Consider the following 144,179-nt stretch of genomic DNA (forward strand, 5'->3'; position numbering starts at 1 on the left):
TTGGAGTTCCAGGCACAGATAGCGTCCTCTTGGCTATTAACACTTTCACCAAGAGGATAACCTTAAACCTATAATATATCTTGCAAGTTATGGAGCTGCAGCTGTGTGCTTGTATTGCCATCAGTAGAACTAAGTGGCAAAAACTATCTAAGGTGTTTAGACAGCTCAAAACCAGGAATAGGGTAAGGTGGTGCGACTTCAGCCAACGTGAATGATTATGGAACAAATTGGGTGTTCGCTGCATAAACCCTGCGGCTTCCCTCTGGCTGAGAGTTGCTCGTGTGGGACATCTACACAGTGTGAGCAGTGCGCAATCAACCAAGTGCTGGTGGAAACGCGTCTTGTTGGCTGCAGTGCCTTATATTGCTTTTAGGCACACAATTCTTAAGAGCAGTGCTCCGCTTTCAAATAGTTTGGAAAACATTGTAGACTGGCAGAAGCTGTGGCTGTGGATGGAGGAGATTTTATGGACAGAATTAGCAGCCAGTCTGAGTAGCGTTTTGCCACACAAAGCTGTATGAGGTGCAACAGTTCTACAGATTTCAATCACACACAGACACCCACACCCCAACACTATGTAGAACTATATCCATCATATACATAGATATGATGGATATATATAATCTCCACACACATACATACACACCCATGCGTGCGCACACAATTTTCATATCTGAACAAACTACAGTAACCATATTATAGTTAATAGTATCATTCCTTAGGAATCTTCTTTGTCCACCCTTTAGTGGCATGCTTGAGAGGCACACGAAACACAAGATAATTTGGCACAGTGTGCATGTGAAGACACACACCCACACAAAACACACCACAGACAAAAGTGCAACCACTGAACATCCAGCATACAGCTGGAGGATGGTATTAAACCATGGAGGGAGAAGACAGGGAGTGCTTGCAGGACAAACCTTGCATTTCTTTGATTCCTCCTTCCTTTAGTCAAAGGTGGACAACCCGTAGCCAACGTCTGCATGCAATCCCCATCGTTCCTGACCATGCCAGTTGGGGTGGATGCAAGTCAGAGTTGAACAGCTTGAAGGCCACAAGTTCTCCATCCTTGATTCAGGTGCAGGATGCTACCAGTACAGCCTGCTAAAGTGATCAATACCTCATTTGCAGGATGATAGTTTTTACAGGAACAGACAGCAGGTCCCCCGCAATAATAGCAAGACAGATCTTCCCAATGCTATTCCACAGGCCAGAATCTATTGCCTGGGGATGGCAATAAGAGCTCCTAGATCCATACCCAGGTCTGATATGCAGTTAAGCCAACTCTATCCCCAGTAGCTAAGGACTCAACAAAATTCTTTAGAGCAATTTTCCACCTGACTCCATGATCCCAAGAGCACTGGGCCCAAGAAATTTGGCCTGGTACAAACACTTGGTTGTATCTCAGCTCTGTTCTGCAACATCAATTCACTGGGAAGCAGCAGCATGGTAGGGGGACCAATGATGTGTAATAGCAAAGTGCAGAGGAGGAGGACTTTCAGTTGAAAGATAACTGCATGAGACATCAGTAAAAGGTTTCAGAGAAGCTTGCAAGTAGAGCTCCTATTCAGGAATGGCATGCCAATCCTCCTCAGAAAGAGAGAAGTTCATATTATGGGTCAGATGAGAGAGATTTCAATCTGCATCTCTGACAGCTAGAAGCTTCTTACCAGATCCTCTCCAGATGTGATGCACCAGAATTCCTATCATCTCCAGCCAGCACTGGCCAGGAATAGTGGACGTCGCTGCACACTACTTCTGGAGAGCAACGGCTTGGCAACAGTAGCACAAAGCCCTCGCAATGTATTTGGAAGTTGCAAGGTGGAGGCATGGACCATTTGGGTAGCCCCCAGAAATGCCGCCCTCCTCCTAATGCAGCTTCGCTGCATGCATGATGGGCTCTTTAGAAACAAAGCCAACAATCCACAGAATGGCTTGATCTCTGGAACTGCCTTCCTACAGAAGGAACTCCCTTCTGCATGCAGAATTCAGTGCAAGTGGAATAGCAGCAGAGGAACTGTGCTACGAATTTCAACAGCTGATCACTGCAAGCAGAGAAAAATCTCCACTGTTTACTTGATACAGCCAGAGTATGCAAGGCGCCAGTGCCAACACGATACAAAAAATGTTCACACCAGCCATCCCAAACTGGCATCTTTCAGATGTGTCGCAATTACGATTCTCAATTCTGGAAGGGGCAGCTCCAACATCTGGACTGGGGCAACTTGGGGCCTCTTTAAGTATCCATTTTTGAGCATTCCTTACTGGACTAATCACAGTGGTTTGGTGGATCACCAAAAAGGGGAGAAATGTCAAAAGGTCTTGGGCCCGAATGCTGGAAGGCAGGAATCTGGCTGATAAACTTTTGTTTATCAGCCAGATTCCTGCCTTTAATTGTCTTGGCAAATTTCGGTCACCACAAAATTTGCCAGGACATTTGCGGTTCCTAGGCAAATATCCATGTCAATTATCTCAACTGTGAGGAGTGAGGAATGTTCTTTGAAGGTCATTTTACATTTGAAATTATATCAAATTCTGAGGGAACCTGTGTGAGGCATGGGAAGGAGCTATAGCCATCAGAACTTGGTGCAAGGAAGTTTGACTTCTATTTCTTCACTTGCTTTTCATTGCACTCTATTCCCTGGTTCTTGTCTGGACAGAGAAAACTGCTAAGACAGGGAATGGGATGTGTGTGTGTGTGTATTTGGGTATTTGTAAAGCTGCTCTTCCTATTCTGGAAGAGCCTTCACTCAAAGTTCACTCTGTGGACCACTATACTCCGGCCATGGTTTTAAAGTGCACTAATAGACAGATCCAAAATCAGCCAGCTGCACTTCTTTAAGAGACACATGGCACCTTATCTTAACCTTCCCCATCCCAAGTGCTTTTCAGACTCCAGAGCCCCAAACTCCCCCAGCTGGCAGGACCATTGCTGGGAATACCATTAAGCTCAAAATCCACACATCTTGTGGGCACTCAGGCCTAAGAAGGCTGCCTTTAGGGCTCATTGATTTATCATGGCCCATACTTTCAAACCCACAAAGCTTACGACACCATGGACCTGTCTGAGTGTCAATGTGCCTCAAGCACATTATTTGTGTTGATCAAGAGAGGGAGGAGTTACTTTCCTTTGTTGCTGACTGCTGTTGGCAAAGATGCCATGCCCCCAGGAAAGCCAATCAATTTTCATCTGGAATCTGGGCATCTTCCCTTGAGGAACAGTGGCATCTGCATTGGCTTTGTCCCTTGTGCCTTTACAGGCAGTTGAAGTTGTCTTCCACTTGTGCCTTTTCTGGGATGGTACTAATGCATGCAGGGGAACATCTATTCAATTAAGCTGCATTTCACTTTCTGGCCTTCAACTCAAGTATTCCCAACACTGCTCTTTCCTTAGGTGACTGTCCCCGAGGCACTGATGCAGCAGCTTCTGCGGGCCAAAGCCTCAACCAGGTGCAGAAACTCTTCTGTGCAAAGCTATCAACATCTCTAACACGCATCCTGCTCCTATCCGTTGGCTTCAAGCAGTCAGGACAGGCTGCAAACACTGAATAGGCAGGAAGGTCTAAACTACACTGCAGGAAATGAAAACTAACAGAGCAATCATTACTCGTCTTGCAGACGGTAGTTCTTTGATACAGAAGCAGGTGCTTTTTCTTGCTGCCGTGAAGGGGGAGAAGATTATTTCTGGAAAAATAAGGCAAGATGCTCGCTGGAAGATACAGACAGACAGCAGGAAGAAACCAAGTGTGGTGCTCCAGATGACAGACACCGGGTCATCAGTCAGTCTTTCCTAGCTTGGCAATCAGCTCATCGCAGATCTTTGTCAGCTCTTCAATTTCCTGATTCTGAAAAAAGAATGAACGAATAAATAAATAGATCGATCAATCAATCAATCAATCAATAAATAAATAAATAAAGTAAATAAAACTAGAAGTGAAGTGCTGATTACCCAGAACCTTCTCTGATGGTGCAAATTAGTATCATTCCCATAGTGCATGACATTCAGTCCAACCCATTCTCCTGACGTTAGTTCTCCTTGACATACCATACAACATACAAAATGCAACCAAATTCTTATGTCCCAACTCCAGCACTATTGTACATGATGGGAGTGTTCTCAAAGCTCAGAACTGGTTCTGCAACATGTTTCCCACCATCACTTTTGAATGAGACAGAAAGAAGTAACTTGCAAGAAAAAAAATCTGTGGAGGCCCAGTCCCCACCTTTGATAATTGGGGGGGGGAAGTCTGGTCTAATTTCCAAATTTTCTGGCACCCAGTTTTCAGTGTGAACTGACACAGCTAGGAAGATGAGAATAATCTTATATTTTTAAATTTAAATTTTATTTCTGCTTAATAAATATGTTATTTAAAGCCTTCATTTAAGCAGAAGAAGTTGACTTCTTCTGCAATTTAGTTCCATGAATACGACCTTTTGAATGCCTCACGTTTCTGCAATTATTAAACTATGCACGAGTGTATTTTGATTGTATTTTAAAGACTGCATGAGTTGCTCTGGATTTATTCATGTCTCAATAGAAAACAGGAAGCATAGATGAAAAATGTAGCAACCCAGCAGTGATTCACAGTTCCCATCTAAAGTTTCTGATGAATGCAACTGCATTCCCCAGTAAGTAAGTGAGCTGCAGGGCAAAAGTTTTTTAACCATTTAAGTAAGTAATTCTTGTACAATCCTTTTCTCTAAAGCTGACATAAAATAGGGTCTCAGCAGAAGCTGGCTGAAATACATTGAGAAACACTTCTTTTTCATCCAGGTATTTATGTTTAAAACCCAAGAAAAAAGAATGGAATGGGAACTGATAGAAAAAGAAAAGCGGGTGAAATTTTCTGCACAGCACTAACTACAACCAGCACTTTGAATTGTGTCTAGAAAATACTCCAGTAGCTGGTAGACCTGTTTCATCAAGGGAATCGTTCTGCCCCAAAGTCAGCCAGAAGGTCTGCTGCATTTTAAATCAACTGAGTTTCCAACATCATAGATAGATAGCCTTGGGTATGACATAATACCATCAGAATGGGTCATAAGGCATGTGTCATTGTGGCCATACAGGAAACATTACAAATGTGCTACTTTCCAAGTTGCCAGCTTTTTAAGGTGGATCAGGTCAAGAAACAGACAACACAAGGACTACTGGAACTCTATCGTCGTAGGGTATATCAGAACGTGAAAGCCTGACGTAGTTTCCCTCTGCTCCCTCTTATACCAAAGAGAATCAAGGTGGGCTTATCTTGAGTTTCTTTCTCACAGGTTCTTCATTCCCAGGGCTAAATTTAAGTTTATCTAACTGTTCTTGCACTCCTTTTTCAAGGTTAGCTCCATATATTGCTACAGGTGGTCCTCACTTAATGACCATTCGTTTAACAATGGTTTGGACTTTACAATGATGCTAAAAATGTACAACCAGTCCTCACATTTACAACTGTCACAGCGCCCCCACAGTCACACAATTGCGATTCAGGCGCTTGGCAATTGGTTCACATTTATAAGTGTCACAGCATCCCACAGTCATGTCACTGGCATTTTTGACCTTTCCAGCTGACTTCCGGCAAGCAAAATCAATGGGGAACCGTGTGATTTGCTTAATGACCATGTGGTTCACTAAATTACTCCAGTGACTTACTTAATGATCACCACAAAAAAGGTCATAAAATTGGGTCAGATTTGCTTAGTGGCTGCATTGCTTAGTGACCAAAATTCTGGTCCCAATTGTGGCAGTTAAGTGAGGACTATCTGTACATTTGTCTAGTGACAACTTCTAAAATCTAGAGTGTAGGTTTTGCACCTGCTCCTTATTGTTGAAATGATTTCTAACTCTAACCCAGGCTTTTAAGGTTCGGGGGAAAAGCTTTCTCTTGGGCTCATGGTCATCAGAAAGATGTTTGGTGGGAATGCATGGCTGGATCTCCTTGGTGGTAGACCCTTGGCTTTGAAACCTCCTCTTCTTAGATGGTCAGGCAGATTCCCTCTGTTTTCTTTCTGCCAGCAGGCAAAAATACTTTTATTCCCAAGGGCCTTTAACAAATATGTTGGAGACAACAAAATCTAGCAACATCAAGGGAAAGGTTGAGTGATTCAACCCCCTAGGTGTGCCTGAGGTGGTACAGTCCAGTCAAGGCTGAATATGCTGAACTATAAAAGCCATCATCTTGACCCAATTCCAGGACAAATGTAGAGTGAATTTTAGACAATTTTCTCCAGCAGAAAAAGCAAGTGAAGTAGAGAAAGAGATGACGGGGGTTGGGGGGGAATCACCTTCTGCTGGAGGGTCCTTTCAAGAGACTCGACCCTCATTTGTTCTTTTCGGAGTCCGGCATGGAGAGCTGCACTCTCAGCGTTCGCCTTAGTCCGCACCTGAGCAATTTCTTCATTGGCTCTAGAACAAAGGGGAGGGGGCACAGGAGTGAGAGAGGGTGTAAAGATAAAAACTCTGTGAATTGTTGAATATCCCAATTCCCAATTGACATGTAACATCAAACCACTGAATTCTGGCCCTTGTCTTCTCTGGGTCATCTGAGAGGAAGAGTCATGTGAAGGGGGACGCATGCAGACCTGAAACTTCCACAGCTCCTTTTTTGCACATGGCACTCAGTTATGGATTGGAATGTTGCAGGGAAGCCACCATGACTGATCTTACTTGTCCAGCTTCTCCTCTGCATGGATTTTCAAGGCCTGATAGCGCTGCTCCTCTTGTTTGACCCGATTGAGGTAATCCTGAGCACACTTCTTCAATGCCTCTTCATTCTAGAAGAAAAAAGGCAAAGGAAGGAAAAACCTCAGATGGATATCCCGTATCTTATTTTTTAAAAAAACGTATCTCTCGGGCTCAAAATCATCGGAAAGAAGCTGGAGATGCAGTTCAGCAGGACATTAAAAAAACATTAAGTAGTTCATTTAAAAACAGTTATAATTAAAAAAAAACAACACCCTAATCATTTTTAGAAAGAAAGAGAAAGGTCCCTGAGTCATTTTCTGACTCTTTGGGGGATGCCCCTTTCATGGCGTTTTCTTGGCAGACTATAGAGCGGGGTGGTTTGCCATTGCCTTCCCCAGTCGTCACCTTCCCCAGCAAGCTGGGTGCTCATTTTACCAACCTCAGAAGGATGGGAGGCTGAGCTGTCCTGAGCCGGCTATCTGAGAATCCAGCTTCCGCTGGGACTGAACTCAAGTCGTGGGGAGAGTTTCGGTTGCAATACTGCCGCCTACCACTCTGTGCCACATGAGGCTCTTAATCGTTTTTAAAAATGGAGAAAAACCAGATACTTCTTTGTCCTTCTGCATGGTTCTGAAACTAAAGAGCTTTGCATGTCTACATTTCCACAGTCGCTTGTTATTATTTCAGGATGTAAATACAAAATGGGTTGACACATTAGGTTAAGTTATGGTTTTATTATAAACAGTTTACTGAATAAACCACAACTGGCATAACATCTGAAGCAGAATTACAGGTAGTCCTTTTTAGTGACCTTTCACAGTTACAACAGTGATGAAAAAGTAACTTTACCACCTATCCTCACATTTATGACTTTCACAGGTCTGTAAAACAAAGGACAGCTGAAGTAAGATCATAAGCACAGTTAAAGTTTCACTTAGCAACCACTTCACTTAATGAATGAGTTGCCAATCCCAATTGTGGTCACTAAATGAGGACTATCTGTACAAGAAGTGAACAGCCATTTATCTGGGACTCTCTGAGGATTGCAGTCCTGGGCAGAGGGTTGGACTGGACAACCTTCAATGTCTCTTCCAACCTGATGATTCTTTGAAGAGTCACTGAGGCCACTTGCAGCCTGTCAGGAATCTTTTTGGAGTCCCTAGAACCGATCCACAGTGGATGAAGCCAATACTTTGAACTCTGAGGAGATTTAGAGGGTTGAAGAGGCAAAATGGATGCCTTAAGCCTTAAAGAAGCTTAAGGCAACTGTTTTACCCCTTAACATTATAAAATCTCTTTTAAAATCCCTTTTTTCTCCCTTTAAGGGAAAAAAAACACCTCTTCCTAAACTGGGCCCTGGCTCTGCCCAGTTTTCAAGTGCTGCCCTTAACATGTCACAGCCAGTATGGTCCTTAAGCTGGTAAGAGATGTTTATCCTAGACTCGACTATGAATCATGGTTTAGAAACCACAAAGCTTGGATCCACCCACTTCAAAAAGCCAATTAATCACATTTTGGGGTTAGTACAGAATTCTAGCCTGCCCCTTGCAAGTTCTACTTGAGAACTTTTAACTGATGATTCAGGCAACAGAACATGGGGTCTTATACACAGAGATAAGTTTCATTCCAGATCTATAGCCATTCTCCTTAAGGTTGGAGGAACATCAGAAGTCCTTGCACCATCAGTTAGAGGCAAGATGCACATATTCCAGTTAGCTACTGTGTGGTTTGTTTTGGCATAGCACCTTCTGTGGATGTTTATTCTACAGACCATATTTTGATAAATCATGGATTGGAGTGATGTGTGAACCCAGCCTATCTGTTCTATCTTATCTAATACTGATTCTTCTAACGGATATAAGTTCTTTGGCAGAGATCCTTCCTATTCCCCATCACCTGGTTGATACAGCAGAAGAAGCAAGCAAGCAAAGCTAACTTTTTAGCACTGAGCCATAATTCCAATCCATCAAGAGCATGGCTGCATCTTGATCCAGAAGGTAGACAGGGCCAGGATAAAGCAGAAAAGAGGACTGGTACAACACCTACATTTGATCCCATGCAATTAAAACTTAGTTCAAATTCAATTAAATTAGTTAAGAGCACCTAATGTGACTACTCTCTGCGTTTCTATGTTTCTGTCACATTAAAAACAACATCTTGTCAGAGGGTTTAGAGCTGTAGTGCTGCAACCAACACACCGGGGGCCCTTAAATTGTGCATCCCTGGCCTTCAGTGAAGGAAAACCCATGCTCTTGGGCTAACAAGGAAGGAGGAAAAAGGGACTTTTAAACAAAGAAAGGACCTTCTTGAAACCTTCCAGGACTCCTTTCAGATTCTCGTATCTCCTGAATAGATCGGACAGAGACCTCTCCACCGAATTCAGGTCAGACAAGGCTTGTTCTTTCTCCATTGTCAGCTGTTGGAGACTCTTCTGGGATGCCATGTTGGTTCTCTGCTCATCCTCTGTGAATTCAAAGGCAAAAGGGAGTGATACTTCTGCCTCAACAGGCCTCTGGCCAACAGATATCAAGTGAGCAGAAGACAGCAACCTTGTTCAGCTTCAGGATGCACTTTTTCATGCAGGGAACATGATGCCACTAGAGTGAGTGGAGCCAACATTTTTAGCTGTTTGTATTTTCCTATTCAGGGCTTTTGGGGTTTTTAAGAGGCAAAGTATCTATCTAAAGCCAGCCTTCCAAAATGTGGGTGCCCTCCAGATGTGTGGACTTTGTAAATCTACATGGCCGTTGCTGAGAATTCTGGAAGTGGAAATCCACCACATCTGGTGGCTGTCCTAGGAGAGAGACGGATTTTACCTATCAAACCTCCCTCAAAACAGAAAGAATCAGGTTGCTTGTTCAGGGATTTCAGGTTTCTAAGGAATGCAGTTGGTTCAAGCCTTTGCAAGAATTAAGGTGCCCATTTCACCCATTAACAACCCCCTCCCCAGGAGAAAAGGATCCAAAATAATCAGCCCCATCCATCTGGGAGGGGGCTGTAAATGAGATGTGGGGCTATAGGTTGCTCATCCACAAGCTAGCAATTTGAGTTCCTCAAAACGTTTTGTCCAAACTGCAAGGCCTACAGAATCGCTTTGGACTCAGCTTTTTGCCATTAGTTAAAGATAAAAGTAACTATCTCTAGAAACACTTCCATCAAAGAGAGTACCTGTACTACAAGCAACAGACTGGCAGAGCAGAGCATAGATTTTCTGCTGCAAATATGAGCAATCCAAGTACAGACTGTATGTACTAGATGCAATGGAAAAAATCAGTTACAATTCTATTCATTTATAGAATTCAGTTTGGAATATTTTGTATAATCAGAAATATTTCTGCCATTTATGAGAAAGAGCAGGGCTTCTTATAGGACTGGGGTCCTATCTCTGATCACGAAGAAATCTGCAGCAAATCAGCTCTGTTCTGAGATTTCAATAGGTGTCACTCATACACTTCTAATTGTGTCTTCACAATTAACAGCAGTCAAGTGTGGTTTCTCTAGAAGCTTAATGCTTCACACTATAACAACTGAGAGAGAGCCCTGGGAAACTTGCAACATATATTTACGAAGCTATCAATTTAGTCCTTCCTTCAAGTTCTAACAGTGCTGATAAAACAAGATCCAGGCTGCCATCTGCAAAGCTAGTAATACGCAGCCTGAGTCATGTGCTCAAGTCATAGGAATGGTTCTTAAAGTATACTTTTAAAAGACCCCCTACCTTTGATTGGAGCAGATGGTTCTCCCCCATCCCACCATCTGCCATTCTTAACTCTCTCCTATCTCTAGTCCACCTACATAATCTACAGCCAAAGCATCACAAGTATAAATAGTTGCAGGTGTCTCTCCACTTTCTGCACATTATGGTAAAAGGTAAAGGTAAAGGTTTCCCTTGACATTAAGTCCAGTCGTGTCCAACTCTAGGGGGCGGTGCTCATCTCCGTTTCAAAGCCGAAGAGCTGGCGTTTGTCCATAGACACTTCCTCCATGGTCATGTGGCCGGCATGACTAAACGGAATGCCGTTACCTGCCCGCCAAAGCGGTACCTATTAATCTACTCACATTTGCATGTTTTCGAACTGCAAGGTTGGCAGTTTTTGTTTATTTAGTTTATGGACTAGAGGGAAAAAAGAGGAGAAACTCTACGAGCATAAGAAAAAGCTCTAAAACAACGATTGGGCTGAATGTTTGCAGGCAGGTGTGAACCTGAACATGCTGACTTCCTTACTTGTTCCTACCACTAATTTTCAGGTGCGTGTCTGCCACCTGGTGCTTGCTTACCTATCATCTGCGCAATCGTCTTCTCATATTCAGCCACAATCTTCCTAAAGAGGAGGCAGAAGTAAAGATATGAGAAACAGAAGTGTTGTTAATTTTTCCCTTCTCTGGTAAACCCAGATACTTTTGACATCCTCTCTTTTCCAGCAATTTCTTTTTAATATATTCCTAGGTAGGCAAGCTACATCACCCTGTGCTAGATGACTGGACATGCCAGTTTCAGAAGACTTAGACGTTCTGACCCACCATACCTGGAGAGTCACCAGATTGGAAATGGAATGTCAAACACCACATCATGATGTCCTTCCTTACAGATAGCTTCCATAATCAAATGCATGTAAAGGTAATTGAAGAATTATTACCTGCTGCACTGTCAACTGGTTTGCCTTTCGAATCATGATGCCAAAGCATGCTGGTATATTGTGGTGGGTTTGATTCACCTACTTGTCTAATTTTGTACCTCTTGGTTTCATAAGAAAGGTGCATGCTTCCTCAGTTTCCTTCTTACAGGAATCTTGTGAGGGAGGCCACATTGACTGTGACTGCCCAACCTCTCCCCACAAGATTTTGGGGTTGATTTTGGGTTTTCCTATCTTCTTTCTTAGCAGCCAACACAGGATTTTCTCCCTCAAACCCTGCCAAATGTTATCCTTGCATTCCTAGATGGAGGTTAGACTAAGAGTGACCCAGCCAGTTTTGTGACAGAGCAACTTCAAAACCTACCCCAGGCTTCCTCAATTTGGCAAGCTGTCCAGATGTGGTGACTTTCAGTTCCCCTCATCCCTTAGGCTGCTCTATTTTCACGAATCCAGTCAATACTCTGTTGTCAGTCGCAGTCTCTTCCCCATTTTAGGTCAAAGAGATTCTCCCCAACATTTCCTTTTTTAATGTGGGATGGAAAGGAGCTGTGTGTTTCCTGGGAAATATTTCAAAGTCTGCTTCTATTTATTTATTATATTTCTATCTCACCCACACAAGAATGCTTGGTGGTTTACAACAGCTTCATTTAGAGTCAATAAAAAGAAACACATAAAGGAGTCAAGAAATTATCTGTCAGGGTTCCCACAGCGTCCACTATCCCAGCAACAGTCTTACACATTAAAGCTTCTGTGGAGTCCTTGGTGCTCTCTGAGCTTGGTTGTTTGTTTGCAGATGTTTCATTACCTGACTAGCACTGATGATGTTACCCAACTGGGTAATGAAACGTCTGCAAACAACCAACCAAGCTCAGAGAGCACCAAGGACTCCACAGTTCAACCCTGAGCTACAGATATTCTCTTATATTAAAACTTCTATGAAAGAGCTCAGTCTTCACTGCTCTTCTAATCACCATCATGGAATCTACCATATGGATCTTTGGGGAAAGCATTGACTGAAAAATCTTGTCTCCTGACCACCATCCCTGAATCTCAAGTTCTCAGCTGGGGACAAGCTAACTGGATGGACTGGTCCTAGCTGAAGGAAGAAGTCCTGAAGGTAACTTGATGCCAAGCCATAAAGGGCACTTTAAGTCAACCCCAGCACCAGTTCTGTACTTGGAAGCCTATTCAACACCAATGCGATGACTACCAACATTGATGTTAGGTGATTATGCACTTTATAGATGGGCTGCTGCATTTTGTAGCTTCTGGATAGTTTTCAAAGGTGGCACCATGTAGTCAATCCTAGAAATGATAGGGTAATCTGTAACTGTTGCCATGGGAAGGGGCTTGTACCAAGAACTCCAGCCAACTTTGTCAGGCAGAGCTTGGCCTAATCTTCAGAAACAGTTCAAATTCACAAATCCTTAATTAATTATAAACACTCTGATCTATATTAAGTGACTGCTTAACCATGGTTTGGAGCCCTGAAGTGTCCAAAGTCATAGAAATCAACCCTCAATAGTGTATCCAGTTATATTCTCTTCCTTCCATAGATATGCCCTATTGTTAAATCACCTTGGGTGTGGGGTGAATACTGGATGTTTTTGGTGTATGATTTTAGGGTTGACAAGTGAGCCATCACAGTCTCTAGATTTGCTCCATGCAAGGAATAGCCAAAAGCAGATGTTCAGAGAGTATTTTGCCTCTTAAAAATAACTTTGTGCATACTGCATTGGGCTCCCACAGCTATGCCAATAATAATGATCAACAGGAGATACCATCAAATCTTGCAGGTGCAAAGATTCTAGATAGTGCCAGTCCCAGGTTGAAGATCTTAATTCCTCGCTTCCCTGTCTCTATATTTATCTATGAAGAGAAGAGCCTCGAAGTCTTGAATTCATAATATGTTATCCTGAAGTGGTGGTGTTTTTGCTATCAGATTGTATGACCCAGATTACAAATGTCATGGCAGCCTTCAAATTACAGGTCAGTGTAACTGATGGCAATTGATTATATTGCAAATTCCTTAATTTGGTGAATAGTCTCTAGTAACTCAGTGACAATTAACTTGAGTCTTCCTCTCTGGAAACTTCATATAGTGATCTATGGCTGCACACTTGTAAACAATCTGAAACCATATGGAATTGGCGCTGCTGCTGCTTTACCTCATTTCCAGAACTTCCTGCTGACTTCCTTCATATTTTCTCTTCCATTCATTGGCTTCAATTTCCTTAGATATAATCTATAAAACATGAATACAAAATGCAACTGTTGGTTCCGCAGAAGGCAGCCCTGTCACCTCTGAAAGAAATGTGGTGAAGCTGTCAGGAGGGGAGGGGAGGTGGAGAGACCTCACTATGCTGCAGTGCTGCAGTGGTACTTCAGGTGTGTCATGTGCAAATGCATCAGTGGACTTTGACTGATGCTTAGTTGGACGTTCTCAAGAGCTGCATGCCTTGTACATATGTTGGGCTACAAATTTTTATCTTTCCAGGCTATCTAGAAATGATGTAGGTTATGGGCTGATACATCTGGAAGGCACAGGTCAGGGAAGGTCCTGTCAGATGATGAGAAGCCTCCTCCTCTGGTTACAAGAGGACTTTTCTTAATTAAAAGTATCACCAGCACATTATAAGTAATCCCTGGCTAAAACAGGGAGATAGCTGAAAGGGCCAGGCTTCATTAGTATCAAACTGCTAATAGTTTTCAAATGTATGGCCAGTGTTGACATCAGCCTTCAGTCCTCAAGGCTAGACCCGACCTATGGCCCAGGTCTGAGGAGCACATCTCCCTGAGGTCAGAGTGAAGCAGGACATTTGAAATAAGGAAACAGCAGGCAGAAAATCCTAATTCTACAGGTCAGGGTGGGGCAAGAGGTCAGGTTTCTAGCATATTTGTAAGATGTATTACTTCCCCCAATCCTAAAGGACTCTGGCAATGTCCCAGAAATATTTATGTCAGCCCAAAAGAATTCAAATGCTATGGATGTCCTACCAATCCAAGGAGCTTTTATTCTGGGCCAAACATACCCCAACTGCAGTACTAGGCTGCATGCAATTCTCTTCTCCAGCCTTTGATACCCTCCAAAAAGCTTAGTCATTAAAGTCACTGGGAATAATAATTACCAACATTTAATGAGCTGAATGAAATTGATTAGGTTAAACCCATTTCCATTTTTGTCCCAACCTGCAATTGAAGGCCGGTTGTGACCCTCTGACCAGTGAAGCAGAGCAAAGGTCATACATGCACCCAGAGACAGGGGAACAACCTTCAAAACAGCCATGTCCACCCCTGAAAGAACACAACCCTTTTCCTTTTTTAAAGAGGGGTCCGTTGCTCGTCCCAATGGCTGTTGACAAAGCACCTCTTGAAAATTTTGCCCAGTCCTAGAGAAGAGCCCCCAAATTACTAACATCCTGACCACATCAAATCATCAGGCGGTCACCTCCTCTCTGATCAGAGTCAAAACTGCTGCCTTATCAGATTCGCTGAGGCAAATGGCATCCAGGGGGCTCTCGGCCCCTCCTCTCATGCTGGCTGGTGCACTTCCAGGAGCCTTTTCCAGAGGACATAGTTCAGGACTGCCCTGTGGAAAGAAGAACGGAGTCACCCCAGAATACAACCAGCCCTTTCTAAGCTCCACCAGGCTTCTCCTGGCAGACCACCACTTAAACAGATCTACAAAACCCAAGAAACTTTGGTGAAAGAGTTTTACTGCAGGGAAGTTATGAAGTCACATGAAAGACCTCTAGTGACTGTATCAGGTAGGAGTCTTATTGATCATGCAATCAATGCTCAAATTCTCGTGCTTCTTTCTTAAGATGGCCTTTTCTTCTGGGTGGGAAGCCTTATTATATATATATATATATTTCAAATTTCATCACCACCCCCCTCTCTCAAGATTTCTACCTACCTTCTCTTTTGCTAAGTGTCAGAGCTGCTATCAGGTTGTTTTTTGACTGTGTGTGAACTAACTCGCACAGGTTCTACCTGAATTGGTGATGCCCAAACCAGGGATCCAAAACAAAAACTTCAGGCAGTTTTTAATACTGGAGTTGGGTTGATCCAAATTTGCTACCGGGACAAATCTAGTGCTCAGCATTGATCTATCAATTGTGTTTTTGCAGACGTGAAGCGCTGTAAAAGGGTATGAATTTATGTCTGGATAGGCTTATGTGTACTTAGTTAATTCCCGATTTAGAATTCCAGATCTGAAGAAATTCAATATCTGAATCTTTGTGCAGGATAAATGTCAGAAAGTGTAGCCATGACCGGGACCTGACAGGACTGTTACCGCATTGTGAAATGAATGGACCATATCTCTTTAAAGGACCACATCATTTGCAAAAGTGAGATTCTGGTTTTTCAAAAGATTCTCAAATAGCATACAAACATCACACTGTACACCCCACTGACCATTTATCTTAAGAATAAACATGCAACCTTTTGCTGGAAACTCTGGAGAAATGGGCTGGGGCAAACAAGGAAGCAACACTGGGGTCAGAGTAATAATGGAATTGTTAAGCTGCGGTCAGTTTTCTTCTAGGCCGCTTCCCATTCAGTTTCTCCGGTGCTAGGCAGCAGCTGATAAACCACTCTGGCCCGCAGTTTTGGAAATGGAGGGTAAGAACAATATCTGTGCTTACTGAGATATCACTGCAATTATTCTTCTCTTCGAGTTTGCCCAAAGAGTTTTTCTCGGAACCTATAGCAAAAGAACACAAGGAGATTACACGTGATGACATCAGGGCTCCTCATGGTCAAATAACTGGAATAAGAAAGAGGCATGCAATGTGCAATTCCATGACACTGCTTGAAAGAGAGAAATATGACATTCCAGGAGGATTCTCAGTGAATTAAGATCAGGGTGCTTCAAGTGAGAATCAGTACTGTTTGGTACAGAGTTAGGGAACCCGTTATTTTCCAGAAATGGTTGAATGATGATGGCTGGGCTGCTGCATGTTCTAATTCAACGGTACCTGGAGGGCTACATGTTCTGCATATGCTAGTCCAGCAGAATGACATTCTAATGCAGGATTGGGGGAAAATATGTGGGTCTCCAGATGCTGTTGAACACAACTAGCAGTGAAAAATGCTGTCAGATGTAGTTCAGCAATGTCTACAAAGCCAAGAAGCTAAGCCCTAGATTAGGAGGACCACGAGGGCCTTAGTAACATGCCAGACAGTGCCCTCCAATAGTAGCTGATGAGGCCAGAATAAAAACTAAATTTCATTTCATTTCACTTTATTTACATAAAATAAGTTAAGTTAAATTAGTAAGATTGCTCTCCAGTCATGTGTTTAATACTTCCTTCCCCAGTTCCTCATTAAAAAAATAAATTTGGCAACACTTCTAGAAATTTCTGGAGGCTTCACCAAAGCTTTTATGACTTTGTGTAGGCCCTAAGGCTTCAGGTTGTGAATTTCGCCTTTAGGTAACAGAAACCCTAGCTTGAATCCCTGCTCTATCATACAGCTACTAGATGTGTTGGGGCCACAACCATTACAGATTCTGATTTCTGAAGTACGCTGTTTGGAGATCTCTGAAGATAGGGCAGAATGTAAGGTGATGAATAAATCAGATGCAATTAATAATTATCAGTCAGTTCTTATATTTCAATCCTTCTGTAGCAGTGTTTGCCCTTTGGAATGATCTGCTTACCAATGTTCAGTTCTCCTAAAGACCTTAAAAATGTGGCTCTTCCCCTGAGCATTCGCAAAGTTCCCATTGGGAGAGAGTATGAATGCAAGCTAGCTTCATTATTTATTATTATTATGGCTGGTCGCACAGTCAGCCAGATGCTTAGACTGGATTTGGCATTTTTATCCACCTATCAAGTCCTTCCCAAGGACCCAGGATAGGCAGATGTTGTTGTTTGATGGTGTTGTTGTTTGATGGTATTATTGTTGTTGTTGCTTTTATCTTGGCTGTTTCCTGTAAGCTGCCCAGAGTCACACTGTTTGAGTTGGGCAGCCGTATTAATTCAATCAATCAATCAATCAATCAATCAATCAATCAATTATTGTATTTATATGCCATCTGACTCCTAGCAACTCTTTCTAATTGTTAAAAACATTTAAAAACAAAGAACAGTACAAAAACTCAAAAACAGCATGAAATACAAAGATGGCAAAGAAAACAGGAGAACAAGGGAAAAGAAGAAAGGGGCATCAGTCATCCTCGCCCAAGGCCTGGATGAAGAGCCACGTCTTCAAAATACCAGTAGGGTGAGGCCATTCGAATCTTGGGAGGAACTCATTCCAGAGAAATACAATAAATAAATAAATCTTTTTAAACCAAGGGGTAGAGGTGGGAGACAGCAGAAAAGGATCTAAATTCTGAGACCTAGGGACAGTATCCTATGCAAGCGCCTCTGAGATATGGCCAGGAAATCTTCTAGATAGATCAGTATCATGACCGATGGGACAGAAAACAGCAGGGCACCACTATTTGATTTTTGTGCCTCAGGCAACAAAAAATATTTCCATGATGGACCTGAAACAGATTTTCTGTAAATTTTACCGCATGTAGAAAAAGGGAGAAAAAACTGAAAATGAGCCTCATCCTTTTCCCCGGCACACAAGAGTGAAGCCCTGCCAGACTATTCCTACAGGAAAAATCACTGTCATGTCGCCCATTCTCCCAGCTGCTCCATGGATTGAGATGCCACATCCTGCTGATCTTTGTCCACAGCAGCTGTTTGCTCCCCTCGACTGACAAGAACGCCAGCCTCACCCTAGACAAGGCTGACGGAACAGAGCTGCTCCGCATACCTCCTTTTATTCTTATCAGCTGGACAAACACAAGGAATGCACCCTTTGACATGCATGACAGTCTGCCTAGATGCAGCCCAAGCATTTTCCTCTGTTATCTTTGATTTACCTCCTAAAGCAGTTTCAGAACTGTTTTACTTCCAAGGAAGCTTTGCCCACCAGGTTGACCAGTCTGTAGAGATGTGAAAGAATGGTGGTGCAGGGAGGTGGGGATGGAATTGTCCCAAGCTTAGAACAAGAACTGTTCCATTTGAAACGTTCTGTTGAAGGTTTTGAGCAGGTTGTATGCCAATGCAATGCAAACATTTTGAGTGTTCCACCATAGAGGAACTAAGGACATAAAGGCCATTAAGCAGGACATAGGAATTTTGGCAGGGTGTAGGAATTTTGCCTACTTAAGGTAAGGAAAGGAGCACTAAGTACCAATATCATGTGTTTTATCATTAGCTGATTTGCAAACTGTTTCAGACAAGTTTTACTGGGAGGGAAATGGGAAATAAATAAGGGTAGAAACCAATATATAGTGCCTGCTTAGCCAAGACAGGTCCCCCTTCTCTAATCGAGGGCCATCGAAGTTGAAGTACAATTCCCATCATGAGCTTCAATATGACTGGAGGCATTTAATTCGGAGAAGCCAAATTAAAGCATCCCGATGGATTTTTATTTATTATTTATTTATTATTAAATTTGTATGCCGCCCAACTCCCAATGACTTGGGGTGGCTCACAAGTAAAACATTAAAAAAAAATCGGAAACAAAAATAAGGAATAAAAGACAGCAAGATAACAGAAATTGGGCTGGAACAGAAAAAAGAATCCAAGGGGCCTTCATTCACCCTTGCTAAAGGTCTTCAAGCCCCTTTGAAACACCAGTAGGGTGAGGGACATCTGGATCGGGGGGGGGACCTCATTCCAGAGGGCTAGCGCTGTCCAGCCTTTGCTTCTTCTTATCCAGTTAAGAGGAGCCCACCCCTTCTCTAGACAACTAATTCCACTGTCAAATTGCTTTTACCATTTTCCTAACATTCAATTAGAATCTGTGTTCTAGTTACTTAAATTCTTTTCTCCACATCTTGCCCTCTGGAATGAGACAGAGAGCAGATCTTCCATGTGACATTCTCTCGAGTTTTTAAAGAGGGCTGGCACAACCTACGCGCCCACCCGCCACCCTCTCCAGTCTTCTCCAGCCTAAATATAAAAACCAAGTCCCTTCATCTCTCTTAATAGGTCTAGTTTCCAGCTCTGATCAACTGACTTTCTCTGAAACTTTTTCACTGAGTCTGAATCTTTCTTAAAGTTTGGTGCATCTGACAGAGGTAGAAGAAAACAAAGAAATTCATTCCCATGATTGGAAGCTATAATTCTGTGGACGCAGCCTAAAACTGTGTTTTCTTCCTCTGCAACATCATGCTGCTAATGACTACTTCATCTGCAATTGTCCAGTCTTCCAAACTACAAATTCCTTGAATTAAATGCAGGTGTAAAATGGAGAGCCGGCCTTGGGCAAAGCAAAGTGCTTACTCTTAAGGAGGCCTTGAAGCCCCACATGGACCCCCAGGGGCAATCGTAGGAAGCCAAAATGAGTCAGCTAAAGTGCCGTACTTTGCTTGGAAATGTGCCCACCTGCCAAAAAGAAGGCAGAAGAATGCAGAACAGGAGATCAGAGATGGTGGCATTAAGCTCCTTTCCAGTTTGTCTCAGCACAATAGGGGTTTTGTGAATGGACAGCCATTTTGCATACAGGCAGGTCCTTCTGGCAGTTGTTTTGTGAGGGTGCCCACAACAGCCTCTCAAAATTCCTCATGTATCCACCAGCCACCAAATGGCCTGCCCTGCATGGAGAAGAAAATGGGACTATATCCTGCCACAAGCATGGCTGCGTTTGGAACAATAACAGAAAGAGGAATCAACTTGCTTGCAACTCTATATGCAGAGGCTTCGTGCTTCTGCTGAATATGCAAACTTCTTCTTTTTAGTTTCCTCCTTTTCAATATTCAAACAGGCATTTAAAAATAATGCATGCCTTCTAGGCCTTCACTTGATTTGAGTGGGAATGCATGTTGCATCAACATGCTAAGAGTTCTGAAATCAACCAAACTCTCCCCAGCAAATCCCTATTGCACCAGTTGCCAGCAATCTTCCCTCATTTCCAACTTATGATGGAAGAGACAATGGTTAGGAGGGTTAAAAGGAATAACACAACAGAGATGCCATAGACACTGTTCGGGCAAATGAACATTCATGAAAACATCCAGGATGGTAGAGCACCTAGCTATCAAGGGAGAATCCAATTTTTGTAGTTCCCAATGTCCCTGGATGCTATTATTACAAGTTATTTCCCATAGCTTTCAACCTTTTTTGATGTGGTAGAAAGTATCAAAAGCAGAGTCCCAAACCAGGAGATCTCCAGCATTCCCTGAGGTCCTCATTTTCAACAATGCTTGGGACAAAAGTGGCAGAGTTGGGATCTTCCCTGAACATTGAGCCAAAACATTAAGCACTCAGCATCTTGATACACAATGACGACTTAATGATTAGGGCCCGAGGGCCCAATACAATGGGAATTCCCAACTTTGGCAGACCCTAAATAAAATATTACGGCCTGCTAGATACCCGTTTAATCAGATCAGTAGTTCCATCCTGCAAAGCTTTGATTCATTAATCTGACAATCTGAAAGGTCATTTTGCTTAGAAGAATTAAATATTAAACTCTCCTTTACTCATTTTTTGAAGTCTCTTTTACAAGGCTTTACAGCTATATCGATATAGGTCTTCCAGATCTCAAAAGGGAGTGTGTGCATGCTCACATGTCAATGTCTAACAATTAGTGAACTTACACCCACTCAGAGGCTTCGGGAATAGACACATTCAGTGAATCCAACCTGTACAATTGTGTTATTACAAAGGCATATGATGACTCAGAAAAGATTCCACTCAACCCGATAGCCCTCCCAGAATGCAAGCATTACTGAAATACAGTAGTCTCCTGCATCATCTCCAGATGTGTTGGACTAGAATTCCCTTGTTGGGCAGCCAATAACCTGTAAGGGTGATGGGAGTTATGGTTCAGCAAATCTGGAAGGCAGGTAGAGGAAAACTACATTACTAAGGAAAAAGAGAGATAAAATAATGAAAGGAGCTTCCATACCTTCTACTGGGGATGAAAACGTATGATTTATGGCAGACACGGGCACATTGGAACACTCAAAATACTCCAGGTCCTCCTCGGGCTCACCTTTTACCTCCAACTCAGCTGGCTTCTGACCAGAGGACGTGGAAGCCAGCTTCTCTTCATCGGTAGCGTGCCCGTCCCGACTGGGAAGATCTGGGATTTTGGAAATAAGTGCTGCCTCCTCTTCACCCTATATAAGCAAGAGGGCGGTTGAACTAAGAATAATCAAATCTTGACTATATTCCCATCATAATATTTAATGGCAACCTGATTAGGTAGACAGACTACATCCAGGAAGCCCAGCCACCCCCAACCTCAGCACCCTTCAGTTATGGGACTCCCAGAATTCTCAGCAACGGCCATGCTGGCTGGAGGATCCATGGAGCTGAAGTCCACACATCCGGAGGCACCCATGTTGGATGGAGCAAGGATTGGGAGGAGGACTTAATGTAGTTTCCACCCCACCCTTTTTTCTGCTGCAAATGGCATGACACATTAAACCAAGACTGGTGAACAGGAATACACATATGCCTGGCCATCTTTTCAAACCTGGGAGGCTTTTTAATGCTTTAAGCCAGTGGTTCTTAAACTGTTTGACATAATTACCCTTTTTCCTGGTCTCCAATAATGTCATTACCCCCACCCCCACCCCCCAAAAAACCCCAAACCAAAACAGACTGTTATTTCACACAAGCATCTCAGCAGCGGCAGTGGATCCTTGACTCACAAACAAGCAATTACAAATTGCTCCATGACCCCCAGGATATGCCCAAATTACCCCCTTGATAATTACCCCCAGTTTAAGAGCCACTGTTTTAAGTTCTTTCAACATTTCTAAATGTTGAGTTTTAATGCTCTTGAAACATTTTACGATTTACTTTAATGGTTTGCGAACATTTAAAATCTAACCCTGCCAAGGCATGTGGATAAAGCTGACTACAACAAATGATAGAGAGAGAGAGAGAGAGAGAGATACAGATACAGCAGGACTATATCTGAAACAGTGTGTTCACACAACCTGTTAACACCCACCCAGAGATAACCTTTTCAGCAACTAAGAACCCTTGTAGCCCCTCCTGATCAATGCTAAACCAAAATGTAAAATCAACAATTATTTTGGATTAAAATTTCACTTAATGAGAACTGTTTGAAGGACACAGTTGGAAAGCCATAATCTGCAGTTAAAGAGACACAGGGTAAAGGGGGAAAGGTGGTGGTGGATCATCCTGCTAACTGAGTGCAGTGTTTCTCCACCTTGGCCACTTTAAGCTGTGTGGACTTCAGCGCCCAAGATTCCCCAGTCAGCATGCTGGGAGTTGAAGTCCACACAGCTTAAAGTGGCCAAGGTTGAGAAATGGTGTATTGTGTGGACATGCTGTCTCCTGCACTATGATATATTAACTATGGATTTTACTTGCATGTCTTGACAATGTCTTTAAAAGCTTCCAGACTTGGGGGTTGGGGGAGGAAATTACCTATTTTCATGTGTCAAACATCAAAACAAGTACTAACTCCCCTTCCTGGTGCTACCTTCTAATTCTTACATTGAATTCTGGACCTCTGGATTGTTGTTAGCACCATGGCTAGTGCTTCTTGGCAAGGAAGACCCCCTCAAAATAACTTCCCTTCTCCAGGGAGTGAATGGAGAAGCGATCATGGCTAGGATTTCATATCTGGTTAGACCCACTGAAAGGCTGAGCAGAGACATATTCTTGCAAAACAAATCACAGGTGTGAGGTATATACAAATATATATCTAAAATACGAATATAGACAGGCAGACACATAGACAAGAGGCAGACACATACATACATACATATATCCATCCTACAATGCAGCCTCGAGTAGAGTAGGCATCATGGTATCCCTTGGTTCAGCATCAGTCCAAGTTGCCTACTCCTGTCCTACATGTTTAAGATTTTCAACCCAGCCATTACGATTCATCACACCAACCACTGGTGGATGCTGACAATCTCGGCTTCAGAAAGGCCTACGATGCTAACCTCTGAAGCTGGCAAGTCTGTACCTGGCTCCTCCTGCACACATCCACCCACTACACATTGGTTCTTCACCTCTGAGGCAAGGACAGCCATGCTCTAAGGGGGAGTCGGGCAGCAACTTTACCTGAGAGCAAGCATCCAGGGCCAAGGAATGCGTTTCATACTTTCTCACCTTGCAGCCACTCCTGTAAAAAGAAAGGAAGCTCTGGTTAGGGCCAGATTTTCTGGTTTCCCCACAGAAAGGGGAGAGCAGGCAAGGGAGAAGGGACACATACAGCCAGGGAGGGAGGGACGGACGGAAGCAAAACAAATGGCAGATCCTGAAATTTGCTGATGTTCAGCAGGGAAGGAAAGCCACCAGCCATTTTTCCCGTCTTTCTTGGAAGACCTTTCTAGTCTGATTTAGCCAGCCCTAAAAGGCTTTTAAGCAAGCTCTGCAAGGCAAAAGACACATTGCCAATATGGGATATCCAGACCAGTTTACCAGCACGATACAGGTGGGTGCAAATGTTGAATAGTTGCATGCACGTTTCTTATTTTCAAAGGCAGACTGAACAGATAATCAGGGTAAATGTTGAGCAAAGGCCCCTAAAGGCTTGCAGGACCTGACAGAGGCCTGGCTCGGATGCAACCCTAAGCCAGATTCTGAGAATGCTCCTTCCTTCATCCCATCTTGAAAAGAAGACCCAAAACAACTGCTTCCTGATTCAAACTACATGCTGGCTGGGGAGTTCTGGGAATTGGTCTACAGTCTTAAAGTTGCTAAGGTTGAGAAACACTGCCTTAAACTATAAACTTTCTGACCAAATGCAAGATGGGGTGGTGCATCCTGCAGGAGGCTGATCTAGAGTGGGTGGGAGGTAGCCATCTAGTAGGCTGATGCTTTGCAACTGGCTATATTCCCTACAACAGCCTGTTGTCAATGGACTACCCCAGCAGCCATTTTGAGAGTGTGCCACACCCTCCAAATTCCAAACCTGCCCCCTAGCCCAAACTGGCCTAGTCAAACTATTCAAGCCATTTCACCTAAACAAAGAAACTTTCTAAGATGCAAGAATTTGCCTGCAGCAAACCTGACATTCTCCCTTCCCCCTGCTGTTGCAGATCAAGGACCAGCAAGCTCCCAACAAACAGAACAATTATTCCAGCTGCCATCCTTCACCTCCATCAGGTTAATCAGCAGGGTGGAAGGTAGTCAAAAGCAAAATTAAGCATTTAGCTGCTGGCTAGCTTTTATCCTGATAACCCTTGCTGGCTAATGTCAGGGTCATCTAAGGAACACAGCCCGTGTGGCCACAGAGTGCAAGCACAGAATGACCTGGCTTGGAATCACAACTCCATTTGCAAACTGGCCCCAAAGGATTACGCTTGCGTGGTGTCTTGCAACTCAAACACTGCACAAGGCGAGTCTCATCCAGACTGATGAAGGCATCACACCCCCTTGAGCTGAATGGGAATTCTTTTACAAGCAAGTGTGCTTAGGACTCCATGGGAGAAGCAGCAAATTAAAACAAATGAGCAAATAAACCACCCCAGCATGATTTGATCCTTTGGCCACTCATTTCAAGGGCCTTTAAAGAGAAAGGAGAGCCTGGCTTCCCTGGTATTATGCTTGAGCAACAGAATGATGCTTAACTTAATTAATAAGCAGCGTGCACCTCCAGCCTGGAACTGGAATTCTGCTCACCCAGCAAATTCTGTATTTACCCCAAAGGAAATAACCTGGAGTTTAGGATGATTATACACATGCATGCATTCACACCTGCCCCACCAAAGGAAAATTAAGGCAAAGGCATCTGCTTCCATTGCCACATTCTCAGGTAATGACAGCCCACTTATTTTAAAGCAGAATGAGAGAGAGAGAGAGAGAGAGAACAGCCCTTGTCTTCTTTTAACTCAGCAATCCCTCCCCCACAACACACAGTCCTTGTTCAAGCCCACAGCATTGTTCTCATTTCACCCCACAATTTGCAGAAGCTGCATTCTCTCCCCAGCCCTTATTTTCAGTTTCAAAACAAGCGGCAACCCACCCCTGGCCGTGCCGTGATGCAGACAGCATGCTACAAGCCATAGCCAGAACTGCAACTTTTGCCCTGGCTCTAAAAAAGATCTCTCTGTTTCTCACCACACAAGCACGTTAAATGCCCCAAACCAACAAGCTTGAGAACCCCTTGCTGAATTTGTCCACCCTTTTGGTTTACTGTGAGCCCTTGGAGAGAGGCCAGAGCAAGAAACAGGCAGAGAAGAGATTCCAGGAATGTTTTTTACTGTCATGGGGTAGAACAACAGAACCTTGAAAGACTATCAGAGTTTCTCTCTACTTCGTCTTATACCAAACAAAATCAAGGCAGGGTTATTCTGAGTTTTTTTCTCATGCTTTCCTCTTTCCCAGGACTGAGTCATCTTTTCTGAAATTCTCCCCTTAATAGTTAGCTCATTCCTTCCTCAATCCCAAGGGCTGGTCTATATTCCTTCACATTTACTAAAATAGGCTTTATTCAGGTGAGTCTTACTCCAACTGCTACTGTCATTCTGCTAATGTTGTGGCTATCATTGGCATCCCTGTCCTGCTTTCAGGCAGAACCCCCACCTCTCCAGTTAACAGCAAACTATGGTTAATTCTAACCAGCACTTCAACCTAGCTAAACGCTGAAAGCTGAGGTAGCTTCATGCTTTATGAATTAAGAACAATCCTGAATGGACATTTGCAGCACTCTATAGATTTATTCAGAAGTCCCACTTGTTTAATGTTAAGTGTGCACGTGAGTGCTCCCGGACTAAACTTAACTGATGTGATGACATACAGGAATAGATTCCTTGAACAGGACAGTGTGATAATACCTTTTCTCACCAATATATTGGTGGCCAGAGGATGTCTATTATGTATGCATATGTGCATGTGTGTATATGTGCATGCATGCACATAGACACACCTACATACATGGATATCCATAGGATATGGTGAAAAAAAAAGTTAATATAGTGGAGCTTTGATCAGACCATTGTGGTCATCATCTTGACTTCTTTGGCCATACCCTGCAGACACCCTTGCATATACTTGGGCATGTATCTAACTAACTAACTAACTAACTAACTAACGAAATAAATAAAATTTATCCCCGTACCTTTACATTCTATATTTCATTCTTCTTATTATTTTATTTTATGTAAACTGCCCAGAGCCATTCTCTGAGTGAGATGGGCAGGGAATAAATTTGATATATAAATAAATAAACATATCTATACATGCTTGTTAATTGATTATTTATATTTATATTCCCTTACTTTTTAGGTTTTGTGTCTTTGCTTTCTGGCCTTATGGCTGTAATAAAGTTATTTCATTTGTTTATTTTGGGTGTGTGTATGTATCTATCTCCATACAGTATATACATGCATGTATCTATTTACACATATACACACAAAGATACATAAATTGTACCTTAACAGATCTTAAAGCAACAAGGTATTTTTGTACTCAGAAGGGCTCTTGGTTGCTTGTACCTTCTACTAGTGAAACAAGTGGACTAAGCCTTTTGAAATGATTTACTTTTCCAGTTTGTTCATTTTTGAAAAGGAGGAAACTGCTAACCCTATTGCTGAAGTTCTGCAGTGCCATCTTGGGAGCTGCAGGATTTTGGGAAAAAGAAAAGATATGCCTGGAAGGTGGTCCATGGGTGAAACATCCCATCTTGTTATTTGCCCCACCAGGTTTCTGATGAAGCCCTTTTCTATCTCACAGCTTTCTCCCTGGTGCCTGGCGGTAGAGAGGTCTTCGTCATTGTTCTTTTAAATCACTGCCTGGTCTCAGCCTTGAATTGAGCAAAGGGGTGCCAGCTGCAAACCTTCTTGCTCCTTTTCCAAACCCTGACACTCTTCTTTCTTTTTTTATCATTTTTATTAAAGATTTTTTTAAAAGGAAAATTATAAAATAATTTAAAAGGAAAATATAAACTAATAAAATAATACAAACGAATATAAGTTAGAAAAGGAAAGAAATCAAAGAGTGCAAGAAAGGGGGAGAAAAGTAAAAGAAAAAGAGAAAAGAGAGAAAAAAATACATAGAAGTAGCTTCTGATCTTCTTCACAGCAGTTATTAGTAGAATTATAAGTTTACTTCTTGCTCTCTGGTTACAGCACAGCTCTTTTTTTCCTGTATTCTATTCTGTCTAATCATCAAAACCATAAATCATAAGTTCATTTTATCTTATCTTTATTATCACGGTCACAGACCAGAATTACAAAGAAAAAAAGAAAAAAATCATTGAAATGCATTGAGATACATTGAAAATACATTAAATAAAATGAACAAAACATGATAGTATATTTACAGATCATCAATGGGCAGTCAATGGGCAGTCGAGGCCTGCCTAATTTGCAGACAGTATAGCAAAATTTAGCTATGTTCAGGATTCATGAACCCATTTAATAACTCATTTGATAAAATATCCAGGAAATTCTGATCTTTTTTATGTTCAGTTGTTGCTATCTGATCAGAATGATTTAGTTTCCCTGAATGTAGCTAAATTTTGCTATACTGTCTGCAAATAAGGCAGACCTCGACTGCCCATTGACGATTTTACCAATCTGTAAATATATTATCATGTTTTGTTCATTTTATTTAATGTATTTTCAATGTATCTCAACACATTTCAATGACTTTTTTTTTCTTTGTAATTCTGGTCTGTGACCATAATAATAAAGTTAGGACATACGTTCATTTTTTTCTGTTTCACGCAAAATAAGGGGTTTCCAGTCAGCAGTAAACGCAGATATTGTCTTTTCTCTGATCAAAGAGGTCAATTCAGCCATCTCAGCAAGTTCCATTATCTTCACCAGCCATTCCTCCATTTTGGGGAGTGCCAAATCTTTCCATCTTTGTGCACAGAATAATCTCGTTGCAGTTATCATGTACAAAAACAAATTTCCATGACTTTTTTCCATCTGTTTGTCCATCAGTACCAAAAGAAAATCCTCCAGTTTCAATTGTACATTAATCTTTAAAATCCTCTAAATTAGTGTATCAGGTGACTGATCTTATATTTATACTAATACCACAGACCCTATTGATTTTCAGTTCCATTTTTAAAGTAGCCAGTTTCTAAATGCTAAACACAGCTATATCCGTAGGTTAATAATAACCAGCCCTTAATGTGATACCTTGAACATCTGCTTTCTTGTTATGTTGGTCTATGACTGTAATAAATATTTGAATTGAATTGAAACAATATAGATAAATAGTCACTATAACTGGACTCTAACTTTTAGTTAGACCATAATCACTCCTTAGGTATTATTCTTCCTTATACATTGCATCACTACATTTTTTCTAGATACAATAATCTTAATTACAACTTTTCCATAGCTTTTAGTAATGTAATGGTTCTATATATTTCAAATTGGTAATTTTACTATTCTGTTACTTTAAACAATTATTTAGTTGCCTTAGATAAACTGTATCATACTTTACCATATTAAGTTTTATGCCCCAAATTCTTAAACTTTAATTTACAATTTTCCTTGTACTGTTATATGATTTTATAGCTTGTTGTACTCTAATCAATTGTGACCCTGTTTTGTTTTGTTTTGTTTTGCTGGTCAATGACCGAAATAAAATGACTGACTGACTGAATCATTCTGGCTTTTTTACACATCCACCAAACGTGATAAAATATCCCTTCTTGTTCACACCAAACCCTGACCCTTTTCAAACCGATTCCCTTTCCCTCATTCTCTGGGACACTCCTGACCTAGAAAAACAAATTGATGAAGGGCCTGGTTTTCTACTTTGCCTTTATTCAACATAAATCTCTTGATTAGCTTCTTTAAAAAGTCAGTTCTCATTCCATGGCAAAGGGTTATTAAATCATTCCTATTTTAAGTTGTTTCTTTCGTTACAGGAAAGGCTATAGCTGAGCAAAGCAGTCTGTAAGACGTCTTAGTCCACCCTTCCTCAAGCTGGTGCTCTCCAACGTGTTACCACTACAATTCCCCAAATTCTCAGCCAACAGGGCCAATAATTCCCAGTATCTGGGATTTGGTGCCGAACAGTCTCTGACCATGGAAGTCTCATGCAGAGAGATTATTCCCAGCTCATTCATCTCCTCCCCTTCCAAACCTGTCTAAGCTACACAAAGTCCATGCAATTAATGGCACATTGTGTGATGGTAGGAATTCCTCACAGATAGAGGGCAGGGCAGCGCATGATGGGCCATGTTCCACCTTTTTAACCAGTGTTACTGCCCGTGCATGTCCACAGATGAGAAGTCTGCTAAGTTTGTTTCAGAAACCCTCCCTCTGCAGATATGGACTAGTTGCAGGAAACTCCAGTCCTTCTCACAGCAAAGTTAACCAAATAAATAAATAATGCCTGAATTCAGCCGCAGGAAGAGAGTCCAAATATTTAGCTTTACCGTATACATTCTCTTCTTCTTGGGAAGACCACTGTGGTCACTTGCCTGTGCCCTTCCCGATAAAAGAATCAACTGAAGCTGCCTCCCTTCACCCAAATTTCAAGAGCCCCAATCCCCAAATATTGTTTTGTTACTTGAAGACAATCCAGAAGATGGGTTGGCAATCCTGGGAATTCTTGAGAATAAGCTAAAGTCTCCTTCAGACTGAGCTTGTGGTAGCTCCATTAACCCATCTATGCAGTTTTCTCAGCAACAGTACAGGAATTGCTTGCTACTGGATGTGGGTTCTTTTATTTTTTCCAATCTAGGCCACAAGCTGTGGACTTTCAGGGGTCTCCTATCCAAAATGAACCAAGCCTGATCCTGCTTAGCTTCTAAAGATCAGCCAAGATCAGTTGTCAGGTATCCCCACCCCTCCTGAAAAAGCTAAGGTCCTTTTCAGTTGAGCTTGACTACTGGACACCTTGCAGACCCTTCCATGTAATTTTCACAACAACAACCTGAAATTGGCTTGCCGGAGAGGAACCCTCCCAGTGGGAGACTGCAAGGGCACGTTACAGGCTGGGATATTTTTGCAGGCACAAAAATCCACGGCAAATAAGCATGCCATCAACAGCAGATCAAATCAGATCAAATCAAAATGTATTACTACGATCAAAGATCAGCAATGCCACCAACAGCAAGCACAGTTGTCTCCCCCTCCTTGTTCCACTGTGAAGCAAAGCTGCCAGATAAAAATCGTGCCTTTTAAATGGAGGCCAAGGACAACAAACTCAATTTTTTTTAAAGGCAGGAGGAAAAAAAAAGAAAGCAACATGCAGCAGAGAGAAAGAGAGAGAAGGAGAAACAGGGAGAACAGCCAAACCTTCCAGAAAAGTAATGAAAAAAAAAGAAAACAAAGGGGAAAAAAGAGTACTTACAACAGAAAACAGAGAAATTTCACTTGTTCTGTAGTCCTGAGGCACCAGAAATAAACAGACAAGACAGACAAGCAGAGGAAGAGAGATGGAAGGGAAGGAGAAAATATACATGAAAGATCCGGATAAATATTTCCTACTGAATAAATGCAAGCTATCCTCTGAAAGGGCACAATATGCTAGGAAGAGTTGTAGAACTTGACATACAGGTAGTCCTCACTTAACAACTATTTGTTTAGTGATGGTACAATGGTGTTGAAAAAAACAACTTATGAGTGGTTCTCACACTTATGACCGTCACAGAGTCCCTGCAGTCACGTGATCACAATTTGGGCGCTTAGCAACTGGTTCTCATTTATGACCATCGCAGAGTCCCATGGTCAAGTGATCACCATTTTCAACCTTCCCAGCCGGCTTCTGGCAAGCAAAATCAATGGGGAACCATGTGATTTGCTTAACGACCATATGGTTCGCTTAACACCATGGTGATTCGCTTAACGACCACCGCAAGAAGGTTGTAAAATCAGGTCAGATTTGCTTAATGACCGCTTCGGTTAGCAACCAAAATTCCAGTCCCAATTGTGGTCGTTAAGCAAGGACTACCTGTATTTAGGACTAGGACTGGAGAGGATACCTCAAAAGAAGTGTCACAGGTTATTATAAGAGCAGTGTCTGAATGTCCCACTTCTACATGAGCATCAGATGGAATTCAAGTCTCTCAGAACCTCAGGTTTCATTGCAAATAGCACAGACCCATGTGTTAATGGCTGCAAAACTCTGTCTCAAAGGCCAGTGAGGTCTCAGAAACTAGAAATGGGGCTGAGGAAGACTGCCAACATCTGGATGACTGGAGGCTTTCAGACTCTGGTGTGGTAGCTGGACCATCAATCTGACTAGCAACCCCCAAATTGCATGAGTACAAAAATGATGATGTTACCTAGTTGGGTAATAAAACATCTGCAAGCCAACAACCAAGCTCAGAGAACATCAAGAACTCTACAGCATCTGCCTTTCATGGCCAGGTGAACTATCTCCAGTTGGAGGTTTAGTAAAAATGGTTTTTAGTCTCAGATTAACTATTAGTCTATGGTTATGGTATCTTTAGTCTATGGTATCCTTACCCATGATGAACTTAACCAAGGTGACCCAATTAGCCCAATTCCCCGGATTTGCAAAACATTGAATCGCAAACTAACCACACAAGCTGGGTCTGCCCAATGCACTAGGCTGTCGTGTGGCTGATTAGGTGTGTCTGCCAACTTAGCCCACAGAAGGCATCTGCTTACATCTGCATCCTGTTTTCTGTGCCGGCACAGAACTGAGCTTCCTTAAAGTCTGTACTGCAAAGAGGCAGGTGTTGAATGCAGCTCCCATGACTGTGAATAGGGGTTCAAAAAATTAGGGTGCTGGTTGTATTTTGCACAGTGAGAACGCCGTGATTCCCAAGCATGCAGCAAACTGCAGAGAGACCCAAATGACAACCCATGCACACTGATATCATTCTGTAAATCAGTGTTTCTCAAGCTCACCAACTTTTAAGATGTGTGGGCCTCTTAAAGCTGCTCAGGTTGAGAAACACCGATGCAAATGATACCTAAGTCACAGCATTTGCATGAATGATGTCATCATGCACTTTTTGACATTTGCCCCCTTGACTGCCCATGGACATCCATGTTCACAACCTTTTGCTACAGAGGCACATGCCTTCTCAAATGAACCTATGACTTTTAAAAAAGCAACCCTTTTACATATGCGCAACATTTCCTTCACCCACATGAAAAGCTGAAGATCTTTGAATAAGCGAGTTCCTATTCTAAGTGTCCTATTCCTTCCTATAGCCAGCTAATCCTGCCATGTTTCAGGAGAGTCTCATTCATCCCTGCTACAGAAACTTGGAAGAATTCTCAGTCTTTTTGCTTACAGTAGATAAGTCGGAAAAAAGATAATCGTAACAGTTAATCAGGCACAGACACAGCAGAGAAACAGTTTGTATATACCTTTTGCCTTCAAAGGAAGTAATATAATCAAATCATTTTGGGGGTGGGGGGGGTGTAAATATGTCCCAATGGGGAGCTGGGGACTGTTAAAAGTAAGGGGTTGGGCTTCAGTGCTCCTCTACAAGTCCACGCCTCCCCCCACTTTAGCACAGAAGATTAATTGACTGCAGCATGGAATTTTCTGCGAAACTAGCATACCGTTAATACAGGATGCCAAGGGGGTTTTGCTTGATATGGAATACATTAATGAAGGCAACATCTGGTGACTGCATATCTGGCAGGGGGTGGATCACACTGGTACAAAGTGAGCAAGGTTGCTGTCACACATGTGAGTTGGGCCAATCATCTTGTGCTCAGAGCAAGCCCCATAGGTGCAACAGTTGAGTTCATGGCAGCCTGGAGAACATAAAATCCTACTTAGATCCTCGTTAGCCTCAGGGCTGCCCTAGTGTCCCTCGTTTCCCCCCCCCCCCACCTGCTGAGGCCCCGATCACTCACGTTATCAGCCGTGACCTGGAGCTCTTTGGGGAGGCCAAACTTGTCTTCAGATCATCTCCCACCACCTCTAGTGCCTGTGACTCCAAGATCTCATTGAGGCTGTTCTCTGCAGAAGGACAAGAATCAGCTCCTACAGTGGACAAAGCCTTGGTGGTCGGCTTGAAAGGATCTGCCGTGTCAAGATGATATGGACGTTTTGTGAGCGTAGGGGAACCCTGTAAAGGAGAGCTGCCCCCAAAGGGGTTAACGGCAGGATCATCCCACTGGCTGGTGTCCCCCCGGTGGGGAGCCTTGGTAAGAGGTGCCACTGATGCATCAGGAGGTGGTGTTTTCTCTCTATCCTCTGTACCCACAACGGGCCAGGTGGTGGGTCCTCTTTGTCTCTTAGGAGACAACTTACTGCCAGGCCTCTTGCCCATTTTTCTCGGCGGAGGTTTCTTGGGCTCAACATTTTCCACCCCTTCGGCAAAATCGAACTCTAGTTTCACGGCCCGGGTCTTGAAATCTACAGCTCCTGCTGGGCTGGAATGCTTGGAGTCACTATTTGGAAGAGCAGTCCCTGGCTGAGATGCAGGGGGCGAGTTTGGACATTTGGAGCCTCCCATTATAAATGGGTTCACAGTTTCATCATATTCCTCTGGATCAAAGCCGTAGGTAGCTTTGGGAATAGGGGGGCTTTCTGTGGTCATCTCAGTCACGGGATTCTCTCCTCCCATTTTCTTCTGAAGGGCAGCTGGTTTTGCCCTTGGGAGCTTGCTCTTGTTACCTGCAATGTTCTCACCACTTGACTTGACTTCTGGAAATTCTTGAATGGGGATCTCTTGGCTTTCCTTCAAAATCTCCCTTTGTTCCTCTTGGGACGGTGTGCCTGAAGTTTGGTCTGGATTGGGCCTTGATGAAGCAGCACTACCCTCTGTAGACGACGTAGCCTCTACTGCAGAAGGAGTCATGGATGAACCCTGGCCAATTCCAAGGTGGGCTTTTGATGTAAGTGGCTCGCCGGCTCGCAAGATTGCAGAGTCTGTCTGTAATTCATCCTCTGCTGAAGCTGATTTCTCCTCCAAAACTTTGGAGACAAATTGCACTTTATCTTCCAGAGATGCTGCAAGAAAGAGAGACAGAGAGGAGAAGGTGAATATAGAATATGTTTCCCATATCAGAAAAAGTCAGCAGATCAACAGTTTTCAAACAGGACACATCTTTAAACTCCGGCCTCTGCCACAGAATCCAACTTCACCCCGGAGGTGCGGGAATCTGTATTTGGGTTGTAACACTTTAAGCTGCGGGAGAGATTCATGGGATTCTCTGTGTAGAAGATTATAAAAATACATCTACTTAGAAAATCAGCAAGCCAGAGAGAATGATTCTAGCTCAGTCTGCTTCTTGACTGCAGATTTTCTGTGTCCAGCAAGAGATGATGATTATTATGAAGAATTATTAGTCTTTTATAAGAGGAGCATTCAATCGTGGGAGCCAAAGTAATACAGTGCGGACAGAAATGTGCCATATCAGAGAGTGCATTTTTCTAATCTACAATAATCTCCTTCTACCCACTCCCTTTCTATACTCTTTTTCTCAGACTGGAGATTGCACTTGGCTCCTGAATGGCATGCTGGGAACTTATTTCTTCCTCTCCCTGTTAATCCTTACCTGAGATCTCACAGAAGTAGAAGAATGAAGCCGCCCTTCCCTCCAATTGATTGAGAGGGTGAAAACAGAATTTAGAGCAAAATCTAGAATAAATCTGTGAGATAGAACAACAGTCCAGTAGTCATCTGCCTAGCCCTTGCAGGGGCTCACAACTAAGAAAGTGACATTCCCAAAGACTCAGAGTACAGTTAGTCCTCAACTTATGGCCGCAATTGGGACTGAAACTTCCAGTGCTAAGTGAGGCAGTCACTAAGCAAGTCATGACCAACTTTACACCCTTTTGGCTACGGTAGTTAAATGAATCACATGGTCGTTAAGCAAATCCGGCTTCCCCATTGACTTTGCTTGTTGGAAGCCAGCTGGGAAGGTCACAAATGGCAATCACGTGACCCTGGGACACTACAACCACTGTAAATACATGCCTGTTGCCAAGCACCTGAATTTTGATCATGTGACTGCAGGGACATCGCAATGTTCATAAGCGCGAAGACCGGTTGTAAGTCACTTTTGTCAATGCTGTTCTGACTTTGAACAGTTGCTAAATGAATGGTTGTAAGTTGAGGACTCCCTGTAAGGAAGTTTATTGCAATGACAAAGGGGTGAGATTACAGAGTCTTAGAAACATGCACACTGTATGGGTATTTGGCCCTCATTTATCAGTATGTAAGGTGGGGTTTCCCTACTGACTTTGATCTTCTAACTCACCCCTGGTTTATTGGGGAAGATGTGAATCACTTATTTGTTACCACAAAAATCTCTGTTTTTGTTCTACAATATTTTGGAAACAGCTATCTTCATTCCCAGAGTCAGAAAATTCCATACATTAACTATTAGGGCAGGCACATACTTCAGATTCAAAGGGGGAAAGGTAGTTCTAGGTAGGTGGACAAATTCATATGGCATATCTTGACAGCTCCTTAAACCAAGCAAATCTTCTGGGATTATGTGTCTGCCCTGTGTAGCTACAGTGTGATCTCAGGAAAAGCTGTCTGTGTTTTAAGGAGTTTCCCACACCTTTTTCCATTTGAATCTAGAAATGCTGCATAGTCCCATCAAATGCACAGGGTTCAGTCAAAGTTTCATGAACATTTTACATCCTCTCTTTACCAACTCTGTGCTTTCCCCCCCTTGTGTGAGGCAGTGACTTCCCCCCCATGACACACCCACAGAAAGACACACCAACTGAAAGTGAAAGTTCCTCAACTAACAGATCATCTGATTGAGTCTCATGAAAACCAGTGGTGTGGTGAAGAAACTGGACTACAGTTCTCAGACATAAACTTAATCCTTACATGCTTCTCTAATTGTCAATTAACTCTGAGCAACTTATAGTCTTAGAGTATGTAAACAAAATTAAAACAGCAAAAATAGTCAACAATAAATGATATTCATAACAACGTATTCCTATGCCAAGGAATCATAACCCCATATAATTGTACATTCCAGCCTTTCTCAACCTTTTGACCCTGGAGGAACCCCTGGAATATTTTTCAGGCCTTGGGGAACCCCTGCACATTCAGGCTCAAATAGAGGCCAGAAGTTACAAAATTATTATATTTGTTTCATGTGTGGACCTGTATAGATGCATTAACAGTGTTCTTAAACTAAAAATACAGAATGAAACTTACCTCTTTAATGTGAAGTTGTCCGAATTGGAAATAATTTTTAAAATAAATCGTGATCTCCCAGGGAACCCCTAGTGACCTCTTGTGGAACCCTGGGGTGCCACGGGACCCTGGCTGAGAAACCCTGTTATATTCTGATGCAAGAGAAATCCCTCTCAAGTCCTCTCCTTCTCAAAGGCCCGTTGAGACAACCAAGTTTTAATTGCTTTCCTTAATTCCGATAATGTTGTGGCAAGTCAAATCTTGATTTCTACTTATTTCAATTATCCCTGCATAGCAGGATGTTAAGAAATAGATGCTTAAGCCCACACATTCAACTTTCACATTGAACAGTATGAAATTCTCAGGATTGTGTCAAGGAAAACCAGTTAGATTTTCTACTTCAGAGTTGTTAAAAAAGGGGGGGGCATTTTAGAATCAACAGTGCTTTTCTCCTGAACGTCACCTGTATTTGCTACAGCATTTACTTAATCCCAATTCCAACTTAATTTTTTTACATTTAATTTTAATTTGCTATCAGGGAAAGGGAGACAGCTTGGTTTCTCAGATACAAATAGCAGAGTTTTAAAAATGTGTGTGTGAGCATGAGACAACCATTAATCCAGCTAATGGAGCTCTTCCAAAAATATCTATGGAAGCCATCTTCAACCTGAAGGATGGGAATTACAGTATGAGAGTCAAAATCCATCCTACCTAGAAGGGCTCTAGATGAAAGAAGTCTGCTCTAGAATTTCTAAAACAAAGACGGTAGTTCAATACATCTGATTAAATCAATTTTTGGCTTGAAGGCCCCATACCATGTTTAGGATGCCCCTGGGGGATTTCAGTTATTATGGCCATAAGGGAGCTGTTTCCTGCAACAAGGAAAGAGTTACAATTGCTTGACTTTAGAACCTGCCTGGACCTCTTCCAGTGCTCACTTCTTTTTCCCAAGCTCCTTTTATTTTTAGTTTAAGGCTATGGGTGGGGAAGTAAAGAAGATGATCTCCTGCATGATTATGAAGGGTGTGTCAAAGTTCTGGAATGTTGAGCCCCTCTCAGAGCTATTGCAAGACACCTGTCAACCCCACCGAGTTGCACACTTCTGCCTCTTCCACTTGCCTGTTAGGGAAGAATTGCAGGGTGTGGAACATCCAAGCAGGTGCACAAATAAATCTATCAAAGACAGGCTGACAGGCCCTTGGCAGAACACCCACAGGCTGAGCAACTTCAATCATCTCATTTCAACATTGAACAGCAGTTGCGTAACCCATCGATTTTTTGGAGTGGGGTAACTTGCAGCATGCATATTGCAAGAGCCCGCAACAGGAGACATCCTCACCCCCAGGCTCCATGCTGGACCTGACGCTTCGCCTGGGGCTTGCAAAGGCCTTCAAAAGTTGCTAGACAACTGTACAATTATTAGACAGCACACGAATGCGAGTGGGAGCCATTACGGTTGAAGTCTTCCATTTTAATACCATTTTAATATAATTGGAATCCAATCAAAAGTAATATCTATCCTACCCCACCTCTCCCTTTGGGGGTATATCCCCAACATGCTATTGAAATGGCAGCTGCAAGCCTCAGCCTGGGAAAAATAGCACACTCTTGCCATATTCTTTTCCTGTCTGACGGAGACAAGATAGCATCCTCTGGGTGAAATTGGAGAAATTAAAACTGCTAGCAGCAGAACTATAATTCTACTAGTACAGGAGAAGCTACACACTCTCTTTGTGCCCCAATCTCTTCATGGGTATCTCCTTGATGCCTTCCAGACTCCCTGGTCCATCTAGCTTTTATTTTTTAAGATGGTTCTTAATTTAAAAAATTAAAATTGAAGATCTCAGGCTGTAAACGATCAGTGTCTACAGGTAGTCCTCAACTTACGACCACAATTGGGACCAGAGTTTTCATTGTAAGTCATGGTTGTAAGTCGAGTCACCATGTGACCAGACCTGATTTTATGTCCATTTTTATTGTGATTGGTAAGCAAATCACTGGGGTCGTTAAGTGAATCCAGCTTCCTCAATGGTTTTTTTCCCCCAGAAAATGGCAAAAAACATCGCAAAACACAATCACATGACCATGGGATGCTGCAACTGGTTGTAAATGCAAGCCAGTTGCCAAGCACCTGAAATGCGATCATGTGACTGCAGGGGGAGTGAGACATTTTGCAACACTCGGAAGTGCTTTACAGGCTGTAAAGCACCCATTCCAAGGCGGTCATAACTCCAGATCATTGTTAAACAAATGGTCATAAGTTGAGGACTACCTGTAGTTTCATTCTCATTTCAAAGGATGCCTCTGGATAACATCCCGTAGTATCATCTTTATTCTTAAGGATTCCTCTGGGCACCACTTATGCCCCAAAGTTGTGCAGAAAATGAAAATGTTGAGAGGATGAAACCCAGTAGGTGGGAGGTAAAAGAAAAAAGAAATCACAGAAACAGAATTGTAAAGATGGAAGGAACCACAATCTACTTCCATAACCTAGTTCCACCTTCTCTGGTGTGTAAGAAAACCAATGAAACTATCCATGAGATGTTGCTGTCCAGCTCAAAAGCCTCCAGTGGTGGAGGGCCCACGACCTCTGTAGGTAGACTGTTCCACTGTTGCGTAGTTTTGCCTTATAATTATGAAAAGAAGAAGGAGGGGTAGAAAGTATCCTTGGGGGCTAGAAGAAATAGCAACAGAGAACACCACTGGTTTGCCATCCAGTGCATTTATGTGTTATGACAGCATTTTGGGAATAGGCATGCCCAGTAGAAATAGGTTACTTTCTGAAAGCATCTGCAACCTAAGCACAGAAGTCCAAAGGCATCCAAAAAAGTTGCCTTACTCTTGCTTGAGGATCTATAGAGCCTCCAGCAAAAAAAAAAAAAGAGAGGTTAATCTCAACTTCATGTCAAGCTTCGCCAACCTCAAAACACTTCAACTCCCTTCTTAGAAAAAAGCTTCTCGCACAGCAGACTCAGAAAGGCCTAGTGACAGGGTGGTGGCTGCATACTTTAAATTCCCTTGCAGTCTTATAACTCCCTCCTCCTCAGAGAAAGAGAGAGATGTTCTACAAGGAATTAGCAAGGAACAAGAGGACGGGTCATTCCTGAAATATTCTAGCGGTTAGAAAAGCTTTTGAAAGACAAGAAAAGCTTGTTATGTATGACACACCAATATGAAGGGCAGGACAGACCTATCTGGTGCAAGGTTTCCTTAATCCCACTCCGCCAGGCAACACAAGATTTTCAAATAAAGACCAATCGTGTTCTTCCTTCCCCAAACCCAACAGCTGATTCATGCATATGTATATACCATCACAATGGCTTCACCATTAACCCGTGCCCTACACACAAAGATGGATCTCCATATTTATTTGCTGTAGTTAGAACATGCATCTCATCTAATGTTGCATTAACACAATGCCATCCACCACACCTTCCTGCTGATATCTATCCATAAGTCAGTCTGGAGGAATTCAGTGGAGTTCCTTGGAGAATAGACAGACACAGGACTGTTCCTGCAGCAAGGTCACTTCTGCTAGTCAGCTGATACAGAATAATGGGTTTGCATTCATGCCTCCCAAAAAACAAGGAAGGCAGAAAGAGAGGTTTTCTCCATCTCGGAAAAATTGGCATGAAGTTGGCATCAGATAGCATTTCAGATCATCCGACCGGCAACAGAATCAGCTCTTCTGGAGGTTCCATATCACTCTTTATTTTGTTCAAGGTAGAGAGGCAAATTCAGACATAAAGAACTGGGCTGCAGGCATTCACCATTTTGGTTTTTAAGGACACCTATGGGTTATTAATAAAAATAATGCAGGAGGCTTTTTTTTTTGCCATTTAGCAGACTTTTTAAAAAGTAAAAATAATATTAAAAACATAAAGTGGGGTAGGAAGCCCAATAGCTACCAAGAGAGACACCAGCAGGGACGGTGGGCAATGACCTGGGCATTATGTGCAGACAGTAGATTGTGAATCCATACACAGAAGCTTATGAAAAGCATTACAAACCAGTTACTAAAAAGTAGAATTGGCCTTAGCTGCTCACTTCAGCTATTCCAGGATATATTAGCATCTCATGATGAGTTCCTACCTATATGGCTTTGCATGGATTTTTTTCAATCCAGAAAATAATTCCTGCCCATTTACAAACCTTCTGCCTTTTCCCATGTCAGTTAATTTTTTCTTTCCAATGAATGTTTGAGAATGGGGAACACTGAGAATGGATGAGCTTTCATAATTTGTTCCCCCCTTGATGCCTCTTGTGGAAGCCCCTGGTCATCTATGGTGAGGCTGAGCAACTGCATAGTAAACCACGCCTCTGGAAGAATTCTTAGTCCAATGTTAATGGGACAATATCCATAGTATTATTCCTGATGGCCAAGCATCCTGCTTGCATTTAGCACCAGAATCTGCCACATACAAATTGCATAGCAAACCCACAAAACAATAATAATTTTAAAAAATGGAAGGGTACACCACACTTCAAGTGGCATGCAGGAGGCATTGCAAAAAAGCTACAGAAGCAATTTATCAAATCACTAGGAAATAGCACTTCCTCTATTTTATTTATTTATTTGATTTATATAGCTGCCCATCTAACTTTTGAGAGCCAGTTTAGGGTAGTGGTTAAGGCCTCAGGCTAGAAACCGAGAGGCCCTGAGTTCTAGTCCCACCTTAGGCACAAAGCCAGCTGGGTGACCTTGGGCCAGTCATTCTCTCTCAGCCCTGGGAAGGAGGCAATGGCAAGCCACTTCTGAAAAACCTTGCCAAGGAAACTGCAGGGACTTGTCCAGGCAGCCTCCAAGAATCTGACATGATTGGATGGATTAAAAAAAATATCTCCCTTTTATCTGGCTCTGGGAGGCTTACAATAAAATAAACATCCATAAAACTTAACCAGTGAGAAGTAGTTGTCAAATGAAAGCATGACCTAGTTAGTGCTTTTTACAACATTTTAGCTCATTGGGAGCAGACAACTTGCACAAAACAGTAGCCCATGTGCTTTGCACAAAATGCACTCCCTCTTTGCTTTCTGGGAATTGAGCAATCTTGTTTAGATCCCGACAGCTTCAGTGGGTGCATCATTCTGGCTCCAGCTGTCTTTGACTCACCAATCTTCATAGCTGGGCTCAGTTGTTTACCGACTTACCATGTATCCGGATATGTGCAGAATCCAGGATAAAGGCAAGTGATGTCAGTATCCAGGGCCTGACAATGAGGAGCAATCCACCAGAAAGTTCTCTTATGGAAGCCCTTCTTGGAACAAGCAATCAGCATCCAAAAGATGAGTGGAATAACTGGGGATCTCATTTTGCCTCTTTTATATAAATTGCAACTTCTCTCACAGTTGCCAAGAAAGTCTAAATTCAAGCAGGTGGTTACAGCTGCTGAATGTTAAGGAAACCAAGCGAGTAATTGGCAGGACTTCTGCCTGTTTAGCATCCCGGCTTCCTCTGCAGATCTGTCATCAAATCTACGACTTTCCCGGTCTTGCTGCACTAGTGTGAATTAACCGAGCCGGAATTGCTTATACGGATGTAAGCCAATTGCCTTGGCATAATTTTTCTGAGTGCGGACAATTGGGGGAGGAGAGAAAGAGACAGTATTTGGAGAGGAGGCAGCATCATTAATGGCAGTCTGGCTTGAAATGCCACTGCTTGGAGAGTACATTCTTGGCACAGGTTGCCAGAGGGATCTAAAAATCAATCTTCTATCATATTCAACCCAACATGCTTAGTTCATCTCCTGGGGCAGCGTCCTGGGGACGAAGATGCTGCAGCAGCCTTCAGGACTATGAAGACCATTTCAGACTTCAGTTCCTGAGCTGATATTCTACAGCAGGGAGGTAGCCCTTGTGGATGTAAGTAATATGAGGTGCACCTTGGAAGCTGAAAAAGAGACTTCAAAGCCTAAGCCCAGTCAGATGCTCTGCCTGGAGAAGATCTCAGGTTTGATCATCACAACTAGAGATACACCAAATATTTCAAGGTAGTCATATCCCGGAAGTCAAAAAGAGGCTGTTCTGACTGCACAGGAAGTGCTGTACTGTCAAAACAATCTCGTCTGGTCTTCTCGTGAATATTCTGACTTGAAATGAGCCATTGTGACTGTGAGACAGAAGCTGGAACAGCACAGTTTGAGATCAGAACATTCTGGAGAGCTACCAGCAGTGGGTGCAAACTGTAGACAGAACTGACCTAGAGAGAGCCAAGTCTGACTCACCAGAAAGCCACTCCCTATATTCCAAAGCTAAACTGAACCTCCATATGCAGAAGTACACCTTTAAATATCAAGTGATAATGAAAAAGTAGAAGAGGCTACTTGTGAGCTTCTCCAAAGCTAAATTAGATGGCCTTTGTCTAAATCAATAGAAACTCCAGACCCACTTACACCCCAAAAGGGAAAAGACTGAGCAATACAGGTAGTCCTCCTTAAAGACTGCCCTGTTTAGCAACTGTTGGAAGTTACAACAGCACAGAAAAAGTAACTTTATGACCAGTCCTCGCACTTACGACCATCACGGCACCCTGCAGTCACGTGATGGCCATTTGTGTGCTTCACAGCTAGCTTCTGACAAGCAGAGTCTATGGAGAAGCCAGCAGTAAAATCACAAGTCACAGTCATGTGATGTCTTGCTTAATGACAATAGGTGATTCACTTAATGACCACAGAAGTGAGGTCGTAAGTCTGTTGCGGTCACGTGATGTCTCCCTTAACGACTGAGGCACTTAGCAACAGATTTGCGGGTCCCAATTGCGGTTGTCAAGCAGGGATTACCTGTATAGAATTCAGCACAAAATTAACTGCCCCAATATTATCTTTCTGTTTGGATTTTGACAGGATAAAGCAAGAAATATAGGCTTACAGGCCATGTTCCCAAAGCCCTCGGCATCACGTTACTCTTGAATAAGCTGCCTTGCAAAACACATTTCAGGTTCTGAAGCTCCTGTCCCATCTGACAGAGTCAGCAGTTCATTCCTGCTGACAACAAAACGAAGCAGAAAAGGAGCATTTCCTGGGTCTGCCTTTACTGATTAGCCTCTACCCCAGCCAAGGCCTTACAAAGCATTTCAAACAAGAGCCAGACCAAGCCACACACTCTGGGGCTCCAGCAAGCCACTGTCTCTCAGCATTAGCCACCTACAGTGTCTCCGAAGCAAGAATCCGCTTGAAGCACTTCAGGGAAAGCGCTGCACAGAAATAATCTTTCCAGGACTGTAAGGACAAGAAACTTAAATACTAAATGTTTTTAGGAAGCAGCTATTCCCAGGAACACCAACGCTGCAGCAAATCCCAGGCTGGCTATAGAATTCTGCAGGCATCCAAAACAGAAAATAAACAGCTTTTCTAAGAAGCTGGAACAGCTGCTAGAAATGTGCAACATTGCAAGCTACAGCATGAAGGATGCCAGTTATCAAAAAAAAAAATTCAATGAATACCTCTAAGGAGAAAAAAGAGAGTAATTCTCTTTCCCTGCATGTTACCTCTGAGGAAGGAATTGAACAGGCTATCCATCTGACCGGATGAAAAGACAGAGTATCTGAGCCTCTCATTTTTCTCCATCAGCGGAAGTTCAGATTCATTTGGTAGCTGGGCAGTCTCTCTACTTGCTTTATCTCTTAGCACCTCTGAGAAAGAAGACGAGAGCATCAAAGTATTCCAAACTTTACGAGGAGCTGCAAATTGTAGAATGTAGTCAATCAATCAGCTTTATTGTGGCCCTAAGGCCAGATGCAATCAAAAAATCTAATCACAGCAGTAATACTTCCTTCTATATATGTATAAAACCAAAAAATAGTAAGTATGATAAGATCGAATAATAGTTTTTTTTATTTTTTTTATCCCGCCTTTATTGTTTTTATAAATAACTCAAGGTGAGGAACATACCTAATACTCCTTCCTCCTCCTATTTTCCCCACAACAACAACCCTGTGAGGTGGGTTGGGCTGAAAGAGAGTGACTGCAATTAAAATAAAGTAGAATAATTAATTAATTAAAATAATTAAATTAAATTAAAATACGTTAATTTTATCTCAAATTATTTATTTCAAATTAAAGTAATTAAAATACAAGTGCTAAAATAAATCAAGGCAACATATTATTTTTAGACATGTTCAGCCCAAGTAATGGTGCGGTGTATCGTACAAATGGTAGCACAAAACTGGGCAACTCGGGAGGGTATTTTCGAGTCACTGTCCAAAAGAAGTAGCGTTAAATAGAAATCACACTCCCCACCTGGAAATTTCTTCAAAATCAGATATATAAGGGTCTGTCTAGAGTCCTTATATAGGGAACAGTGTAATAACTTATGGCTTAGGGTTTCTGTTGAGCCAGCACCACATGGACATAACTGAAAGTGCATGGGGGTACCCTTAAAACATCCAGAAAGGACTGCTGAGGGCAGAGTGTCCAGCCTGGCTAAGGTGGAAGCCTTACAAAATTTCAGTATTGTAATGGATAGGAGGCTGGAACGAACCTTTCTGGAAGAAAATGATAAATATTGGGGTGTAGCAACTTACTTAAATTTGTTTGGAGTTCTATATCCCAGATTCGTTGTTTAGTAGAATCAGATCCAGGAGAATAGCAAGGGCCATTTTCTCTTCATAATATTCAGTAAAATGAATACTTATCCCTTTACTTATCCTTTTATTGAATATTATCCTTTTATAATATTCAATAACATGATATTATTATCAATAACAACACGATAATAATATCATTATATATATGTAAGTATATACAGGTATATTCTAAGTATATAATAGTATACTTGTTCTGCAACAAGATAACTGCAATATAAAAAAGCTACTTTATAATCTTTGCTCCCTGCACTGCAAAGATTTTGTTCAGTCGCTTAGGCTACAATGGATTCACAAGGCAGGACCAGGCACTCATCACTGCATTGGTCTTTTCAGAAGGCTGATGGGAGACTTCCAGGCACACATTCATAAGGGGAAGCTCTCCCCTTCCCCCTTTACTAGATACAAATGTCTACCACATCTACTAGTGGCAAAAATAGGGAAATGGCTTGCCTGTTGTATTCTGCCAGAATTTTTTTTTTTTACTCCCCAGTCTAATTTATAGCCCTGCAAAGCCTCAAAATCAGCTGTGAGCTCCCTGCCGTGCCTCCCTTTGTAATACAAATTTCATGCTCCCAAAAGCAGGAGGAGAAAAAAGGATTTAGGGGAGAGAAAGGATAATTCCGTAAGATGCAAAATAGGAGGGAAATACTGGGAACATGCAAGAGCCCAAGTACATCTGTTGTAACCCTGCGGCAACCGAGCTAAAGATATCTCCAGAACCGCCTGGTTGTTTTGCTAAGCGCGAAAACCACAAAGATCTGCTTCCTGCGCAATGACAAAGAAGGCTGTCACGTTCAAGGCATGCATCCCTCTTCCCAATGCAGCTAGACTGCTTGAGGTGTGTTTATCCTGGTGAGAAGCATTCTGCAGCGTGTGCAGCGCATCAAAGCTAAATGCTACCTTATGGGCTGACTGCAAGGGAATGTTGGTCTTCCACAGGTCTGTCTTTCTGATCTTCACGCAGATGCACCCAGAGAAATGCCCCCTGTGCACCCCAAAGTCCTCCAGAAGACTCTGTAGGGGCAAGGCTGGGTGGAAATCCCTATGGGTCAACCCTTACAAATTCTACCTTCCAACAACAAAGGAAGCTTGTTCCATTTTACATTACGGGCTCATACAAAGCACATGGTTTTGCTTTCTACAGCTCAATGTGTGGGCTTTCTTCCTCCTTGCTCTAAGACCCAGCCTACCCAAATGCTGCTGTTTCAGACATGCCCAGAGGTCTTGGGAGAGTTCATCAGGCCTGCTTTGATTCCACACCTAAGTTCCGGAAATGCAGCCTACAGAGGGTATGTTAATACGCAGGTACCATTCTTCAGGTGGTGCCGCCTTATCAAAAGACAGAAGAAGGCAGCTCTGCCTTTCCCAAGCAGAAGAAGAGACATAAGCCACTAGAAAGAAATCCCACCTGAGGCTCAGCTACAGGGTGCTAGTAGTAGGTCCCATATGACTCAGGGCCTAACAGGGAGACGGCTGCCTACTCATAAAGGGGGTTAGTAGAGTTTTCCTGCTAAAGCTACCCACTTTCCACACAATACAACTAGAGCAGTCTGAGAAGTAACATTCTGTACCAGAGCTTTCCCCCATGAAGCCCTTCTCCCCGCAAAAGATCAGTATCCTTGTTATCGATATTCAGAAATTGGTGAATGCCTGGTTATTTAAGCAGGAATCTGGGGGTGGAGGGGCTCATGAACATCTGACAGGCATCCACAGGGTGTGCGTGTGTCATCAAAAAAAGTCAAGTTGTGTGATGGTCTGCGAGAATGTCCTTGAGAGACAGGAGGAGGAGGAGGAACAGCAGACTAGGTAACAGTCAGGTAAGAGGCAGCTGAGCCCTCAGAAGGAATGGGGGTGTGGCAAACACCTCAGAAGGGACCCTCCCTGGTTTCTTGGGCTGTAAAGGCGAGGGGAGGGCAGAGATGTACTCTCAGACTTGCAAGATGCCGTTAATGTACCCTTGCAATAAAGGTAGTGTTAGTACTCATGGTTAGAGTGTCTTGTCTGGACTACCTTGAAGGGCTGACAAGATGGTAGCTGCAGTCATGCAAACACAGCCATTTTTAATGGGTCTGAGGCTGCCATTTTGACTTTCCTGACCCTCTTCATGGACACCAAGTACCTGAGATGTATGTGGGCCCTGTGGCTAGTTGCTTGTTATTATCACCATTATGAAACTGAATTGCTTTGCTATATACTGTGCGAGTGTATTATTTTGCTAGAGCTGTTTATTGTTTATACCTCTTGAAAGCCAGTTAGATTTGTTTGAGTCAAGCTGCATAAAAGCACTTGTACTAGACAAACAATGAATGCGCTGACACTTTTCACTTTCTAGAGGACTAAGGAATAAGCTTGCAGTGGGGCAAAGGACAGAGATAAATTTTAAGAAGGGAGTGAGAGTAAGTACCTAATGGACATTTTCTAAATGCAGCTTGCTAAATCTGAGGACTAGAAGCACATTTCTCTCTGCTAAAAAGAAAAGTGGATGTTCCCATTGTTTTTGCAAGCCAACGCATCTAGCAAGTATATAAACAGAGGGGCTACAACCATTACTCATAGTTACTATTAACAATTTAAGGAGACAGAAACCACGCCACCGGGAAAATTAAATTTGCTATAAAATGTGCAAATGAGGATGTTTCATCCTTTCACTTGACTGTACAAGGAAGAAAAAGCCTACATATAAATAGAACTCAAACTGCTCCAAATCTAGGATACGAAGACCCAACATAACATTACACCATAATAAACACTGGAGGTTCCAAGCTTAATAAAAAGCTACAGTCTATTAATCAAAAATTTCTAGCCCTTAAGGGCTAGCAACTTGCTTTGGATGATGATGATGATTAATAGAAACTGCAGTTTTCAGCAAATTGAACTTATTACACTTAGGCCTTTTCACACATCTGGAAAGAAATCCCTGAAGCTAACCCCATACAGTTACCTTTCTGTCTTCTCTGATGGAAATCATCCACAGTCAAACGTGGTAGAAAAAACAGATCTATGCTCAGCTTGCATTACCCAAAGATAGTGCTAAAATACGATGAACATACAGCTTTGTCCCCATTAAAGACCATACACAGAGGGTCTAAAAAGAGCCAAGGGATGATGCAGACAAAAAAAAGTACTTGTAAGAGAAACTGGATCCACTGGCTTCTTCAGCAAAGGAGGGGACAGGAAGGCTCAGCAGCTGTTTACCTTGGGACCCGACCTCCGGATCCAGATCCAGGTCTTCCAACTCCTTCTCCAGTGAATGGATTGGCGTCTCTGCCTCGGGAGTCCCAAAATTGCCTTCTGAATCCGAACTGCCAAGGAAGGAGGGAGGGGAGAAAAAAATACATTACTACTTGCAGACCTACCCTGAGCCAATTCTCTCCAATGAACCTTTCAAGGCTTTTTATTAAGAAATCTTTTGCAAGATGGGTTCAGAAAAAATTCACACATGATGCGTATAAAAAAGAAGTGGGGCGTGGCTGCACAATTGTGGACACCGTGTTATGCCTCCCCACAATGCCCCTGCCTTTCAAATGCCATCTACCACCTTAATTTACCTCTCCCCCTTTTTTTCTGGGCACGCTTTCAAACCAAGCACTGAGCTAGAACAACCCAGCTTAAAAATGCCTCTGGGATCAACGTGAGGTCACTGGCACTGTAGGAAATTAGATAATACTGAAGGCGGGCACTTTGCTTCAAAGCCTACATACATCTTTCTGTTGTTTTTAATTTTAAAAAAATCTTTAAAAAAAACCACAGGCAGGATGGCAACAAGGAAAATATCAGGCCTGTGGCTTCTCACGGGCTCTACATCAGAGACCAAGGAGCTAAGTCTTCTAAAGTTCTGAGTAGATATGAGTTTGGTGCCTTTTGGTATTTTGCCTGTTTTAACTGCAGAACTGTAGCGTTCATGGATGTGCATTTTCTTCCCTGTGGCTGTCCCAAGGAAGTTGGTTTGTCTTCGAAAAGTGAATTTTCTCAGCAGCAAAAAGCAATTCAGTTCCCCTCTCCCATGCATGCTTCATCCAATTATTAACCATCTTCCCTGTGGATGCTACTTGCGGTCCTGAACTTCTTTTATAACAGGTCACCAGGAGCACATGGCACTGGCTTCCAGTCCATTTCAAAAGGCCACCATGAACCATGACAGCCTAATCTGGCTTGACACTGAGCCATCTCAAGGACCACATTCTCCAGCTTGAATCCACCCAGCCAAATTAATGGTCCCAGGAGAAACTGTTGGCAGTACCCCACTTCCATGAAGTAGGGAGGCCAGACCAAAGAGGTGCTTCTTTTCCGTGACAAAACCTGCTCTTTGAAGTAACCTCTCAACTGAGATCAAAACGCCCCCCTCAAGGTACTTATTTGGGAATTGAAGTCCACCCATCTCAAAGTTGCCAAGGTTGAGAAACACTGGAGTTCTTCACTGTAGTGGGCGCCTGCATCTGGGGTTCATTTTGATGCTGGTTTGGGGTTTTGAGTTTGCTTTGAGAGATAGTCATTGACTTATGAATATTTTACTTATATCAAGTATGGATATTCTATATTATATTTGTTAGCTATCAGGAGTCCTGGAAGATTCCACTGGGTTACAAATAAATACAAAACCCACATGTCTCATTTGACCCTGAATTCAGTTTTCCACCTCTGGCTCTCTCAGGAAGTTCACCAACAGGGCAGGAACACAGTTGGCCCCCCACTCTTTTCCACACTCCACACCAGTGTTTCTCAACCTCCGCAACTTTCAGATGTGTGGACTTCACCTCCCAGAATTCCACCTCCCAATGCTGGCTGGGGAATTCTGGGAGTTGAAGTCCACACATCTGAAAGTTGAGGAGGTTGAGAAACACTGCTCTGGATGCTAATTCCATCTTGCTCTAGTTTACAAGAGACAACAATGAATGTTCAAGGAATCAACTCCGGGCCAAAAATATGATGATATTGAAACAGCAAAGTTTGGGCCAGAGCTGGCAGATCCAATGAGTAGAGGGCAGTGGAGAAAAAAAGTCACCCTCCCTGGAATTTGCTTCTGGGCTCAGTTAAAGCTGTCTCAGAGGTTCCGTGGCAGCCCGGTGTGTCTCTGTGTGTGTCCCATCATCTAGATCTGCCAAGGCAGCTGTTCTGAGCAGGACAGGAAAGACTGAGGGAAAACACCCCCCCTCTGAAGTGAGTGAGCCCCACTGTTACTTCCCTCCAGCCTCTGGGTCAGCGGCTGACCCCTAAGATAAAGCAGACCAGGAAAATGCCACGGCTTTGGGATAAAGCTCCCAGCATGTCTGAGGATGCACAGTGCCCATTTTACATCCTGATGGGGTTCAATCACAGGAGAGCATCCCTTGACACATTTATGGGCGAGAGGACTCACCAAGGTTTGGAGGCTTATGCCCAGATGTGGCAAGAGTCAAGGCAGTCCTTGGGCAAAAGGCTAACCCATAAATCACGATTAAGGGCTAAACTAAAGCACAATGGACAGCAATCAGGCCACCCGATTACGCCATAACGTGACTTGCTTCTTTGGGCTTAGCCATCGCGATGGCTTTTTAACCACGGTTTACAGCTTAGCCTGTGGTGCACAGGCAGTGGCTAGGGGAGCAAAAGCCAGGCATAAGCCGCCAAGGGTCCCCCTCTCCGAGGTGTCCCCACCGAGACAGCGGCGAGACGCTCAGGCAAGCGCGTCGTTTGCCCATGAAGTCAATCCACTCGTTCCGCCGCCAATCGCCCCGGCTCTGTTCACACAGTTTCTCTTTCGAAAGCGGATCCCCGGACGCGTAAGCCGATCCCACCGAGGCCGCCCAAAAGCTCCAGCGGCGCGCAGAGGTGCAAAACCGCCTCTGCGCCCGCAGCCCCCGAGCGCCCCCAGCCGCAACCAGCACCCCCTCTAGGCTGACCCGCGAGCGCCCAGAGGCCAACTCGAGTCTGCCTGGGCGGAACGTGTGAAAACGCCCCACGGCAGCGCTGCGCCGACTTGCCTGAGACTCAGCGACTTGGTCTCCGCCTGCGCCGCCTCTTCCTCCTCCGCGTCCTCCGCCTGCCCGCGCGCCGAGCCCCGCTCCCCAGCAGCGGCGGCGGCGAGGTCATCCCGCTCGAGGTCCGGGGGTCCGCCGCCCCGCACCGCCGACCACGTCCACTTGGCCCACTGCACGGGCGAGAGGAGCTGCCAGGAGGCGCTGAACGCCATCGGGGACGCCGGGCGTCTTCAAAATGGAGGGGCCGGCCGGGTGGGCTGGCAGGCGAGGCAGGGCGAGGGAAGCGCCAGGATTTCGGAGCCAAGCCGGCGCGGATGCGGTCAGCCGTGAGCCATCGCTTCCCTCCCCGCCTCCTTCTGCCCCGCCTCGCCGCCGCGGCTTCCTCCCCTGGCGCAGCAGGGCCGGCCGCCTTTCCGCGGAGGCGCGCCGGTGGGTGCTCGCTGCGCGCCCTGCCCCTGGCACGCCAATCACCCTGCCCTCTTCCTCCCTCCCAGTTGGACTCCGGTTGCCTTGCCGGGGCAGGGGGGGGTGAGGAGGAGGAGGAGGAGGAGGAGGAGGACGACACCGCCCTGTCCCCGCCCGGTTACTCCGTTCCCACGTTCGCGGCTCCTCCGGGCTGGCTGCGCAAGGCGCGCGCGCTGCCCGGCTGCGTTTGCCGCCGGCAAAGGAGGGGGCGCCCATTCTGGATTCCCCCGAAACGCCCCACCCTTTCGGACTGTACGCTAATTGAGGGCTGGCGACGGGGGCGGGGGACAGCAAGCAGCCGGGGAGGAAGAGCGGGGTGCCCTGCCCTCTTCACACGTTACATTCAGATGCGGGCTTAAAACGCGTTCAGCCCCGAAGAACAACAGCGGCAACAAAGGATGCCCCACGAGAGTGAAGCTGCAGCGCCTTAGGGATGGACTGCAAATTGCCATTCGTGGGAGTCCTTCCTTGGCTGGAAATCCGTGTGGATTCAGGCAACAGGTCGCAGTGCAGGGAAGTAAAAGGTATTGGGGGGCCATAAAGGGGAGGGGGATACCCAACATTTGGAGAATATGAAATGCATTTTGCTTCTGCAAACTGTTCTAAATTGCAGCTTTCATTCCAGGCCTGATTCTCAGCTGTTAAAAGTTGTGGGCAGGATCCTAAGACAGGAGGCAAGTGGCATCAACCAGTCTTTGGAGGCAGGTAAATTGGGCAAAATCAGGCAACTGCACACTGCATTTTAAAAATCCTTGCTCTTGGCTGACAGGGAAGGAATTAACTGAATGGAGAAGGGCCTGTGGAACCCACCCAAGCTGCTCTGGGAATGCTTTACTTTATGGATATTTAGCTTGGTTGATACTTCTGGCATGTGGCTTCCTTCAGACATCACACAACACTTAAGCCACCTTGAGTAGAAAAGCGGGTACAAATAAAGTCTTACTCATATCCAACAGCTTAAAAACTCACAAGCTTAATGAACAGAACTCTGGTCCACCAAAGCTCACTCTGTATCTATGCTTGCGTGATGTGGTTTCCCAGCTCTTGGGCTCATATGACACACTGGGGTATGAAGTAACCACAAAGGGTTGCTTTGCATTGTGATCCATTAAATTGAGAGGCAACTGGATTGTTTGTGCCTCAATGTCTGAGGCAAAACACTGTAAGCTACCTCTGGAGCATTGTCTTTTGTGTCCCTTGAAGGCTACCTTTCCAAGTCCGTGTTGATCCTGGGGGACCTCATCTTCATTGCATTCCAATTTTCAGAGCCTTGGCTTGCAAGATCAGTTGGTGGGAAGTGACAGGGGGCTGTAAAGCAAGTGATACTTGAAAACTGGTTTCTCCACCCCATGCAAGGGTTACCCATTCTGTGCTGAAAGCTCTTGCTGAGCAAAGCAAATGCTTTCTAGAAAGAACTGTGCTTGGCAGGAAGGTAACCAGCAAACGCTCTCTTGCCTTTCAGCAAAGGTTGTCCTTGTCTTTACAAATCTCCCTGAGGACCGCCCCCCAAGCGGGTCCAGCCAAGAGAAGAGCTCTACACAATATAAAAGATTCTAACAAGTCATTCAAAGCAAACACTGACATTCTTTCTCCTGCAAGGCAATTAAGGGCAGCTCTCTAGGGAAACCACCAATGAAAATGGCAGCTGGAATATTCCCACTGCTCTGGCATAAAGCTTGGTTTGGGGGCAGGAAGGGGACACCAAATCCACAAATGAAAGCCCAAAAGAAAGGAATTAAATGGACCATTATTAAAACAGCATGGCAGACTTTCTGGAGAGTCATTAAAATCGGGACAGGTTTTGAGGTGGTCGGCAACACCTCCTGCCAAATGAAAGTGACACAACAGATTTATCAAACTGTGACTACGACACACAATTGGGCTGAAATACTGTATTTACCAAACGGAGGAATTGTTTTCTTAAATAATTTGCCCTTGAAACAGGAGGTCCATCTTAGATGTACTCTGAATATGGTAATGAGACAGATAAAAGTTTTTTTTTCCTGGAATCTTTCTTTTGGGGAAGAAGGGATCATCTTAACTTCAGAATCATCTTCCTTTTAGATAAATGCAGGTAACGTCTGCAAGAAAGAACAACCTGTATTGAAAGCATCACATTTTTCTCTTCTGTACCACTATATCTGACTGCTGAGGTTTTAGGGGAATCCTACAAGAAATGCAGAGCAAAGCATCTGACTTTACTGGGCTCAGAGGCTAATCAGATTCAGGTCGGGTTAATATTTAAATGGGAGACCATCTGGACATCCCACGACCAGAGGCTGGCTGGGGGATTCTGGCAGTTGAAGTCCATACATCTTAAAGTTGCCAAATGCAATGGTATGCAAAACCTTGGGAGATGGGGCAAAGAGATGCTGCCTAGGGAATGGTCAGATAAGAGACCGCCTGGTCCTCAGCTGCATGGAGGTTGGAGCAAGAGGCTCAGGAGGGACCCTCCCTAGCTTCTCAGGCTGTAAAGGAGATGGTGGGAGATTTGTATTTTCAGACTTGCAAGATTGATGTCAGCCTTCCCAGGTAGACCAGACAGGAAACACGACCAGATGAGCTAATTCTACTTTATTGTAAGGCTACATTAACAGAATCTTGCAAGTGTGAAAGTACAAGCATCCCGCCATCTCCTTTACAGCCCAAGAAGCTAGGGAGGGTCCCTCCTGAGCCTCTTACTCCACCCACTATGCAGCTGTGGGCTATGCCCTCTCTTATCTGTTCCCTAGGCAGCATCTCTTCACCCCATCTCCCAAGGTCTTTTCCATATAGCATTACACAAAGTTTGAAAAACGCTGGGCTAGATGGAACAGAAGACCGGCAACTGGAAGAAGGCAGTGGCAAATCATTTCCATCCTAGAAAAGTGCATGGATGTTTCTGCCGAGTCCCCCAGGAGTCAAACTTGATTTGAGGGAAACTTTCTCTTTACAAGTAGCTGAGCCTGTTTCCTTGGCTAGATTCTCTTCCATCATATCCTTGGGACAGTTACCTTCCTGAGGGAATCACCTTGCCTTTATGCTGACACAAGCCACTCTGTGATTCCCCTTGGTCTGCATTTTTCTCTTCCCCCACATCTTTTGACCTTGTGTGGAAGTTGCAAGGCAGCAGTCAAGGATAAGAATAAGTATCAGTATCAGAACATCAAGAAGCAGGAAAAAGATACAGAGTTCTAATTATTACTCTGTTCCTAACACAGGCATCTTTCAAAGGGACAGATGAAGGCATCACTCAGATTTTCAAAACTACACAACTACAAATGAAGACGTTTGCTGAAGCATTCTGGTTATAGCTGAAACACAAATGAAATTTCAGTTTGGAAAAATGCGGTGGGAAACCCAGGAGTGGTGCAAACCTAATTTTGAATACAGCTATCAAAACCACATCAAAACTGAGTGGTGTTTTAGGCAGGTTCATTCAGTGATCAGCTCTTAATCAGAGTGAAGAGTTTCTGCATCTTCAAACAGTTTGGTGCAGCCCAAGCTTTTTCCCAGGACAAAGAAACCATTGTACTTTTATTCTCATGAAGAGGTGAACTCACCATGAATAAATCTTTTCTTTTATAGGAGCTGATTGCCACAGAATAAATAGTGTCCATTCAAAACCGACAAGAACACAATTAATGGTTTTAGATACAGTCAATTTGCTTCTGGGATGATGATACTGGCCTATCTCACAGGGTTATTTTGGGAATGATTTAAAATATGAGAAGCCACTTAAATATTTCAGTTACCAAAGGTCACAAGGCATTATCTAAGAAGGCAAATGAAAGCCATGTGCAAATTTTGGTGGTGGTTCACAGAGAACCCTGCTGTTTTTTTTTTCCTGCCTGCCAGCTGCTTAGCTGCCCAGCAGAAAACAGGACGTAGGTTTCCTGCTGCTGTGGGAAGTGGGAATCTAGCAGTCCTGGAGGATTTCAGGAAGGAAAGTCTTTCAGCCCCTCCCAGCAACTCTGCAAAATCTCTGGTTTCCTGCAACCCAGGTTACTGGGAAAGGGAAGAACCAGATTATTATTCCCTACCTGCAGGAAGAAGGTGTCTTAACATCTGTGTGCCTCCGTCTGCTAACAAGAGTGTTAGTGAAAGAAGATGTGTCTATGACTATACAAAGATTGAAGCTTGAGAGCTGAGATTGGGCTCATCCACTATGCTAAGCCAGAATGTGACTTGTTTCGTTGGTTTCCCATGTTGTGTGAACCTAGCCAAGTGCAACTTATGCAAGCAACCATGTTTAAACCAATCATGTCTTAATGTGATACGTGAACCTATTTGTTTAGGATGCACATGTTCCCTATCTTTCTATGCAAGTCTTAGTAATATGTATATTTCAAAGTGGCATGGACATTTTAAAATAGATTAAGTAAAACAGGGTCCTGTCACCACTGTCATTTGTAGAACTGTCTAGAGCAGTGTTTCCCAACCTTGGCAACTTTAAGATACAAGGATTTCAACTCTCAGAAAGCATGCTGGCTGGGGAATTTTGGGAGTTGAAGTCCACATATCTTAAAGTTGCCAAGGTTGAGAAACAGAAGAGTCTTCATAAACAATCAAAACTTTCAAATAAGGCAATTTTGATGAGCAAGAGGGAGATAGGGAGGGTGGGTGGTTTTCACTTTCAGGAGCAAAAATCTCATTGGATACAACCAAATTAAAGGGCATTTTGTCCACATCCAAGGGAAAATTCCTTTTGTATATCCTATCTCTGTTCTTGGAATAAATCCCACCCCTATGCCTGCTCCTACCACAAGACTGAATTTTTACTGGATAATCCACTTTTACACTCTTCTTCTGTTGCCCACTATGGCTTTGAAAATCCATCTGCATTTTTTTAAAAAATAGAATCAGAATAGAATTGATTAGCATCAGCATGCATAGCAATTACTGCTATTTTTAGAGTACATCTTGATTTTCATCAAATTTTGAATATAAAATAACTGCATGCTCTTCTACTGAATAGTTTGGAGGAGGATGATTAAGGGGGTCCAGAGGCCCTTGTTCATATTATATCAGATCACATTAGTATGGTAACAATTCTGATGTATTTTCTATGCTTTCTAATTGACTGTACCCCACCCTCCTTATGCTGGTCTTTGACCATAATAAAGATTTGATCGATTGAGTATTCTAACAAGCCTTTCCCAAGAGTAATACTAAGGAAGAACAACAACAACAACAACAAAATATCTACCAAGGACAAAGAATAGAACACAGGAAGTGTCTCTAATCAACCGGAACTGTTAGATAAAATGTAGGAAGTGTTCTGGGAGCTGAAGCGATGAATCTCTAATACTTAGGGCTATGCTGAAAAATGCTCCTGTATTTTTATTCTCTCCCTCCTTTGATAAAAGAAAATGTGCTTTCAAAAGAGAAGGGAACTTTGGAGCTCTTCTTAGGGATGAAGTGTGGTGTTCTTGTATTTATTTAGTGAGGAAGTGGCCAAGAGTCATGTGTCACTGGCACAATCCACTCTGTTGCTTCCCACACTTGACCCGGAAAGTCCTCCCACGGGGCTTTTCAGCATCTGAAGTGCAGACCCCAGGGAGGCTTCAAAAACGTGTAACTTGCACCACCTTAAATGATAAAGTAAGCTCAAAAACACTACTGAGAATTCTTCTTTAAAATGTCATTCTAAGAATAAAGCAGAGAAACAGAAGCTTCTTTGTTAGGGGAAGGAAACTTCTGAGATTTCAGCATCTCTTGATTACTAATCATAACAAATATACATTTACAAGCATACAGAGATGTTATTCTCTTGCTCTTTTCTCCATGTGGAAATTGTTGGATGGATTGTATCTGTACTGTTGAATCTCATTCTTTGGACTTTGCTGAGCAAAAAATTCGCGGTCTCAGCTCTACCACCACTAAGGGAGTTGTCTGTATCCAAAGTTTTAAGAAAGCCTTTCCTTTAAATAGTTTAAAGCACAATGGATACAGATGCCTGATATTTTGGTTTATTTGGGCACCATCACAGTAGATTTGACACCTGATGACTACAGGGACGAATGCTTTGAAATGTCTCCAAAAACCACTCACAGCTCTTCCAAGGTTAATCTGGTAACTTCTTTGATCCTGTCTATACAGAATGATCTCTCCCGCCCACTTCCCTCAATCTCATCAAGCATATTTTTTTCTAGGCCATCCTTTACTTGCAGGACATGCCCAAATGATGTGAGTTTCTGCTTGCTGATCCTCAGAACAGCCACCCTGTATTTGGTCCAGGACAGGTCAGTTGGTTCTTCTTGCAGTGCAGGATCTCCAAATCCATTTTTCAGATGAATATTGCAGACATAAGAAAATATCAGAGCCAAGGCATTCCCAGTTGCCAATGAGAGGGCCACAGATCAGCCACTTTCTTCATCCACTTGCTACTGCAGGGACATCTGGTGAAGCTGAAGGCAATTGGGGAGGTCATTAGCAAATCGTTCCACTGTCAAAGCAGAACATGATGTCCTGCCAAGAAGAGATGCTCTTGCTAGCAAACCCAAGGACTGGGCATGCAAGGATGACAATCACAAAAGCCTCCCAGGAAGTTCTTCCTTCAAATCCCAGATAAACTTTGGCTTTCTCATCAGTTAGCCCAACAGGCATTTGTTTGGAACTGATTCATGTGATCATATCCCACGTTCAAAATTTAATTCCAGCCCTAGAGAAAAGTTCTCATGGCAAACCTACACAAACTCAAATCCTCATCTTGGATTTTCTGGGGACACAAACATCCCAGATGTCCTCCAAAAAGCTCAAGTCAGCTTGGAAGGCTATACAGTAATGTAGGAAGATATCCTGTAGCTGCCCAGATTATTAGTGCATCTGGCCAGCTCAGTGTAAGCTACTTAGCCTGGCAGCAGTTATTATAACCAGAATCTTCCATATCATCTGCTAAATGAACCTTTTGGCTGGAGAGGCCATGGATTCTAGTTAGCAGAACAGCCAGTGTGATATGGTGGTTAAGGTGGTGGATCAGAAGCAGAGGGACCCAGGTGCATGTCTTAGCTACAGAAGCTCCTGAGAGACTTTCAGATTCTTTCAGCCCAACCTACCTCATAGGATCATTTGTTGTGGAGGAAAAATGGGAGGTGCACATTATGAACAAAATGGCGGGATATAAAATCTAACAAATAAATTAAGTAAAATGTACCTGTGATGCCCCCATCCAAATATCTTACTTGAAAAACAAAGTTAAGCTACTAGTGTCTAGCTCAAGATTATCCAGAATTTCAAGGCCGAGTAAGCTTTGAATTTGGCTCTCCATCAAGAAGTGTTTTTAAAAAGTAGTTTTAAATTAATTTTTAAATTAAATTTATAAGCTGCCTGACTCCATGTAAGATAGCCTCACTTACAGGACACACACCACAAGCTCTAAGTTGGCTCCTGACGCCGCTTTCTCCCCCAAATCTGCTTTTTCCGAGACAGCTTTTACAATGCTATATTATTTTATGCAATATTGTTATATTTTATGTTCAGTCAACCCACAGCTTCTCCATGCTGCCAAATACAAGGGATTTCAAAGCTGAGATACTGCCATATGTATTTGTAGGAATCTCCAAGGTGATGCCGCCTTTACATAGGATGGAAAAAATACTGAGGAATTTTCCATCATACTGTGAAAGTGATTAGAAAGGACTGTGACATTGACCAGATTAGTGTCTCTCTTAGGATCAGATTGTGAAATTGACTAGAGGCAAAGACCCAAAAGGAAGGGGTTGAAAAAGAAGGCATCTCTATCTCTGCTTTCTGGGAGATATCCATGGGCGAAAAAAGGTGTTTTTTAACAGCATCAAATATGCAGGAATGAAATAATTATAATTAGAATCTAAGCCTCAGAGGCTGAGCAAGGACAGACTTACAGGCAAAGAATATGATTGCAGCTTCCTGTTGACTCTTAGCCTCCAGCCTAACGCAGCAAACCATATTCAATTATGAAAACACGTTGGCGAAGAATATGGGAAGTGTGTAATACTCAACTGTAACAGTAATGAGGCTGGTCTGTTTGTGGATGGCATCTGAACTGGAATCACTCACCAGATATAATCCTACTGTTCATACTTCTAAATGAATACCATTTGTATGGAAGAAATCAGCAGCAAAATACAAATTTATATGCTACCTACTCCCACATGGGTTTGAGTGACTTCTAAAGATTTGAACATTTAAAAGTGTGGTGTGAGTATTTACAGTGCCTCCTGAAAATTCTAAAAGGAAAGAAGCATTTACATGCTATTGTTGCTATATACATTATGAAAACATAAATGCATTCAATTATCAGGAGTAGGCACATCTTCTCTCTTAAAGGAGGCTTTCACACATAAGACCTCCAGACCATCTCGCTCCCATCATGTTCCCTTTGGGTGGCTGGCCTCAATTATCTTAAAAGCCCAGAATATTACAGGGTGAAACCTTAGAAGGTATTGAGTCACTTTTCAGTTGGGGAGCCCTGTGAATTGAACCAACCAACAAGGCCAAAAGTTGGGGTTGCCTGATGGCGTTTCTCCGGGGTGGGATGAAGAAGTCCTTAAACAATCAAAACTACCCCAAACTGTCTTCAGCAGAGAATGATTGTGTTGTTGATCAGCTGCAGTCGGTCCTCTTGCTGACTTCAATGGCACTGTTCAAAGTGCAGTTTTGAAGCAGAATGAGCTAATTAGGAGATTCAGAAAGCTTTGATCAAGTAATCACACTGCCTCACTTGTGGAATTTTACAGTGATTGCAGACAAGTTTGTTTCCCGCTTGTAACTCCAGAATTTTCTTCCACCTTTTTTCTAACCAAGAAAGGAAGATCTGCGCCGCCTCTTGTTTGGAGGACTCGGAGCAATCCTTCTGGAGGCACCCTCAGCCTTGGTGCATCTTCCTCAAAGTTCCATGGATGAATACAGAGAAGGGCCACTGAGTTTTCAAACCTCCCTTTCTTCCCTTCACCCAGATACATTGACCCAGTTCATGCCTCATCCTAAGATACAGTGTGGTTTGGTTTTGGCTTAGCATATTGTGCAAACCTAGTTACTGTGATGTACCACTTAGTGTGATGGATATTCCAGGGAACCTGGTTTATTCACAAATGTGGTTAAAACAGATCATGGTTTAGTATGATGTATGCATCCTCAATGTCACATGAGCTGCTGAAATGGCCTGCCTTCTCTTCTTTCCTTTGCTGCAGCCTGAGCTAAGGGCTAGTTGACGGAGCCAAAAGGTAAGTCCCTGAGATCCTTCTCTTCTCTCCACCTGTCTCAACCTGATAAAATTACTTCCTCTTCTTTGGATTTTTGCTTTCATTCCTCTGACCAGACATCTCATCACTGAACATTCCTATAGCCATCCCCCATCCGTACCTTGCAGGCCAACCCTGGATAGACCAAGTTCTTGGTAATAACATAGCCTAAATCTGGCCTAATTATCACCTCTGTTACAAGTTCTTCCCTATTTTCCCCCAAGTGCAGCTGAAGTCGTCCCTCTGAACACAGCCTCTCTTCTGCAGCATACAAATTTCCCATTCTGAGAGCAAATGTCAGAGTTATAGATGGTTCCATTTCAATCTCTTACTGTATTTGTCCAAACTGATGCCAGATAGGGATTGTAGCTAGCAGAGGGCTTCCATGAACACCAACTAGCAGTCAGAAGACATGATGAAAACTCCTTAATCTCACAACACATGGACTCAGCCATAGTTTCAACTAGGAAACTCAGCATCCTAGACCAAGCCAAATCCAAAAATGCCAGAGAATTCCTGGAAGCTTGGCATTCAGACAAAGCAGCTATCAATAGACACAGAGAGATAAACCACATTTACACACCATTCAAAATTTAAAAGCTAAGAAGGAAACAAAAAGACCAAAACCCATCCTCTCCAGCAGCCATCACCCAGATAAGCAGGGATTAACACCAGACAAACAATCAAGCAGAAAACAATACCCCAATCAAGGAACTACCAAGGAGAAAACCACACCCCCACCAACACTGGCAGGGCAAGCTGTTGTATATAAACAGGGAGCAAACCCCACCCTCCCTTGCACTGATGATGTTACCTAGTTGGGTAATGAAACGCCTGCAAGCCAACAACAAGGCTCAGAGAGCACCAAGGACTCCACAGTTCCACCCTGAGCTACAGAGATTCTCTTCTATTGAATTGTGTTCTCTTTGCTACTCTGTGTGAAGGAAGAGCAGATATTGAAACAGAGAACTCAAGAAAGTTATCCCTTGCAGAGAACCTCAACTCCCAGAATTCCCTAGCCAGAACTAAGGATTCTGGGATATGAAGTCCACCCCTCTGGTGGGTATCCAGGTTGGAGAAGAATCATCTGCTGAGTGTGCCCTTTAGACAAGACACAAATTAGGGACACCCCTTTTGCTTTCCATCTTCCAAATATATAACTGCCCTCTGCAAGGAGAAACAGCAGATCAAGAACCAACGGCAGTGTCTAAATGTATGGCAATTTGGTTCAGATTCCAACAGTAACACATACTCATTTGCACCTGATTCGAAGATTAATTTAGGGCAGTGTTTTTCAAACTTGGCAACTTTAAGATGTGTGGACTTCAACTCCCAGAATTCCCCACATGTTTAGATGTGCTTACCATGGTGAACTGCATCATCATCTACTCAGTGTTCTGGGTTTGAATGCACACTGAACCATAAATTAACCATGCAAGTTGGGTTTGCATAACATGGCTAGTTTGTAGCTCAGTTGGGCGTGCCAGCCCAACTCCAGAAGGTCAACAGAGTTCTTCCACTGTACTTTGGTACTTTACTAAAGTAATTCTTCATGTCACAACAAATCCCAGATGGGATGCATGACATTTCATAGCTAAGCATGTCTTTCAGCAGAGGGAGCTTTGAGACAGCTTTTCCAAACGAAAGGATGCCAGAGAGGGAAACTGTCTCCATGCCAAAGAGAACAACACTGCAAAACCTTGAGCCACAAAGAGGCAGACTTTCAGCAACTGCAGCCCTGACGTACCTCCACTGGCAGAATATTGCACATGCAGATCCTTCTGCAGGATGGTTTGCCGTAACCTTGGTTACATAACATTTTTGGCCGTTGCTAAGAAACCTGGAGTGGGAAGAGGCCCTGATGTGGTGGCAAGGAATCAAACAATACAGCGCTTTCAGTTCCCATCAAAGATTTTTGAAGATGATACTGTGGTAATAATCCAGGGACAGTTTAATTTAATTGAGAAGTCACAAAACTCAGTAGTCAGGTAGTCCTCAACTTATGACCATTTGTTTAGTGACCAAAGTTACGATGGCGCTGAAAAAAGTGACTTATAACTGATCCTCGCACTTATGAGTATTGCAGCGTCCCTGCAGTCATGTGATCAAAATTCAGGCACTTAGCAACTGGCATGTATTTATGACAGTTGCAGTATCCTGGGGTCACATGATCGCCATACCTTCCCAGCCAGCTTCTGACAAGCAAAGTCAATGGGGGAAGCCGAATTTGCTTAATGGACATGTGATTTACTTAACACCCATGTGATTTGCTTAACGAGGACAGCAAAAAAGATCATAAAATCTGGCATGACTCACTTAATGACTGCCTCACTTAGTGATGGAAATTCTGGTCCCAACTGTGGTCATAAGTCGAGGACTACATGTATTTTGGATGAAATGGAGAAGTTTGCACTGTGCATCTCCATAGGCTGATATTTCCCCCCGAAACAGACCAGATCTTCTGCTCCTGGAATACAGTGCCTGCCAGCCTGAAGTACTGCCAGTGTCCTCCCTGCAAACCCTTTTGGAGAGAGCTGAACAAATACTACCAAATTCAGATATCCTACTGGCTGGTGATTTTAATGCCAGAATCGGCAAAGATGTCAGCAGCTATGTTAGGAAGACACAGTTTAGTCCAGAGGATAAATGGTACCTGCCCTGGTCCTCGATGGACAAAGTACTAAGCAAACAAACAAATGAATCTTTATTACTGTCAAAGATCAGCATACTAAACAAACAAGGTGTTTCCTTATTGAATCTGACCTTTAAGTACAGGCTGTCTAGTCTCTGAATGGACTACTGTAACATGGTCTCCATGAAGCTGCCCTTGAAGAGTATCTGGAAGCTTCAGTTGGTGCAAAATGCAGTAGCACGGGAAGTTATGTGTACCCCTAGGAGGAAGCACATCACACCTCTGCTCAGTGAGCTGCACTGGTTACCAGTTTGCTCCCAGGTGCAATTCGAGGTGCTGTTTTTGACCTTTAAAGCTCTCCATGGCATGGGACCAGGTTATTTGAGGGACCGCTTCTTCCCAATTACATCTACCTGACCATCAGGCCAACTGGAAGTACACGTTGTGGGTCCTGTCTACGAAGGAATGCCATCTGACGGGTCCTAGAAGGAGAGTCTTTTCTTCCGTGGCACCCACCCTGTGGCACATCATCCCCCTGAGGTGAGGTTGGCCACAACCCTGATGGCCTTCTGGAAAGCCCTCAAAATGTGGTTTTTTTCATCAGGCCTCAGTGATCCCTGGCAGCAGGGAGCCCGCACATTGGCTGCAGCAGGTTTAACAGTCTGATCTTAAACCCTCTCACAATCTTGTCCTTATTTATGTTTAATTATTTGTTTTAAGTAGTTTTATAATTCATTTTAATTGTTGGTTTTATTTTACGCCACCCAGAGTCACCTTGTGTGAGATGAGCGGCCATATAAATTTGACTGATGAATAGATTAATAAAATTCATGATGGAATAATTGCAACATAGGTGAGAAATAACAGACAGATTACACTCAGCACACCTTAGGTATAGCAAGAAACTAGTCTTGTTTTGTAATGAGTTTGCCCCCCCCACCAAACCATGGCACTCTGCATGCTGCAATTTAATTTTTTTTTCTCTCACCATTATTTTCAGGGATGCTAGTCTAAAGGCGATAACCTTACAATCATGATTCGGAAAGGATACCTCTGATGGGAACCTTTCATTAGAGTCCTTTGGAAAAATAATCAAAAGAGAAAAATATGGTAAAGAAACTTGCATAATTTATTCTGACCAAGAAGTCATTCATCTTATATTATCCTTATATATGAATTGTAATGGAGTTGGGTGGCTTATACACATTCCATCTGAAATGTATATAAATTTAATTATGTTTATATTATACAATGTTAATAAATTAGATAAAAATGCACAGACTTTTGAACAGCAGACACATGGCCCTATGTATGAATCACAACCGTGGGTATGACTAAGATAGTTATATAGCTTATATTTTAAATTTAGTTCTGTTTAGGAACAATTGAGCAGTAGTTGTCAATCTCACAGCCTCTGATATCAGCGAAGACCAGCTCATGTCCAAAAGCTTTTCTACAAGGCCTTAATTACACCGGAGACAATTACACTATAAATTGCAGCCAGTCCAGAAATGACTCTTTTAATGTATACAACTGCCAAGTTTTCAAAGCCCATTGCCTAAATAGCCGCTTGCTAGTTAAAGATCTCTGAACTGTAAGGAAGACTCTGATTTAAGGGAAATGGAACTCTTTGCTCTGTAAATTAGTCAGCACTGTCTGGTTGCCAGGAGACAGCCAACGAGAAAGGCTAAAAACAAAGGACCAAGTAGAGTCATCTGTTTTGTGGAAGGCAGCAAGTTATCCAATGAACGCCATAAAAAATATATGAAGGAATGCATCTAGCTACCCCTTGTCCTCAGAGGATGATTTTAGTTTCGGTGGCACTTAGCCACTGACTGTATCAAATTCATATTTATTCTTACAAAGAACTGTATGGAAAGAACCACAAGGACTTCCTATCATAGATCCATCCTGACTCAAGCTGGTAACCTTGGAACAATCTTTCTGTGTGTTCGAAACCTGCCCTGGTTACCACTTCAATTTTAGCAGCTGTGGGAGGAGTTGGTTGGGCAGATTTTCAGTGAAATCGTGAGCACCGGTTGTGTCCTGCTTCTCTGGAAGGAGATCATGGGGTATATTACAAAAGGTGCAGATATTTTGGTGCTATGTAGGTGAAGAACCATGTTTCATTTCATTGTTTGTTTCAAGTCACGAAACTAGAGGACAGAAACAGCGTCGCTTCCTGTCACTCTGTTTTGAAAGTTAGGGATGGGTTCCTGCACAACATTTTGCAATTATTGCAAAATCTTCTACTACCTCTGAATCCACTTTTATTTATTTGTTTGTTTATTAAAGACCCAAAATGAATATTGAGAACATACCAGCTTAAGCTAAAAATCACATGGTTGAAAACCACATTCCATAACAATTTGAATGTGGCTTCTTTTGTTTGTAGACCTCTCTGGACAGCTTCTGATTAAGCATAAAGCAGGAGAAGTTTGGAGAAATACCCCATACACTTTCAAGAGCATTAGGCCATCCCATTCCCCTGCAGAGGAAAGTTGGTGGTAGTATTTATACCCTTCCTCAGCCAGCACCCTCCACATTAGCCAGATCACAACTCTTATAACCCTCAACCCGTTGCCCATAAGAGCTGGAGGTGAAGGGAGCGGTAATCTGATGCACTTGGAGTGCACCAGCTTGGAGAAGAAGAATTTTAAAGACTGATTTGCTTTGAAGGCCAGAGATCTGGCAACCCATGGTATACTAGCTTATCAGATGACAGCACTTGAGCCTACCTAAAAAGATAAAAAGCTAAGCAGAGGCAGCCATGGTTGGGAATTGGATGGAGACCCAGCTAGGAAAGCAAAAAAGAAGAAGGTAATGGCAATTCCCTTCTGCAATGCTGCCAAGAAAACTGCATGAGTACAGTAGACTTTGGGGTATCCTTGCTTTTTAAAGAACGTGAACTGATGAAAGCATAACATTGGAAATTGCCTTTCACAGGCATATTATTTTGCACATTATCATCTATGCTAAGAGCAGGTAACTTATTGCCCCTTAAATATTTTTCCTTCTAACTCGCATAGCAGCAATGGCAAATGGTCAGATATGATGGGAGTTGTAGTCTAGAAACCTAGAGAACATGGTCCCCCAATACTGAAACTAAGACTTTTAATTTAAATTAAGCCTGCATGCAAGCTACAATGAGAGTATCAAGGCTCATGCATTGGAACACCACATATTGTTTAAACCATAGTTTGTTGAACTAACTGCAGTTGTCCAGGTTCTCACGTTACACTGTCATAAACCATGCTTCTCAAGCCACAAAGGCTAGGTTTGCACATCTCACCCAAAAACGTGTTTTCCTAAGTCATAATGCAGCTGAAAAGTGATGTACAATCTCAGCCATTGTGGTTAAAATGCCATTATTTGTGACTTACCATATTCAAACCAAGGGAATGGTCCTTCAGCCAATAAGCCATGGTGAAGCAAACTTTGGCTTTATGAGATGGGTGCCCAACCACACTAGAACTTAATGGGATGTGTGAACCCAACTGCTACCTTGGCATAATATCCATCAGTTCTGCAACTAGGATAAAGGACATTCAAGGTAGGGTTAGAATTTCACAGCTGCCCATCTCCTACATCAGGAATCTATCTGCCTTTTTCTGAACGAACACATGACTTTATCTATGAGTAGCTCCAAGGTTTTAAGCAGAAGTCTTTATCAGCCCTACCTGGAAGTCCAGAAAAGGAAGCCACCAAGAAAATAGGACCTCCATCATTCAGGAACATCCTTACCCTCCCAAGGCTAGCGTGGGGGTATCTAAGGCTCTGTCACCTTCCAGCAACCGCTTCTCCACATTTTACTAGCTGCATTACAGAAAATCATGCTGGGACAAAACGTAACTTCAGCATCATTTACATTTAAGTTTCATGCCAACTAAACACAATACAACAGCCAGATTAATGTAGTGGTTAAAGGCACTGGTCTAGAACTCAAGTTTCTCACCCTAAAAAGAAGGCAATGGAAAACCACTTCTGAAAAATCTTGCCAAGAAAACTTCAGGGACTTGTTCATCAGGAGTCAAGACTGAGTCAAAGGCAAATCATCATCATCATCTACAATTACCCTCCAATCATGGCTTTAACACACTCCCCTTTCCATCACAAAGTAATTTTTAATTTGACAATAACTCTAGGGACTATACCCATGGCTTTCAGGAACCAAGTTGTTTACCTCTGTTTTAGCTGAAGGTGTCAGGACCAGAACTGGAAAGCCCATGTTCTGCAGTTGCCCCATATTAAAAATTAAGCACCGCTTCAGCTCAATCTTCAAGGTGGAAAGCAGCAGTCCGGTCAAGATGGCTCAATAAGGATGACTCAGAAAAGACAGCTGTCACCATGTGTCAGAGGAGAGCTAGATGACATATCTGTGGTTGCAGATAGAGGACTTCTGCTTTCCACATCATGGGCTATTTTATCTATAATCACCTTTTGTAGGAAAATGGAATGCTAGAATCTACAACTTTTATGCCTCATATTTATCTCAGCAATATCTAAGTAATGACATTCAGATTTCACAAAGAGCAAGACCAGAAGACACCTTGAATGAAGCTCAACTGCTGGTGGCTGCATGGTCATGTCTATACAGTTACCAGTGCAATAATACAGAATAATAATAATGAATTATTATAATATGAAAATTTGCTCTTGCCTTCTCCCTGGTGATTAGATCACACCCAACTCTGCTTTAGCCATGTTCTTAAAAGCAAGAAGAGATTTGAGGTGAGCTGCAGGATCACCTGTTCCCTTCCCCAACATACAAATTCCCTTGTAAGCTTCAACCATGACATCACCATCAACATTAACTGTGGTTATAATGAACTGATTTCTATTGTTCTAGGAAGCCCACTGAGGTGAAAAAAGAGATCTGCAAAAAAGAGATCTAAATAATATGGAGTCCTTGGTGCTCTCTGAGCTTGGTTATGTCAGCCCTTCCAGGTAGACCAGACAGGAAACACGACCAGATGAGCTAATTCTGCTTTATTGTAAGGCTACATTAACAGCATCTGGAAAGTCTGAAAGTACAAATCTCCCACTGTCTACTTTACAGCCCAAGAAGCTACGGAGGGTCCCTTCGGAGTTTCTTTCTTTTCCCATTATGCAGCTGTGGGCTATGCCCTCTCTTATCGGACCATTCCCTAGGCAGCATCCCTTTTCCCAAGGTCATTCCCACATACCAATACTGGTTGCTTGCTTGCAAACATTTCATTACCCAACTAGGTAACATCATCAGTGCCAGTGAGTGTGGCGATTGCTCCCTGTTAATATACACGGCTTGCCCTGCCAATGTTGGTGGTGGTGTGGTTTTTTCCTTGGCAGTGCCTTGATCAGGGTGTTCTTATCTGCTTGATTGTTTGTCTCGATAGTTCCCCGATTAGGGCATCATGGTCCATTTGATTGTTTGCTGCTTGATTGTTTGTCTGGTGTTAATCCCTGCTTATCTGGGTGTTGCCTGTTGGAAAAGATGGGTTCTGGTCTTTTTGTTTCCTTCTTAGTTTTTTTATTGTCTCTTTTGAATGGTGCGTAAATGTGGTTTATCTCTATGTATCTATGCATGTACATCAACACAAGATGCATGTACATTACAATGTGCAACACAATATGCATATACATCAACACAGATTTGTATTCAGTCCAAAGACAAAATAAAAGTTTCAAGTGTATTGGCCTCCCATAATTAAAAGGGTGCGTAGGTTGAAAAGAGAACTTTCAACCAAGTTGCCATGAAAACAACAAATTGGTGCATGTGGAAACTGAGCAGATATATGCTGGTCTGTGCCTCACCAAATTTATTAGCCATTTGCAGGACCCCAAGTCAAATTTCAAAGGCTAAAATCCACAAGGCCATTCCAGAAAGTAAGTAGCACTGAACATCACGGATCTGTAACATCTTCCAGACAAAAACATCAGAGTGTCTTTGCAATCTGTATATGGGGACACAAGCTCTGATGCCCCAGAATACATGAAATGGGTGCAGAAGAAAAAAGTCACGAGAGAATAAGTTAATAAGAGCAGAGCAGCTTATAATTGCTGGCTTGCAAAGGGTGCTAAAGATAAGGGAACAGTTGTGGACTGAGAAAGCTACTTCTACCGTTAGACTAACCTAGATACGCACATGATTTTAAGCCCCACTAACTTCTGCGCTTTATTCCAAGTATCTGACAATTAAATTTGCAGCAAACATCCGCTGGGCTCCTATTGGGGGCCGAGTCCAAAGCCCCACTGAACAGAACAAACCGAAGCCAGCCCAGGTGTACAAGGCGTACCAAAAGTTGAACCCAGCTTGTTGGGTTCATACAACACACAAACCCAAAGAGATCATCTTCCATTTGGCAAGCTATATAAACCCAGTTCACCATTGCGGAAAGTTGGGTGAAGCTGGCTAATAGATCAACCGATCAATAAACCAGAGTTGAGCAAACCATGATTTGGAGTGATGCCCAAAGCCAACCACAATCATGGTAAGAGTTCCCAGAGATGAAAACCATCCAGTGCCACGTCGGGGGGCCTTAGAAGATAGAAGAAAGCACCCCTCCCCAGCAGATTCCTCTTATTGATGACCACCCACAACTCTTGCGAGTTTTTATTCGATTTGATTCTGGTTGGGAAGTGTGGCTATAAAAGCCTCGATTTGCCACAAGCGGGACGGCCACACTTGCCAAACTTTCTTCCCGCAATAGCAAGAAAAGGTCCGCGGAGGGACCGAGTGAGGGGGGCCGCCCCGCGCCCCAGCCGCCCCTCCCGCACTTACCCGGCCGCCCCCTCCAGCCTGCTGCGGGGGCTCTGCTCCGCCTGAGCCCCAGAAGGAAGAGGAGTGGGAGGGGGCTGCTGCTCTCCCCGGCTCTGGAGCCCCCCCATGGTCTCCCACTCCCTCGGGACCAGCGCAGCCCAAGGACGGGGCCAGCCCTGGCGGGACGCTCGCTCCGGCTGCTCCCAGAGGACTTGACGCGCCCAGCTCCGGGAGGGGAGGGGAGGGGAGGGGAGGGGAGGGCAGGCAGGCAGGCCCAGGAGGGCGAAGTTCAGCCTCCGCGCTCAGCTAAGGAGCAGCTCGGCCGGGAGAGGAACTTGGCAGGCGGAGGCGGCCAACTTCTTTGCACTAGCCCCGCCAGGAGCCCGGCATGGCGAGATCCCTGCTGGCCTTTTGCAAACAGGGAACGGAAGGCTGCATGCATGCATGGACGCACGCACCCGAGACAGCGCACTAGGGCACGGTAGGGCAGCAGGCGCCGCTGGCAAGAGTAACTCACAAGGGCAGGGTAACGCAGCCTCCCCGCTTGGCTAAAGCCTCCCCACGACGGCTTAGTTCGAGACGCGAACCGGTGGAGGAAGCTGGCCGGGGCTTGCCAGGCGCGTTCAGAAGCACAGGAGCAGGGCCGCCGTAGAAGTTGGCAGCTTTAAGGCAGGACAGTTTAACGCGGCAGGTGCTGGGGAGGACCCGAACTAGTGGGCTCGAAGGGATCCCAGGCCTGGCCGGCCGTATAAGTTAAGAGGGGAATTGGGCATGATCCCCCGGAGAACTTTTCAACAAGTCCAGACGACGGCCAGTACCATAACCCAGGTGTAGAGGGGAAGGGAGACGACCTTGACAGAAAGAGGCAAGGATCTCCGTAGACAAAGAAGGCTGAAATATTCTTGAAGTCCTGGGAAGCAAGGTGGTAGTATTAGGAATCAGCCCAGGCAGGCTGCTCCCTTATTGCTTCTAACTGGAGCATAAGAAGGCGGAGGACTTAAAGCACAATCAGGCTCGCAAGTGTGGTCCTAGGACCCCTAGGGATCCCCCAGGACCCTCTCAGGGCCCACAAACTCAAAATTATTTGCCAGCCTATGTTGAAAAATAATACAAGATTAAAATCCCATCAAACAATCATGAGAAGCCATAATGGATGCATCAGTTTTAATTTTTAATAAGGCAAATATTGATCAATATAACTCATACAAACAAAAGCTCTTTTGGGGTCCTCCATAATTTTTAAAAGTGGGAAGGGGTCATGAGAGAAAAAAGTTTTAAGAATTTAACAATGCTATAGACCAGTGTTTCTCAACCTCAGCAACTTTAAGATGCGTGGACTTCAACTCCCAGAATTCCCTAGCCAGCATAGCTGGTTGGGGAATTCTGGAAGTTGAAGTCCACGCATCTTAAAGTTGCTGAGGTTGAGAAACGGTGCTGTAGACCATTTCAGTGAAGTGTAATTCAAGTCTTCCGGTGCAGTAGATTTTCTGGTCTGGTCTACCTAGGGGGGCTGACACCAGCCAACTGCAATGTCGCTCGGAGTGATTTGGAAACCAGCTTGTGCAGTTAGTCTGTGGCTCAGAGTATCATGTGAACCCAGGAAACAAGTGTTAAATAAGCCATAGTTACCTTTTCTCCCCAGGCGTAAGAGCAACCTGACGTGCAGGAACTCAATGGGTAAAGCCTCACTCCTGATTTCAAACTGCTGCCAAGGAAATCTGTTGTAAGCTGTGATGATTTAACATATACCTCTCTATCATTGCACAAATATGAATTGTGTCATTTGCACTATTTGCGTGATGCCACTGGCTCACACTCCCCGTGGCCAGCTGTCACAGGAGAAATCACTGACCAAGCTCACAGGTATGGCGACCTGTTAACCATGGTTTATTGAATAAACCACCATTGGTTGGATTCACGCAACACCTTAAGTGATAAACATGGTTTACAAACCAAAATGGCTAAGCCAGTTCTTGGCTAAACCCAAACCAATCACTTCAGAGTTTAGCCAAATTGCTGGTTTTACACAACATGCTTCACTGGATTACTGAATCAAATGACTCCCTGGGGTTGCAGAAGATACTGCATCATACTGGCCAACAGGGCCGGATTTACACAACGTACTAAGATATATATATGTATGTCTCATCTGTGTATGGTTTGTTCCAGTAGCCATCTTATTGTCTTGGTTCCCCAACATCTGGTGCAGACATTGTTAATCCAGATGTTATGAGAACCTTGACATGGTCTTCCAAGCAGACTTGCCCATGATACTGTAGTGGGAAGGGGTGGCATTCTGCTGAGCAGATACTGAAGACCATATTGCAATGCTCATTGGAAACTGCATCGTTAGAGGGTGTCTTCCTCCATTCTTTATTTCATCACCGTGAAGAATCAGACTTTAAGCTCGAATTTGAGGTAGGTTGGCCTTCAAAATTAGACCAGGGTCAGGCACAATTGTACTTTTAATCCCAAAGCTCATATTTTCCCAAGGCAGCAAGATACAGCTTGGTTTTAGGTTGTTTGCATAATTTGGTTGCCTGTTCTGGGTGGGTTGGTCACATCTGCTTATCTAGAAAATAGTTCTTCCGTACTTGCAAGCCGTGGGCTGAAGGCAAAGCTGTGCAGCCGACGGAGTCATCATGCAGTTTTGATTTAGGGTGTTGTGTGACCCCAGCTAATGTGGCTTGCAAACCATGTGTTCTGGGATAAGGCATTAAAATCCAGCCAACTGCCGTTTATTCAGTAAACCACAAGTAAACAAACCAATGCTTAGCCTCACACATGAGCCCCATCCATGTAATTCATCCAGGCATTTGATTTTAAGGCTGCTTGCTTGCTTTTCTTTTTTAAATAAAGACACTTCCTTCGTTGTAGTGTGCATTTTGAATTTGCTTTGACTCTAATGTTGCATTTTGTTGGTTGTGCTTAGCTGTCTTCAGGCAAGATGTACATTCAACGAACAGCCAATGTTGTTTACCTAATGACTCCCTAAGTGTCTTTTTCTTCCTCAAGTTCTTTCACGCAGTACGCTTGCCATGATGAACATATATGGAATATTCCTGGATTCTCATAATCCTCTTGTAATATTTCTTTTACTGGTGACGTTAGCATAATAAAACCCAGAAAGAAACAAAGCATGCATACCGGATGGGATTGCACAAGGCTGAAATATGATTGGCTAGTTTGTGGCTTAGTGTTATGTGAATACAGCTACAAATTCATGTTGCAAAAATACTATTTCAGTATTTGCAATAATTTAGATGTAGTGCTGAAGATGTGTTCTCAGCGGTCTGATTGCTTATGTCCTATATTTCTTTCTGCGAAGAGCCCAACGGAACCACCGTGATCTCTCATTCTTTGCAATTTTTATCCAAATAAAACCATGGTAAATAAATTCAGCGGCTAAAAATGCTTACATCAAAGTCATTCTCTGGGAGGGGTTACAAAGCATTTTAGGCCAAAATGTGGGTTGTTGCTGCTGATTCTGCTTGCACAACATGTACATTCATAGTTAAATGAATTAATCTAGTTACATGGATTTGTGACATACCAGACTATCAACTGTTTACAGTATATTGACATGGTTTGAATAACACACTAGCCTAACATGTGGATAGTTAGAGTGTATTATGTGATACCACCATGTGGGCTTATTCAATAAATCACAGTTAAGCAAATTATAGCTTAGCATGCTACTTGAACAGGGCCAGTATGTCATGATTGAGCAAGGGTTCAACCCAAGTCTTCCAAATCCTAGCTTAACTGGTTCTAAATTAAATACAGGATCACAGCAATAAAAGACAGTGCCTATAAAGTAAATAAAAAAACCACTTAGTTTTATAATACTGACACAGCCAAGCATCTCAAGGATATTTTAAACTGAGCTTAATTTGGGGAGCAAAAACAATGTCAAATAACCTTAGGTTCAATTGTTCATTCTTTCCTGCAGAGTTTGATACTATAACCCATCTAGTTAAACCTCTCCTTGCCGTATACAAGAACACAACTTCTTCTACAGGACCCTAAGGCTTGATTTAAACAAAATCGACCCTGCTGATAACCTTATAATTAGCAGCAATGCTGCATTAAACAACTTCAGAACTCACCAACAGCTTTACTTTTCCCACAATGCCAGGATCTAGCCTTGTTCTAGGGCAGTGTTTCTCAACCTCAGCAACTTCAAGGTTCCCCCTGCTGGCTGGGGAATTCTGGGAGGTGAAGTCCACACATCTTAAAGTTGCCGAGGTTGAGAAACACTGCTGTAGAGTAAGGCATCTCTCCAGTCTAGGCTAGATAAAGAAAAATGTTTAATGGGAAAGGAAGGGCTCGTTTTGGGTGGAGGGTTGTTTTTACCCTTATTATTTGTAAGTTTTATTTGTTTCATATGAGCTTTGTGGATGTTTTAAATGGTTCTATTTATATTCTACGTACGACACCAAAGAGTCATTTTGATTGCAGTGGGGTAGAAACATGTTAAATAAAATCAAATACCTGGATTTTAAAAGAAGCCAGCTGCTATTTTTACCTGTAATAGCTCTATAATTGCCCATTTTCTGTTCAGCCTCCCCCACAAAAAAGCTTCTAATGCCTAAAATACAAACACTAAATAGCAAAGTCAATAACTGAAAAATGTTGGGATGCATTTCACATCATTCTTTCTTCAGATATCCTGCAGAGGCAGAGCCCAGGCAGTCTGGCTCCTGAAGTCACTGCAAAACCTTGATACCATCCAAGGAATCCATTGTATTCTTTCCCCGGGAAGTGCTTGCAAGATACTTTGAATAACAGGGAGCTCCGCCAAGTGGCAGGAACCAATTTTTTCCCCTTTCCAACAAATCAGCCCTCCTAACTTTAAAGAAAAACACATGGACCAGGCTGCTAGTTGCTTTTGCTCTCAAAGTGTCAGGTTCGTAGTAAAAACAGTAGTGACGTGAAAAGGAGCTATGGAAATTATTGGATGCTTATGGGTGACTTTGAGCCATCGCTCTGTCCCAGCTGAAGAGCCAGGGTGGTCTTGAGGAGAAGATGCTGGACTAGGAGCAGGGCAGCCTGGGTTCTAATCCCCCCCTCAGCCATGGAAGCTCAGCAGATCACTTTGGGCCTCTCCATTTTCTCAGCCCAACTTACCTGGCAGGGCTGCTGTTGTGGGGAAAAACAGGAGTAGGGAGCACAGGTACGGTGTCTTGAGCTCCTATACAAAAGGCAGTCCATACATGTCAGCCTTCCCAGGTAGACCAGACAGGAAACAACTGGATGAGCTAATTCTACTTTTTTGTAAGGCTACATTCACAGAATCTTGCAAGTCTGAAAGTACAAATCTCCCGCCATCTCCTTTACAGCCTGGGAAGCAAGCAAGGGAGGGTCCCTTCTGAGCCTCCTTTTCCTCCCATTATGCAGCTGCAGACTATGCCCTCTCTTATCTGATTGTTCCCTAGGCAGCATCACTTTGCCCCGCCTCCCAGAGTCTTTTTCACATACCATTACATTCCATCTAACAAACAAACAAACAAACATACTTTTAAATATACCTATTGTCTTAACACACAACCTTTTATTGGTAAATGGCATTACAAAATTAGGCAAAATGTGAACTTGGTTTGCGAGTGGATGAAAAAGAACAGAGTTCAGCAGGTTTGCATTCAGCTGTGAACTATATCTCCCTTCCCTACCTGCGGAATCACAAACGCTCAAAGAAATGAGCTGGATTTCCACCCTGTTTCCTGGTTGCAAAACCAGATCCAGGATACATCGCAGCCAGGCCCCAAGCGAAAGAGAGGCATCACCTTTCACACTAAGCTTCACACATCTATACTTTTTAAAAACATTAAGCGGTCCAAGGGTCAGATACCCTCACTTACCTTCCCCCTGCACTCTGGGGCTGCCTCAACAGGTGGGCAATTCCCGTCTCAGGGCTTTCTTGCTCCTAAGCCCTCCTTGCACATTCTCAGTAATCTTCAAGTCCTGCCGTGTAGCCCAGCCTCTCAGCAAAGGAGCAGATGGAAATGATTAGCCACAAAGCCGAAGGCTGGAAAGTTCCACTATTCCCAAAGCTGGAAAATGAGCAAACTCCGAGCCTTCCGTTGCTCTCATGCCTCAGGGCAGCCTTTCCAAATAGTCCTGCAGAGTCTGACTAAGTGTGGTATCCTTTGTAACTTACGTTGCTTCTTGAAATGATGCTTGGGAACTCTTAATCACATTTTCTGAGGGCCTCCCCAAAGCCAACCAGAAAGCTCACCGAGGCTGGGAGAAGTCTCTCCTGCTGATGGGAAGCTGTGAAACACTCCTTTAACTGCTCTAATGCCACCATTAATCCTTATCCTCATCTTGCTGTTAGAAGTCTTTATGGTCCCATCCCAGAGGTGCATCAAGGGGGGCTGGGAGGCTGCCTGCCCACCCCCTAAAACCTTACATACCTCCAGGAATTGCTTCCTAACTTCAGAACAGTGTTGAATTGTCTTCCCTTCAACCCTGTGTTCTCTATTGCCTCTTTTATACAGCACTCAAAACAAAACTGTTTAGCAATACAGTATTATTGGCAGATTAGCAGCCTCTGAAACAGAACATTAACCTTTCCTGAGCAGACACATTTCCTTATTTTAGTAATCTAGTAGCTCTTCTTACCTTACTGTCTGCTAACACTGAAAAGAAATGTATTAATTTTATTAGCTGCTGAGCTAAGTTTTAACTCTTGGCTTAATTTTATTACTTGTCTTTACAGCTGTAATTTTAGCCATTCTATGGGTTTGTATTACTGTAGTTATATCTTAAATTGCTCATGTCTTAATATGTTATGACTTGTGGTTACAGCAATAAAAGTCTCGTTCAGTGGATGTTATTGGTGGCTCGGGGTTGAGAATGGAGGAGGGAGGGGAAAATGGGGGGTAGAGTACCCTAAAACTGACTTGAGAATTTCAGCCACTCTCCAGGTTGGTCAGAGAGAAAAATTGATGGAAAAAGGGTGTGGATCCTTGTGCCTTGGAAACATTACCATGTTCAAGGGTGTTGTTCGACTCTGCCAGAACTCACTGGCTGGGTTCACACAACACTCTAAAGCAGGGTTTCTCAACCAGGGTTCTGTAGCACCCTAGGGTTCCGCGAGAGGTCACTAAGGGTTCCGTGGGAGATCACGATTTATTTAAAAAATTATTTCAAATTCAGGCAACTTCACCTTAAAGAGGTAAGTTTCATTATTTTCAGTTTAAGAATCCTGTTAATGCATCTATACAGGCCTATCCATGAAACAAAGATAATAATGTTGTAACTTCTGGCCTGAAGTGCAGGGCCTGAATGTGCAGGGTTCCCCGAGGCCTGAAAAATATTTCAAGGGTTCTTCCAGGGTCAAAAAGTTGAGAAAGGCTGTGCTAAAGGGTAACCTAAGTTAGCAAAACCCAATGGCTGTGTTCTCATAATGTAAATAACCCCCATGCCACATTGTCATCACTGATTCTTACCATACTGGAAAACAATGGTTGAGTCTCTTCCATCTTCAAAAGAGCACTATTTTAGTCTAGTCTAGCACACTGTGTGAACTCAGCTAACCTGTGCTACTCTATGCCCTTTCCTCTTCCTCATAGTTTACCTTTTTGCTATGAAATAAGCTGTTTGTAAATAGAGGAAAGTATGGTGAAAAAAGTCAAGATGGTGACATTGACAGTACAATCAGAGCTCCACCTGTTATGTACAGTGATGCACCAACTTGACTTGTTTGGCCAACCCTGGAAGATGCCCCTGTTCTAATAAGTGTGGTTTATAATGCTACAATCTGAATTTATGTCACCCTTCCACATCAAAAGGGTGCTTAGAAGGACTTAGGAAAGGCACTGCCAAGAAAAAGTCACCCAGGGAATAAGCAAATAGAAGCGTAAATCAAGAACATCTCATCCAGGCATCCTCCAGAGTTGTTGAACAACCCCCATTTTGTTTGGGAATTCTGGAGTTGAAGTCTAATACATCAAGAAGGTGCCAGGCTGGGTACCTCCTTGCAAATTCAGGTGCTATTCCTGATCCCAATCCTTCTGTGGTACTGCTCTGTGGCCAGTCAGCCACTGCCATGGCTTCAGAATGTGCCCTCCTTGGTGAGGCTTCTGGAGCAGCCACAAAAATTACTTCATGGTTTCCTAGCAACCGCATCTTCTGGATCAGGGCTGTTCTTTGGCCCTGATCCAGAAGATGCGGTTGCTAGGAAACCATGAAGTAATTTTTGTGGCTGCTCCAGAAGCCTCGTCAAGGAGGGCACATCCTTGATGATGAGTCTTGTCAGAGATGAGTCATGTCTGGCCCTTCACTGCCCCCCCTCCACCAAGTGAACAGGGTGTCTTGCAGACCAAGCTAGAATTGAGAGCCCTGTTTGCCCAGTGCAGGGTTTTGCAAACTGTGTTGGAACCCCAGGCTTCCAACAGAGGTGAAGATTTTTTAAAAAGTTCACTTGAAAGTAGCTCATTTTCTATCCTAGAGCTTTGCCACTTGAGCAGGGATTCCAGGATTTTTAGTTTTTTTAACTAACTGGTTCCACAGGCTGAAAAAAATTGAAAACTCCTGGTCTAGTAAGTAGGCTTATCCTCTTTCGTGGAACCTGTTTGGCAGCTTAAGGAAGCGTTTCTCAACCTTGGGAACTTGAAGATGTGTGGACTTCAAGTTCCCAAGGTTGAGGAACCCTGGCTTAAGGGACAAGAAAGTTTTTCTTTTCTGTTTTGGACCATCAAGATTTGCAAGCAGTGAGGAAAACCTGGGAGAAAAGTTGCTTCTGTCCCCCAGACACGGATTGATTTTCCATCTTTAGTCTGAAGTTAAAACATAACTTTCCAAGATTACTCAACACACACACGCACACCCCTTCCCAGTTTTATTCCTACCTTTCTCCAGTTGCAAAGGTTTTCTTGCTTGCTTGCAGAAGAACAGCCCAGAAGAGAAAGGAAGAGGTGTAGAAGGAGCTGTGCGGGAGGAAGGGATGGCTCTGGGGTCTTTCTCGGAAAGAGACACACTTTGGGTCGGAGGAAAAGGAAATGCTGTAATCTTTGGCAAAAGGGAATTTGATGGCGCCTTTGGGACGCCTCGGCCAGACGCCTTGTGCCAAGCCTTGCAAATTCCTGACCCATTGGAAACTTCGGGGGTTCTTGACTTGCAAGTTAAAATCCAGGATCGATTTGGTATACGTTTGTTCTTTTCCCACCCCCTCACCTTCTTTTTTTACCATTCTAATAACAGCTCAATTGGTGTCATGCTGTAAAAATGCACACTTGGCTAGAATGAGGCCTCTCCTGCAGGAAGAACGGTCTGCTCCAAGTATTTGTACAGACGACTGGTTTCCCTTTTTTTCCGGTTTATGAAATGCCATCTGTGTGTGTGTGTGCGTCTGCTCTGTGTGTCTTTTTATGAAAGGAAACGGCTGCTCCCTCTTCTTTTGTAACTTTTCACGGATGGACAACAGGTAGATCAGAATCAAAACTTTGACCTGATCAGCAGAAGACCCACAAGGTTTTTTTGTTGGTTGGCTGGTTTTCTGTTCTACTTCCATTAAGAAGAAATGAAAAACGAATAGCAGCAATAACATCTTGAAATGAAGGAAACTGTATTAATTAGTAAAAGGGTAGGGAACTTCATTCAGCTCTGATGCTTGATCTCAAGTTTTCATTTTTTTATTTTAAGGGCATGTCTTTGGCATCAGGTTCTGGGCAATTCCAGTAAAGAAAAAGTAAAGTTGATTCTATGGATGTGAAACCTGGGGGTGCAAATACTGTATCTTCCTATCAGACACTTACTGTAATGCATGGAAGGCATCAGCGAGTACTTTCAAGGATGCACAAAACAGAAAATTATTTCCCCTGGATAGACAGAAGTGTCTCCTCCCACAGAGATGTTTTTCCTCAGGCATGGATTTTGGATTGTTGCTGTTTGGCATGGAAGGAGACAAGAACATTACTATTGTTTTGTGCTTGTTTATGGCTTTACATTTGTTACTGTACTTGGCAATGTAAGCTGCTTTGAGTCGGTTCATGACTGAAGTGGTTTACAAACCTGTGTAAAGAAACACACTGAAGATCACATCTATGGGAAGATAGAAATAATACTGCAAAAAGATTACTCCTCCCCCATTTTTATATGTTCCAACATAGCCCATACGATACAACAGACAGAAGCACTCTGGTGTCATTTTAACCATTTCTTCCAATGAAATCAGCAATACCTACCCCCAGAGTAGGCAGTGTAGTAGCGCTTCTTAACACAGGCTTGCCATATTTCCAGTTGGTTAAACCAAGGCAAAGGTAATAAGCAGCTGATTGCTGTGAAGGATTATGGAGATGGCCTTGAGGAAGGAATCCAACAGCTGTTAGGTTAACACCAGCTTAGCCCTGAAAGGGAGAATGAGAGTGAGAAAGAAACTCAAGACTGCCTTGCCTTGATTCTCTTTCATATAATGGGGATGGGGATGGGGGTAGAGAGAGAAACTCTGATAGGCTTTCAAGATTCTGTTACTATACCCCATAAACAATAGAGTTTCAGTTGTTCGTGTGGTGTCTGTTTCTTGCCCTGTCTACCTCAAAGGGCTGACACTTCTGCTGGCCAAGTTGGGTACTATGTGCTGAAAAACACTTCACAGGCAAAAGGAGAATGACTTGTGCCGGATGGCTAAATCCATATCCTTTTTTGCAAAGCTGTACAGTTCTACTTTCTGAGACATTTTTTGCAAACTGGTTGGGATGGCCAGTCTGGAGCAAAAAAGTTGAACACTCTCAAAGTGGGATATTTGATAAGTCTCTGTTGACCCTCATGCCCTCCAGATACCTTTTTAAAAAGATGGTTTTAATATAAACAAAAAAGAAAGAATCTGGCATTTTGTGTGTGCACCTACCACAGGCTCACAAAATCCCCACTGTTCCACCAGCTGCCCAAAGTTTTCTATCTCTTTTGACTTAGAGTGGTAAAAGGTGCCATGGACAAGATCCCCCTGGGCGAAATGAATTAATGGTTTCCATTGCTATGGCATAACCAGACGTAATAAATAATAGTTTAAAAAAGTAAGTTTCAAGACTTAGCTTGGATCATCATCTGGATGTAGGGTATCTCTACATCTTCAAACTGATCAATGAAACGAAATTCATCATTTGCAATTTGCAGACCTCCCAAACACAGTCAAACAACTATTTAAAAATGTCTATTAGAGAAATATGTTGTTCATGGAAATAATGTACAAAGATGCATTATATTAGGGGAAACTGTTTGGAAAGCTGTATTAAACAAAACTGGAAGCAAAAATGCACTTTTGGGGAAATATACAGTACAGCAAAACAAATACAAATGTTAGCATGAACTTAAAAGCATTTAAAGTTCAATGAACAGAACTTGATAGAATTACAAAAATGAGTCACTACGAAAAACTGAATTTGACTGAATGAGAAACAAGAAACTCAGGAAACCAAAATTGAAAGCCTCACCCACTGCTTTTAATGTATTGTGCATACTCAATCTCTGACATAGGTAAAAAAAAAAATTATGCTTAGTGCAAAGGGTGAACTCAGCCAAAAATAGTTTAATCAATGGTTAAAACAATACGCAAAGATGATCTTGGATTTGTTCAATAAACCAGGACTAAAATTAAATATAAAGAACACCAAACTAATGACAACCGGTAGAACAACCAGCCTTACAACTGATAATAAAGATATTGAAGTGTTGAATAGTGTCTGCCTTTTAGAATCAATTATCAACAGTACAGGGACAAGTAGTCAAGACATATACCACAGACTAGCATTTGGAAGAGCAGCCACAAAGGCCTTGGGAAAGATCTTCAAATGCTGTGATGTGACCCAGAGATCAGAACTGCGCCATGGCATTCCCTGTGACACTCTATGGAAGTGAAAATTGGACTTTGAAGAAGCAGGATTGGAGCATTGACGCTTTTGAACTTTGGTGTTGGAAGGTTCTCACTCAAGGCACAAATGACCAAGCTCAAATTATCCTACTTTGGACACATTATGTGAAGAGCTGATCTCTGGAGAAGGCTCTAATGCTGGGAAAGGTGGAAGGAAAGAGGAGAAGAGGACAACCAGCAGCAAGGTGGATGGACTCCGGTACAGTGGCGATGGGTGCACCGCTGGAAGAGCTGAAAGATCAATTTAGGGACAGAATGTCATGAAGAAAATCTATCTGTGTGGTCTCTAAGAGTCAACAACAACTTGATGGCACATAATCAATCAATCAATCAATCAATCAATCAAATCCTCATTAATTTTACAGGTGAATTAAACAACTGGCACAATGCAGTTCAAATAACAGAGCACAAATGAATTCAGAATGCTCTCCAGGGAATCCAAATTTTAATCAGGATGGATGGATGTGAGTCAGTCTCTGTTACACATAGGAAACACAATGGTATCTCGCCCATAAATTGTTTCTAACGAAGACAATGTGGAGAAGCAGCAGGCAGATCAGCAGATAGGAGGAATGCAGGCAAGCTTTTCGCAATGAGGGTGGGCTCTACATGAATTGAGACTACAGTTCCCAGAATTCCAAGTAAGACTTCACATTTTCTACTGAAGGAGGATAGTGCCACCTTATGGTTACTCCTTAACTCCTATCACAGGAAATCAGACATATGGCAACTCTCAAGAGGTGAGGTGAAGCTGGACATGCCTCCATTGTACTCAAGCTACCCTTTCCTCTCTTCTTAAGGATAGAATTGGGAATATCAATTCTGAAAGTTTGCAGAAAAAACTGCCTGTCCCATAGTGCTGATGGGCTGGTCCATTCAGAATACCTCCAAGAACTTTACTTATCTAATCTGTGGAACAGTTTTGCATTTAAAAACGATCTTCTCTTTAAGCCAGTTCAATTAATTTTGTAATTAAAATTCAAATATTGTTAAGACATCCATGTAGTGCTTCTAAAATTAAAAAGGTAAGAAGCATGCTTGGAGAAAAGCTGGTAGTTGAGGCCAAGATTGAGTCTGATGTTCTGGAATGCATGTCTATAGATTGCCCACCCCCGCTTATGTCTTAGCTTTATGTAGGAACTCAAAGCTTGACCCTCCTCTGAATAAGGGCTGAAATGTTTGGCCTATGGCTCCTGTGGCATCATGGTGTCATTGGCCATACCCCAGTGGTCCAAAGAAGCTCCCGCCATAAGAATAGCCCCCAATCACAGAACAATTGCTCACCCCCATGCTAAGCTATGATCTGCTTAAGCATGATGTGTGTTTATTCGCTTAGTCGCTTCCGACTCTTCGTGACTTCATGGACTAGCCCACGCCAGAGCTTCCTGTCGGTCGTCAACATCCCCAGCTCCCCCAGGGACGAGTCTGTCACCTCTAGAATATCATCCATCCACCTTGCCCTTGGTCGGCCCCTCTTCCTTTTGCCCTCCACTCTCCCTAGCATCAGCATGTTCTCCAGGGTGTCCTGTCTTCTCATTATGTGGCCAAAGTATTTCAGTTTGGCCTTTAATATCATTCCCTCAAGTGAGCAGTCTGGCTTAATTTCCTGGAGGATGGACTGGTTTGATCTTCTTGCAGTCCAAGGCACTCTCAGAATTTTCCTCCAACACCACAGTTCAAAAGCATCGATCTTCCTTCGCTCAGCCTTCCTTATGGTCCAGCTCTCACAGCCATATGTTACTACAGGGAACACCATTGCTTTAACTATGTGGGCCTTTGTTGTCAGTGTGATGTCTCTGCTCTTAACTATTTTATCAAGATTTGTCATTGCTCTTCTCCCAAGGATTAAGCGTCTTCTGATTTCCTGACTGCAGTCAGCAACTGCAGTAATCTTTGCACCTAGGAATACAAAGTCTTTCACTGCTTCTACATTTTCTCCCTCTATTTGCCAGTTATCAATCAAGATGGTTGCCATAATCTTGGTTTTTTTGAGGCTTAGCTGCAAGCCAGCTTTTGCACTTTCTTCTTTCACCTTCATCATAAGGCTCCTCAGTTCCTCTTCGCTTTCAGCCATCAAAGTGGTATCATCTGCATATCTGAGATTGTTAATGTTTCTTCCAGCGATTTTAATTCCAGCCTTGGATTCCTCAAGCCCAGCATGTCGCATGATGTGTCCTGCATACAAGTTGAATAGGTAGGGTGAGAGTATACAGCCCTGCCGTACTCCTTTCCCAATCTTAAACCAGTCTGTTGTTCCGTGGTCTGTTCTTACTGTTGCTACTTGGTCGTTATACAGATTCTTCAGGAGGCATACAAGATGACTTGGTATCCCCATACCGCTAAGAACTTGCCACAATTTGTTATGGTCCACACAGTCAAAGGCTTTAGAATAGTCAATAAAACAGAAATAGATGTTTTTCTGAAACTCCCTGGCTTTTTCCATTATCCAGCAGATATTGGCAATTTGGTCTCTAGTTCCTCTGCCTTTTCTAAACCCAGCTTGTACATCTGGCAATTCTCGCTTCATGAACTGCTGAAGTCTACCTTGCAGGATCTTGAGCATGATAGATAAAACTAAATAGCCATAGGCCAGTTCCCGGAAGCTATAAACCATGGTTTACAAATCATAGTAGCTGTGTTCATGCAATATCATTTCGGGGCTATGCAAGTCTGTAGGGTCACTAGAAGGCCTCCAAGAGATACTGGAAACCCTGGCTCTTTGCTGCCACCTGGTGATTGATTGAACGTTTGCAACCCAGATACGTTAGTCCTAATATTGATTGAGCTAAGCTATCTTCTTGAGGAGCCCTTTTTGGCTGATGAGCAGAGTAAAATGCTCCAGATGTAACATTCAAAACCAGCCATGTTACACTGGCACCTAAACAGAAAATAATTATTGTCCTCGTTGTTGTAATCCTGCACCTCTCTGGATCACTGGCAGCAAAAGGAATACACTCTGAACATTGGCAACCTGGTGCTTCATGCAGCAGCCACCTGGCTCTGCCTAAAGGTAGGGCTGGTTCTCTCTCTAACCTAAACATGTGCAGCATTAATAAGGTGACAGTGCAGAACTAAGCAATAATTTGGCTATGGAGTGTCCAGAAAGGTAACAGAAACTTAGGCTTCAGAAGCAGTGCTAAACAGGTGAGTGTGATCCTGGCAGACTGTAGCCACACATTTGCTTGTTTGGGGTTGAGCGTGGTATGTTATGCCAACCACCGTGGTTCTTCAAAAATTTAGGAGTGGCTGTTGACAGATCCTGATAAACTATGACTTATCATGGACTAAGGAATAAACAGCACTGGCTGGATTAATGGACCATACCACACTTTGGATTTAAGGTGCGGCTCCTCTACCTGCTGATCAGCCACTTGGTGGGCTTCGGGGGGCTACTGTAGAGTGGCAGGTAGCAATTCTGTTTCTTTCTTCCTGACATAAAGGAATGGCCAAGGAAAGTCCCCAGGCCTTCCAGGGACAGTGTGTGTGCACCAGAGTGAAGTCACCAAGAGATCCTAGGCTGTCCCCAGCCCACAGGGTGATCTGACAGCATCACCGAGAGAGTAGTCAGCAAAATACACCAGATTTTACTCACCTTGACTTGCTATTTCAATACAGCCAAGGAGGACTTAAGTCTGTCCTGCTCTTGAGCTGGGGACGAGATGAAGGCAATGCCAAAGGGAGATGGCAGAACAGAGGTGGTTAGGGCATGCTTGTACCCGGTTGCTCTGCCACAAGCCATAATAATGCAAAAATGAAAACACCAACGTGGCAAATCCCACCCTTATGACTTCGTCCTAATGTCTAACACAAGTATGTAAGTTACAGTTTTTGCGTCCTGATTTCGTAACATATGAGTCATCAGTTGCCTCCCCTTGCTTCCTCACAGATATCCTCTATCTATACTATCAATCACTCTTAAACCACACTTAGATGCAAAGGAGGAAAAGCCCCAAGAAATAAACCAGGGTTTACAAAGCCTAGTGGCTGAATCTGCCAAAGATGAGAAGCCCACATCAAACTAAACCAATCACATTATTAGCCAATGGCTCCCTTCATACTTAACACCTAGCCAAGGTGTTTTGAAGTAATGGTTCACCGAGCCACCCAGAATCATCAAGTTCACATGTTGTACAAAGCCAAAAGCAAAGAAACTGGGTTGTGACTTTGTGTGAGACACAATCCAGGCCAGTGACTAGGAATTAAAAGAACAGGTTGAAGGGAGAACTTATGGATCTGGAAGTTCAGGTTGTGCAGCTGTAAGCAATACCATGATGTGCCGGGATCACAATTCCCATCATCCTCAGCCAGCATGGATAATATACCTTGCCAAAACCCTTTCTTGATTCAGCTGATGAAGTAAAGCAGGTGCGTTAAATGTCGCAGAAGCCCTCCGATGGAGCAACAGAGGGAGCTCTAGGCCAAATTATCAGTTATGTTATTGGTACTTAACACTTTATACAAGTTTGAGACCAGAGCATCACAGCATCTGCCAGCTGCATTTCTGATCTCTGCCGGTTGATCGGCTGGGCATGAATAGAGCACAACCCCCAGTGCCAACTTCTAAGTGGGCTTGAAGTAGGAAAGTCCTGATAGTAACCTTTCCCACTGGAGTGTCAGTGAGTGTCTATATTGAGTCACTTCCCTGGGCCATTTTAATCCATATTGGCTGAGTTTTCTAACTGTGCTGCGCCACAGTGAGGTTGGTTTGATTTGGCTTGGTGTATTGTGTGAACCTGGCCATTGTGGTTTGTAAACCCAGATTTATGGCGTGGATGGTGTGCAAACCCATGCAGTTAATCATGGTGAAACAAACCACAGCTTAGTATAATGTATGGTATGTAATGACTGACAGGCTGAATTCACACAACACTATTAACCCTAGACTGAGCTAGCAAACTGTGGGTCTCCCACAGGTGTAATTTGGGCATTGGGTGAGTGTTACAGTTCCTGTGCATGCCACATGGCCGATCCCTCCACTCTGCCATAATGTGGAAGAGATGGGGAAACAGCTGTGGAGGGGGAGAAATCACCCCTACTTCTTTCTCTCCACATGTTCAGGATTCACAAAGTATTGTCCATGCAGGTCCACAGGGTCTGCAAAAATGGTGAAAACAATGGCCAGAGATTTACAGGATGCAGAGGTCACTCTTGGTAAAAGCATATACTAACTTCACTCATGTGGGTGCAGAAGAGAACACATTAGATGACCAATTTGCAAGATCACCAAAGTGAGAGTGGCAAATAGAAGGTGCATTAGAGGGGGTGGGGACTGACTTGCTGGCTGATCTCCGGAGGCTGAGAATATCTCCATAAGCTTCACTGCTCCTCAGCTCTCCTCTGGAAGTTCCTGCTCTTTATCAACTTTATTCTTTACTCTTCAACAGTGCGGAAAATTGGCACTTAATTTGCTTTGGGAGGCAGAGCATTAGTGGATTAATTGCTGTTCCCTTTCTCTCCCCTGTTTAGACTCCTGTTATGGTTTCAGCCGAGGTGCTCCAACTTGTGACACATTCATTTCCGGCTCCCTCTTCCCCCTTCCTCTCTGTTGTCTTCAGCTGATGTTTGAATGCATTTTTGAGCAATGGGGCTTGGATCAAAGACTCTGGAGGGGGAAAGATGGGAGCAGCAGTGAACTGCAGAATGGGCCAGTTTTCTTGCAAGTCTAAAGGTGAGTTGGATCCAAGAACAACCACTGCTGTGTGTGAATTTCCTGCATTGTTCTGTTGTGTATAGTTTCAAAGACTGCTTTCCAAGATTCTGGTAGCAGAAGGCCTCCATCTCATAGAGTTGGAGATGGGTATGCCCAAAGCAGGTTGGAAAAAGCCATCCTGTGCACAGATACAATGTGCCTCGTGTGGCGCAAAGTGGTAGATGGCAGCATTGCAACCGAAACTCTCCCCACGACCCGAGTTTGATCCCAGCGAAAGCTGGATTCTCAGGTAGCTAGCTCAGGTCGGCTCAGCCTTCCATCCTTCTGACTGGGGAAGGCAATGGCAAACCACCCCGCTTTGTCTGCCAAGGAAACATCGCAAAAGCAGCATCCACCCAAAGGGTCAGACATGACTCGGTGCTGGCACAGGGGACCTTCCACCCCATGCACAAATACAACTGATGGCTATCTTCTCTGGGGACAAGTTATTGCAGGATGGTAGATACAGAAAGGGGATATTTACTTGAGATGACCTGAAATATTTGGGGGGTCTCTATCCCCCTTCTCCTGATTTACCTAATTACTCATATAAATTGTCTAAGAACCATTCTTTAAAATGCAAATTCCCCTGCTTTCCTTCTTTAGTATATAGTTTCTCTGAGGTAGGCTTTCAAAATGCAAATTCCTCCACTGTAGGCAATTTTAAAAAAGACTATGCAACTTGCAATATGTATGGGTTTCCCCCATGCCAACTCCCTCAAATCTTTTCTGTCCACTTTCTTGACTGGGGAGAGGTGAGCTCTGTAGCTTTCTTGGAAGCTAGCGGTTGCCACCCTGTGGACTCCAGGGGGAGCAGAACGCCCCCATTGTCTTCCTGTAGAAGCTGTGGTAGAATTCAAGCACTGCCTCTTTCTGACTCCTGTCTTTAACGTTCAGACCAAAATAAGTAACGGGCCTCTTTATTCTTTACAGTGCAGTTCTCTGGCACACCCTGTGGCACGGTAGAATATTGTGGGCAGCTTTCAGCACAGCAGTTCGAGAATACCGACGAACAAAATTAATTCCAAAGGAGGCCAACAGAGAGGGAGAGGAAATATTGAGATAGATATGTTCAACCTGGAGAGGATACGATTAAGAGGCAAAGTAGCAGACATTTCATGTATGCCAAACAAACGGTGCAGACTTCTGAGATGCCCATACATCTTGGCTTTCACCATCACCATCAGGATGGCCTTGGGCCTTGGATGGCTTTCCATCTCTGTTTTGGGACTTACCTGATAGTCACAACAATCTTCTGAGCAGCAATGGATGGCAGTAGCCTCTATCGTTTCCTTTTCCTTTTCTTTTTATCTGTTCAATCATGTCTGATTCTCAGAGACTGCCTGGACAAGCCCTACAGTTTTCTTGGCAAGGTTCTTTGGAAGTGGTTTGCCATTGACTCCTTCCTAGGGCTGAGGGACAGTGACTGGCCCAAGGTCGCCCAGCTGGCTTCGTACCTAAGGCAGGACTAGAACTCATGGTCTCCCAGTTTCTAGCCTGGTGCCTTAACTACTACACCAAACTGGCTCTCTACATTTCCTATCATGCCTCATATTATGCAGGAATCCCATGGAAAATTAAAATGGGGCTAGATCAAATGCCCAGTGCTGTTAGAGCTGAAAACAAAATGAAGGGCAGTTCAGGAAAGGATAAGCAATATACCTTCTTGGATCCAAGTAGTTGCCTGAGGGTGCCAGTTTCTGGCATCTTGATTAAAAGGGCTAGCCTCACCATTAGGTAGAGTGAAATAACCATTCCAGCTAGGCCTTTGTGTATGTGCATTCTTTCTTTCTTTTATTAATTACTGACATTATTCTGCCCCTCTCCTTGAAATGGCTCTGAGTGGCATGCAGAAAAATAGGACTAGAACAACGGTACCAACAGAAAACAATTTAAACCATAAAGACCCAGCCCAGAAGGGGCAGTTCCAATGTATGGATATGGAAATATACTTCCCATTTTTTTGTTCTTCATTCCTTCGAACTAAGTTTATGCATGGAGCAGAAACCTCCAGGCATTGGCTGGCTGGCTGGCTGGCTGGTGGCCCCAGCTTCTGCCAAGCCAAAGGTGGTGTGGATGATGATGCGGCAGAGCTGCCTTTCAGCATGAAGCGCATGGCTGGCACCAGAAAAGGCGTGCACACCCCTAGCCAACAGTGGAGTCTGCTAGTTCTGCATCTCTGTTCTCTTGGCACTGGGTGTAGCCCACCGCACTTTCTGTTTTTCCATGAGAATGATCAGACCCAGATTCAAACAAAACCAGATCCATCGCTATAACATCTATTTTGGTCCTCAGCTTTGCAAATTCTTTGTTTTTTGCTTTTATATTTCCTCTGAAAGGAGCTTTGTAATCAGCATCTTTGGAGTCTTGTTGTTTGACAGTTCAGTGGTTTGGATATAGAGATCCTCAGTAAATCAAAAATGAAGCCCCCCTAGCATTCTTCCCTTCCTCACCGCTCAATTCTTACTGAGCCCATTAAGCTGTATTTGGCACAAGGCAGACTCAAGCTGTGGCATAGGCAGAGATGAAACTTATCATGCTGTGGTTTCCATCCTGGTGGCTTCAGAATTATTTCTGTAGCTGCTCATGATGCTACACAAGAGGAAACTCACACCAAGAAGGTCTACGTGAGTCAGCAGCGATGTGGCTCACAGATAATTCGAGGTGCAGGGAATGGGTGAGAGCAGCTAAGAAGCAAAGCAAAAAATATTCTTCTTCACAAAAAGATACATTGCCAGGGGGAAATGCCTGGAATTAGGGAATAAGGAGTCCAGAGGCTGTTTTCCCAAGAGGCAATGTGAATTTGGCGGTGGGTTTGGGACATCAGTGAAGCGGCAGATGGGACCTTGCCCTGAACAGTCCTCCAGCTGTGCTCTGGGGAGGATGAAATCTGAAACCATCCCACAGGGTGTTTTTATTTGTTTATTTATTAATCAAATTTATCACCGCCCATCTCCCACAAAAGGGACTCTGGGCAGTTTACAATAAAGCATACATAAGAGGAATAGAAAACTATAAAATAATATAATACATAATAAAAATAAATATAATGGGAACACAATGGCTAAAAGTTCTCTGTGATTCTCAAGCAGAGCAGGGTCCTTCCAAGAGACTAGCCATCCCCAGAAATGACTATTCCAAGTAGAATACAGCCAGCCAGTAGTTCTGCTACTGTATTGATTGAAACAAATGAAACAGCCCTTCTCAGGTACATCCTACACACAGTGTTTGGGGAAAAAGCACTGAGTGTGACTTTTCATCCTAAATGATCTGATTTTGAATGCAGATTCCCACAGAAACACAGCCTTCCTTCCTGTTTTGCTTTTTAACATGAATGACCGCAGAAGCAAACTTTTAAAATGTTAATTTCTTCAATGGAAGTGCTTCAAAAAAGCATCGTTTTTGTATGCAGCGTTTCAGGTGCCTCCCTCCCTCCCTTCCCTAGCAGATGCTGTTCAGTGCTGCTGTCCAATCCATGGCAGAGTCTGTTTTAGTGGCTGTTGTGAATCTAACTCCATAGATCCCATGGCAGATTTCCTTTATACATCTACCTCTGGAAGCTTTTCAGACTGTAAAACAAACGTAGGTCTCCCCCTTCTCCACTTCAGAAATTTAAATATAGGAAAAGAAGTGCTTTATGCACGCACGTAAATGTGTGAGAAAGACCATTAAATTTACAAGCGTGAGCAGAATCAGAATCTTCCCTGTCCTTGAAATCTATTCACCCCATCTTAGAGGCCTGAAGAGTTCTGTATGCAAATTGTCTAGCCAAGGAAAGTCTCCAGTAATCCAAGGGGATCTCAACAATAGCGCTCCCTAGATGAGCAAATGGGCCACAAGTATGGATTTTGTGTTGCCCAGATGTCCAGGTTCTCTCCTGTGCCTTAAAACTAATCATTCTTCAGAAAATGCCTGGTTCTGGATCATAAATGCAAACTGCAGAAATCTTGGCAGGCTTCCTCACAGCTCACTGGGGAGCATTGTCCCCAAACCACCTTGAATCGCCTCATGTTCAGAGTTGAATGCAATATGTACATCTCTCCCTCCATCACAACCTGAAATGCTGAACAAAGCACTTTTTGAGATGGCTTGGAAAAAGCTATTTGGCATGGACTGTGATGGCCCCTAATTTAGGAATGTCAGCCCCCAAATTTAAGTGTGCTTTGGGACTCATGCCTATTACAGAATCAGCTCTGGAAGGCAGCCAAGGGTCATGTATACTGAATCTCCCCCTCCATGTGGGTAATTTTAAGGACCACTCCAGATGCCTGACAAGACACAGATGAGCATCTGTATGCACAAGCACATCTGCATCCCTGAAGCTGTTCTCATTCCTTTCCCATGTTAACGTCACTTAGGCAGAGAGAGTCTACCAATGACAAGCAAACTGGTCTAATCCCAGGCAGACACACCCCTGTGGATGGGCAGACAAAACCTCATGAAGTTACACACCATGGTTCTGTGGTGGCTTAGGCAGGAAAGAGCAGACACCTTGGGGGATAATAGCAGGAGTCTTGGGCTGTTAATTTAAATCATGGGCTACAGCCAAGACAGAGGTCAAGGGGTAAAACTGGGGTTGCCAGGCTGTTTAGATGATGCTGAAAATCCCAAGTGAGAGCAGACTCATTATCTCAGTTTAAGCTAACTATTAGCAAGAGTGAGGACCTGCTTTTACCAGTTGCTTTGGAGCTAATTAAGGAAGAGGGTGAGCAATCTCTCCCCCACCCGTTTTGTATTCTCTTTTGAAGTTCATGAGAAGGTAGCAGAAGGATGGCTTTTTCCCCTACTTGCAGTGGGACTAAAGATAGATGTGGATGGTCTAGCAAGAACAGAGCACCAAATTTATTCCCAGCAAAATTCAGAGCAGGGTTTTTATTTATTTTTTCAATCCCTAATGAGAATATGGGGACATTAGACCAAACTAGGCTATTGATCTATTTAGCTCAATTTTGGCTGAAATTGGACATCAGCCAACATAAGTGATGATCTAGAAGCCAAAGGAATGATCCAGAAGCAAAATTATTAAAGAATGTATTTTGGATGAAGTTTGAATGCCACCATGACTCCCCTTGTATAGATAATCTTTTGGTGCCCAGTGGCCATATTTAACTGGGAGTGGTGTTGACATGCCTAATGTATATAATCCACCATGCATAGTCAGTGGAGTGATATCCTGCAATTTGGGGAAGGAGGTTCTTTTTTTCATGTAAAAGAATCTTTCTCAGCCCGAAATTGCCAAGGTTGAACTTGAATGACCATTGAGCTGTATTTCTCACCTCAGGATGCTGAGTACTGCACACCTGTGCAAATAATTCCTTGTTGCACTTCATTATAAGAATATTTCAGCCTCAAGGGAACAGACCAGCCTTCCCTAACCAAATTCCCCAACTAGGATGGCAGTCACTAAAAATTCTGGAAGTTGAAGTCCACATATCTAGAGATGCTTATGTTGGAAAAGGTTAGATTTAAGCCTAGAGAGCTTAGCCTAATTAATAGTCATGTCACTTTCACAGGATATCCTATCTCAGCTGGCTCTGGCCTGCTTCTGCAGTGATGCACAAACTTCTTCAAAAAGTTTATCCTGGTGTAAGAAGGTGATATAAGCGTTTCTTTCTCTCTCTTCATTTCCTAACCACATAAAGCCATTGAGGAAGCTAGAAAATGCTCCAATTTGTCTTGAAATCAGGGAGGAGGGAAGCCCTTTGAAAATGACGGGTTGTGAAGAAATGCTAACCTTTCCCCCATCCACAGGGACAGGAAGGGATTGCTGTCTCCTTGATAGCATTTATGTTGTATGCAGTCTCCAAACCATTTTGAGTGATCCAGATTCATGGATTAGACGAGTTAACCTAGAAATATGGAACCAACCAATTTTTGGGGTAGACAAACCAGCAAAGGGGGTTTAATTCTCTTCTCCACCCCCAGGAATGGCATGATTCAAAATAAATACCTTCCCAACATTGAGTTATTCTCCCCCACCCCAAATTCAGAGATTGAAAGCTGCTTTGGTGTGGGAATGCCTGGATCTCATTACAAGTCACTAAAGGAACCTTTGGCTCTGCTTCTGCCTAATTAGATTGGTTTCCCTGCCTATATATTTTCCAAAAAGCTTGGCTCTCCCTCCCCCTTCCTAAAGTCTCAGGCTCCACTGTGCAAAATTAATTAAGGCAACTGCTAACTTGGCAACGGTAAGGAAGGGAAGGGGAGGGGGGTCAGGAAAGCAAGATGGAACTGGGTCTTTATCAGCCAAGGACAAATGCATGCAGGAGGGCTCCTGAAGGAAGAGGGAATTAGTATTCAGCCTGGATAGCTCTGGAAGAAGTATAGTTCTATAGGGGGCAAATAGATATTCAGACACACAGATCTCCTAGGATAGGAACACCCCCCACCACGTCTCCATTTTTGTGGCTTTCAGGGCCTCCTTCTGACCAGAGTAGCAGAAAAATGATAGTATAGTGTTCTTAGCTACCCCTTTCAGGTAAGAAACACAGCAACATTGTAGTGTAAGCCCTCAGTTTGATGTCCCACCATCTGATAGCCTGAGGCAATCCCAGCTGTCATTTTTTTACTATTATTCATCCATTGTTGAATTGCTGTAAAGCCTGTCCTCATTACTGTTATCTTTGGATGATTCCAGGAGATGCTAGAATTCACTAGTGGGGATTCGTATGGGAATTTTATAATCCTGTATCTTTTCTCTGTTGCATTTTGTTCCTTTTATGCTACTGGAGCTTTAAGAAGAAAAGGCTCTTCTCATTTCTCTTTGTTTTTCTCAGGGCCATCTCGTGGTTTAGAAAAGGACAAGCCCTTCTCCATGTTTTATTCCTTCTTGTTCCCCTACCCTTGAATTTCCCTTCTTGCTTTCCCATGTCATTCCAATCCATCCTCAGCATGACTGGATCTTTCCCCCACCACTGAAGAGATCAAGTCTCTCATCTGGTACTCAGCTAAGATGCACCTTTCCATGATCACAAGCACATGTAGTTTAAAATTCCTCCTGTTTACACTCTTCAAGGCTTTTGAAGGTGCTTATGCCTGTATGAATACTGTGCATCCTTCCATCTAGCATTGTTCTTCATTGCTGTTGATAACTCAGCCTGTTGGCCACAACAGCTCATCAGGATGTTCCCTCTGCCATTGTTTCTATAATTTCCTTTGTTCGTATTGTCATATTGACTTGAAGCTTACCTGTGAATGAGAAATGTATAAAAAGCCAGTATCCAAATGCTGTAAGAAAACAGAGTGTAGCAAGGCAAAGAGAGAAATGCCTGCTGTATGCTTTTCCCAATTCCAGAATTTAAAATAATGTATCATTGTCTTTTGTCCTGGCTGCAAGTGCTGTTAATCTCCTTAACAGGACCCTGCCTAATTCTGTTGCCCAAGTATAGGCAGGCTTGTGGGATCCAGAGGTTCACCAGCTATGGGTCCAGCTGCAGTTGACAACTCATGCAGTTGCAAGTGGCCTAGAGGTAAACCCCATATTCTCTAAACCCCATATGCTTGACACCAGGATAGATTTTGTATGGAAAGAGAAACCTACATCAGATTAAATACTCCTTGAAGATTCTAGTAGATGCTATCATTAAAGACCTGGGAGTGGGAAATGTTGCCAATCTATTGCAAATCATCTAGTCACCTGTGAATAGTTCATGGACAACCATTTACCTGTCATTGGTATAGATAATACTGAGCACCTGAGTTTGCACAATACATTAAGCTAAAAGGAGGTTGGATTGTTGGTGGTTCAACATGCTATGAAAAGCTCAGTCATTGTCTTAGCATGTTATGTGAACAAGCTATAATAAGCTAAAACATGGGAGGAGGGTAGCTTGGGCATAGTATGCTATCTGAACATAGCAGTTGTGTCTTGTTATCTCTGATTGAGAGTTTAGCATGTTGTGTGAATCTGGCCAGCTGGATAGACTAAACTTCTCAGGATAAGATAATTTCCTATGTTCCTACATAGCTTACCAGATCCTGAAAAAACAAAATGAAAACTCTAAAGTGTATTGAAGCAAGGAGCTATGAAGTTGAGATTTATTTGGAAGATGTCATAAGTAGCCCAAGTGCATGGAATAAAAATATGAAGGGACAAGGAATCTTTTATCTACTTGCAAGCTGGATCTCAAAGGTCCTACTAATACAGACAGCTTTTTCAGAAAGCCAACTAGGGCAAAGAAGGTAGTACATGTGTGTTCATAAACCTTCCTCATTCCAGCTGTAAATGCAGACTGAACTTTTAGTGATCAGAAGTCATAGGGAGGAAGGGGGCAAATTCCAAAGCACGGAACTCCCCAATATTTCTTGGTCAGCTTTAACCATATAACTTGATCCTTCAGATCTCAGTGTTGTGACTATCAAGCTTTCTGATAGAATCATTCCAAAACCTTTCTTGATTCCTGCATTTAATAAAGTACATTTCCAGAGTATATGAATTCCAGATTTGACTCTGGACTCAGGGGACACATATTCCTGTCCTGGAACTGGTGTATCCGGTCTGAGGTTAGGAAAGGAGGAGGGGAAGAGGAGAGAAAGGCCAGAAAGCCTGGAGCAGAACATGCATGGCTTGTATTCCTTCTGTCACTGACACATGGACTATAGAGTGGGCTGATAAACAGCATCTGGTAAAAGTCAGGTATGTAGCTTGCAGAGGGAAAGAAGCAAGTTGGCTGCCAACTTCTATCTCCCCTTAGCCGTTTTTTGCAGATGGAGGAAGAGTTCAGCCAAGGAAAGGTCTATGTAGCTAATGCTGGCAGGTGGTGATCAAGTCACTGTCCTATTGGCTCAACTCCACCGCTTGGATGTTGACTTTAACGAGGGGCGAATACACGTGGCATCATATTTCTCTTGCAAAGCAGACACTGGGAGGGAATGCCACCAGCAGCCAAAGAGCTTGGGTGTTCTGAATAAATTTTGTTTTACACTTACAATGAAAACGTAATTGCACCCTTGGGAGAGTAAAAGGGCATTTTTAGCATGCTGGAAAGGGTAGTGGCTGTATGCAAATCTGTCTTGCAGTTTCTCAGTTCTTACCTTCCTCTGCAAAAGAAGCTTCTGTTTTTTCCACCTTATTCTCAGAAGGACTGAGGATTCCTTTTGAATTCCTCTTGGGGGTGTTTCTGAAATGACTGTATTGTTGGAAGTGATGGAGGGAGCTGCTGCAGATATTGTTTTTTTCTTACCTGTCTTTCCATTACTCTGAAGTCTCCTTGGCTGCCCATTTGGCTCAATAATTCCCCCAGGAGGAGTTTCCTTTTGAAGTCTTCTCTTGGGAGTCCATGGAAGTGCAGGGAGGCTGCAGACTATTGGAGACAAAACTGTCCAACAAAAGACAACACTTTCATATACAGTAGCCATCTTGCCCAGCCGATTACTAAGTAAGTAAAGGGATATCACATTCCACCCCTGAGAATTTGACCAGATTTCTCTTTGCAAGGTATCAGATGGAATGAGAACTGAAAAAAAATACAGGGGAGATGTTCTTCAGATCACTAGTTAATACTCAGCCCCTCCCTTTATTCTGGTGATAGCATTTTTTTTTTTTAAAAAGGCAGAATTGGAGGAAGGTCTTGGAGAAGAAGCTGGCTAACTGAAGCTAGGAAAAGCAAAGGGCTAAGATTGTTCCATACAACCGATGATTAAAGTTTGGGCTTGCCAGGAATCTATGGGATGTCCAGGTAATAGAGGTAGGCAAACGTCTGTTTCCAAGGGTGTCCTAGTTAAAAAGATTTTCTATGCAATGTAAGTCTAACATTCTTGTTTCATTGTACAAAATTAGAAAAACAAGTGTGTATTCTTAGCCTTGTATTCCATCTTTCAGCCTAGGCATGGAGATATTAATTTTATTTATAATCTTATGGAAGGTTTTAATTTTAAATTGCAATATCTCCCATCTCACAGGGAGATGGGAGATTTCATTTGTAGCAAATCAGTCCCATCTTGTGGCCTAACCAGAAAATTTACATTTTCTTTTGTAATTTGCAGGGCTTTTATATTTCATATTTTCTTCTTTTGAAAATAAAGTTTGGTTTTGTTTAACTCTGGTGAGATTGGTCTGTCAAACTCTTGATAGCTCAGTACAGTACATCTAAAAACAAGACTCTCACAGTGAGTTGTGTAATCAAATTTGCTGAATGGGAAAAGGGATTCAGCTATAGAACTCTTTGCAACTGAATACTTTCACTTTTAGGATCCAATGTATCTTTGAGTTTGCTAGGGTAGAGTTTATCATTCAGTTTCATTCCCTTGGTAATAAACCTCTGATGAACAGGATCCCTAGCTGGATTACTAGCTAGATCTCTAGCTATCCATTTTTTTTCCAGATAATTAAAGAATGTGCAGATGTTCTGAACTTGCTGTATTTTCCAAACCAACTTTCTCTTTCCCAGGCACTGGGAAGACCATCACAGGCCTATCTTTCAAGGAGGCAAAGAAACTCTGAAACCTTTAGGTTTCCCTTGACATTAAGTCCAGTCATGTCCAACTCCAGGGGGCAGTGCTCATCTCCGTTTCAAAGCCAAAGAGCTGGCGTTTGTCCGTAGACACTTCCGTGGTCATGTGGCCGGCATGACTACACGGAATGCCGTTACCTGCCCGCCGAAGCGGTACCTATTAATCTACTTGCATTGGCATGTTTTCGAACTGCTAGGTTGGCAGGAGCTGGGACTAGCAATGGGAGCTCACCCTGTCATGCGGATTCGAACCACCGACCTTCTGATCGGCGAGCTCAGCAGCTCAGCGGTTTAACCCGCAGCGCCAGTTGGCCGGGAGGTAGCATTATTGAAATTATTTCCATTTCTTTTTTACTTTTTGATCTTTTAATGACCAGAAATGAAGGTGGGTTGAGAAAATCATATCTCTGTCACATGTTGGGATTAGAGGTGGATGCAAGTGAAGCGCCCCGCGTTAGCAGCAAGAACTACCAAGCTGTTAACTCAAAGCAGGAGGTAGGATCAGGGGAGTGGGAAAGACCCAGATGGTTCTGGGACAGGAGGCTTGAGACTCTCAAGCTTTCACTCAGTAGATTCATCACTTTCCATGATAGGTAGTTTCTAAAGCTTGCTAGCCAATCTTCTATAGTACAATTCTTTATTGACTTCTAGTGTCCTGACATCTTCAACCTGGCCATTAACAATAAAAATAAAATACTTCCCAAAGTGTCAATAGTGAAGCTAGACGCAGGGATTGTTAATAAGATCTAAACTAAACTTAAAGAGAGACTTCTAAAACTCTCATACATGAAGGTAAAACTATAGTATAATAAGGAAATAGACTATTCATGTATGATATGGTTTTAAATTTAAAGTGCTGTAGTTGGAAATCCTGCTCCAAGTCCACTTTCAAGCATGACTTTGGATCAGCCAGTGTTTCTCAGCCTAACCTACATTACAGGTTTCTCGTGAGGAAAAATTGGAGGAAAGAATATTATGTATCCTACCCTGAACTCCTGGAAGAAGGGTTGAGTATAGATCATAATAATATTAATATTTCTACAGAGATGCAAATAACACTTGAATTGTCTAGTTGCTTGGATGGGTCTACAGTCCACCTTCATATTCTACTTAGTTCTGTAATACTAAATTCTAGGCCTGTTCTCAAATTCCATGACCCGAGAAGGAAGAACACTTCTGGCAACTTTCAGAAACTCATGGTCCACAAACAGGAAGGCCTGATCTGCTGGACCTAACCAAAACTCAGCTGGGCCTTGGAGTTTGGTCCATAGCTTACTGCACTCCAAGGTCTGGCCTTGGGGAGAAAGATGTCAGTGGACCAAGATTCCATTCCAACCAAGCAAGGAGTCCATATGGATGCAAAAGAGTGCCATTGTTTTTGCTAGCATGGACTCTGGCACAAGAATAATCCCTTCCCACACATTTGTCTCCTTGGCTGGAGCTAACTCTTGTTGTTTTCTCCAGAGAGCTTCCTGTGTTCTGAATTGTACTGTATTGCATTGTATTGCTTGTGAGTAGAGTGTAATGGATAGATAATTTATGTTTATTTTCTATGTTTGTTGCGCTGACAGATATAACACTGGAGATACGTTCCAACTGCTTGCAATCTGCTGCTTCATCCTGACTGTTTTCAGAACCGTATGCCTGTTCTTTTCTCAACTGTTCCCTGTCAAAACTGAAATAGAAGATTGTGTGGTCTTGTGTTCTTTATGGTTCTAGGCCTTCCTCAGTACATATCAGGACCCAGAATTAATCCTTGGCATTCAATTCAAGGTAGGTAGGGAAAGAGCTTTGACTGAGAAGCAAGCAAGCTTCTGCCAGCCTAAATACATCTAGGTCCCAACTTGTGGCCACTCAGCTCTCTCTTTCTCATGACCTACCATATTGTGTTATTTTTCAAAAGAGTCTTATAGGTCAGTGAACAAATCAATGCATACAGTAGATACAAAGCAAAGCATCAGCCACAAGCATCATTTTTATTTTCAAGGATGTCCCTAGGCCCTAAAGATTCTTTTTGGTAGGTATCCTCAGGTGACTGTAATTGAGTGCTTCGTTTGGAAGTGGGCCATCGCCACCTCCAAAAACACAGAGAGGCCAAATATTGTAGAGGGAATCCTGGGATATGGGTGAGGAGCCTCACCAGTTTTGTTGTCTTGCAAATGGTGTTTTGTGGTTGTCTAAATCACCATGATGACTATTTGTCAGAATGCCTGTAACATATTCCCAACATTCCAAATGTACCCATTGGCTCAAAAATGTTGGGCAAAAAGGAAGGAAGGAAGGAAGGAAGGAAGGAAGGAAGGAAGGAAGGAAGGAAGGAAGGAAGGAAGGAAGGAAGGAAGGGTCAACCCTCCCAGGTAAACCAGACAGGAAACACAACCAGATGAGCTACAGTAATTCTACTTTATTGTAAGGCTACACTAACAGAATCTTGCAAGTCTGAAAGTATAAATCTCCCGCCATCTCTTTTTACAGCCTGATAAGTTAGGGAGTATCCTTTCTGAGTTTCTTTCTCTGACTGTTAAGCAGTTATGGACTCCTCCCTCTTTTATCTGATCATTCCCTAGGCAGCATCTATTCCCCTTGTCCCTCAGGGTCATTCCCACTACCAAGGAAGGAAGGAAGGAGCCAGGAGGGGATAGAAAAACAGGCCAGAGGATATGAGGACAGACCCTGGAGTTTGTGGTAGAGAAAGGTCACTAGTAATGTCATCTGGGGCCCTCTCAACACTGTAGTAAATTAAAATGTATCTCAGTTTCTCATTTTTTGCAAATCTTTCAAGTTTGATGCTTTAAACCTAAGCATTAAAAAAAAAAGTCTGCACTAAAGTGTCAGTAGATTTTGGTGTGCATTTTTCCAGACATGTGCATGCTAGTTTGCAATAACTGTACTAGAGTAGTATTTTGTTTTTTAAAAAAACATTGGTATGATAATGGCATTCAGTCAGCAAGTTCTATAGATTTCATGTTAAGTGAAAATGGCTAATTAAAAAGCTGGATATATGTTCAAAACAACAACAGCTACTTTTTTTTCCCCCAGTGTGAGCTATGATAAAATTTTGGAATTACAGTAACTGAATATTTCAAAATTGATGAGACAGTATGAGAGAGATGGGAGTATTGTGTGAGGATGGCAGGAGCTTGTGTTACAAATTTGCTGGACTCTGCAAAATTAAGCATGGACCATTCAGAGAGGTTGTCTCCTTCAAATTCTTCCTTGGAGCTTCCTAGTCCCAAATGGATGACTCCCATTTGGAACCTGATTCGGTATAAGTTGCATTCTTGACCTTGATCAGAAATGCCCAATGTTTTTTCTGCCAGAATACTGTTGTGGCCTTTGAGCCATGTGTTGATGACCATGTACCAGAAAGAACTAAAGTAGTAGATGAGGCCAATGCAAAAATCTAAATTTGGTTCGATTTCATTTAAATTAAAATCAAAACAAATTAAGTGAATACAGTCAGTAAGATGACTTCCAACATTAGTCCCTTCTATCTCACTGAAAACATTCAGTTCAGCAGCAACTTTTGGAGGTCTCTGGAGGAAACATGAAGGGTTCTTGTGGAGCTCAGATTGTAGACCTCTGGTCTTGCACTAGGTACATTTTATTTATTTTATTTTATTTATCAAATTTCATCACCGCCCATCTCCCTCAAAGAGGAACATTATTTTGTTCAGTCATTCCTACACTCCAGCATCCATTCCTTGAGAATCACTGTGCTCCTAAGCTGTAGTCCTTCGTTAGTCCACAGATTTCCCTCTCTGTGAAGATCTCATGAAGATCTCATGAACTTTGGGGCTCTTGGCATTTGATCAGGATGCTGTACAGCACAGAGCAGGCCAGCAGATTTTTGGAATAACTCTGCATTCGCTACGGCTCTGGGACAGGAAAACGGTAACTTTCCCTCTGAGTTGGAAGGAACGACAGCTGGACTGGTTGAGGAATTTGGTCAGCTGTGAAACCCAAAGATTTCACACTCTCATCAGCATTTCTCTGGCAAAGTCCCAGGCCACATGTTATACAGTTGGGGAGTGTGTTGTGAACAGCAGGCGAGCATAAGTTCTTCCTCAGGGCCTAATGATGCATTATTTTAAAGATGTAGCTAGATGCTGGGCATGTCCTCTGTTTTATTCTGGGGCAGGAATGGGCCATTAACAGCCTGCTGGTTGCAAGTGGTCTTGAAGATCGTCCTGCTCAACAAACTGTAGGGGCACCATTTTCTCCCTTAAAACATTTACAGGAGTTAAATCTCCCACAAGCTTCACACAGCTATTTTTCTTTTAAGAACATCCCCCCCCCATTGAAAAAAGGAGGACAAAAAATTCATTCCTGCCCCTTTCATGACTTCACAATGACCTACCATTGGCAGGAGCATTCTTGGAAATCAAGTTGATCTTGAGAGGATGTCTTGTAACTTGTCTGCTTGTTTGCTTTTATAGACAGCTAGGCATGAAGCTTGGTGGATATCAAGGGAGGAATCTGTGAGTTCCTTGTTGTTGTTGTTTATTCATTTAGTCGCTTCCGACTCTTTGTGACTTCATGGACCAGCCCACACCAGAGCTTCTTGTCGGTCGTCAACACCCCCAGTTCCCCCAGGGACGAGTCCGTCACCTCTAGAATATCATCCATCCACCTTGCCCTTGGTCGGCCCCTTCCTTTCGCCTTCCGCTCTCCCCAGCATCAGCATCTTCTCCAGGGTGTCCTGTCTTCTCATTATGTGGCCAAAGTATTTCAGTTTTGCCTTTAATATCATTCCCTCAAGTGAGCAGTCTGGCTTTATTTCCTGGAGGATGGACTGGTTTGATCTTCTTGCGGTCCAAGGCACTCTCAGAATTTTCCTCCAACACCACAGTTCAAAAGCATCTATCTTCCTTCTCTCAGCCTTCCTTATGGTCCAGCTCTCACAGCCATATGTTACTACAAGGAACACCATTGCTTTAACTATGCGGACCTTTGTTGTCAGTGTGATGTCTCTGCTCTTAACTCTTTTATCGAGATTTGTCATTGCTCTTCTCCTAAGGATTAAGCGTCTTCTGATTTCCTGACTGCAGTCAGCAACTGCAGTAATCTTTGCACCTAGAAATACAAAGTCTTTCACTGCTTCTACATTTTCTCCCTCTATTTGCCAGTTATCAATCAAGCTGGTTGCCATAATCTTGGTTTTTTTGAGGTTTAGCTGCAAGCCAGCTTTTGCACTTTCTTCTTTCACCTTCATCATAAGGCTCCTCAGTTCCTCTTTGCTTTCAGCCATCAAAGTGGTATCATCTGCATATCTGAGATTGTTAATGTTTCCTCCAGCAATTTTAACTCCAGCCTTGGATTCCTCAAGCCCAGCATGTCGCATGATGTGTTCTGCATACAAGTTGAATAGGTAGGGTGAGAGTATACAGCCCTGCTGTACTGCTTTCCCAATCTTAAACCAGTCCATTGTTCCACGGTCTGTTCTTACTGTTGCTACTTGGTCGTTATACAGATTCTTCAGGAGGCGTACAAGATGACTTGGTATCCCCATACCACTAAGAACTTGCCACAATTTGTTATGGTCCACACAGTCAAAGGCTTTAGAATAGTCAGTAAAACAGAAATAGATGTTTTTCTGAAACTCCCTGGCTTTTTCCATTATCCAGTGGATATTGGCCATTTGGTCCCTAGTTCCTCTGCCTTTTCTAAACCCAGCTTGTACATCTGGCAATTCTCGCTCCATGAATTGCTGAAGTCTACCTTGCAGGATCTTGAGCATTACCCTGCTGGCATGTGAAATGAGTGCCACTGTTCGATAGTTTGAACATTCTTAATGTTTCCCTTTTTTGGTATGGGGATATAAGTTGATTTTTTCCAGTCTGATGGCCATTCTTGTGTTTTCCAAATTTGCTGGCATATAGCATGCATTACCTTGACAGCATCATCTTGCAAGATTTTGAACAGTTCAGCTGGGATGCCATCGTCTCCTGCTGCCTTGTTATTAGCAATGCTTCTTAAGGCCCATTCAACCTCACTCTTCAGGATGTCTGGCTCTAGCTCACTGACCACACCGTCAAAGCTATCCCCGATATTGTTATCCTTCCTATACAGGTCTTTTGTATATTCTTGCCACTTTTTCTTGATCTCTTCTTCTTCTGTTAGGTCCTTGCCATCTTTGTTTTTGATCATACCCATTTTGGCCTGGAATTTACCTCCGATGTTTCTAATTTTCTGGAAGAGGTCTCTTGTCCTTCCTATTCTATTGTCTTCTTCCACTTCCGCACATTGCTTGTTTAAAAATAATTCCTTACTCTTCTGGCTAACCTCTGGAATTTTGCATATAATTGGGCATATCTCCCCCTATCACTGTTGCCTTTTGCTTTCCTTCTTTCTTGGGCTACTTCCAGCATCTCAGCAGACAGCCATTTTGCTTCTTGGTTTTCTCTTTCTTTGGACTGTATTTTGTTGCCGCCTCCTGAACAATGTTGCGAACTTCTGTCCAGAGTTCTTCCGGGACCCTATCTACTAAGCCCAGTCCCTTAAATCTATTCTTCACCTCCACTGCATATTCCTTAGGAATATTCGTGAGCTCATATCTAGCTGATCTGTGGGTCTTCCCTAATCTCTTTAGTCTGAACCTAAATTGTGCAAGAAGAAGTTCGTGATCTGAACTACAGTCAGCTCCAGGTCTTGTTTTTACCGACTGTATAGATGTCCGCCACCTTTGGCTGCAAAGGATGTAGTCAATCTGATTTCGGTGTTGTCCATCTGGTGAAGTCCATGTATAAAGCCATCTCTTAGGTTGTTAGAAGAGAGTGTTTGTTATGCAGAGTGAGTTGTCTTGGCAAAATTCTATCAGCTTATGTCCTGCTTCGTTTTGTTCTCCCAGGCCATGCTTACCTGTAATTCCAGGTGTCATTTGACTGCCCACCTTAGCATTCCAGTCTCCCGTGATGAAAATAACATCTCTTTTAGGCGTGTTGTCCAGTAGGTGCTGCAGATCCTCATAGAACTGCTGTACTTCAGCCTCTTCAGCATCTGTGGTTGGGGCATATATTTGGATCACTGTGATGTTAGATGGCTTGCCCTGAATTCAAATTGAGATCGTTCTATCGTTTTTTGGATTGTATCCAAGCACTGCTTTAGCCACTTTACTATTAATTATGAAGGCTACTCCATTTCTTCTGTGGTCCTCTTGTCCACAGTAGTAGATCTGGTGGTCATTTGATGTGAAGTGGCCCATTCCAGTCCATTTCAGTTCACTGACGCCCAAAATGTCTATCTTCAATCTTGACATCTCACTAATAACCACATCCAATTTGCCCTGGCTCATAGATCTTACATTCCAGGTTCCAATGGTGTGTTGATCCTTAGAACATCGGATTCACCATTCACCGCCAGCACCGTCGGCTGCTAGCTGTCCTTTTGGCTTTGAGCTAGCTGCATCATCACGTCTGGGGCTAGTTGAACTCATCCTCTGTTCCTCCTCAGTAGCATTTTGACCATCTTCCGACCTGGGGGTCTCATCTTCCGATGGTATACCGACATATCTCTGGTTGTACTGATCCATTCAGTTTTCACGGCAAGAATACTGGGGTGGGTTGCCATTACCTTCCCCCGGGAATCGCATTTAGTCTGACCTCTCTGTCATGACCTTCCCGTCTTGGGTGGCCCTTCACGGTTTAGCTCATGGCATCATTGAGGTGCTCAAGCTCCAGCACCACGACAAGGTAACGATCCTTTGCTGAAGGTGAGTTCCTTAGGTCACTCCAATTCTAGAGTAACCAACGTTTTGGCTCCCAGACATACCCTATTTGGAGTTCAAGCTTGCAATCCTGGCACTGGACTTCTACAACTCTCTACTTGCCACAACTTCCCTCAGAGCATCTCCATGTCCTCTCTGCCCCATCAGCTGCCTCTTTTTTGCCCAATCTGATCTACAAAACTTTAGATATGACCAGCAGCAGGAATGCTATAAAAAAAAAACTAGAAAGAAAAGCCATGCTGTCTTCTCATAGAATCCTAGATTTTGGTGGAGACATTTAGGTCATCAAGTCCATGTGCTGTGTGGTAGGGATTTAAAGCTTTCTGGATAGATGGCTGTTGAACCCCTGTGAACTTGCTCAACCATTAAGCTATTCCTACTGCTAGGAAGTTTTTCCTAATGTTCATCTTCCCCACTTCTCATGAGGCCAAGGTGGTACATTAGACTGTGCAGTCTCGATTCCATTTCAGGGGATGAGAACTATCTGCAGTTGTTCTACATCTTAAGAAATGCTGAGAAGATTCCTGCCAGAAGGCAGTTGGAGAGTTTGTCTGAGTAGGAGTAATTTTTAGGGCCAAGGCCTGGAGCAAGTACATGTGCATCTGCATTAGTACATGCACCCACACCACATGCACACACATGGATACAGAGTCATTTACAAATATACACAGCTCCCCAGACATGGCCAGGAAGTGATGGTTCTGCCTAAAAATGACAAAGTGGAAATTTTTCCAGTGGTTTTGCATATTGCCTTTACTGATGGGGTTTGTAAAAATGAGGAAGATACTTTCCACTGTAAGGGGGAGACATCATGGGGTTTTTTTCTCTTGCAACATTGAGCAAGAAATTAGCAGGGGTCTCTGGAGATCTTTCCCCCTTTCTCTTTTCATAGAAATGGCAGGAAAAATGCAGTTGTGTCTCACCTTCTTGAGAGACAGTCTACCATCTGTTCTTCCAAATCTGTTCTGAACTCAGAGCAGTTAGAAACACCGGAAGGACCCGTATCCGAAAGGAACAGAAGAGCTAATGTCTCAGCATGCAGAAAGAAAGAGGATCAGATCAGCCTATTTTGCTGCTTGGATAGAAGGTGACTTGCTCCCTTGACTTTACACCCACCCGTATGAAGGTGCTGCTAGCTTCTAAGGCTCAGTCAAAGAGCGGGCAGGTTGATATGTCCAATAACATGCAGTAACTGATTTTGCAAATCCATCATGTCTGGTTTGCTGAATTTGAAATTCTGTGAAAGAGACATGTGCTAAAACATGTCAACAAAAAGTTGAAGACAAGCTCAATGTATTATTTGCCTGAGAGAAAAATCCAAGGCTACAAAAAGTCATGTGCCTCCACATTTCCTCTAGCCCTAATGTAGTATGTTTTGTTTTGACCTGGCACGTTGGGTAAAAACATCCATTGTGGTTTGAAAACTATGATTAATGCTTTGGTGTGAGGGATTAGCTTAGCTTGTGCACACTCTAAATGATCGGTAACCCACCTCTCCAGATCAACCTTTGCCAACTTGAATGCCCTCCAAATGTATGGATTGATTGATTGAATGATTGATTGATCATATTTTTATCACCGCTCACCTCCCCCACATGGGGGACCCTGGGTGGTTCACAATAAAACAGTTTAAAATTCAATAAACTCATAAATCAATAATCAATAAATATAAATATAAATATAAAATATAATAAAATCCAAGTAACGGCAGATTTAATTCCACCCAAAAGGGACAAAACTGGTCCCGGCAGGACTAGGGAACCAACCAACCCTGAGAGTGGCTCTTCCTTTCTCCCCACTCCAAGCATGGTAACAAAACCAGGTCTTCAACCATTTCTTGAAGTCCAAAAGGGAGGAGGCTAACCTCACTTCCATAGGAAGGATATTCCAAAGGGCAGATTCCCAGAATTCCCCAGCCAACCTGACTGAGAATATTGGGAATGGAAACCCACATATCTGGAGAGTCTCCAGGTTGGGTAAGGGTACCTAGATGTAGATACATAATTATTTCAACAGGATTTGGCTAGACCAATTGACAAAAATGTAGGATTTTGAAAGTCCTTGCCAATATATTTCTCAGGGGTTTCAGTGAAAGAGCCATGGAGGTGTTACTTGTGTGACTTCAGTGTTTCCTTCCCTCCTCCTTTTTTCTGTTATGCTGGCTCTGTAAAAATAGGCTGTGTCTGGAAAGGCTGTAATTGATTCCATATTTGGGCAAACATCCCTGGAAAAAGTGAGTGTCCATGCAGATGTGCTACCACAGGCCACTTACCAGTTCCATGGAATAGCCACATCACAGCATGAGTGTAGGGGCCAGGATTGTGGCCCACAGTGGTCTCCTGACTTCCAAGGACAGGCTGTGGGCCAAATGTAGGACCTGAGGTATAGAGATGAACCAGAACTCCTGTCCAATGACTTGGCTGAGATTTGCTTTGGTTTCTAGATGAAGATGATTAGGCACTTTTTTGGGGGGGGGGGACTCTGCCCTGATCTACTTGGACACCTTCTTCATGTGTGTGCAATGTGATGCCAGTATTTGTTCCCAAAGCAATTGTTGCTTCATTGACACAAAGGAGCACACACATTTATATATGATAACTGCAGCAACACTGTTATATGCTCGAAAGTGGAAAGGTTTGATACTACCCACAATGGAGGGATGGCTGGTGAAGATGATGGAACTAGTGGAGATGGCTAAATTGACTTCCTTGATTAGAGAAAGGAAAATATCTACATTTATGGCGGACTGGAAATCCCGATAGGCTTTTTGCAAGAGAGGGAACAAAATGCACTTATGATTTGTGGTTTTGATAATCAGAAAAAAAAAAACCTGGATAATAGAAAAAAGTGAGCTTTTTTTTTGTAATCATAGAGTTAATTTTGTAATTGTACTTATATTTGCTGTAGAGAAAATTGGAAGCATCTTCTATTTCTTTTTGTTCTTTTTGTACTTTTTCTTTCTTTTTTCTTTGTTTCTTTGTTCCTTCTACTCCTTATTAGTTTGTTTTAGTTTTTACGTTCTTTGTAAAACTTTTAATAACATTTATAAAAAAAAACAAAGGACCACACAAATGAGAGCATCTGAGAACACTGTACATATGGGAGAAAGAAAGAGCAATGCACTCCAGTTGCTGCCATTTTAAAGAAACTGGTTGTGATTGTGCAGAGAAATGAAAGTTAAAATTGTTGGTTTACTCACTGCTCCAGCCCCATTTTGCTGGCAAGCAGGCACGTGGGCGGATTCAGCCTACCCTCCCAGCCAGACACAAAACAGGGGCTAGGTCTTCCATTAATTTCCCTAGAGAATTACTCTTTCTAATCAATTTCACAACTTAATTTACCAGTCTAATCTAGTCAATTTCACCAGAGCTTCTATTCAATTTCATAAGGCAGATAGAAAACTCTCCTGATTCTATAAATAGTGTGCACATTCCCTAGCTGAGCCTTGCAAATTACATTGATAGCGCCATAACTTTGAATCACAGTGGGCCTCTGCCTGAAGACATCAATTTCTTGAAAATAAATAACTGGACACTGAACATGACACAGGAACAAAGCAGAAGACCCCACCATCGTATTATTTATAAAAACACCTCTGGGCTCCATAATATGCTTACAGAATAAATAGGTAAATGGTAGCATCTTGGTATGGAAAAATATGTATTTATCTACCTAGAAAAACGGGCAAAGTTAAGCAGGGATGACCTGGCATCAAGGACAGCAGAATCCATCCTCTAGTTATCTTTGCCTTGGGTAATGAAATAGATTGTACACAATCTGATTATGATGAGAAATGCTGCCTATCAAATCTTCTCACCAGTTTTTCAACCAGCAATGTATATATTGTTCGTAATAGGAACATCTTTTCAGAAGAGCACCAAACTGTTGAATATTTGTATTATTTTATTTTAGTATTTTAGTGTTAGACCCTTTAGATCCAAAACAGCTCTGCAGGATGGCAGTCCAGCTTTTTAGAATAGTAAAAACAGAATATAGAAAAGCAACAACTGTAAGCACTGCTATGAGTAAAGGTAGAAAGTAAGGTCTCCTGTGATTTAAGCTTATTTGATGACTTTGTAGATGCATCCGCGTCGTTTCCTTGGCAACTGTATGGAAGTAGTCTGCCTTCTGCTGGGATGTTTTTTCAACTTTCCTGTCAATTCTATAGCCTTGGGATTTAGCAGAGTCGAACCCTGCTTAGCTTTTTGAATTCAGCAAACTAGCTACACTGGCCAAACAAAAGAAGGAAAATCAGAAAAGAAATTCCAGTAAAATCCTTTGCTGATTGGCTGAAAAACTTTGCAGGCCTTCGCTTTTCTCTAAGGTTTATGCTGGCCTTTCTGAGCAGATGTGATAAACAGAAAGCAAGGGGGTGGATGGTGGGTGGTGGGTGGGAAGAATAATTGGAAGAGGTCCTGGGACATATTTCTACTGCAGATCTTCGGTCCAGAGAATGTCCTCCAATTTTCCATCAAAGATGCAGTTGGTCAGGAGAGGAAATTCTAATACTTTTTCCTCTTCTAGGTGAGCAGACCCCAAGACCTGGCCAAAACCTAGCTATCCTCAGTTTCTACCACCCCACCCCCTGCTTTCACAAGTAAGCTAATAGAAAACATAGCCTCCTTCATAGATATTATTTTTGCTGAGATGTTTATATCACCAAACAAAGCAGAACCTCCACTGAATTTTAATAAATCCTTCCAAACATTTAAAGAAACCTTGGAACAATAAATCAGTACTGCAAAGAGAAGAAGGAAGATGGTTTTGTTATCACTCAAAGAAGTCATAAATCATAATCAAGCTAAGTTTTGACGTGACTTGAAAGACCGATGCTGGTTTTGAACAAACACACCACCACTTAGAGAACAGGGCTGCTGTGCTGAGAGGAATGGCCAATGTACACACAATGGCTCTGAGACATCCATTCATCAAGTAGAATCATCCGTTTTTGGCACACACACCACCAGGATTGCCATGGAAGGTAAGCGTAAGAAAAGCTGCGGCTTATGATGCACCAAACTAGCAAGGGAAGAATGTAATAAATATGTTCACTTGTCTACAAGCAGGATGGTGGCATGGTATGGATGGGAGGCATGAAGCCAGTTGGGTGACCTTGGGCCAGACCCTCTCTCTCAGCCCTAGGAAGGAGGCAATGGCAAACCACTTCTGAAATCTTGCCAAGCGAACTGCAGGGACTAGTCCGGACAGTCCCCAGGAGTCAAAACTGACTCAAAGGTACATAAAAAAGGATGGTTGTAAAACATACCAGCAAAAGCTGGCCTTGGATGAGACAGTTCTCTTCTAGCTCTATTCTGGCAAGAAAGGAAAAACTCTTCCATGCAATGATATACCTACATCTTCCTTTAAGGCACAACCCTGCTGTCCTTTTGTAAGGCCCTAAAGACCTGGTTGTGTGGCTGGGCCTGGGGCCCTGGGTGTATGAAGGGTCCCATCTTCTGGTTGTGCAAACAACCATTGGTTGTGACATCCTCCTCAGCTGCTGTGTATTTTAATTTTTGTATTTATGATGGAAATTTGTTTTCAATGTATTTTAAGATTGTTCACTGCCCAGAGTCACTTGCTGAGATGGGTGGCCATACATATTGAATGAATGAATGAATGAATGAATGAATGAATGAATGAATGAATGAATGACTGACTGACTGACTGACTGACTGACTGACTGACTGACTGACTCTTGGAGACAGTTTACTAGGGACTCCTGTTTCTTACTTGCTTTGTTCTGCAGTGATTTACAAACAGTGAAAGCAGAAGTCCCCAAGAGCTTTATCTGAAATTAGACCATCTTCTTCCCATAGAAACCTTTTGTTTTCCTGTGTATTTCAACCTATGCTAGTCAGTGGTTGGGTCACATATAGTGCTAAGCTGTGGTTTGCTTTGCACTTGGTTTCTGAATGTGGCATTGTGGCCTGGTTCTTATATAACTGGGGCAATTGAACCCCTACAGACGCCCCTGGTTATAATGCCACAATCACGATTTAAAGATTGCTAAGGCCAAACCAAGCCACATTGTGGATTAACAGGATGTGTGAACCCCGTCAGTGAAAGAGGCAAATCTTGTCTTAGATTTAGGCATCAAGTGAAACTAAGAAAGCTTGTATTTGGACTGAATTGGGTAGTCCCAAAGAGAGTGCACTGCAGTAGCCTGCCTGAGTGGTCATTAATGAAGATGGACTGATTCAAGGTCCATCTTCTTCAGGTAACCACAAGGTCCCCTCCTGGTCCCATGCAGACAATGTGACACAGGCTATAGAGACACTCTTCCTAAAAACTTGTGAAGATTCACTTAATTTCATAAGAAAATTAGAATGGCTGGCCAAAGATGGCCAATGCTGGCTTTTCAAAGGGAACTCCACATTTTAGTGTAGCGTAGGTTGGAGATAAAAAAATGCACCTAGCCAAAAAAAGGAATGACCAGGCATAATCTGCCAATATCATTAAATGTTTCATCATTTGTAGTAGAGTGCTAGCTCAGTCCTGTTGCATTCAACATAATTTCATGCAAAAGTATTATCTTGCGTTGCTTTCCTACCTGTTCCTATTCACTACAATGGAAGAGGATTTGCTTTAGCATTTTTTTTCAAAGGAAAAGGGAATTGTCCAGTAAAAGTCTCAGAGCTGGAGCACCACATTCTTGCTTTAATTACTGAAAGGATAGCCATGTCCTGTCTTTTATTAGACAGTCATCTTTCCAGCAGTCTGCCACCTCCATGGTTTTCCACTCTTCCATTCAGTTCCAAGGGAAGAAATGAGAACGGAAGTCCTCCCATGGAAAATTTTCAGAGGAGGAATTGTGGGCAGGCAGGGAGATGTCCAAGTGATGGGAACATGTGCAGCAGCAAAGAACAACAGCAGATGTAGCATCCCTCTGCAGTCACCAACAACCAAGTGATCTCAAATACCGCCAAGAGGAATTGGAAAGGGAGTGGAAGGTTCCCTATGAATGAGGGAGAAAAGCAGAGAACTCTTTTGCCAGCAAAGAAAGCATCCGAGATGTCGCAACCCATGTTTCAGAACAGGATGATTTCATCATGTAGTTTATATATGGATCTATGGCCGGAATGATCTCCTTTACAGATTATTTTTAGGTTTCGTTTGAAAGCCATCAATGAAGCCAAGCCAATATTCTTAGGGGAGGCAGTTCCAAAAATATGGAACTACTAATGGAAAAGCTCTGCTTTTAATACCCAGCACCTTGAGTATTCATTGGGGCAGGCTTCCCAAACCTGGGCAAATTACCCCAAATTGGGTAAAAGTGGTTTTTCTTTGGGAAACGACACCTGAACCCATTACCCAATCACAACACGGACATTCCAATTGACTTAAAGTGTTTTACCTATGTTGGGTAAAAAGGACTCTGGTTTTGAGTAATGAAGGAAAAAGTTTGGGAAGCCTTGCATTAGGGCTTCTAAAGACAATCTGAAGGCTCATGTAAGTCCATAAGAGTACATGGTCCATCGCAGTTTGATACAAGCCATATAATTGGCATCAGATGGGTAGTCTCCCTTGCCCACCTCCCTTGCAGGTATCCTTGCATGGATGGTCCTTCAGAGATCAGGAAAAGGAGAAGGTTAGATTTCCTATCCTTTCTTTAAATGATTCTTTCTAAACCCTTGTTCCTCTAATAAGTGAATGGGATGAATGTAGCTAAGGATATACACTAGCTGCTTTGTGTGTCTAATCTGGACTTGCCTTTTATTCCAACTGCTGCTAAAAAGGCACCTGGAGAACAGACACTTGCTGTTTCTTAGAGAAGAAGATGGAGAGGGTGGCTGTATTATTCATTTATAAATAAACATATAACAGAAGTACTATAGGTCTCCAGGGTTTCCACTCCACACACAGAGGAACAGCTGGTAGCAAAGCAGCTCCTTGGTAATGCATTTTTTCTTCGGCCGTTTTACTTTTCATTTGTGTGTTTTTTTTCCCTCTAGGAAAATCAATGGCCCTAGGCAAAAACCCTAATCGCTGAAACAACGCTTTGGTATTTTACTGGAGCTGTTTAGTTTTATAGCACTGACCCAACATTGCCAAGACCGAAAGATGTTTTGGAAAGAGCCATTTCAAAATTTCAGGCCTGGGACAATTGTTCCTAGTTCCTCAGGCACGAGGAAGCAAGAACAGGCAAATATGAACACTGGACAAGAGCAGGCTTGTTTCTGTGGTGCTGAAATCACAGGCTGGTTTGGGTTTATGGTATGAAATGTAGATGTTGACAAGATCAGGCGGGGAGACCGTTGATCTGTCTGGGAGGTACAAAGGCCTGTTTGTGTTGAAGCCTACAGAAAAATCATGATGGAAAAAACATGCTTTTTATATTTGGATCTCCCTATCATGGAAAGACATACTAGTAGTCCTCACTTAACGACCACAATGGAGACCGGAATTTAGGTTGCTAAGCAATGTGGTCGTTAAGCTAAACCAGACCCTGTTTTAAGTCCATTTTTGCAGTGGTCCTTAAGCATCTCACATGGCTGTTAAGCAAACCACATGGTTGTTAAACGAATCACGCAATTCCCTATTGATTTTGCTTATTGGAAGCTGGCTGGGAAGGTCAAAAATGGCAATCACGTGACTGTGGGATGCTGCAACCGTCATAAATGCGTGATGGTTGCCAAATATCCAAACCGCGTTCATATGACTATGGGGACGGTGTGATAGTCATAAGTGTGACGAACAGTTGTAAGTCATTTTTTCCCGGATGATCATTAAACGAATGGTTGTTAAGCGAGGACTACCTGTAAACTTAAAAAGCCCTTCAGCTTTGGATGTTGGCTGCTTTTGTGTTTACTTGCTCCAAATGTCTCCCTTTACCTTCCTGTTCCACAGCCCTTGTTGACAGGATAATAATATGCAGCACTGAGCACTTCTCAGCTCCAAAGTGCTTGGCGAAATTGAATTACTTCTCTTGAGCTTCTTCATCTCCTGCCACTACATAGGTAGTGGGGAGGATCTAATGCACTAAAATGGGCAGTGAAGGCTCCAATGTTTCTGTGTCTGAAGTGCCGAGATTGCGGGCACTACCTGAGGGGAATGGTCTTGAAGGATAACAGGGCTCCCCAGAATGGCCCCCTGACCCTAATCAGGCGCTGGTTTCTGCGGATCTCATATTCCTTAAAAGAGAAGCGAGTCACGTGCATTCTTCCAACCTCTCTTCCTTTTTTCCAGCTTGTGGCACTGGTGGAATTATTCTGTTGGGACGTGGTGACGAACTGTGGCATGAGTTCCTTTAATGCTGGGCAGGAGAAACGACAGAAGAAAAAGCAGAGCCTCAGGTGAGTGGAACCTCTTTAGGAAAGGGTCATAAAACCCTGAAAAATGGGGGAGAAAAACACCCCGACCACCACACTGTGGTTATACACCTTCCAGTGAGAGGGTGCCATGTAATTCTTCTGGCTTTCTAGAAGTTGTCTATCTTACAGACAGCAATATCTTCCATCTTACAGAATAGCAGGCTATTCCAGTATCCCTCAGGTCAACTGGCAGCCCTATCTCTGAAGTTCTATATCTTCGAACAGAAGCATCAAAAGTAAAAATCATACCAAGCATCATCCCCATCAAAAGCAATAGTCACGATGGAGAGCAACACCTATTTGATCCCTGCATACCAAGATACCACTTTGATGGCTGAAAGTGAAGAGGAACTGAGGAGCCTTATGATGAAGGTGAAAGAAGAAAGTGCAACAGCTGGCTTGCAGCTAAACCTCAAAAAAACCAAGATTATGGCAACCAGCTTGATTGATAACTGGCAAATAGAGGGAGAAAATGTAGAAGCAGTGAAAGACTTTGTATTTCTGGGTGCGAAGATTAGTGCAGATGCTGACTGCAGTCAGGAAATCAGAAGACGCTTAATCCTTGGGAGAAGAGCAATGACCAATCTCGATAAAATAGTTAAGAGCAGAGACATCACACTGACAACAAAGGCCCGCATAGTTAAAGCAATGGTGTTCCCCGTAGTAACATATGGCTGCAAGAGCTGGACCATAAGGAAGGCTGAGCGAAGGAAGATCGATGCTTTTGAACTGTGGTGTTGGAGGAAAATTCTGAGAGTGCCTTGGACTGCAAGAAGATCAAACCAGTCCATCCTCCAGGAACTAAAGCCAGACTGCTCACTTGAGGGAATGATATGAAAGGCAAAACTGAAATACTTTGGCCACATAATGAGAAGACAGGACACCCTGGAGAAGATGCTGATGCTAGGGAGAGTGGAGGGCAAAAGGAAGAGGGGCCGACCAAGGGCAAGGTGGATGGATGATATTCTGGAGGTGACGGACTCGTCCCTGGGGGAGCTGGGGGTGTTGACGACCGACAGGAAGCTCTGGCGTGGGCTGGTCCATGAAGTCACGAAGAGTCGGAAGTGACTAAACGAATAAACAACAACAACATACCAATCTTCAACAGCGCTTGAAGAGTGAGGGTTGGAAACCTTTGAGCTCTTCTTTAGACTCATTGCAGTGTGAAACTGTGAGGCATCCTTGTGGCAATTTGTTTGGGATCTCAATATTTAGAGATAAGAACCCTCCCCAGATAGGACATTTGCTTAGTTCACACAATGTGTTTCATTCCAATAGTGAAAGGCTTAAGAATCATTCGTTGTGGGCGTTTCCTGGAAGCAGATGTACACTATGCTGAATTGGGCATGGCACATCTGGCCTTGGTTTTGGTTTCCATCATGGAGTTTACCACATCCATCCTGGGCTGCTGGAAATACATCTGGGAATAATCACATCTGTCATGCTTCAAGGAGACACCACAATACAGAGATCCTTCCACTTGGCTGCTCTTTCCAGATTACCAACATATGTAAGAGGATGACAAAAACCACATAAGACACACAAGGAAGAAGATTCTGGAGGACTTGATCTGTTATCACAAGAGGTGGTTGAACCTGTTGCTAGACCAAAACACCTGGAATTCCTGTGGAGGAGAAAGATCAACATCTTCCACTTTAAACTATACAGACACACATGTCAGCATATATAGAACTGGGGGGGAAAGCCTAAACTTTGAATATTCTGTGGAAGTTTGTGTTTGTTTATTTAATATAGAAAACCTAACCCTGTGATTTTCCCTCCTGCAGTCTGGTTGAGTCTAGGAACAATTTTACTCTCTCATCCACCTGTTGTTTTGTGATGATTAAGGTTCTCTTTTATCACAACCAGCCAGTATTTATCCATGGATAAATGAATATATCTGGATGGCAGAAATAGCAACATACAGAAACCAAACCAGTAGAAAAACATTTCAGCTTTACAATATCAGGGCAACCACATCCAGTCTGCAAAGCTGTGGACGTCCACTAGATGACAGCAAGGAGCTAGAGTTTTCTGTATCACTTTGCTAGTAGTTTTGTATTTTTGCAGTCTGAATATAACTGTAACAGTACATTCACAGGTAAGCTAAAACTATTGCACCAGGACTTACGAAGAGTTTTCTTCTATCCATTTATGTATGAATACAGACAGTGATTTAATGTCCTGCTACAGGCACTAACTGCCGTAATATACAAGCTTTCCTCTCTGGATCTTTGTGGTCCAGCATAAAACAGACAGAGAGCTCTTTATGGAGAGCTGAAATGCTGAAATTAAAACACATGCAGTTCTTGGGCCCTTGTGTAACTGGCTTTCGATTTTAGCCCCTAATCCGTGGATGCATAAGCCAAGAGCTTGCTTGGAAATCAGAATGAATCTGCAAACTGATCTCTGTATTTTTACTTTCCATACGGTTTCTCCATTTCTAAGTGAAAAATATTGGTGTGAGTGGCAATAATAGGGGATTTGGCCAAAAGTAATAAGGAAAGAAATAATATTAAGCATATGTGCATAAAAATAGCCAGAACATTGCAGAAATAACAAAGGGATTAAATTAGAGCTTCTATTTTGGTTAGAAGGCTATTTTTGGTAGTGGCATTTTTTTCTAAGCTGATCCACTAGCCCATTGCAAAGACAAGCCAGATCTAAATAGCAGTTAACAGTTAATTAATTTAAATTAACCTTTAAAAATGCAGAAATTGCTTGAGCCCAAAGCTGGGGCCATGTAGCTGGAATTCCTTTTCTTCTTCCCCTTTCACACTTTATACCTTCCCATTGGACATTAAGGCTAGCTAGGTTCGTACATTGTGCTACGCCATAGTTTGCCAAAAAAAAAAAGACATAGGCTGGATTTACACTTCCCATCCACAATTTGATTAACCAGAATTTATTCAATAAATCTTGAACTTATACAACTTGCGAAGCCATAAACCCTGGTCTGCAAGCCACAATGGCTGAGTTCATACAATATGCTGAACCAAAAGCACATTAGTGCATTGTGTAAATCATCCAGGGTGTCAAAGGCAGTGGAGCACACGCTGTCTTGATCAGGAACATATCCTATGAATGCTGGATATTGGACTGATTAGGCACATAATGGTAACAATCTATTAGCATATACCTGAATTGATCATCTGGGCATGGACAAGAATAGTCAATAGCATGTCTGTTAACTGTATCTTTTTTTTTGGTCTTTTTCATCCAGTATATGAACTTATACATAACATTAACACTACTTCCCCAAATCTCACATCAATTGGACAGGAGGTTATGGGCACTGTGGTCTTGACATATCCGAAGGATGTGAAAATGAAAAAAGCTGTATTAAAGATATATCTCTCTATCTCTATCTCTATCTAGCTCAGTTCAGTATTTTATTATGGCCACTGACGAGAATTCAACAAATTACCAGCAAACAAAACAGAATAAAACAGTACAGTTAAAACTAGATCATCTCATGCAATCAGAGACTGACTGGTTTCACAGTAGAGCAAAATTTGGCCATGTTCATAGAAACTGAATCATACTGGTCTGAGAATAACAGCCATACATAGAATAAATCAGAATTGCCTAGGTACTTGGTTAAATGAGGAGTGAATTTTAAAATTGCATTCTTTAAAAAAATACAATAGAGCCATTTTGGTGTAGTGGTTAAGGCATCAAGCTAGAAACTGGGAGACTGTGAGCTCTAGTCCACCTTAGGCACAAAGCCAGCTGGGTGACCTTGGGCCAGTCACTCTCCCTTAGCCCTAGGAAGGAGGCAATGGCAAACCACTTCCGAAAACCTTGTCAAGAAAAATGCAGGGACTTGTTCAGGCAGACTCCAAGAATCAGACACAACTGAATGGATTAAAAAAAGTGCAATAAAGCAGGACTATGGATTCAGTAGACCCTTTTCCACCAAGCACAACACCATCTTAGCTCATAAGGAATTGTTTTTTTGTATCTGCCCTCAAGAACCGCAGTGGGGATATATATGTCTCCTTCAAGACAGTTCTGACTCCTGCATAGATAAGTTCTCAGGGTTTTCTTTATATTGCATACCAAGTTTGCCACTGTTTTCTTCTGCAATGTTTTTTGACATCCCAGTCTAAAGCTGAGAGGGAGTGACTAGCTCAAAGCTACCCTTGTGACTGAGGGAGGATTTGTACCCAGGTCTCTTAGTACAGCATCTTCTTCTCTAGACCATCTTGGCTCTTGGGCTGAGAGGGAGGGACTGGCCTAAGGTCACCCAAGGAGCTTCTGTGGTTGAGGACGAACTCAAACCTGGGCCTCTCTGCTCCTAGCCCATCACTTTAGCTCTTGATAATGGTTTTACTGGTAAGAATACCATTTTTACTGACAGTTAATAAATCTTATTTACAAAGCCTTGGGGTTCAGTAGAAACAATCTGAACTTAGGCCTAGTCCTTCCTTCTCAGCCACCACCTTTATTTTTTGACCCAACAGATGCCTCCAAGCAGGTCTTAAACATCTGACTTGGAATGAGATTGCCAGCTGCCTCACTCAGAAGTCACAGGCTCCAATCTGTGCTGAGCACAAGGGCTGTGTTCAGACAACATAGCTGGCGCAGATATCTCTTCTCTTGGTAATTTAAGCCCATGCATGGACAAGACACAAAATTCAGAGAAGTCCCAAAGAGTTGCCCAATGAATCATCCTTCCAGCTGACACAAAGGGAAGGTCTATACTTCCCTTCTCATGTCCTGAGGAACAAAACATGTCTCTAGGGACTCCATTGGGGTTGGTCTCTTGCAAACAGTCTCCACCATTGGTCCATTGGGGTTGGTCTTCACCTTTTTCTGCCCCCTTTTCACTTTCCTATGTGGCTACTGGAGGAAGGGAGGGTTGTAAAACCAGCATGACCCAAAGATGGGGAGTCTAGAGGGGCCATACTTTCATGGGGCCTTTCTAGGAAATTGTTTCTGGCACAAATGAGAAAGAGTTAATTACATCCCTGGTTGGTCTTTCCAATGACCTAGCTGATGGAGAGATTTACTTTAACGCCAGGCAGAACCAGAGATGTTTGGAGCTAAATCTTAGATTCAATTGATTCAGTTTTCCTTCTCTGACTCAGTTACGTGGATCATGCAAACAGGGCCAGTATGTTTCAAATCTGTGGTGCTATCAGAATTATCAGTGGGAGATTTCTAGGAAAAGAAGTTTGTAGGAGATGGAAAATCAAGTTGGCAAATTATTAATTTGCACTGTGAATCTGACCAGTTGTGTTCATGAAAGCCTGAAATTATTACTGAATTAACTCATGTACCTCATTTTACAGTGCACTGAAACTAGCTTATCAATCAGGATGGGTTACACAATAAACCACAAGTTTAAAAACTAAACAAGTTTTAAGATTAACCCAGTTTATGTATTATGCAAATGCGGCTACAAGTTTGTCACTGACCTAAGTAGGTGTAGTGTGTGGATCCAACCAGAAAAAGATTAAGCTGTTGACTAGATAGGTTCTCTGGAAAAAAAAAAGGTGGTTAAATTGACCAATTAGTGAAGTTCTCATGGGGACAATAGGAGAAAAGCAGTACTTTCATCTCATCCGTTCCCCAAGGAATTTGTGGAAGAAAGGAATCCATTCCTTATTTATTTTTTTAAAATATATATCAAATATACAGGAATGTAGAAATAATAGTCAAATTTGTATTCATTCAGAGCCAAAAAATTAGACTTTAATAAATAAATATGGCAGCAGGTGGAGTGTTTTAGTTACCAAAAACATGTGAATTTTCTTGCTCAACTTTCTATTTCTCTGGCACACTCACTTTGCCCAGTGCACTGAGAATTAATTGTATTTCAGAAGACTTCTATTATTGTGGGAGGTATTCCCCCTACCCACCAAAATTTTTAACAGCTATGGCAGGCAGATATGGGAACCCAACATGCAGAGTGGACTGGACATTGCAATAAGCTTTAATATAGTTTGTTTCAGCACAGCATGTTATGAACCCATGATTTTTTCCTCCTTCTTTGGACTGTTCTTTCCAGATGGAAAATAGCTACTTGATCCAAGTGAGGAAATATTGATGCGTTTTTAATTAAAACAAAGGAAAAAGAAAGAAAGGAAGGAAGGAAGGAAGGAAGGAAGGAAGGAAGGAAGGAAGGAAGGAAGGAAGGAAGGAAGAGTATTTACTGAAAAGTTCTGGACATTTTTAAGAGAGACACAACACAGAAATATTAGATATTAATAAAATGCCCTTGAATGCATAACTTATTTCTTATGCAAGTCCATAAGATTGCTCCTCAATGAAACAAGGACCTGGGAATCCATCTAAGATGGAGAAATTTGCCAGGAACCCCCTTTACCAATTTTTCAACTCCCTTTCATTTCTCCTGATGAAAGACTTTGTCAGGCTTCAAATGACCCATTTCTGTTTTGGAGACTGAGCTCAGAGACTTAATGGTGCCTTCTTAAGCAATGTTTATGGCAGCCAAAACATGTGCTAAGCATACGTTTTAGCCAATGAAAATCAGCAAGCCTTGCTTATAAATACTTAGGTTGCAAGGATTATCATACACACACACAGAGGGCAGAGTTCTACTTTTAAAAAGTTGTACAGCTGGCAGAAATTCAACTGATGTTTTCTTCTTTTTTCTTTCTGCAAGGCTGTGGGATAATTTACTAAGTCTCTAGGCTCCTGTTCCAGCTTGCCAAGAGTCAGCTCGAACAGTCAGCAGGTTCTCCAAACCAACTTAGAGAACATGGACCTTCATGGTGTGTACGTGTAAAAATCTGCAAGATGGTGGGCAAAATGCCATGCCTGCCATCTTACAGATTTTGACCGCTCCCAGGTCCTCTGAAGCTTTGCACCCAAGCCAGCTTACAAGTTTAACTTGTTTTCTTAGTAAATACACTGCTGTGATTTGAGATGTAGTCCATTAGAACTTGCCAAGTTTGCTTCTGGCTTTGTCCCCTCTGGCACCACATCATGGCACAAAGATGCTTTGACTGTCTCTCTCTGTTTTCTTCCATGTCCCCATGACATTGCCTTCATCATTTCCCCAGCCCAGGAGCAAGACAACCTGAAACTAACTGTAGCTTTTTCCAGTGTTAAAGTAGGATTTAATACCCTTCTTCATTTGACATTGTCCAAGGGCAGCCTCAAGTGTGGAAGATCTGTTAGGCTTTGCTACCTGGGAGGAAAGTTAAGTGACCAGCAATGGCTGGAGCAGAGGCAATGAAGACGGAAGAGGGATTGGTAATGTGACAGCTGATTGCATGCCTCTATTGTTTTCAACTGATGCAGGAATGGGTGGAACTAACTATAATTTGGTGGTAGAAAGTCTCTCAGGCCATTTATTCTGCATCCAATACCTGATTTCCAACCTGTCTAGCACACCATTATTGACTGGGTTCCCATGGGAAGTTTATCCAAGATTAACTCAATCATGGTTTAGTTGATTCAACCAATGTTCAAGATTTGCATTTTCTTTTCTTTATTTATATTTACAAGGCTTAAGACCCACTCCAATCAAAACTGACTCTGAGCAGTGTGCAATTCCCATTTTTGTAAACTTGGATTAAAACAAAATAATTAACAAAAGAGCATAAGTAGTAATGAGCATGATTTACTCAACCATAAACTAACCATGTGTGTTGGGTTTACTTAAGATATTAAGTGAACATTTGGTTGGCTAGTTTGTGTTTCAGTGTGAATTGCAGAAATATTTACTAGATCCACACATTGCTCCTCCACTTGGGCTTGTTTAACTATGGTTAACTATAGAAACTGTAATTAGCTGAGATCACTCAGACAAAATCAAACAAGCCTCATTAAGGCCCACCAGAATCTCCAAACATTGCTATGAATTTGTACATCTTAAGTCCATATTTGACTTCATTCTCCTTTGGTAGAGCAGCCAGTAAGGAAATACCACATAAGAGATTAAAAGTAAGCTAAGACATAATTTTTTGCTATTTTGGAACCATGTTCAGATATTATAAATAAGAATTCATCTCTCACTGTAATTAAGTCCCTTCCTCAGATACTGTAAAACTACAACATGGATTTACAGTGTCTATATTTGGGACCCTTTCAGCCCTTCATCTAGATAGTATGTTCTGTTCATGTAGAATAAGTTCACACATCACATTAAGCCATGGTTTGATTAATCACAAACTACCATTGACTTTGTTCACACATCACATGAAGCTGTTGAATGATTGGCTAGGTTTGTATTCAATCATAAACCCTACTTTAACAGTCCCAGGGAAAGGGGCTGCACAGTACATGCAAACCACATTTAGGTTTAGTGTGAAGTTGACAATCATGTATCAATCTATGCTCCAAGGATTTAACATTGTTTTTGTTGATTTTTTTCTTCACCACATAAAGAATGCCAAGCAATTAACTCACTGGATTCAGCCTGCTTATTTGGACCTTCTGCTAATACCCTCCTTCCAGCTTTTGATAAACAACTAATCCAGTCATCTTGGGATACATAAATCAGCATTTTATTCAAAATAGCCTGTTGCTTATAATGTGATGTGGAGATCTTGCTTTTTGTATAAAGGGGAAAAATATACACAGATTCCTGACTCTGTGTCCCAGATTAGTTGTAAGACTGTCAGTCAAAGGCAGAATAAAAAATCTTTGTATTTTTATCCCACTGTCCATCCCTGTTAATGACAGAACCTTCCAAGATGAGAAGCATTCATCTTCTGGAGCAAATCCAGATGATTCCTGCCTTTACTTAAGTTCTGCTACATTCAGTGTCTCTTTCTTTTTGTTTGTTTTGGTCTCCACCTTGTCTTTTTTGACCCTTTATCCCATGGACAACCCTGCTTCTGTTCATTATGATCCAAAGTACCTTCTCAAGGTAAAAACATCACAGAAGAACATCATAGAAGTATTTTCTGGTAAATCAGGCCACTGCAACTTCTTCAACAACCCATGATTAAAATAAACCTTACATCAATGCAATGCATGAATCCAGCCACTACCTTGCAAAGTGATAGATTCTTCTTCAATGGAAATTTTTCATCAGAGACTGAGTGGCACAACATCCTGGTTGAACACCGACAAATGCTTAGGCCATGTTGATTAAAAACAACAACCACAAACTTCTTCAAAGCTAGTCTTAAGGTATCCACAAACATATTCTTTTCTTTCAGAGTTTTTCAGAGAGGCTTAGGTGTCTGGTAGAAGCTACAACATTGTCACATGCGTTGTGGTGTCATTGTACAAATGACATGAATTATGTGCTGTAATTTATGCAACAATATCATGGTCTATGTGATGTTGCTCCCCACTCTTGTTTCTTCCTGAAGATACCAATGGAAAAGGAGTACTCCTCCTATTTATTGTACTTCACAGCTGCAAAGAAGTGTATTCTATTTTCTACCTCTGATTAAGAGAGTTAAGAAGTTAGAGCATAGTTGTCTGTTACAAGGTATAATGATGTCACATGCCCAAGATGTCATTCTGCAAATGATGTAAATGGCATCATTTACATCCTTTGCATGATGATATCATGATGCATGAAGCTTCACTGACCCTGCTCCCCACCCAGCAGATATGAGTGGAAAGGAAATTAGTTTTCAGTAATACAGAAAGGAACAGCCAATTTCACAAGGCAGCCACTATGCTGAGAGAAAAAGGTAATTGGTGGATACAATGTGGACACACATTGCTTCTCCTCAGCCCTTTATTTGTGGCTCCAGAGACCCCAAAGTGGTTGGTACCCAAAGTTATGGATGGTTTTTTCTGGTTTTGGGAATGTTACAAAATGGGTACCTTAAGCATTGCCCTTGTTTGAGAAGGGAACTAAGGGCAAAATGGGTGCCCATTTCATCTGCTAACCCTCCACCCCAACAGTCTAAATGTAAAAAGTCTGAAAATGGGAACAAGGTGACCGGCCACATACCCTATGGTCCCCAGGCAACATACAGTGAGAAAAGGTGGTCCCCAAGCAAAAAGAGATTGCTTACTCCTATGGCATCTGATGGATGTGTTCATACAATACATTTATCCATGGTTAATTTAATAGCGGTTTACTCAACTCAATTTCACAACTCACTGAACCCTGAATTAACAATACATGCCATAGCACCAGGTTAAATATAGTTGTCTAGTTCGCAATTCAGTGTGTCATGCCATCACACCCTACTGGTACTGAATCAGCTTCTATGTTGATCCAAAGTTGGGTCTGAAATACAAATCTCTCCATGCATCTCCAGGGAAATTCATATGCATTCTGGAACCTTTCCATTTCAAATTATCATCTCTCTTTCGCACTCTCCCATTCCATCCCATCCTCCAAGACCAGCCCAGATTTGTCTGTGTGCATCTGTTACAGACATGATAACCAGGTGTAAAAGTGTCTGCTTTGCTACATGAGAAACAAAGGCCAGAGTGTAAGTTTACGCCCAAAAATTTGATATTGAATGGGAATTCTTGTCTGAGTTGGAAGATCTTGGCTTTTGATCCCAAGATCTTGCTGAGACTGGCATTTTGGACATCTCCATAAACAAGCCAAAGTGGATAGAATCTGAGCTGCTGGTTTCTTGGGGAGATTGACTGCCGTGTTCAGATTGCTCTTCAAAAACATATGAGCAACCACACATCCTCTGCAGGTCAAGACACCTGATGTCAAACTGTCTTTGTTAAACGTGTCTTTTCCTCCAGCTGTTTGGCAGGCCACCCCCAACCCTGCCCTGCAGCCCTCATTCCTTGTGAGCCCACCCAAAATATTTCTCCCCCCACCCCCAAGCTCTCTATCTTTGATCCCAGCTTTTCTAACAGTTCAAAGTGGCTCATGTTCCATACCACCGTCTGGTTAACAGAGGCCTAATCAAACCCGCCTTGCCTTACGGGAGCTTGGTTTGGAAAGATTTATATCAAACAACATTTCTTTAAAAAGAAGATCTGCACTGTTTACAGCAGAGTCCCCTTCGTTCCATCCTGGGCTTTGATGGGATGGCTATGGATTCAAAAAGTGTATTGTTCTTGGCTTGTTCGTGTTTTGCTAGAGATCCAGACAACGTATTATCATAAGGCTCTTGACAATTTCAAAGGGAAAACAGACACCCATCAGAGAGATGCAGAGATTAGCATGCATTTCTGCAAGTTTTAGAAATTATGAAACAAATTTATTTAGTCAATTTAAATAGCTGCCCGCTCAGCATGTGACTTGTGGCCACTTACAATTAAAAGGACAAATGGCACTATAAAATAAAATATCATAAACTATAGTAAGATATAAGCAAATCACACCATAAGCAATTCAACAACCCCAGATAATCAAACCAGATGGGTTCACAAATTGCCTGACCTGATGCTTGGGGGACAAACCAGGACTTCAAAGTCATAGGAAAGACAGGCAGGGTCAGGGCCATGTGGACCTCAAGGTCGATGAAAAAACATGTCTCTCAAGTCCTGCCAGATGCTTTAAGTGATGGAGCCCAGAGCATGCCAACACTATTGGATCATATTGGTTAGGCAGAAGTAATTGGAGAGAGGCAGTCTTGCAAATGACTTAGCCCTGTGCCCTGTAGGTGATAACCAGCACCTTGAATTGCACCCAGAACATCACTGGCAACCAGCGCAACTCACAAAGTATCTTATGGAATGTAGATCATATTCTTTGGAAGAAGAGGAGACTTTAAAAAGATTACTCAGTCCTGGGAAAGAAGAAAGCATGAGAAAGAACCTCAAGTTAACCCTTCCTTGATTTTGTTAGGTATAAGAGAACGAAACTCTAACAACCTTTCAATATTTTGTTATTCTACCCAACAACAAAGAGCATTCTTGAAATCCCAGTTGTTCTTATTTCTTGAAGGACTGACAGTAGTGGTGTTACATGGGTGCCCTGAGGTGTACCATAACTACCTGCACCACTGCATTTTGGACTAAATGTCACTTCTGAGTGGTCTTCAAAGACAGCATGAAGAATGAGGTGAACCCTAGACACTGGAGAAGGAAACGTCAGAGGATAGCATTGTGTGCAACATACAGGTGGCTCTGGGCACCCTTAGTGATCCACTTTCCCTTATAGCGTAGTGGAGAATAGGAATGGGCAAACCTCTTGATTTTGGTTTCTCATAGTATCTTAATTCTTGCAAATCTATCAGTTTCAGTTTTAATCTATTCCTCCTTATTGTTATTGTTGTTCTGTGCCTGGACAACTCCTTGCAGTCTTCTTGGCAAGATTTTGGAAGTGGTTTGCCATTGCCTTCTTCCTAGGGCTGAGAGAGAGTGACTGGCCCAAGGCCACTCAGCCAGCTTTGTGCCTAAGACACAAGAACTCATGGTCTTCCGGTATCTAGCCTGGTGCCTTAATCATTGCACAAAACTGGCTGTTGCTGTTGCTGTTGCTGTTGCTGTTGCTGTTGCTGTTGCTGTTGCTGTTGCTGTTGCTGTTATTGTTATTGTTACAAATTGGTCAATGGAGCTTCTTTCCATTCTTCAGTTTTCAACCCATCCTATTCCTGGACAAGTCTGGGAATAACTCTCTTAAAAATCGGCACTCGGGTGCACATTTCTTTCAGACGCATCCCCCTTTTTGAGGGCAAGCCACACTACAAAATGCAGGGAAGCCTGAATGCCAAAAGCTATCTGAAGTTTAGCTCCTGGGTACTGGTTTGACAGTGTGAAATTGGATCAGTTTGCACTTAATTGCAACTTAAATTTATTCCACATCCTCCACCTCCCTGGTGGGGCATGCTATTACAGCATTAGAAGTGAAATAAACTTCAGTTGCCAATCCAATTGACTTTTTTATGGGAAGAGGTAGAGATTTGTAGTGGTGTTCTTTATGGTAGCCATTCCCTCTGAATGCTATTTTAAAGTAATGGAAACGTGGGAGCATTTCTGAAGCGCATGTTTTTGGTAACAGAACTCCATTTCAGCTCAGGATCATAGAGTTTGAATGCTGCCCTTCCAAACTGGCAGATGGACTGATTTTTAGTGCAGGAGACCCAGATGGGTCACAACAGAAAATGGCCTTCACTGTGGCACCTCCACTCTGGAATGCCAGCATTGAGTGGTTCATCTGATTTATAAAGCTTTTGGTCCTGGTTTGAAATCTTTAACTTTATCCCCTCCCTTTGAAGATCTTTGGGTTTTAGGCTAGCTCTTCATATCACTTTCTGGTCTACGCCTTGGTTGTCTTTTTTAAAAATAAAATTAGACTGTTTGCCTTGTTTTTGCAAATTGCTTCAAAAGTACTGCCAACCTGCAGCCTACATCATGTTCCAAAATAAATGAATAGCCTAGAAGCAACCAAAGATTTTGGGCAGGGAAAGTTTAGTGATTGCAGCTTTAGAAAGTTGTGTGTCTTTCCTCCCTAGGTTTGCAGTGGGGGAGAAAAAGCTCTCCTGCTGAAAATGGGCTGCAAAGGGGAGGGTAAGGCTCAGCCTTGCCAAGGACATTGGGAGTAATAAGGTCCTTCTGCTTCCACCATCCCATTTTCAGCACATGCTTCTTCATTCACCTGCCAAGCTGGAGGGAGGGGAGATCACCTTGCAAGTGCTTCAGCATCATGGCAGGGGTATCTATGGGCTCTGTGCTGCTGACTCCAGACTCCGAGTAATGGAAGAACCTAAGTTGGAAATATTTACAGAAGGTTCTGCGGTCCCCTCTGCCCAGACCCGTTTCATAGATCAAAGCTCGAGACAACAGAGGGCGATACCAATCTCTCATCAGAATTTCTCTGCAGCACAACTTAGTGCCCCACACTGCACCATGTTTCTTTTCAACCCCCTTCCTGCAATACTTCCTGCCACTTTGGCTAGATCACCTGCCCATTTGAGCATCACAGGGTTTTTTTTCCCTTCAACTTTTGTCAGCAAAGACTGAAACAGGTAGGAGCCACAACCAACTGTGAGCCCTTGCTGCCTTGGTGTCACGTAACACCAGAAGGTTTTACTGAGTCACCATCTTGAAAAGGGATGGAAAAATCTGGCTCTTGCTGCTGAACTAAAAAACAAAACAAGCAGTATTGTTCTGACTTTCTACCACTTCCTGCCATCTGGAATCAGGGACTTGAAAGCAGTGGTGGTGAAGCTCGGCTCCACACTCAACTCTTTGTTGTGAGCATCGTCAGTCAAGGAACTCTAATGTGTCATTGTTTTGATCTTTTATATTTAGAAGCCAGTTCTCCTACGATTCCATCCCACTCTCCCAATATTCTGTTACACTTTTAATCTGGCCAAGAAACAGAACCTGGGATGGGGTGATGCCATGCCCTGTTCCAGGTTTGGAGGAAATCCAGGACCTCTTTGAGAAGTCAAGGAATGGTTTGTTCATATGAGAGTGAGGAAATCTTCCTCCTCTTTTGAGCTAGGGAATACAATCTGTCAATGTATGTGGATCTCTTAGGAGCTCTTGGGAAGGCATCTTCAGGGAACTGCTCATCAGTGACTTCACCCTATGGTGGTTCCTTCTCATTATCTTTTGTTCACCCAATGAATCAGCAGATGTGCAGACAAACAGGTGACTGCACCACTCATCTTACCTGCTGGAGCAGTTATTAACTGAGAATATCACATGAAATGTAAGTACTTGCAGCCTTAGAGTGTTCTTCCCAGGCCTCAACTAAATATTTTTTCCCATTAAGAACTGGGATTGCTGGTCTGGAAAATAGAGATGGTATTCAAGCTTAGGTTTCAACTTAAAACATAGATTTATGTCCTGAATGTGTACACCAACCAAGGAAGAATATCAAAACTGGAACATTAGAGATATAGAAGTGTTCTTAAATTGATAGAGGGCATTGATCCACTACATTCATGCTGTTTACAAAGACTGGCAGTAGTTCTCCAGAAGTGAGACATGGATTTTCCTTAGATCTACTTGAAGATGTTGATTATTGAATCTGGAAGCTGTTCCACTGAACTACACCCTTTTATTTCCCAGTGGTATTGGCCAACAGTCTTTAGCAATGAAGGATCTACTCATCCCTGTGTAATGTCAACATGGATTAAAAAAACCCTCACCCTTTCTTTCTAGTAAACCTTTTAGTCCAAGGATGGAAACTCTGACCCTCCAGTTTTCCTTAAACTGCAGCACCTTTACTTGTTTGTTTGTTTGTTTAGATTTATACAGTTCTCATCTTTCCAAGTGACGCTGAGTGGCCAGCACACTAAAGCATCCATATAATACAAAGCACACAAACGTACAAAACAAAAGTAAAGAATGGCAACTAAGGATAAACCCATTAGCACAAATTCACACAACTCATGAACCAAACTGCCTCCTGACCCCAATGCCTGGGAGAAAAGCCAGGTCTTAAGAGCCTGATGAAAGGTCTACAAGGTCAGGATCAATCTAATCTTAGGTGGAATGGTGTTCAGGAGGGCAGCTCACTGTGATGGAGGAGGCACACTTCCTGGGCCCCATCAGATCACACTCTTTAATAGTTGGGGCTCAGAGCAAGCCCCTCCTACCAGATCTGACAGGATGGGTAGAAACCATTGGAGAGAGATGGTCTCTGATTATGGGCCATGCTGACTCAGGCTATCCAACAGCTTGGAAAGGCCACAAGTTCCCCATCTCAGCTCTTGTTTAAGGTCTCCAATAACTCTTTGAGACATCAGTAGGGATCTACTGCCTGTGAGTCTTGCAAAGCTGTGCTTCAGACCAGGGCAGAATGGAAAGATAAACTAGACTTCCCTAACTGCAAGACAATAGTAATTAACTTGCATGCAATGTCTAGCCTCTGCAGGTTGATCATTTCTGCGGTTAAATGTTTTCCTGACTGTGGAAGTGTAAATTAACCACCCATACTTAGCTAGCATTTTCTTTGCTGAGGTGAATGGTTGGCCACCTTCCCAGAGATGCTGATCAAATCCCAGACTCTCAGTGTTCACAGTGACTGTGCCTGCTTGGAAAGTCTTGTGAGAAACAAGCAAGCCCAATCTATTTGGTGGGCTGTCCAGGGTGATGCATCTCTGGTTCTGCTGTCTTCTACCAGCAAAGGGCCCCCAACTGCTTGTGTCTTCCTCTGCTAGACTTCATGGACATCAAACAGCCAAAGGGACTTTCTTTACTTGCATCTAACCCCAGCACAATCATGCCCTGGCAACCTCTTTTCTTCTGCTGCAGGGCTTCAGCTGATCTGCAGTCCATACCTGAGGTAGCCCTAAGTCACCTTTAGCTCCTCTGGAGTTAAAATAGTGCTTTACCTCTTCTCCCAACCTGCTTCCTGGACCATTCTGTGAGTAGTGTGATCAGGTGACTCCAACAGGGTGGGATTGCTCCAGTCCTATTCTTCAGTTTAAGCGGTTGTAAGCAAGCTCTACTCCTGGGCACCGGGACATTCTGGTTTGGGCCACAGGAGAGAGTGGAGTCCTCTACCCATCAGCTCTCTAAGCTGCTTGGAGACATGGCTATGAAAGAGGGATCAGCCCAAGTAGCAGGTTGAAAGCTACTGGGGAGGACTGTGTGGTGCAGTGGGAGGGAGACAGTTGCCCCACCTTCTAAAACCCCTGCCCCTGGGCCTTTCACCTGTTGGTTGGGCTACTTTTAAATGCAGGTTTAGCATTCCTTTAGAATATGGTAGTGTTGAGGGAGGGAGATTCCCCAGTTGACCAAGCAGCCCTGTGTGCAGCACCTGTCACTTGTTAGTTGGGCTACTTAGTAGGTTACCATTGAGCCAGGAGAAGAGTCTCCTTTCCATCAAAATTGCACAACTCCCTGTGTTTGTCAACTGTTGGTAGCCCAACCAACAGGTGATAGGGATGGGGGGCAGGGTTGCATGGTTCAATGGGAGTATCCTTAATACTATACCTTAATACTATATACCTTAATGCTATACCTTAATACTATATACCACACCTTCTACCCAGTGTTTTTCTAACCTGGGTTAGAAATAGGTGTCAAGTATGAGAGAGGTTTGCTCCCTGGTACAGTTGGTTACCTGTTATCTGGGTTACTTTAGGGCTCACCCTTACAAAATTGTTGTGCAAAGCCTGGAGTGAGTTTTGACATCTGGCTAAAACCATTGGCCAAGCCATCTGTCCAAACTCGCCTCTTCCCCAAATCCAAATCATCCCACATTAATGAGAGTGATGGGTGGATGTTTGATAGGATGGAAAAGAAATGAAACCAGGGGAACCTTCCACCACCACTGCCCTCAACATGGCCTGCATACAGTAAATATGGATGTTGCCTTTTGGTGGTCTTGCGTCTGTGGCAGGATAGGGACTGACCACGGAGAAAGCAAATTTCATGCCTGTATAGTTTTCTGCCAGCTCGTAGATGGAGAACAGCATTTTAAATGAGCCATGAAGAAGAGCCCAAATCTAAAATATAAAGAACTAGAAGGATAAACAGGAGCACCTGGACAGCAGACTAAGAGATGTTTTCATTACGTCTTCCTCGCTACAGTGAAATACGTAGACTCCATTGCTGCTTAAATTAAAGCAATGCCTTCTGAATTTCCATTATTTTCTGTCAGCTTGAACTTGCAAAATTTATGCAGCTGTGTTGGGCAAAAAGTGAATTTGCCTGACGCAGAGCAGTGCAATATTGGCCAACTCACAGATGCAACACAACTCAGAGAAGCAGCCCGTGCCCAGCTCTTGTGAGCTGGGATTCCAACTCAAGCTTGCCTGAGCAATGTTCAGAAATGTGAGAGTGAGGGGTACGCTCTGCACCAAGCCATCACCTACCCTTTGCTTCAAACCCAGAGCGTGTTTCCAATCTTTTGCGTCTCATCTCTCCTCCTCCCCACCATTCTCCAGGCTTTCAAGGTCCTCCGAATTCAAATTGCTTTGAGTCAGCCAATCCCTGCTTGAGAGGGAAAAGAAGAATTGGAGAGCAGCATTGGGCTTAATTAGACTGCCTCCCAAACCGTCTCTTTGTGGCCTTGCACTGATCGAAACAAAAAGCTTTATTAACGCTTTCCTTTAGTTCAAAACCCGAGGCTTTGTTTTTGTTTTGCTGCTTTTAAAGACCTGGCTGAAAGGGGGGAGAAAGAGCTCAGTAAATCAAATCAAATTTTCATTATGATCAAAGACCAGCATAAGAAGCGCGGCGGGGGGGGGGGGGGAGGCGTACAGTCAGTTAAAAGCATAGAAAATACAGTAAAATCTAAAGAATAATATGAAAGCTAACATATGAATATGTGTATGTGTATATGTAAACACACAAAAGTCTAAAAGAAAAGAAAAAAATCTGAGAAAAGGGGTAGGAGCCTCAGATGCATGTAGGGGAGCATAAAGGTTAGTACGTCTATTAGCACAGAACACTCTAGGGCAGTGTTCCTCAATCTTAGCAGCTTGAAGGTGCGTGGACTTCAACTCCCAGAATTCCCCAGCCACCATTGCTGGCTGGGGAATTCTGAGAGTTGAAGTCCACGCACCTTCAAGTTGCCAAGGTTGAGAAACACTGCTCTAGCGTAATGAATTAGATGCTCATTAAAATTAGTTTATGGCACCAGTCGTCATCTGACAAATGGTAAGCGCTGCTGCGCAGAACCTGGCAACCTTGAATGTTGTAGCAAAGTTGGTATCTGACAGCAGCAGGGAGGTGTAAAAATGTCCTGAGTACCCTGGGTATTTATACAATAATGGTAAGACGAGGCTAGTATGAATGTCTCTGTAATACAGGCACTGGAGTTTCTGTGTGTCCAGAGCAGTGTTTCTCAACCTTAGCAACTTTAAGGACTTGGCAGTTCTGGGAGTTGAAGTCCACACACCTTAAAGCTGCCACGTTTGAGAAGCATTGGTCCAGAGTCATAGGGGCATTGTCTCTCTGGATAACAAATCTTCCTGTATTGGCCTTCAAGGACAGCTGAGGGGAGGGCATGACATCGTGCCAGAGTAAAGGCCCTCATATGGAAACTGGCACAGTGCATCCCTTTTAACTCTCTGTTGCACAGAAAAAAGGCCAATCTTGGTGGCAGCTGCTGGGACATGCCTTTCTCAGAGGGATCCCCCAAGATGCATAAGCCAGTAATCCTCCTTTTTGTTAAACCCCCAAATCCAGCTGCTGAGATTCTTAGCTAAGAGGCAGCGCCTGCTCTTTGACAGCCAAGTTAGGAGAGTCCTTGGGATGGAGAAGTCCTCTAATGATTTTGCCAGGGCAAATTCAGTGGGGACAATCATCATGAAAGATAACTGGAAGGACGCCTTTCTGCCCAGAGTTGTTATAATCTTCCCTGGACAAGTCAGGCAAAGCAGAAGAAGTCTCCCCTCTGGATATTTTCTTTCTACTGAATTGTAAATATTTTTTTTCCTGCTCTGAGCAAGAACTTCCTCCTTCCTGGCCTTTGGTCTGTGCCTTCCACCTGATCCTGTAATTAAATCCCAGTGTGAGGCCCTTATCCTGTGACATCACATGCCGTTGCCATGGGGCAGTCGACGTGTATCACCAGGCAAGAAGGCAGCCAGGAAGCCTCAGCTTATTCTGAAGGGTGTTCGGCTGTCTAATTGTTCGTCAGATGAAAGGGAAATAACAAATAGATGAGAGTTAAATGGCTGCTTATGAGGACCCATCCACCTGTGCTTGGGGAAATGGCCAATAAAACAGAAAATGAGATTTAGAAAGGGTTCAAAATGCAGAGATATTGAGAAGCGATCAGTGCCTGGAGATGGGATAGAGGAGCTGTTATCTTGGAGAAGTGATCTATGTATTTCCTGGCAAGATTTCAGAAGTGGTTTGCCCTTGCCTCCTTCCCAGGGCTGAGAGAGAGGGACTGGCCCAAGGTCACTGAGCTGGCTTTGTGCCTAAGGTGGGACTAGAACTCCCAGGTTCCTGGTTTCTAGCCTGGTGCCTTAACCACTACACCAAACTGACTCTTGCATAGCAAATGAAAAAGTCTTCCAGACATCCAAAAGGATGTTGTAGACCTGGAAAAGATGCAGAAAGGAGCAATCAAAAAGATTAGGAGGGTGCAGCAGTAAAAGCATGTAAAAGGAGATATAATAGAAGCTTGCCTGAGCTTGGAAGCTAAGCAGGGTTGAACCTAGATAGGACTTGGATGGGAAACTACCACAAGTCCCAGAGAGTTGGACTAGATGGGGTTAGGGCTAAGGTTAGACTGGGAAGTTAAAAAAAAAAATCTTCAACCAAGGCAATGGCAAAGCACTTCTATACACTTGCCAAAAAAATTTTCTGGGTACCCATGTAATGTAGTGACCAGGAGTTGAGCCCAACTTGATGGCATCTATACAAATTGAATAAATAAAATAAAATCTGTACCATGCATGGCATAGAAAACATGAATAGAGAGAGATGTTCCTCCATCTTTTACAATGTTAGTACTTGGAGACATACACTGAAATGAAATGCATGGAGATTTGGGAGTTATAGAAAGGACTATTTCATCAAACACATATAGTTAACTATGGATTTGCTACCATCAATGGTGGTGATGGGCACCAGCATAGACAGTTTATAAAGAGGGCTGAAGGAAGTTATGGACGATCATCCATAGCTGTTTTCCTAGGTGGTTGTTAGCAGCTCCTGAATCAAAGACCGCATCCCTTAAATACCCACTGGGGAGCAACCACAGTAGGGATAATTATCCTCCTATTCCTGCTTGTAAACTTTCTGAATGCATCTGGTGGGTACCATGCTCAATTAGATCAGTTGTTCTCCTGTTTCAGAAGGACTTTTCTTCTGGGTAGCCATCTCCTTGGTCTACTAATATGCTGCCCTGAAGGGACTGGGGATTTCAACTTTTGAATTCAAAATGGTTGATACCTGCGTGAGGTCAGGGAACAGAACCAGCAGACTCTGAGTTTGCTCTAATCGTTCTTTCACCTGGTATCTGTGAAACAACACCCAGGGACCAGATTCAGATTAGCACAGGGTGTGCTATGAAACCAGATCATAAAATCATTGAGTTGGAAGATGCCATTTAAGGCATCAAGTCCAACCTTCTGCTCAGTGCAGGAATCCTAATTTGCATGTCCTGAAGAGAGATTAATGTTGTCCTGAATTGCATTTTAGACACCTCCCTAATATGAAGTAGGTGGGGCTGTAGGGGGCTGAGACTTTCAGGCTTTTTCCTGGGTTGTAGGGAGGGGGTCAGGTAGCATGGCTAATAGTAGAGGATAAAAGAACTGCAGATCTGCAGCATCGAAAGGTGCTCACCCTACAGTCCTGCTCTAGATTCATCATTTGAACACCTTCTAGAGACATTTTTCTAAAATCTGCGTCAAGGCTCTTTTAGGGCTATGCTACACTTTCAAATGGATTCAAATATTTCATTGGTTAAGCATGTTTGTTTTACTGTGGTTTACAATCAGTTGCATTCACACAACACTCAAGCCACACATGTACAAGTCACAACGGCTGGGTTCCGAGAACTCATTCAGCACGGGAATCTAGTATAGAAGCCACAATGATGTCACATGCATTATGGGGTCATCATGCAAGTGATGACATCTGCAGTGCTGTGGGGACTGGCATCCAGCACATCTGGCAATCGCTCAGTGGGGAAGGCTGTTAAAATAATTGCTGCTGTTTCATTATCTGGATGCATTAATGGCTGATTCTCTTTCACATCAGCATCAGAAGATGAGGTTCTCTACCTGGCCACTTGAAAGGAATACCTCATTAGCCTCTTCATCCTTCCCAAAGGAATGCAATGTTATAAGAGTTACCAGCCTGAAATTCCACAGAACAGATGTTTAAACCTGCATTTAAGACTGATTCTTTTATGTTTTTCTTTTAATGTACCACTATATTAAAGTGACACGGTCAATCTACAAGCATTTTAATTTACCCTTGGTTAGTGGGAGAAAAAATCCCCAAAAGTATTATAATGCCCTCCCCAACTTTTAGTTGATGTGAAGGCATATTGCAGATTTCTGATAGATGGAGAAATTCTGTAGGGCACTCAGTTTGCTGACCAGTTTCTTTGGTGATCATTCTATCCAGGCTAAAAGCAATTTTGCTCAGTCCCTTTGTCTGGGGGAGGATGGAGTATAAATTATCTTCCATAGTGCCAGGATGCACTCTTCAGACAAGGGTCTAACTTGCTGTCTCCCACACTGTCTTCTCTTAAGATGTGCTATGGACCCTCGTTCTCTTTTAACAGAGGGGGAAAAAACCTGTTTGAAACTTTCATTCAAGTGTTTGGTGACTGTTTGGCTTATGTTTTTTTGCTGTTTATTTGGAGAAGGGAGATTCTGTAATGGAAATCCACACCTCCTCCTTCAATATTTAACAGCATAAGAATCCTACACCAGCATTCCCCCAAATGCTTCATTGAGCTTAGTGGGCCTCTGTCCCTTTCTTCAAAAAGAGACAGATGATAGATAGATAGATAGATAGATAGATAGATAGATAGATAGATAGATAGATAGATAGATAGATAGATAGATAGGCAGGCAGGCAGGCAGGCAGGCAGGCAGGCAGGCAGGCAGGCAGGCAGGCAGGCAGGCAGGCAGGCAGGCAGAGAGACAGAGAGACAGAGAGACAGAGAGACAGAGACAGACAGACAGCGTAGATAGAGCAGATAGATAGATATAGACAGACAGACAGACAGACAGAGCAGATAGATAAAGACAGACGCAGACAGATAGATGATAGTGTAGATAGATGATGGATGATAGAGCAGATAGATAAAGACAGACAGACAGATGATAGTATAGATAGATGATAGATAGATGATAGACAGACAGACAGACAGATAGATAGATAGATGATACATAAATAAATTTTGTGGCATTTTTACCTTCCCAGAAATCAGCTGGTTGGACAATAGTCAATAGTCGAGAGGTCAGATATAATATTTCTGTTTCCAGAAAACAATGAGTTCAAATATTCAGCATGGACTGATTGACTGATGCTCCCAACCCCCTTTTCTTATTGCCCGGTCTAAGTATCATCTTGCTACATTGGATGTTTTTTCTCCCCTTCTTCCCATCCTCATCTAATTGATTTATTGCTCATTTATTTATGTTGGAGCTTTCGTAGACTCGGTCACAGGCAGCCGCTGGCCAGCACTGTTAACAGAAAATTAAATTCAACAGGAACATTAAAAAGAATATAGAGTTATATTGGAGAAACAGAAAATTGCTGTTTCTGCTGCTGACCAGTGGAAGTTCTTTAGACAATTCCTTCCTAAAGACTATTGTTGGCCAGCTAGGGTGGAACAAAAAGAAGGACCTTGGTATTGCCCTGGTACACACATCACACAGAATGGTGACATGTCTGATATTGGCTTAGAATATTGTACAAACTCAGACATTTTGATTTCTAAAGCATGGTTTAGTGTGTTGCCAATCATGGTTTAGTGAAACAAGCCATCATACAGCGTGATATGTGAACTCTGTCTGAGACACTATATTCATGCATCATGCTTAATCATAACAATTATGACATGGGAAACATCCCGGGTTACAGCATTGTCTGTATACCATCTTGCTGGCTGTGGTCAAGTGGATTGCTGGAGCTTCAAAATCACGCATCTCTGGTTTGGCCATGATTAGACATGTACTGTAACTGAATGCAGAATGCAAGCTATTTCCACTTATTCCTAATTACAGTGGGCAACATGGTTTGCAATTGGTTAGTTTAGGATTAAATAAAGTAGCCAAAGATAGCATTATTCAATGTTGGGACATACTTAATACTTAGCAAACTGTGGCCAGATGGTTTGGAAGCAAGTTATAGAACAAACATCATGATGTGCAAACAGACTCCACAAATACTTTTGCTCCGTCTTCTACCATCTCTAATTCCACCCACTGCTGGCATTCAGCCCTAGACAGATTTCACCCTGGACAAAGGGATCGCTCTTACCGCTCATCTGTTGAAAAGGAAATCTTGAATATGGATGCACCCCGCAGTCAAAGATAAATGGTTAAAAACACATATAACAGAGAGTTTATTGTGGCAGCTAAGGATTTCTTTGCAAGGTTCCCCAATGGTGTGCAAGTTAGGCAGCAACTCACATTCTCTCTCCAATTACTATGGCATTGGGTGTGTCATACCTGGAAGATCCCTGAGCATAGGTGACAGTAGCAAACCACAGTATGATTTCTGATTCATGGAAGGTTGGGTAAAATGTATTGGTTTCATGTCTCCTATTTCCATCATAGCAAGTTTCATACATATATACACATACCTATATAGACAGACATACACTAAAGCCTTAGAACGTATTCTCTCCCTCCCTCCCTCCCTCTCTCTCCCTCTCTTTGTCTCTTTGTCTCTCTCTCACTCACTCTTTTTTGGAAAATGGGCCAATAATAGTTCATACAGGCTTGGAGGCTGGCTTAGTTAATTGAAATGAAGGCCGGAAGTTGAACATGTGTGCAGTACACAACCCTCAACATATTTTTCCATGAAAAGACTATGTGTTAACTCTCCCTGAGACAAGGACCGTTTGCCTGTCTAGAGAATTTTCTATGCTGACATCCTTTCTATTGGCTGCCTAGAATGAAAAACAAATAAACCAACAGGAAGGGACTATTAAAACCAAATCAAATTGTGTCATTTGCATTCAAGGTGCACATGTCTTTGCAATTCATCTTGTTATTCTTGAGATGTTATCATTGCTACTGTTCTGGGCAAGCATCTTTGCAACTACCAAGCTTTGGAATTTGGTAAGCTTGCACTGACAATATTATCTAGCCTGGAAATAAAATGTTTTCTGAAAGAGAAGCAAGCTCAGAGAATGCTAAGGACCTGGCAGTTCAACCCTGATCTATGTATATTCTCCGTTGGGACAACCCAAACTTGCCATTGATGCTTCTAGAGCAGAGCTAAGAGCTATAGCTGAGTTTATACTGGACAACCTGCCAGTAAGATTTGGGAAGCCTTCTTCATCAGAAGGGAAGCAGACACAAGATCAAAGTAAGCAGGTACACAAAAAAGCAAGATTTGGGTCTTAAAGATACAGAATAGAAAGTGGAGCATTTGAAAATGCATGCATTCCCTGGCAGGGTTTGTGAAAGGCACTAACTCCTAAATTTGGGCTTGAAAAAACTGTGGCTGCATTTGTTTGTCATCTATGGCTAAATAAAGAAAGAATATTATGGCTTCATGGGACTGCCTGGAGCACACAACCTGCCCAAGCAATGGCTGGGTTCCCACAATACACTGAACCACAAACAACCCAACCCCATTTTAGCCTGTTTACTGAGTTGTGTGAATGTAATAGCTTGGGGACAAGCAAAGATCTCAAAGTTGGGAAGCTCTACAGCAGAGGTGTCATGGGTGGAGGAGTGTCAAAGTCAAGATGGCAGGGTATTGCTTTTATCATGCAGTCTTAGCCACCATCTTGACTTTTTGGACCTCCACCCCACCCCCTTGCAGATGCCCCTGCTGTGCAGGATACTAAAAAGGGACTTAAGGCTTGCGTGCAACCCATAGCAAATTGCAGAAAATCTGAACTGTAGACAAGGGTGTATAAAAAGAAATACAAAAAGGAGTTGCAAATGGATAGACTTGCCATTATGTTTCTAGACATGAGCACATGATGCTCAGGATGTGGCTTGGGGTTCTGCCCAAGGAGATGGATCCATCATCCCAGTTCTACCCACTACAATTCTTATTTGGCAATTTCTCTGACTTCTGCAAGGTCACCAGGTGTCCTGCATACCTTTGAATGTGTATTTTTGACAGGCATGTGGACTAGAAGCTTGCTTGTTTTCTTACAAGGGGATCCCTGAAGTCAGGGTTCCTCAACCTTGGCAACTCTAAGCTGGCTGGGGAATTCTGGGAGTTGAAGTCCGTACAGCTTAGAGTTGCCAAGGTTGAGGAACCCTGCCTTAAGTGATGCCAACAACACATGAAATGGTTCTTAGGCATGCTTGTGGATTCCTGGCATGCATATAGCCCAGGCTGCCTCTGTTCAAATGCAACACAACTATGGCTTGCCATCCTTTCTTTTCCTCTGCCTGTGTCATCGCTTTCCTGCAGAGCCTTTCCTTTTTTCCTCCCGTGCTGACCCCATTGATCCTCGAAGCCAACTTCCCTGCTGGCAAACACAACAGCTGCAGGACCAGGAAAGATATCAGCGCTGATATAAACTCTGCATCCTTGCAGATGGAATTCCAGCACCTTCTAAATCCTCCCCCCCTTATTTAGCAGCCCCCTTTGCTTTCAGCTGGACAAGGAGTCAGATGGCTGGGAGGAAGTGGATCCTCCAGCTGATCCAAATGAGGACTCTGCTATCTTCAGTCTCTCTTGCAGATGGTCAGGAAAAGGCTCGCTTTGTTTTCTTTCTTCCCAGCCAGAAGATGTGTGGACGGGCCAGGAATTCCTGAGAAAAAGCCAGCTTTACACTGCATTCCTAGCTAGGCTTGCTCTGGCTCCTTGGGAATGGCTGTGCTGCAAAGGCTCATTTGGGAGTGAGACGCCCCAGGACAGCAGGGCTTGCTTGGGAGCAAATGTGCAGAGTTTTGGACTGCCTTTGCATTGGATTTGAGCAAGGCCTGATCTATTTCAAATCAACCTGTAGATGAAATCTGTCAGTCAAGCCTTCCAGAGAAGATTGGCTCCTGACCAAGGCCTTGGAGAAAGGCAGGGCTACAAGTGTGATTAACAATACCACAATTCCAAGATTATAATACAGTACATGCATGGAAGTCAAAGTCACACAAGATGGTATTTTTTAGAATTTTGATTCCCCACAGCAGCACCTTCCTTAAAGACAGAAGTTTCATCTCAGCTGCTAAGGGTAGCTGATATGCCAATTATGCAGACTTTATCTGATGGCAGTTTGGATCAATTTTAATCCTCTGAATGCTCTGACATCATGGTTCAGCAAAACATGTGCTGAGCCTTACCAAAACTATTACAGTAGACAAGGGCCTTTAGGCCTGCTTAATAAAGATATACCTTGTCTCGGAACCTGAAATGTCCAGAGTGAGCTGTGATAATCACACTGTGCAGTTGATCCCAGAATATCCATACTCTAATCCAGAAATGGGGTTATCCTGACATTTGTTTGATTTCCACTTTAATGCAAGCTTCACTAGGTCTGACTTTCCAAACATCCACATGAAGTGGAACAAAATTATGCACTGTTTTCCACGCTTTTCTGTATTTTAACGCAAATGTTCAAATCTTTACCTAACGATGACATATGCTACTTCTGGACATGGAGTCTCTGTTCAGGCATCATGGCAGTGTTACTGAGTTTATAACTGCTGACAACCTCTGGGACCTTCGTTGGGGTGAACCTTCCAGCCAGGGCTGTCCATGGAGAATAGTAAAAAAATCAAGATGGCGGCCACGAGAATGATGCATCACAACAGCCGCCATCTTGATATTTTTTAACCATACCCTGCAGACACCCCTGCGTTTAGTTGTTAGGTTCCTTGCGCTACTGAGTCTCTAGATTTTCTTTGACGAAGAGGTGATCCACAGCTGGGCCAAGTGAGAAGAAATTATAATTTGAAGGGTTTTTTTTCCCTTGCTCCCTCTATCAGGGCCCCAGAAAGGAAATCAGATGTCTTAGAGGAGAAGAAGGGCTGCAACTTAACTATGAAGATTTCCAGCTGCTGCTCAGAACATTGGCAATTTCTCAGATGTGTAAAATGGTTTTCTGAGCTGTACATTTAAGCCTTGCAGTTAGGAAAAAACGAGAAGACCACTGGCTCCCCTTATGACAATAGAAGCTTTGAGAATTTTTGGCAACCGCACAACCCAACAGCTTTTGCACCAACCTGGGTTGACTTCTTACCTAAGTAGCTGCATTCTCCCTTTCCCTCCAAATATGTTCCAATTCACAGAAATCTATTTGCTGTGTGTGTGTGTGTGTGTGTGTGTGTGTGTTCCATGACTCAATTAGCCTTAACATTAGTCAATGGGTAGTTTTAAAAGCAAGGGATTCTGATGTGTAGGTAGATCTTCCAGAATCGGAGATGGCAATACAGTTTGGTAATTTTAGATGTTTGAACTTCACAGTCTTATTGGGAGGAACATGGCCCAGAGGTGAAACGTCTGTCCCCATGTGCCATCCTTTCAATTTGTGAATCTAAAACAGTGCATGGACACGTGAAACTGCACTCTGAGCATGTGCAGTTTCACAGTTTGGACTCAGTCACAGCACCTTCTAATTGCATAGAAAGAATTTACCCTTTGGGCTCCACTCTAGAGTTTAAATAGAATTAAAGCCTGAAGAGCAACTCCACCTCCTGTATTTTCCCATCCAAACGAATCTCATTTGATAGGTGCACAACATTTTGTGACATTGTATTCCTATGTTTAAGAGAAGCCATGGCCCCTCTACCTTCTTGCTCTGCCTGCCTTCTCAGTGCTATGAAGCCAATTGTGCAACTAAGAATTTAAATCAGATTATTGCTCTGTGCAAAACAAACCTTTGCTCCACTCAGCAAAAGGCAGGACACACGGTTTTAATACCGATGTGCATTCATGAGCTCACTTGAGTTCCAATTCATTCAGAAGAGGGAAACACTTGAAGCATAGCACTGAGTTAAACTTTGCTACCAAACTTTGCTACCAAATTTGTGAGCAGAGAGATTGGGTAGACACTTCCCACCATTCTCTGAGAGGAGAAATTCTTCCATCTTTTCTGAAGGGCGGGTTCCTTTTGATGGTGAAAACAGCACCATTAAGGAAAAATCCCCCTGGAGAAAATGGATGTCTTCCATAGAACTGAATGGATCGATAGGAAGCCAGGGAGGATGCAGACTGCTGAAGAATGTGCTATGAAAGTTCACTCATGAAAGTACAAAAACTTCACCCATGAGAAATGTTCTGAAAAGATCTTGTCCATTGAAAGAACTTGACAAACCAACTTCTCTTTCATCAAGGGTGATTAGAAAAGAAACCACTGGAGGGTTTCTTCATTTAACATTATATGTGGCCTTCTGACAAGGGCAAAATAGGATCTATAAATAGGCAGCCAAGACTGAGAACACAGTTGCTGAAAGTAAGCAGCACTAAAGACCAGATATAACCCTGGAGCTACAAGATAGAGTTCTCTGGCCTAGTTTCTCTGGCATTGTACAGCTGTGGTTATTACTGAAGATGGTAGCCATAATCTGTATCAGTACTAGGCAGCTTGAAATGGTCTGAAGCAGTGATAGTAGCAATTTGGGCCCATGCCAGGGAGCTAGGAGCCATCAGTAAAACTTTTCGCAGCACACTAGTATGATCCTGGCTGTTTCCACAAACTCTGAAGTCGAACTAGCCAACTTGACTTTATCCTTTAGTGCTGTGCACACCCAAACTGTATAGTTAGTTTGGGTTCAGCATCTCATGCAAAGCCAGAATACTGGGTTAACTGAATAGACCATGTAAACCATG

General features: G+C 43.0%; 1 protein-coding gene and 1 long non-coding RNA gene across 4 annotated transcripts; one reads left to right on the forward strand and one right to left on the reverse strand.

Moving 5' to 3' along the window:
* Nucleotides 1-2,801: 2,801 nt before the first annotated feature.
* TACC1 (transforming acidic coiled-coil containing protein 1) lies at nucleotides 2,802-70,133 on the reverse strand. Of its 3 annotated transcripts, none has more exons than XM_063310917.1 (13): nucleotides 69,938-70,133; nucleotides 48,116-48,222; nucleotides 33,080-34,181; nucleotides 23,382-23,442; nucleotides 21,322-21,448; nucleotides 15,960-16,018; nucleotides 14,759-14,899; nucleotides 13,479-13,555; nucleotides 10,955-10,998; nucleotides 8,979-9,139; nucleotides 6,659-6,765; nucleotides 6,277-6,397; nucleotides 2,802-3,848 (listed from the first exon to the last, which is right to left on the reverse strand). In XM_063310917.1, exons 1-13 carry the CDS (start codon nucleotides 70,042-70,044, stop codon nucleotides 3,780-3,782), a joined length of 2,283 nt encoding a protein of 760 aa, XP_063166987.1. In that variant the 5' UTR covers nucleotides 70,045-70,133; the 3' UTR covers nucleotides 2,802-3,779. The 3 variants fall into 3 exon arrangements, with proteins under 3 accessions (XP_063166987.1, XP_063166986.1, XP_063166988.1); XM_063310916.1 differs by having other exon boundaries at nucleotides 21,235-21,448; XM_063310918.1 differs by lacking the exon at nucleotides 69,938-70,133 and adding an exon at nucleotides 50,881-51,230 and having other exon boundaries at nucleotides 21,235-21,448.
* Nucleotides 63,609-64,458, forward strand: LOC134502787 (uncharacterized). The gene is made up of 2 exons (XR_010068481.1): nucleotides 63,609-63,717; nucleotides 64,178-64,458. It is a non-coding gene; the product is annotated as an uncharacterized LOC134502787 (long non-coding RNA).
* Nucleotides 70,134-144,179: the final 74,046 nt, after the last annotated feature.

Source organism: Candoia aspera, chromosome 9 (assembly GCF_035149785.1).
Source record: "Candoia aspera isolate rCanAsp1 chromosome 9, rCanAsp1.hap2, whole genome shotgun sequence".
NCBI lineage: Eukaryota > Metazoa > Chordata > Lepidosauria > Squamata > Boidae > Candoia > Candoia aspera.

Bases quoted from the DNA above. Each gene is read 5' to 3' on its own strand.
- TACC1 (XM_063310918.1), bottom strand. From the start codon at position 51,089: ATGGCGTTCAGCGCCTCCTGGCAGCTCCTCTCGCCCGTGCAGTGGGCC. The intron at 23,443-33,079 runs GTGAGTGATCGG...TTCTTTTTACAG, and splicing joins TCCAGGTCACGGCTGATAAC to GAGTGGCTGCAAGGTGAGAA. The intron at 14,900-15,959 runs GTAAGCACAGAT...TTCTTTCCACAG, and splicing joins ATAATTGCAGTGATATCTCA to GGCAGTCCTGAACTATGTCC.